General features: G+C 38.6%; 5 protein-coding genes and 1 long non-coding RNA gene across 8 annotated transcripts in view; 4 read left to right on the forward strand and 2 right to left on the reverse strand.

Annotated features, from left to right (window-relative positions):
* The first annotated feature begins 11744 nt into the window (after positions 1-11744).
* Positions 11745-20515, forward strand: nr2e1 (nuclear receptor subfamily 2, group E, member 1). Its single transcript, XM_084091722.1, has 9 exons — positions 11745-12225; positions 15232-15377; positions 15805-15892; positions 16776-17011; positions 17122-17268; positions 17393-17489; positions 17653-17802; positions 18969-19074; positions 19219-20515. The coding sequence occupies exons 1-9, from the start codon at positions 12168-12170 to the stop codon at positions 19379-19381; spliced, it is 1191 nt and encodes a 396-aa protein (XP_083947848.1). The 5' UTR covers positions 11745-12167; the 3' UTR covers positions 19382-20515.
* Positions 20516-22016: 1501 nt separating this feature from the next.
* Positions 22017-41953, reverse strand: snx3 (sorting nexin 3). The gene is made up of 4 exons (XM_084091723.1): positions 41713-41953; positions 25053-25148; positions 24638-24762; positions 22017-22874 (listed from the first exon to the last, which is right to left on the reverse strand). The coding sequence occupies exons 1-4, from the start codon at positions 41872-41874 to the stop codon at positions 22769-22771; spliced, it is 489 nt and encodes a 162-aa protein (XP_083947849.1). The 5' UTR covers positions 41875-41953; the 3' UTR covers positions 22017-22768.
* An 81-nt stretch (positions 41954-42034) lies between these two features.
* Positions 42035-67989, forward strand: afg1lb (AFG1 like ATPase b). Of its 2 annotated transcripts, none has more exons than XM_084090968.1 (13): positions 42035-42387; positions 43786-44096; positions 45247-45298; positions 45434-45535; positions 46237-46364; positions 49056-49155; positions 53651-53709; positions 60383-60465; positions 61486-61556; positions 61783-61883; positions 65508-65648; positions 65870-65983; positions 67074-67989. In XM_084090968.1, exons 1-13 carry the CDS (start codon positions 42279-42281, stop codon positions 67200-67202), a joined length of 1500 nt encoding a protein of 499 aa, XP_083947094.1. In that variant the 5' UTR covers positions 42035-42278; the 3' UTR covers positions 67203-67989. The 2 variants fall into 2 exon arrangements, with proteins under 2 accessions (XP_083947094.1, XP_083947095.1); XM_084090969.1 differs by having other exon boundaries at positions 42261-42472.
* Positions 67990-70067: 2078 nt separating this feature from the next.
* On the forward strand, positions 70068-100822 carry foxo3b (forkhead box O3b). Of its 2 annotated transcripts, none has more exons than XM_084091330.1 (4): positions 70068-70742; positions 71586-72276; positions 96713-98151; positions 98450-100822. In XM_084091330.1, the coding sequence occupies exons 2-3, from the start codon at positions 71749-71751 to the stop codon at positions 98135-98137; spliced, it is 1953 nt and encodes a 650-aa protein (XP_083947456.1). In that variant the 5' UTR covers positions 70068-70742; positions 71586-71748; the 3' UTR covers positions 98138-98151; positions 98450-100822. The 2 variants fall into 2 exon arrangements, with proteins under 2 accessions (XP_083947456.1, XP_083947457.1); XM_084091331.1 differs by having other exon boundaries at positions 70170-70730.
* Positions 100823-111019: 10197 nt separating this feature from the next.
* Positions 111020-131461, forward strand: part of armc2 (armadillo repeat containing 2) — a gene marked incomplete at its 5' end in the record, with an annotated part of 21293 nt that continues 851 nt past the window's right edge. The window contains 16 exons of the mRNA XM_084091882.1: positions 111020-111234; positions 111858-111930; positions 112002-112173; positions 112612-112741; positions 114122-114165; positions 114675-114782; positions 116356-116546; positions 117418-117520; positions 117618-117874; positions 119136-119281; positions 119812-119911; positions 121333-121615; positions 130418-130540; positions 130640-130753; positions 130834-130966; positions 131059-131198. Of these exons, the coding sequence (XP_083948008.1) occupies positions 111020-111234; positions 111858-111930; positions 112002-112173; positions 112612-112741; positions 114122-114165; positions 114675-114782; positions 116356-116546; positions 117418-117520; positions 117618-117874; positions 119136-119281; positions 119812-119911; positions 121333-121615; positions 130418-130540; positions 130640-130753; positions 130834-130966; positions 131059-131198 (2332 nt within the window). The remainder of the gene's footprint in view (positions 111235-111857; positions 111931-112001; positions 112174-112611; positions 112742-114121; positions 114166-114674; positions 114783-116355; positions 116547-117417; positions 117521-117617; positions 117875-119135; positions 119282-119811; positions 119912-121332; positions 121616-130417; positions 130541-130639; positions 130754-130833; positions 130967-131058; positions 131199-131461) is intronic.
* On the reverse strand, positions 111087-114430 carry LOC311068981. Its single transcript, XR_014603453.1, has 3 exons — positions 114254-114430; positions 111796-112150; positions 111087-111224 (listed from the first exon to the last, which is right to left on the reverse strand). It is a non-coding gene; the product is annotated as an uncharacterized lncRNA (long non-coding RNA).

Consider the following 131461-nt stretch of genomic DNA (forward strand, 5'->3'; position numbering starts at 1 on the left):
TGGGCTTAGATGTGTAGTATGTTATTACTGCAGAACTACAGAATAATCTATATCTATATAGCCTTTAAAAAAAAAAAAAGAAGAAAAGAAAAAAGGGTAAATTTAGGTCTATGTCCCTGCTTTAATAAAAAACTCATATCAGCTTGGCAGTGAAAGTGGAACATGGTTTGTCACTAGCAGGTAAATCTCAGCCCCAACCGCTGGTAGTCCAGTTGATCCATCATTTAGATCAGTTTGGACCAGCTAATGACCATACATGACTAGGATGGTCCAGCTAGAATAAAAAAATTTAAAACCAGCTATTAAAAGGTTAACACATACTCACAGCCACTATGTACAATGCCTTAATTCTTCGTGGCATAGATACAACAAGGTTCTGGAAACATTCCTCCGAGATTTTGGTCTATATTTACACGATAGCATCACGCAGGTGCTGCGGAGTTGTCGGCTGCACATCCATGATGCAAATATTCCGTTCCACCACATCCCAAAGGTGCTCTATTGGATTGAGATCTGGTGACTGTTGAGGCCATTTGAGTATCGTGACCTCACTGTCATGTTCAAGTAACCAGTTTGAGATGATCTGAGCTTTGGTGCTTTATCCTGCATTAGAAGATACACTGTGGTTATTAAAGGATGGACATGGTCAATAACAATACTCAGGTAGGCTGTGGCTTTTAAACAATGCTCAATTGGCACTAAGGAGCCAAGAAAATATCACCCACACCATTAATAGAAGATACCAGGCAGGATGGATCCATGCTTACATGTTGTTTACGCCAAATTCTGACCCTATACTGAATATCGCAGCAGAAATCGAGACTCATCAGACCAGGCAACGCTTTTTTCAGTCTTCTGACAGTATGGCACCCGGTGTGGTCTTCTGCTGCTTTAGCCCATCTGCTTCAAGATTTGACGGTTTGATGTCGTTCAGAGATGCTCTTCAGCACACCTCGGCTGTAAGGAGTGGTTATATGAGTTACTGTTGCCTTTCCAATCAGCTCGAACCAGTCTGGCCATTCTCCTCTGACCTCTGGCACCAACAGAGGATTTTTACCCACAGAACTGCCGCTCACTTGAGATTTTCTCTTTGTCGGACCATTCTCTGTAAACCCTAGAGATGGGTGTGCGTGAAAATCCAAGTAGATCAGCATTTTACTTTCTGGCACCAACAATCATGCCATGTTCAAAGTCACTTAAATCACCTTTATTGAAGTTCACAGTTTGAACATCAGCAGATCGTCTTGACCACATAAATGCATCGAGTTGCTGCCATCTGATTAGATGTTTGTGGTAACAAGCAGTTGAGCAGGTGTACCTAATAAAGTGTCCTGTGAGTGTTACATAGCTCTAACTATATGACATACGCCATGTTAGCTGATAATAGCATAATGATTAATGATCATAATCCAGAGCCGTTTAAAAAACAATGAACCTGAAAGATTTTGTTATAGGCCTATATATTTTTGTGTAAGTTTTGAATGGGTGATGTTGTTGAAACATCCACTCGGTAATGATTAGTTGACTCACATTTGCTAAACTTACTCTAAATATATGTCTTCTCAAATAGCACATAGCACTTGTGATTTTGTTCATTGTTTTACTATTAAAAAATGTACTAAATTGCTGTTGCAGAACTGATTGGCAGCACTAATCAATGATGTTTTGAGTTTGTCTCCCTCAACTAGACATGTCAGAAGAAGTTAATCTTTGTTGATGGTGTTGTGCTCTACTGTCTGCCGGCTTGGCTCACAGATCCAAGTCTCCAACAAACAGGCGGGATAATTACCAAACATGTAGCCGACGAGCTCGATGCACAATGGCGCATTGACTTCCTCACTGTTGGTCGCCTCTGTGGAGCGCCACGGCGAGGCCATCGTTCCACGCAAGTCACCCCAGGAATCGTTCACCCGGAGCGGGAGGCAAGAACGTCTTGTTTCATAACAAGACACGATGCTGACTTCTTTCAGCTCCAGCGAACTGGACATAAAACTCTACTGACAACCTCCAGCATAGGCTGAGTGAGCTTTCTCTGGGGAAAAATACAGTTACAACAGTTTAGAGTTTACTAAGTGGACTTAAACAGCATTGACATTTTAACAGAATGTTTTAAAGGTTTTTTTTTTGTTGCATCTAGGACTTATACTGGGTGCACCAAAAAGCAAAAGTCAGCCATTATTATTTTTATTTTTTCTATAAATCAAAGTGTCCAATAATTTTGTGTTGCCTTATTGTAATTGTATTATCTGCAATAAAAAAAAGTGTCCAATACTAGAGGATAATGAAGCGAGTGGTATTGAGCTGGTCATGTGATCTCAAAATGGCTGCCTCCATTAGGAGACCAGGGCTGCGTTCAGCCCCGACAAAACGTTGCACAACGTTTTTTAAACAGAAACGGTGATGCGTTGAACACACTGTTCTGATGACGCAAGAGTTGCAACTATGGCAGCTGAGAAGGCCATTCTTTGTGTTCTTTGTGAAGAATTTTCGGAGCCTGATGAAGTCGGTATAAATATGTGTTTAATACTATAAAATATGCCCGATGTTACAGTTACTGCACTTGCCGCCCAGAACAAAAGAGAACATCCCAATCGAGTGAAGGGATTGCTGAAACTGAAATGGAAGCACACATCTTACCTAATTCAGACTAAAACACATCTATTTAGCCCCACATACTGACTTTATTTGTAGTTCATACTGTTTTAATACCCTGCATTTTCTTTCTCATTTTTAGGAAAAGCACTTAATTACCATTGTTTATTTCTATACCAAATGTCATACACTTGCAATGAAGCTAAAAATATAAACAATTACATCATTATGTTGATATCCTATATTTTTACAATAAAACTTACGACAAACATGTCTTCTAATATCCTCAGTTGTTGCGTATACCGAGCTGCATCGAAGACATTTGTAAATTACTTTCCTTGAACCCATTGTGCGAGTTCACTTTAATACCATGTGCTTTATATACATGTTGCTGCTGATTGGACTGCAGTTCTGACACACCCACCAAACAAGAGAAAACGTATCTCAAACCCCGTTGCACACCGGTGCACGCCGTTTCCAGGAAACATGACGTTCAACCCGGAAACCGTAGCAAAACGTTGCGCACCGTTTTGAACTTCAACGTGCCCCCTTGTACGTGCCATTTTGAGATCACATGACTAGCTCAATTACTGGCTCAATACAGCTCAAAAAGCAAAAGTCAGCCATTATTTTTTTATTTATTTTTTCTATAAATCAAAGTGTCCAATAATTTTGTGTTGCCTTATCATTATCCTCTAGTGTCCAATACTAGAGGATAATGAAGCGAGTGGTGTTGAGCTGGTCATGTGATCTCAAAATGGCTGCCTCCATCAAGAGACCTATACTTCATGTATTATAAAGCCATTTTTATTAGGCTAATTATATTGTATGTAAATTATTTAAAACATAAATATAAGATTTAAAAAAACAAAAAACAATTCATTTTTATGTAAAACTTAAATACGTAAAAATCACCTATATTTGGCCCTGCAATATGTTTAAACTGTTTATCTTTTCTTAATTATTTGCACATGACTGAAACAAAATGTTAAGTTTCATCTAACACGATGCGAATACATTTTTAAGGTTGGTGTCTGAGAGTTTCGCCAGTGATATCGCTGAATGAAAGACCCCCCTACAACTCCTTGTTAGCTGCCAACTCTGAACTTTTTTTGCCCTGAAGAGCAGTTCAGTGCGAGTCGGTTCTCATTCACTGGCCTGCTTTTGTGGGCCGCCCTCGCTTTCATTCCTCCGTGCGTTACACCAATTAAAGGAGGACGTGCAGCAACTGTAATGGCCCGAAGAGTGATTGTTTTTGACAAGCAACAAAACACATAGATCCACCCCTCCGATTAGGACGACCAGGGGGAGGGTGTATTTTAGGGAGGTAGAGCTCAGCCCAGTCAGTGCCCTTAAAACAGCATGAACTATGAGAGGAGGGATATGGTCTTCAAGGGAAGGGTTTTTTTTTCTCTCACAAAGACTGGTCATGTCAAAGAAGAGGACAGAGAGATACCCAGCCTCCCCCAACAAAGCTTTATACACGCTACTCTACTGCTTGTCTGTGTACAAGTGTCAGTATTAGCTTTTACCACACCAGGGCTCGGTTTGAAAAGCCTGGAATTCCAGCATCAATGAAATTCTTAAAGAGCTGGAACTCAACACACACACCAAATCCCACAAAGACTAAATCCAATATGAAGCTCTGCTTGGAGATTTAAATCAGTCATAATCAAATAAAAAGAGCAACTTGGCTTTATGTGGAGAAGACAATAGTTCCTGGAGGAATTTGATGTGAGATTCTAGTTGTCCAGTGACATTTTTCTGTAAACCCTCAAAGACGTGACTTATAAAAGCCAATAAATGCTGAAAGCTTATCTAGACAACTCTAATTCTGCAACACAACGACAAAACACCATCAGTGTAACACAGATGCTAAAATAATGCAATAAACATCAACTAAAAAAAAAAAAAAAGGGAAAATGTAACAAAACACTGACATTACTTATAACAATAAATAGCCTAACTAAAACAAACCAATTTAAATTAAATATGATCATATGTGATGTGCTACGCAGGGACTTCTGGAGATCTGTTTACCCTTTTTCACTGCAAATTTATATTTATTAAAAATTAATTTACTGTTTTACACTGGTTACATAACTAAAATTACATATAATGCAATGTATATTCACTGTATGGCAAGATAATTAACAGTTAACAGATTCATTTTTTTGGGTGTAGAACTAAATGTTAAGAGATGCATCAGGACATCATGCAATTATTTCAACTGAAAATATTTTCTGAAAACATATTTGTATGAATAGAAATTCGCTCAGTTGATATTTAATACATACTGAACTATCTTTTTCAATTTCATGATGTGATTGTCACTAATAACAGAGCAACCAAACCTGTGCGGAAGCCTTTGTTAGTGGCATCTATGAAATTATATAAATAGTTAGAAAGACAAATGTGATGGACTTCTGAGCCAACAGATATGACAAAACACAAATATAACACTGATACTAATACTGATCTGAAATGAAAAGCATTTACAGTTCACAGTCGGTCATTAATTGATCATGGTAATGCATTGAAGAGAATCCAGCAGATGCTAGGTGAAAGCCAGCTCTGATCAGCAGGGGTGCGTATGCGTTCTGGTCCTTTAGAGAGAAGGCTTTGGCCCAGATGCAGCCATGTTAACTTTGAGTGCCCCCCTCCTCCACCCCCCAAACTCCTTTCCACTCTTCCCAAGCCCCCAGGTTGCCTTTGCATGACATCATCGCCAAAGCATGCCCCCAAACCCCTGTGAATCTCCCCATCCTTATTCCCATTGAGCCTCTGCAAGCCATACGTTCCTTTCTCTCCCTCTCCTTTTTTCCCCTCCTTCTCTTTCTCTTCCTCCTCTGCTTCCACCAATCCCCTCCCTTTTTCCTTAACCAGGAGAAGGCATTGTTTGGGGCGAGGGCCTGATCAAAAAACGCGGCCCGCCCAAACTGCGGCCTTTCTGTAAATTCAATAAGCCCACCTTAAAGATTTGCCTAATTAATGGATGACATCTTTGGCTGGAGGAGAGGCGAGGTATTTTGCTCGGGCTCGCTCATTGTTGGCCTCCTAATTAACTTTCCCAGGTCAGCCCGGGTCTCAGCAACCTGGGAGTGAAGAGCTTCATTGTGAGAGGAGTTGTAAACTTACTTTTTTTGCCTCGGCACTTAAAAGGGAAAGCAACTATAGGGAACAGAAAATATCCTATTTAAGGCCTTTGTGAGTGAACTGCCTGCACATGGTCCAATAAAGGAAGTCTTTTTAAATAAGCGTTCATGGTCCTCCCCACAGTCCTCCTCTCCCCTCCCTCTCTCCTCTCCTCTTTTGCTTTTCGGAGCAATGCAGAAAGGTTATGAATGATAGTTTGGGGTTTAAGGAGTGAGGGGCAAGGGCCAGTCTTCTGTGTACCATTTGTGTTTGAACCTTTTGAGAAAGTCCGAGTTTGTGTGTGTGTGTGTGTGGGGGGGGGGGGCTTTCTGGTCTGTCTGGCAACTGTATGATTACGTTTCTCACTAAGAAGACTAAAAATTCAATGTTTGAAATTGGAACGTTATTATCTCCTTCTATTAGGCCACCTACAATGGGGATAGTAATGTGGGGGAGGGGTGCGATAAATATCGGTGACGGATGTCATTTACATAAACGTAACACGCGAATATCTTTAATCGCCGCCGAGGAGCTTAATAAAGATAATGCTGATTGTGAAACATGAACGGAACAACAACACAAATCACTCTTTGGGAAAACAATGAATCCATCAGTTACACCTAATAACCTCCCCTTCCACCCCGCCCCAGTATCCTCTCACCTCCCCTCCCTCTACACCCGCTGTCTGATCCCAAAAATGAAGTGTAATGAGTGGGGTGTGATCTTCCCACAGTCACTAAGGCCAGCCTCAGCATCATGACATAATGCAGCTCTTTTAAGCTCTCTGTGACCTTTACTGTTATTTTTAACAAAATACAGAGGCCCAAAGATCCAAAATTTACATGTGTTAAATAAATAAATGCTCATGTACAAAACAATAATAAGCTATTTCAATTCTGAAATAAATTTTAACTTCATTATACTTGTTGACTTCAGTTAAATGTATTCATTATCATTATTTACATAACTGGTGCATGAACAATTGAAATTCACAAGAAAAAAAGATTATAATAGATAATAATCATCAACAACAAATAAATCAATAATTTGTTTAAATTTAAGAATTAATTATTTTGTATCGGATTTTTCATCTGAATTATTTTTTTATATTTTTTATATTAATTAACAACAGATGAGCACTGCATTGCATGCATCTCAAATTAACACGTTATGTGCATACATAACCTTGACAAATGTATTAAAATGTATTATTAAAATGCATTAAGTTATCAAAGTCTTCTTGTATTCATTTTTTGATATTAAATCAAATTAAACTGTACAGCTCGAAATACGTCCAAGGTAGAAAAATAAAACTTTTTACATTTACTAAAATTGAAGATTTAATATTAAGTCTAATATTAAACTAAAAAGTTGTATTTTATATATATATATATATATAAAATTTAAACAACTTCAAAATGTATTATATTAATAGATTTAATGTATTATTAAAATTATTAACATAACTTATAACAAAAAATATTTTATTGTTAAAAATAAATAAAAATATATTTATATAATAATAATAATAATAATAATAATAATATTTTTTTTTTATTATTACAAATTATTATTTTTTATAATAGATTTAATGTATTATTAAAATTATTAATACAAATAAATTAATTCAGGAAAGAACATAAAAAAATTATCAAATTCCTTCACTGCAAATACAGAAACTAAAAGCACAAAATGTAAAAGAGATCAACATGCAGCACCACATTGTACTTATCACATAAAAGCCATCAAATGATGTGATAGGCTTTGGCAGGCAAATTGTTTCTGTGAAATATGCCATTGATGAGACGTCACCTCAAGAGACAAATAAACAAATAAAAGAAAGTTGATGTCACAGCAGAATAAAGTTTGTCATTTCGTGCCCCTGCACCGTTCGCCGAAACGGTGTGAACGGCGAAAGCTTCTTTAGCCAGCTGTCATAATTTGTTAACGAGGCTTTTCAAAAAAGCAGAATGATAATGAGAGGACAGAAAAAAAGAGACAGGCAGGGAAAGAGGGTAGAGGGGGTGCCCTTCATGAGTGACTGTGGAAGCGGAGAGTCGGTCCCCAGGGAGCCGGGTCGGGGGGGGGGACAACATCAGACCGATTTCAGCGCAGCAACATGATGGCATCTCTGACGTTTTAATATTAATGAGAACGAGCTCCTCGGCTTGGAGCTGCCAGCACTCTCAACAGGTGCCTAGGCTCCTCTCCGCACACAGGCCGACAAGCTCTCTCCTGTCCCGCTGGCGATAACACCTCTCCGTCTCAGGAGGAGCTCCGGGCCCTTAAAGAGAGGGAGGGCCGGCAGAAAGGGAAGCGGAATGAGTTAAGTCATCCATTTAAAAACTTAGACGATGAGGGGAGAAATGAGCTCTCTTTTAAAGTCACCTCTCGCGAAGCCGAACCACGAGGTCTCGATATTTCTCCTCTTCTCCCAAACCCCCTTGAGAAAGAAATTGACTTTTGTTTGGAGTTTGTGAAAAGTGGGAATCAGGAGAAGGACAATGGGGCTCCCCATGGAGAGGACCCGAGTGAAGCCATCTCAAATCAGTCAGCCAAGGGACCAATTAATCCGGCCATTGTCAGGCCCAAGCCACTGCCAGCACATCAACACATTCAGAGCCCATTGTCCCGACCCTCCTGCAGTAGGATTTAGTCCGTCCAACAGCCAGTTTTGTCCGGGCCAGCTCAGGCGGAAGTTTCTCACTGACAATTTGCCCCAAATAGATTTGTCAGAAAGCGTCCGTCGACCTGCCAGTTAGACAGGGTGAGGTTGTGTTCGGCCTTTATTACTACTATTATTATTATTTTATTTTTTTTATTTTTTTTTGGAAATGTAGGCAGCGTAATGGGAAAACTCTATATACAGGCATGTGGAGTATGTATATGTGTGACGGTCTAACCTCATATAAGGTGCGGGATGAAATGAATACTGCAATGGAACATAAAATATATATAATAAAATTAAATTTGATGTCAGGCCTAAAGAGTGCTCTCTTTAACATTAAAACATCTGTGTAAGTGAATCTATAATGTTTATCAACATTGGGTTAATTTTACTTAGTTACTGTACCTGAAAAAGAAATAAAAATGATTAAAATGATTATAAGTACGTCGTACTTTGCAATGGGATGAAATATGTTTATATACTCTCTTGAAAGAGCAAATGCCTCTCCTAATTTCTAACATTACTGTACAAGTTGGACAGTTATGAAATTGCGTTCAAACTCATAACACCTTTTTAAGAAGCTTAAAAATGTATTAATTTACCAGGACAAAATAGGAAGCATGATTAAAAAAAAGACGTAGAAATGTAAAGATGTAAATACAAACCTTCTATCAGGAACAGATATTTTATACATCATATACTGTAAGAGAACATGTTTAGTATAAGGACAGCACTCTAACAATGTGATCCGCATGAGAAAAAACTCAAAATGCGTTTAATTAGTGAATGACTTCAATTTATAGTTGGATGAAATTGGCCTTGTTGAAAACATTTGTTCTCATTGCCAGTGTTTTTATCATATTTATTCAAATTAATTCATTAAATATCTAAAATATAAGTTCCCGTTCTCATTTTAAACATTCTTGCAGTTTCTTTCTTTATATATAAGTCAGTAAGTGCTCTAAGCGGCCTAAATATTTTTTTCCAGTCCCCTGGTTAGCAGCAATCTGTAGATTTGTTTCTGGTTTGCTGCCTCATTGAGATATACATGCGTTTATCTCAGAACAAAGTGCTATCACAGAAAAGTATTTTGCAACATCTCCAACACGCTGTTACAGGAGTGGTTAAGGATAAGAGTTGGTGTTGCTGTCCCTCTCCACTTTAAGGGCTAAGTAAGCAGTTGCATACTGATTCTGTCAAGCCAACAACTAGATACACAATCAGATGGTTCTTTGTCAGAGATTTTCATTGACTGTTATTGAGAGGAGAGTCACAAGCACAAAAAGTGAAAGCAAGCAGCCGGGGCAACCATGATGTTGGTTATGTTTGTGTAAAGACTATCTATGAATGACAGGATTAGGGCGAGTTAAGCAGATTACTACGAGCAGACCACCCCACCCCTAAGACACACACACACACACACTTATAAACACATAGATAGGGAAAGTGGAAAAAAAAGAGAAAGAAAAAGAGAGAAAGTCAAATCAGATTTGTTCACACTTTTTAAAATGACCATGAAGCTCTACACATAGTCTATCATATATCTAGAAGTCATTAGACTCATTTTGATGTAATCACTTGTGGCCCCGAGTTTGCTGGTGATGCCCACAGAGATAGGCAGTATGAGTCTACTGTGACACTGTTTTTCTCAGTCTGGCACCCAAGGTCGTGAAAAACGCACATTTGAATATGCAGTCATTCACCTGTCAAAAATCCTAATTTCTTTTCAGTGCACTGAGAACACCGTTTAAAGGAGGACATGACAATCACTAATTGCGATTAGATACGCCCCCGTTCGCCACGTTTAGACCGAGATTTAGGGCTCCCATATGGTCCCGAGCTACCGTGGGAATGTTCATAATTAAACCTAAAATATGGGTGTCTGCTGGCGGTGACCACAACACGGCACGCTGTTAAGGTCAAGATGTCATCGCGCACGTTCTCAGGGGTACAGTTGTGATTCTCCCAGTGCACGAGGGAAACTCGCACGCATGTGTTCCCTCCAAAGCAGAGCGCACGATTTCCCTTTTTTTTTTTTTTTTTTGCGGAGAAATGTTTTCAATATTACAACTATAAAGCTCTAACATATGGGTAGGCTAAAATCTAAACTACATCATTTCACTGTGTATTTGTAACGGTTAAAGTGAGTCAATAATAATAGGCAAATTACCTTTAAATTTACACGAAATAGGGACAGAGACGTTGCATTCGGCAAAAACATGTAGGCTTACTTAAAAAAAAAAAAAAAAAAAAAAAAAGTATAGGTTACACAATATGTTATGTTATACAAATAAAGTAAATGTTGCCTATACCCCCAACTCTCAAGAAAACACGACTCTGTGTAAATATAAGAAACGTTGATGTGTAGCCTACATTTAGATTATGTTTTACATTATGAAAAATAGAAAAGAAAAAAAACGGTCACACTTTAGTCTAGGGTCCAATTCTCACTATTAACTATTAACAACGACTTTTGCCTTAATAAACTCCTATTAGGCTATTAATAGGTAGGCCTAGTTGTTAAGTTTAGGTATTGGGTATGATTAAGGGATTTTGAATATATTCATGCAGAATAAGGCATTAATATGTGCTTTATAAGTAGGCTACTAATAAACAGCCAATATAGTAATATTCATAATAAGCAACTTAATAGAGAGAACTGGATCCTAAGCAGTGTTACCAAAAACAGTGCACTCGAAAATAATGCGTCACATTTAGAGTATATAGCATATAGTAGTAAACATAGCGCATGCCACATGTTGATTCAGAATTAAAAAAAAGAAAGAAAAAAAAAGATTTCCTCCAATGTTCACGCCTGGCGAGAGAGCGATGAGAATCAGGATTCGGGCTCGAGGGAGAACAGATCTCTTGCTTGCAGTCCTTCTACCAACTCAACAGGTGCACGCGCGCGATGGAAGGATACGGTAAAGCACGACAGAAAGTAAGTTCGTTGCACATAAAAAAAGGTGATTATGTTTCTGAGGATTGTTTAAATAGGATACTTTAAACGGTTTACTTCAGTCTGGGAGCACTAGGTCACTGAACTCCCAGAGGATGGAAATGTGTTCCTAATCAGTGGCAAACGTTTGATTCGGTCATTTAAACAGCCTCGCTGATCCTAATCAATTCCTACAGAGCGCACCATTAGCCTCTCCCAGTGTCTCACACACTGTGTGGGGAATATCACTTCATTCGTCCCCGTGACGTCATGCGAGAGCAGGAGTTGAAGCAGAAGGCAGGGAAAAGCTAAGTGGTCAAAGGAAGTTGGGCTCTCCTCCCACCCTCCCTCTCTCCCGCCCTCCTACTCTAATACATCTCATACATATTAGCAAACCTTTAATCTGACGGTACACATCACAAAGTCACTCACCAAGACTCTAGGCTGAGACGCATTTTTCCAGCGCATGCTGTAGCCTACTTTTAAAGCTGGTGGTGAGCAGTAAGTACAGTGCTGGTTTATGTGTTTCACCAACTTTCCGTGTCGCTGAGAGACTAGGGACCGGCTCGGGCATATCGTCTGCAGCGGCTGCATCCATCGCATCAATCAACAGTCACACCAAATCTGGATTCTATTTGCTGAGAAACAAGAGGAGCGATTTGGACACACTCAAAGAAAACTACAACAGAAAGCAGAGGACCAGTTGTCCACCGCAAATCGGATGTTTAATTTATGCTTGTCATTTTTTAATCCAAGTCAAAAGTGCTGAGAACTCCCCTGGGCCTGAAAAGTGTAACTTTTCTACGCAGTTTTCTTGGAGCAGAGGTCTTCAATATGAGCAAGCCTGCTGGTTCAACAAGTGGTTGTCTGGATATTTTAAATGTCAAATCCAGTGAGTAGATTGTTTTTCTTTGTTGTTAGTAATAGCGAATCAGAAACGCAATCTCTTTTGTTTACGAAATAAGTGAATTTAAAATGTTTATGGCTTAAGTTAAGGTGACAAAAATCAACTTAACTCCACAGAGCTGTCAAACGCAAATCGATATGTTTACATGCTGTCAAATTGTTGCCTACGTCTAACACCGAGAGCACGAATGCCTAAAATATCTACATAACAGTATTTTTATATATTAGATATAACGTGTAAGAAAATAAATAAACTGATAAGCCCGGAAAAGGTTAGATAAGTTAGCGTTTATTGATGCTGTTACACTGTTAAGTCTTGACAGCCTCGTTTCCCCATTAGGCTACGCTTAGCAAATAAGTTGTGAATAGGCTGCTACAAAATCGAACTAATATTGTAACAGCCTGTACAATACATTTTTGAAATATAGTTTGGTCCTATAAGGTATGCGTAAACTGTGCATAACGTCATCAAATCAGATCTGAGTTATCCTTATTAGCGTGCTCTTTTGACTCGTCAATTCATTTCAAGGAAACAATTTATTCTTTTACATTTGCAATGTGGATTTTCAAAATTGTCTGACTGGAAACATTTTTTGTAATATGAAATATTCAGTGTGATTTGAGAAATACGCTTGTGGTGATAAAACAAACAAACAAAAAAAACATTTTGAAAGTGTGCGCCTCTTTAAAGATTAGACTTAAATTAAAAGGTGTTAAATGTTTTGACGTGTTAAATGAACCAAGAAAATTATTTAAGTAAAAGGCAAAAAATAAGGTAACCCAATCACATTTTTTCCCTAATGCTCACTAGTAATTCGTGATGATTTTAAAATAACAGACCTGTGTTAAAAACACAATTTTTAAATCTAGCTTAGTATTTTAGTCTAAATTAGTACATTTACTTTAGGACCAATGAACACATGAAATAATTTCGTTGAGGCCTAAACTTTTCGTTCATTATTTTGAATGCCTAGCCCCAAAAAAACTTTCTGACGACGCTTTACACACATTTCAAATAATTTTCAGATGATATTTATAATACACAAGAGTATTATATAAAAAGATATATATTTTGCTTTACAGGGGTAAAATCGCGGCACTTGCACCGTTTGGGTGGTCGAAGGCCCATTAAGTGCAGAGTTTCTCACAACTGCACTTAATCCAATGCAGCAGGTCCCAGGGTTGATGCTGATTACAGTAATGAAATATGCCATATGTCTTTAAACAATTACAGCTCACAATGCAACAGACCGGGACCCCCACAGAGGAAAGTTAAAGACGTGTTTCATTCTCTAAAAACAAATCCGCCTTCAATTCATGAGTTTCTTATATACGAACGTACCATTGAGTGTTGTCAAATTATGCGATGATTGCATCTAATCTGGATGGGGGAACAGTATAGGCCTTTATGACTTCCTCGAAATAAGAGCTGTCTGCTTTGATGGGTTTAATTATCATACCACATAAGAAAATCGCAGGAAACAAAATAAATAAATAATAATAATAATAATCATACAGAAACTCTAAATGCAAATTAAAAAGCAGGCGTTCTTCGAGCGCTTGATCTGAAACATAAATAAATAAATAATTATTGGTGCACCATGGAGCAATTTTCAAAACGACTCCGTGACAAAAGCAACAAGTTGCCTCCATCACAAGAGAGGCTCTCTTTTTCAGCCATGCAAGATGCAAACACCCACCGTTGCTAAAGAAATATTAAATTAATCTGCATTGTTGTCAATACGAGAATTTCCCACTGTTCTGATTTTTTTATATAGCCTCTTCGTCAAAAGTGATCACCAAGCCTGTAACAAAACGCCATTATAATTTCTGAAAGGTCCTGTACGAGGAACATCTGGCATGCACAGAATATAAATCTGTTTTTCCGTTAAAATGCAGCATCGTTTTTTCCTTTTTTCTTTTCTTGTTTTAAAAAGTCAGAGTGCATGAAGTCGTTTTCCTTCTCCTTCGTTTCTGGTCTATATCCGAATTCCCATGCTACCCTTTTTGACGGGTCACTGGAAAATCAATGAGCAGGTGGACATATGTCAGTGTAATTACATAGCCGTTTCTCTAAACGACTCCCCCCATATACATGCAAATATACCTCTATTGACAGACTTAAATACAGGAAAAAAAAATTCTGCACACAAGAAAAATCACAATTTTCATTTACTCCAAGTTCATTTGCATACACTTCATTTGAGGCTCTGAAACGCGCTGGTGCGTATTATTCTCCTCTCCCGTGTCACTCCTTAATCCGCGAGCCTTTAGACGGCGCGAAGAAAGCAGTTGTCGAGCTTCATTATGAAGCGGGGTTGGCAGCTTGTCGAGACCAGGCCAGTCAGACGAGGCTCAATGGGGAAATCATTAAGTTAACACTCTCCCTAATGTCGCCATTGTGCGCGTCTACTGAACATTGTTTTATGCGACCTGCGATATGACGCTTCCCACCAATGCGCTCAGGGTTTGCACATTCCTATGGACTGACTCATTAAAAGTGTGTCCTTTAACGCAATATTTAGCATTTAGTTTTTAGGCCAAAGATTTGGGAATTGTGTGAAATTATGCAATGACTTTCAGGGAAATTTCTGAAGGCCTATAAAAAGACCAGGCGCAATGTTGAGGTTCGTCTCGCGCATAATTTCTCTTTTGGGCCCTTAACACAGAAAATCAATGTTAACTATAGTTTTAAACAAAACTGATGTGTTTTTTTTATGTGACACTTGTTTATCTAGGCTAAATATAACAAAGTGATAGATAGCCTAATAAAAGCAGGCTATAGCCAACTTTCTATCGCCAGGTGAAAATATGATCTCGGCCTAACTTGAAATCGTAAACTTAATACCAATCTTAAAATGAATAACTATTAAACATTAGCCTATTCAAAAATATATGTCAATATTCTTAAATAGACATAAAATCTGCAATTGGGTTGCTGCATTTTTGTCGTTTTCTCATTAAATGGCTAACTATTTTCTATCTCTGGTAGGTCGGATTCTGGACATTCCATGTAAAGTGTGTGGAGACCGAAGTTCTGGAAAGCACTACGGGGTTTATGCGTGTGATGGCTGCTCGGGATTTTTCAAGAGGAGCATAAGGAGAAACAGAACGTATGTCTGCAAATCTGGCACACAGGTGAGCTATAGCTAGATCTACTAATCAATTACAGAGAAGTGTTTGAACCATAACAGCGTCAGCTAATTTGATCTAAGCAAGCGCGTCTAAGGACTAGATTACACCTCCAGTGATTTTCATAATTGAAAGATTATCCCAGAAGTGAGCCCCCTCCCGCGCCTTTGAGGGCCCTTTGCCCCGTCTAGTGTAACAGGTGTAATCCAATCTAACGCACCGGCAGGACTGGGTGGATTTGGAGAGCGGTAGGCGGGAATGAGACTATTGGTCGTGCGGCGGGGGAGCGAGTCAATAGTCGTCATTACTCTACCATTCCCACATACCTGTGGAGTGGAGATCACTGGAGCATAAAGCAGAAGAGGCTGTTTGTGTGCCATTACTAAACGAAACCTACTGTATTTCCTTATTCTCTCGTCCTCTTTTCCCTCAGGGCGGCTGTCCAGTAGACAAGACGCACAGAAATCAGTGTCGCGCCTGTCGCTTGAAAAAGTGTCTAGAAGTTAATATGAATAAAGATGGTAAGTGCTTGTAAACACATTCGTTTTTTTAAAATAATATATTTTCAAAATGGTTTTATGTTGCCTGTAATCACTTTGACAGTTGCAAAAAAAAAAAAAAAAAAAAAAATTCATACGGTAAAAAAGCTGATTGCTTTTGTCTTAACTTACCAACTAGGCTAGTTGACTGATACACTTGTATAAGCTAGTTATAAGTGTCAGTGACTTTGTTTTCCGGATCTATAAAATCTAATTAAAAGGATGACTGAAAAAAATACCATTGATTTAAAATTGTATTATAAAATATTATTATATATTATTGTTTATTATTATTATATAGGCATATATATATATATATATATATATATATATATATATATATATATATATATATATATATATATATATATATATTATTATGAAAGTGTATTCTAGCCAACATGCTAATAACCAGTTTGTCATGTGACCAGGAAAAAAAGAGAGAAAAAACCAGACTCCTTTAGACATGTAGGCTATCCCAGTCTTTGGAGAGAAAAAGAAAATAAATAAATAAATAAAAAATTCGGAATCAAAAATCTAAATTTTTCCAAAAGTGGAGTAACACTAATACAATATATTTATATTCATGCAAATTTGTAGAAAAAAAGTCACCACAACGATTACTACTTTAGTGTCTTCATTGTGCAAGTAAAATAATTTTGTACCTTTATCTTGATTGTTAGCATATATAGCTATAGCCTACATTAAGTCAATATTTATTGTAGAAATAATCGATTTTCAAAAAACTCCTACATAGGCTATTACTTGCCACATATTTCCAAACTAGCTGCAGCTTTTTAAACTATTTCTACTTTTTATCCTACAAGAACGCTTATTTATCATCATGCCACTTATATGAATACAGCAGTGCAGCACGAGAGAGGCCCGAGAACGTCAACTATCCGAAAACAGGTGGCACTGTATTTCCGAGGCCATAAAGAGGTGAACGGTTCGTCGACCCATTTTCCATCCACGTCTATCCCGGGGCCGCCGTTTTTCACGACAGTCACACAACTGGAGCCTCACAATCTGGAGTTAAACACGGTCACAAGCACACCGGAACGGCAGGCCATTGTAGGACTCGCCCAACCCACACCGAAGGTAAACGCAGTTTAATCAACGAATTATCAATTTAATTAAAACATAGTTTAACTTATTAATGAATGCCTACAACCCCGCTTATTTTCTATGCTCATGTAATAACTTTTCAGTATCCTCACGAAGTCAGTGGCACTCCCATGTACCTGTATGAAGTGGCGACAGAGTCTGTGTGCGAATCAGCCGCGCGCCTGCTCTTCATGAGCATTAAATGGGCCAAGAGTGTTCCGGCCTTCTCCACACTTCCTCTACCTGACCAGGTAAACACGTGTTTTAATCATTTAATGTATCATTTTCATGTAACCAAACCAAATTCTAGGTGTTTTATGTATAATCATTAGTGAACACTCTTACCTTTTTTTCTTTCTTTTTTTTTTTTCGCAGTTGATCCTTTTAGAAGACGCATGGAGGGAACTGTTCGTGCTGGGCATCGCGCAGTGGGCCATCCCAGTGGACTCCAGCACTCTCCTTGCTGTTTCAGGTAAGCCATAGGCCATACAACATGTAGCCTGGAAGTTGTGCTTGGTTGGTTTAACAAGTTTGAAATACTTTTACAATTGCCATTTCTATTTTTTGCTTACAAAGTCATATCCATACTTTGATTATCCAAGTGTAAGATTTTATCACGTTTTCTCGCGAATTAGGAATGAATACCGAGAACACAGATTCCCAGAGGCTAAACAAAATCATCTCCGAGATCCAGGCGCTGCAGGAGGTCGTGACGCGCTTCAGACAGCTCAGACTGGACGCCACGGAGTTTGCGTGCCTCAAGTGCATCGTCACCTTCAAAGCAGGTAGAGCTCGTAAAAAATAAAATAAAATAATAATAATAATTATTATTATTATATACAGTACTGCGCAAAAGTCTTAGGCATGTTAATATCCCCCCCCCCCCAAAAAAAAATGGTTTTAAGACAGTTATTTATATATTTTACTGTAGTGTGTCAGTAGGAAATATCAGTTTACATTTCCAAACATTCTTTTTGCCATTAATTGTAATAATCCAGTGAGATTTGTGTATGCACAAGGAGTCTGACAACAGCCGGTATGATCTGATCTCATCATCATCGAGTCCGTCTGTGATTACATGAAGAAACAGAAGAAACTGAGACAGACTAAATCCAGAAGAACTGCGGGAACGTCTCCGAGACGCTTGAAGAAACCTTCCTGCAAAGCTACCTGAAAAACTATGCGCAAGTGTACCTGGACAAAAGCCGTTTTAAACGCAAAGGGTCGTTACACCATATATTGATTTGAATTAGTTAATAGAAGTTAAATCATAAATAAATTCAATTTGTGATTTTATTTTTGAAAGCATTCTCACTTTACAGCATTTTAACACAAGTGCCAGTGCTTTTCACAGTACTGTAGCTTTGCAGGAAGGTTTCTTCAAGCGTCTCGGAGACGTTCCCGCAGTTCTTCTGGATTTAGTCTGTCTCAGTTTTTTCTGTTTCTTCATGTAATCACAGATGGACTCGATGATGGTGAGATCAGATCATACCGGCTGTTGTCAGACTCCTTGTGCATACACAAATCTCACTGGATTATTACAATTAATGGCAAAAAGAATGTTTGGAAATGTAAACTGATATTTCCTACCGACACACTATAGCAAAAGATATAAATAACTGACTTAAAACCATTTTTTTTGGGGGGGGGGGGGGGGGGGGATTAACATGCCTAAGACTTTTGCACAGTACTGTATATATATCACTTTATTGTTACTAAATTGTTGTCAGTTACTGATTCCAAATTACATGACAAAAATTGTAGTTAGCAACTAATGTAATCGATCACAACACATTTAAGGTAATTTGACTACTTTTTGATTACTTTTAGATTACTTTGGACATACATCAAATGCTGTGTGGGTCTCAGTTTTCAGTGGGCTGTGCACATGACTAGGACAGTGTAAAATGAGCTAAACAAACATGCCGTCTCTCTTTTCTTTCTTGTACAGTTCCAACACACAGTGGTTCGGAACTGAGGAGCTTTCGTAACGCTAGTGCCATCGCAGCCCTTCAGGACGAGGCCCAGCTGACTCTAAACAGCTACATCCACACCAGGTACAGCAAATACTCACTGAAACATGGGGAAATCTGATAAAGCGCATACAATGAACAGTGGTGAATTTAGAACTCTTCTGATTTCTATTTTACATTAAACTCTATTCCTATTTCAAGGATTTCAACCCAATGGTTACGTTTCAGGTACCCCACTCAGCCGTGCCGCTTCGGGAAGCTGCTGTTGCTCTTGCCTGCTCTGCGTTCAGTCGGTCCATCCACCATCGAAGAGGTGTTCTTCAAAAAGACCATCGGGAACGTGCCCATCACACGACTGCTTTCAGACATGTACAAATCCAGTGATATATGAGCTACTGAGAGACAGAAAAGAAACAAAATGTATCTTTGACCTTGGCATTCACATGGACGCTGTGGATGACACCAGATCCCCTAATGTGATTCTTCACGCACTTGTTTGGAGAATAAAGCTCTACCAATGTCAAGATGTTGTTACGCAGGGAAAGTTTAAAACGAACAAACAGACTGCATCTCTAAAAAGTCGAGCTCACTGCTTAGAAAGAAAAATGAACGTTTAACCAGTAATTTTCGAATTGATTTAATCTATTTAAGGTTGTTTATGGAAGTAACTTAACAAGCTTAATCTGTTCTTGTTCTAATCAAGATTTAAATACAAAATTATCTTAGTTTTTAGTCATATTTGAACGGAGTGTCTGTTATGTACAATCATTCATTTCAAAATGGGACGTTTTATTGTGTCCAATTGACCGACTACCATTATGACCAATGCTGTTTTGATTTCAGCGCCACTATTATTCGTATGTCCACGAGAACTTTGAAGGAAACCAAAAATACAAAAAAGAAAGAAACCATGAGGTATGTTGCAGGGAAGTAAGTCGCTGTCCCTCTGACATAGTGCTGAAAACCAAAGGCCCATGAGTCAGGACTGAAGAGCAAGTTCATTCCTGTCCTGCCTTCCAGCAGAAGCTCCAACTTGAATCATAAACACTTGAACCAGCTAATCGGGTTTACTTGAAATGCATGCTTTACGGTTGGAATTAAACTTAGCGGGAAGGCAGCAGGACTGAGCATTACTGACCTGATGAATCACATAATTACCTATTGAGGTGACTGGGAGGCCACAGCACCCACAGCTTGTGACCTTTATGTAAGATTAGGGTTCACAGGCAGGGCATTTAAAATCCTCTGGATATATTTCTGTCGGCATTGAGAGTTTTCTGTGTGGCCGCTCTGCAAATGTAATTTTATTGATTGATTTTTTTATTGAAAGCGGTTTCTGCTCATACTTGGCCCATGTCAGGGGTCAGCATTTAAAACCCTTGTTTGACTAGCTACTAACCATGGAAAAGAGACACGATCAGCACTTGGATTTTGTTTTTTGTAGTCTGTAAATACATTTCTCGTTGTACAGTGATAATTTTTGTGAAAGTTGTTCTAAGATATTAGAATAAATATTGAATATTGATTGCCTGGTTCTTCAATGACGGTCTAATTCAGGTCTCCTTTCACTGTAGGGGTTTTGGGTTTCTAAAGCCACAGAAAAAAGTCCATTGCTCCCTAAACGGGGTACTGAACGGAGACAGAGAGAGGTCCATGTCTGCACGTAAGTGCATATTGAACCACTGTCGATACAATACCCTGGACCTTGAGTGAATTTGATGTGCCTCGCACGGCTCGGGGTTTCAAGCACTCTTTCACAAATCAAGGGCTTTGCCCAAATTGCATTTTTTATCTTCATTTTTTTGATAGAGAGGATACAATAGAAAGAAACATGATTGCGGTGACAACTTTCAATCCAATTTATCCTCTTTATCCTAGTTCCTGCTCTGACGTGGAGTGAACTCCAAGGTTGCGTGAGCCACGCGGCTGTGCCCTCCTCTTTACCTTACACAGCATTGTTGCACATAAAATTGACTCTCGACAACATTTGCATTCCATCAAAAGTAATTTAGGCACAATCCATCATGCTAGAAACAGAATAACAAACAATTAATACCCACAGGATGAGACAATGCTAGACTCACAAGCAAACGGTTGAATGTAGGCCTGTAATTTGTACAGCAATTACAAACAATACAAAACACACCTGTTTCCCAATATTGTACACTCAATTTTAGATCTCACATCTGTTATATAGTTACATACACATATAAAGTTCTAAAAAGTAGACATTACGTGCAGTGTTTAACCCTTGTGTTAGGTCATTTTTGTTCTGTTGTCATTAAACAAATGCTATAAGTACTCAGACAAAACAAACTTTTAAGAATCAGTTCACAATGGCTTATATATAGTTATATATAAAAAATATAGTTATTAATTGGCCAATAATTCACAAGCCAAACCCTGTCTATCTTAAATGGAAAAAAAGTTAATTTTACTCTTATATTCGGGTCATTCGAAGAGGATCTGTCTTCTTTCCAGTCTGAGTAACCATTCCTATTGAAACTAATTTATCCTTTTTACAACTAAATGCCTCAGTCTTTCTTAGAAGATCAATAAAAATATATTTGACTAAATTCATTCTGTCTTTTAAGAAGTATCCGTTTACCAGTAAGATTGAAATGCCCTAATTTACACTCATCTTGGTAGCATGAAATTATAATGCATTTGAATAAAGCATCGAGTAAATAACAAATGTGCGATAACTAAATGAATCTACGTATCTTTTAATATTGTTTTGTGTATAATACTGAAATTTCCATGTGCTGTGTGTGAATGAACAATAACTGGGCGCAATTCATTTCAGTGTAAGGCTAATTTTTACAATTCTTGCATACAATACTGATACTTTTATCACCTTGTCCTAGTTATTTCTTTAGCTATTGATCAGAAGAAAAACAATTATGTCCTATAGATGTTGCAAAGTCTAACAGAAAAAACCTTTTAAGGCAGAATGAATGTCTACAACCACTCAAATGCTAGGATCATCTCTTAAAAGAAGTTTTAGCGGAGCCAAACAGAGGCGCTTTCGTTTTTCAAACCACATCATATGTGCGTGTGTTTGATCCGTTTTATTGGAAAATTCTCATAAACAAAACAATGGCACAGCAGTATACAAATCTGGAAACATGCAATGTAGGCAGAACTCTCTGTGTTTCTGTGTAACACCATTACACAGTAAAAACAGACTTGTCTGCAGCTAAGTGGGACACACAGCACACAATCAAAGAGGTTCCCAATTAAGTGCATCCCGCACGGTAAGCTTCTGTACGTGTTCTTCAGCATTAAAAGCAACATAAGTAGGTAGTACAGTAACACAGGGATGCCAATGTGTGTGATATAGTGCTTGCATAATTGTGATATAGTTATTTGGTTTGTTTCGTTTGATCTTGTACTACAAATATCAAAGCTAGTGGTGCTCTCTCAGACAAAACTACCATAAATAATTCTTAACCACAATTAATTACACACAAGAATGTGTTTGATTGGACTTAAAGTGGTAATATTAACATATGGATTTATAAATCAGAGACCAAAACTATCTATAAGGACAGATTAAAACCGTACTGTTGTAAAAGTGAAGGGATACGATGACTAATTCTAGAACATTTTCAATCATTTGTCGTCTCGTGTTCTGCGCAGGTAAGTGTTTTGGACGCCCTATGGTTCATGCGAAGATTCTTTTCCAGTTAAGAATGATTCAAACCTTTCTTATTGCTTGTGGGCCATGTTTTTTTTTTTTTTTTTTTGTGTATGTGTGTGTAGAGTCCAGACCGGTTCAGGCTTGTCTAATTTTGGAAGGGGTGTAGCTTTTATCCACGGACTCATCCTGTAGGAACATGTGCAGGCAGCGCTCATTTTGGGCCAATGGATGACCAGCCACTCTGTAAAATCAGACCACAAAAGGCACATTAGCCATCATAAAAATATTATGCAAGGATGCACATTGTAGGGGGAGAGGGAGAGGGAGAGGGAGAGAGAGAGAGAGAGAGAGAGAGGAAACAACTTTGACCCCAATCAAGATGCAACTCTTAGATATTATTAGGAGGCTGTGACGTTTCGCTGCATCTTTTTTCAGATCATAAATCATCCAGCTTGAATTTCAGAGCGATAATATCAAAATTTAAATTACGCATATCTTTAAAAAAGTAGAATGAGCCATCATGCTAATTAAACTAATTATTTTACCATTAGCTCTATTCCAGCTTCCAATGTAATAAAAAAGGACACTCAGACCTCGAAAATTACATGATGCTCATGATGTTATAAGTTAAGATGACAGATAATCATTTTCAGGTTTGGGAGAGGCAATATAAAGACATGCTGCACAAATCCACACACACATAGTCGAGAAGTATGATGGGCATGCTTCCCCCTTCCCCAGGTGCTATTAGTACCGAACAATGATATTTAATTCAGGAATTTTTGGTTGAAGAAAAAAAAAAAACACACATCTTAATTACCTCCATATCCTTTCTTCCTTCAAACCTAATTTACAGCTGTTCGGCTCGTATTAAAATTCAAACAGGTAGAGCCGGCACATTTGCACATGAAACAAAGATAATGGCAAAGTCTGCAATCACAGCAAATAATTACAATCGAACTGTAACTTTTATTGTCTCAGTCGTCGGGGGAACGGCACCTCGGATCAAAAATAAGCAGGAGTGCACACAACATCTTGTAGGGAAAAGGTATGCATGCCTGTAATTTCACTCGCAATTATCATAAATTACACATCAAAAATAAAACAAATGTAAAAAGTAAAGCTGGTGCACTTGTGGCCTCTCATCAGTTTTGATCATTCTGTAGGTAATTATGAGAGAAGGAAAAAAAGTGTGAGGGAAGACATCGGATGACACAAAGGCTGGCAAGTGTATGTTTTTCTCTTTCACTGAAGTACCTTAACCTAAAAACTCCAAATTAGCGGAAAGAGGAAAAACTCTTGTGTTATGTTATCATGATAACCGCTTCACTCTTCTTTATAGAAACAGTTCAGATGTGCTGAGGCCAAAAGAAGTGAAGAGGAAGGACACGCAGTAGAGGACTACGCAAATCTTGTCATATCAACAGTAACTCAAATGCATTTAAGAACAAAATTGCAAGGATAAATAGTTTTATTCCCACAATGCATCATGGATACATACAGTGTCCTTCAATAATAATGGCACCTTCAATATGTGCAAAAATAGGCTGTCACTTTTTTCTAGAATTTTACTAGATTATATTTTTGTGAACATTTTAAATGAAAGAATAATAGGATAAACAACAAAGACAATTTTTGACGTCATTTTGCTCATAATTCAGCTTTATAGGTTGTGAATATTAGTGGAGAAGTACTTTAGCATTGAGAACTGACATAAACTGGCATAAAGATGCTGCAATATGGCAATCAAACAGTATAACATGGTGCTAGCATCTCCAAAGTCATGAGTTTTTGATATAAGAATCTGCCAAATTAACAAAATGTACTTAGTCTGTAAAAAATAAACCTGTCAACTGTTAAATTTGAAGTTAATTTTGTCCTGTTTTGTGAATTTTGTGATTTAGAAGAATTGTCTTTTCCTACTCGCATGGTTCAACTGAATGTGAAGGTAAACCCAAAGATTAATGTTTCTGGTAAAGTTGTCAGGAGGATCTTGTGACTCACTTGTTGAGGAAATGTTCTAGGCCTTGCCGCCGTTCCTCGATGAAAGAGTCGTCAAATATACCATCATCCCCACGGAATGGGAGCTGCCTGAACAGAGCCTTTCCAGGAAGAGGAGGAACTACCACCTGTTTGAAATACAAATACACTTTACATAGTACATACATCTCCAAATGCAATCATAGGTCTCTTACAATCACGTCAAACGTCATTACCTGAACTACAGAATCATTTCCAATCCAATGATTGAAAAAAAAACATTACTACTAGATACTTAAATGTATCTAGTTGAACTGGACCCTTACAACAAGTCTGATAGTATGCAGTAGGATGGAAGGATGATAAAATGCCTCAGTCTGAGCATTCGTGCGATGTTCCAACCAAACCAACACTACCATTTCACTCATCCATCCTTCACCTTGCTTTCCCTCTCCAGCTCTCCTCTCAGCCACTCAAAGTCGCTGTATCTCCTCCGGACACGTGACTCCTTCAGCTTGAATATGGGGAGGTTTGTCTGTGGAGAACAAGAACGGACAAACAACATCAGAAACATCACATCAATCTCAGATTAAGAGAGAAAAAAAGACATCTTTTATAAAAGTAGTTTGAAAACCTTTGAAACTTGAAAACAGTTTGAAGGACTGACAGTGCAGCTGAACAGCATCAATACTTCAAACCCAGTTCAGTATTAGAGTAAAGCATTAAATAAATAGGTAAAGTCCACAAAAAGGCCCACTGAGACACTAAAACAGGGTCACTGGAGAGGCAGATGTTTATGAAATAAAAGAACAGCCCGATGACAGCATTCAAGGAGAAGCTGAAGAGGCAAAAGGCAGCACAAGTAACGAACACACAGATGGGAATAAAAGTACAGATCAATATTTGCTCGAGGCAGACTCGAAACAGATGAATACATGGTGGAGGAGACAGTAAGTTAAACGAATAAATGAATGTGTGCTTTGGGGACAAAGTCTCACGTGGGCCCTAATTGGACAGGAAGAGTTGAAATGTTCATCGATCCTCAGTTACCCCAAGACCATTCCTCTTTCCATCGCTCACTCTCCCTCCATCTCTTCAGCTGCTTCCAAGTCATGTTTTTAGCCTTGAGAGGGTCCCTTCAGAAAATGTAGCTCTCTCCACACAATGAGGAACATTGATGAAATACTCACTACTTCAGCTTTCCCCCGTCTCTATTTTTTCAATCTTTATCCATCTCTGCTTGTTTCCCCTTCTCTATCAATCTGGTTTTCTTCTAATCTCATTAAACAATGTTTCACTGAAGGTGTGCTCGCTAATTTTTCGTCATGGTGTTAGAAGCAAGTCGTCATTAAATTGTTAAGGAAGCTAAAGTGATAATAGTAACAAAAAAGATTGAAAACAAAATGAGTTGTATTTAGCTGATCATGTGACCCGACCCATTATGGGTGACATGACAGGAGTCTCGTGTGAGTGAATAATTTGTAACATATTAGTAAATTACTGATTGCACCTTTTAATCTTCACTACCGTTCAAAAGTTTGTGGTCATTGAGATTGTTTGAAGAAAAAAAAAAAAAGTATACTTTTATTTAGAAAAGACGTACTATATTGATCAAAAGTGATAGGAAAGACATTTATAATGTTACAAACAATTTCAATGTAAAATTAATGCTGTTCTTTTGAACTTTCTATTCATAAAAAAAAAAAAATCTTTAAAAAACTGTATCAGTTTTCACAAAATATTAAGCAGCACAACCAGATCCTGAATTAAGTTCTCTTTCGCTTCTTCATGCACTTGAACAGAAAAGAAACACACAAAATTAAGTCAAAATGCCCATCTTGGTGAGTATCCAAGTAAAAACAGTCGGTTATGGCTAAAGTGAATGTAAAGAGTTAAAACGCGTGTATCAGTATATTGGATATGCACCTCTTAAAGTGACAGCAGCATAATATTGCATAATATTCATATGTATCTTTGTTCTGTTGTATTTATGCAGGCCTGTTGAATGTTAAATGGATCCAATCCATGTTCAATGAAGATGATTTGATGATGCAGTAATAAACTAGCTAGCATATACCTTAATGCATGCGGTGCATCCTTAATAAATTACATTTTTATATAGGCCTATATATTAAAATAGAACACATTTTAAATTGTAATATTTCACAATATTACAGTTTTATTTTCAATTTTTTTTTTTTTTATTCTTTTATTACTGACCCCAAACTTTTAAACAGAATTGTAACTCTTTCCAAATATATAAATTCATCACAACTTAAAGGGATAGTTTACAAGAAAACTTTTGTGTGCAAAACCCCCCAAAAATAACGACTTTATTCAACTATTCGTTTTCTTCTGTGTGGGCCTCTGAGTGAGTTCACGTAGTGTAACAGCGCAGCGCTTCTGGGTTGTACGTCAGAACGTAGGCTCACTATTGGCCGACGCTAGTCATGTGTGTGATGCTGGCCAATGGTGAGCCTACGTTCTGACGTACAACCCAGAAGCGCTGCGCTGTTACACAAAAGGTGCACAAAAAGTATTCTTGTCGCTTGATGAACTTAAGGTTGACCCACTGTAGTCACTTGGACTATTTTGTCTTTACTAACTTTTCTGGGATGGCAGATATCGATTACATAGAAGCCTATGGAGGAGTGAGCCAGCTCTCAGATTTCATCAAAAATATCTTAATTTGTGTTCAGAAGATGAACGAAAGTCTTACAGGGTTGGAACAACATGAGGGTGAGTAATTACTGACAGAATTTTCATTTTTGGGTGAACTAACCCTTTAAGCGCAATGAGACGTGAAAGAGAACTTAGTTTAATACTCACAGGACGTGCAGTCTGACATCAGCTTTCTGTGCATGTGCTTCAGAAAACCATATATCAGAAGTTTAGACTGATATTGCTTTAAAATGCATGCAGATAATACCTAAACTTTCATGATGATGAAGAACTGCAATGTCACGTGAGCGTGATAGAGATGATAATCAATTCAAAATCAAACAGATGTTTTAGGATTGCAGACTATTGGAGGCAGGATCTGTACAGGCTCCACCCTCTTCTGGAAAGCAGGGCGGGGAACACCAGCTAATTGCATTAAAGATGTTTTTCCTTCCACTCAAAAATGCATTTAAAACATGATATAATAAATGATCTGTAGGGAATTTTGAGCTGAAACTTCAGACACATTCTGGGGACACCTGAGACTTGTATTACATCTTGTAAAAAGGGGCATAATAGTTCCCCTTTAAAAAGTTTAATGATAGGTATAATGGACAAAAACAGTTGGAAACATTCTTCAAAATATTTGTTTGTGTTACGCAAAATATACAACTTAATACGAATATGGCTTGATATAAAACATAAATCATACCATTTTGCACCAACATGAGGGCGAGTAAACAATGACAGAAATTTTAATTCTGAAAACACTTGCGGTGAACTATCCCCTCAAGTGTTTATATCTTCTAATTTTTTCATTTAAGTTTCATTTATATTTGCAGTACCTAATGAATAATTTCTCTAACCTTACAATTTGAATTTTTATAACCCTTGGACATTCCTTCAACCCACGCGGTCATATGAGACGGGGATTAACTCAACGGCTATGAGATCAGGGTAACTGCAGTGCTGAGGAAGAATTTAGTAGCAACCTTGCTGTGTGAATGGCTGGACCACTGGGTTTAGGTTCCACTAAGTAAGCAGGTCTAAAGAAGTTAATCCCCATGTCAATTGATCACGGTAACAGGTAATTTAATACACACACTCATGACAATAATGTCATAGTTTCGGGACTATTATGTGGTGTGCGGTCACACCGGAGGAAGAGTTAGTTAGTTATTGAACAGGATTAGTTCTTAGGCCAAGGGTGAAAGTACATTTATCTAGAAAACTTCTTAAAATGCACACACAGAAATGATAAGGACCTATGAAGGTGTCAATAGGTCAGGTTTGGTTTCTTATTTCACTCTACGGCTTAAGTGTTGTGTTAACAAGGTGAAAGAGGGGAGAAGATTGAAAAAAATCATCCCAAATAAGTTTTTCATCTATAGATTCCCCTTACTGCAAAAGAAGAAATTTGACAGACTTACATATTCTAATAGAGGAGCTATTTGAAGTCATTCAGGGCAGGGCACAATACATCAATGAAAACAAAGTCAATGGTCAATAGTAGATAACTTAAGGAATATTATTAAATTTTAAATATCCCTGTAGTACTTGGCAAAGGACAAGCTTACCAGTTCTACAGCTGGTTTTAAAAAGTGACCAATATTCACTCTATATTCAATATTCATCTTCACTGATATACTATGGATGGCTGAATTCCCTTCTTCCAAATGTCACTGAAACTGATAAATAATGCACTACTGAGGACAAGCTATTTGTGTGCCAAATTGACAATTTCAGTGTATTTTTGGCAGTCAGACAGGTATGTTCGATGCAACTGTTTTGCATAGTCACAAAACTCCTCCACCGTGAATAAATCGCCATCCGAATGCATGAGTTTTATAACTGAGGTGCCATCCAAATTTATTTTTATGGTTGTCCACATGAGAAAAAAAATTACCATCCGAATAGGGCTTAAATTGTACAAATAATTTACATCGTGCTTAAACGTTGGTTATAATGAAAAGTTTTGCGAGCGTGCAAAAACTATCAGAATTTTTCGAATTAACAACAATTCGGGGGCGGCAATTGTTTGAATTATGGGTTCATTATTATTCTTAATGAAAAACACAACTAACCCTTTGCAGGTTCCCTATCAGAATTGGGTTTAAATCCAAAATATTGCCAAATTGGCGCTTTTATATTACACTTTGAAACAAATCTGTCATCGTCTTGTCAGTCAGCTCAGCTGGGCTCACTCTCGTCACTTGATAAATGAAATCTGACTCCTGTTGCTGATCTGTGCTACGACTCTTGTTTAGCTCATGTTGAATTAAGCAGACGTGTTCATTTTTTTAATTCTTAGTCTGTTCTCTAACTGAACTAAATTATTTTTATTACTATAAAAAAAAAGCAAAACAACAATGGGGGGCATTGCCGCGATGGGCAAGTGATGTAATCGGTGTGCGGCTGAACACAGTGTAACACCAACTATCGCAGCAAGCCTACTCAGCGCTTGTAAAAACACAATGTAAATAGAAACCCCCTCAATACAGTAAAACTGCACATTTTAGAGTGGCCTTTTATTGTGGCCAGCCTAAGGCACACCTGTGCAATAATCATGCAGTCTAATCAGCATCTTGATATGCCACACCTGTGAGGTGGATGGATTATCTCGGCAAAGGAGAAATGCTCACTAACACAGATTTAGACAGATTTGTGAACAATATTTGAGAGAAATAGGCCTTTTGTGTACATAGAAAAAGTCTTAGATCTTGGAGTTCAGCTCATGAAAAATGGGGCAAAATCAAAAGTGTTGCGTTTATAATTTTGTTCAGTGTATATACTCTATACTACCAGTACTGCAGAAATGCTTTATTAATATATCTACCAATTTCTGTGCAGAAATAAAATAATTATGCAGCCATCTTTCTAAAGTCATATTCCTCCACCTGTAATTTGGCGCCAAATCTCAGGTAAATACCGAAGTACTGACTGCTAAAAATTCAGCTTTGCATCACATAATAAATACATAATAACATTTTAAAATACAAAACATTTATTCTCAAATGGTAAATTCTTATTGATTGCTTGCCAAAAACTAAACGAAATACAAAAGTAATATTACACAACAAGCTGCACTTGACAGCAACAACTGCATGCTATAGTTTACTACTTTAGTGGGTTGTTCAAATCCCTCACACCAAGTATGATCAATAGTAATAGTGACGCTTGCAAGCACCATTAATTACACTTCAACAAAAATGCTGTGACGAGAGCAGTGTTGTATTTGTGTGCGTGTGCAAAGAGAAAGGAGGGGTACATCACACTGTGTACAGCTGCAGATGTAAACTCCAAAGAGTTTGACTGTCCTCCTCTCACTGCTAATGATCTCAATCAAACCTGAGACAAGCAAACAAAACAGCCCAACAAAGGGCCTGATTACCGTGGCAACCAAAGTTAACCACACAGACGGAAGCCCTTACACATCAAACACTCAATGAGCAGATGAAAACAGCCCAATTCATTAAGACAGCAGCCTTGCGCTGCGGCTAAGACGGGGCTTTTCAAGAGGTCCATCAATACCTGTGAGCATACTGGAGAGGGGAACGGTATGACTATGACATGATTAAACTGGCAGGTAATGAGACTCAGTGTTAGAAGAGACGATCAAATGCTTAGAGACTCTCTGATGGTCAGCTATGTTCTCTTGGGTGGTTTTTATGTTAATTCTGTAAGCTCCGTGGGATATTTAATGATGTCTATTTTTTAATTCTCTCTAGTTGGCCACTAACAGGACTCATTACAAACCAAGCCTTCTCATCATAAATCATAACACTGCGGCTAAACTTAAGAGCGCTGGGATAATGCATCAAGCAATAAAAGCTCCGTCTTCCATGTTAATCAGAGTTTTTGACAGTTGTGCATGTGGGAAATCAACATTTTGTTGATCACTTGGTTTCTATTTGTTTGCACTCAGTAGCCCTGCCCACAGTGAAAGCTCACTGGTGCAAAATCCTGCTCTACATAGCTGTATTAAACATTAAATATGTTCTGATCGGCTAGGAGTATGTTGTGTCATGCGACATGTACACATTCAGTGTGACAAGGCAAATAGCTTGTTGATGGAAACTTAATGCATTATCTTGTTAGGTCACAGCAAGCACTACAATATAATGATACGTTTAAAATACACTGCTGTTCAAAAGTTTGGGGTCAGTAAGAATTTTTGTTGTTGTTTTGAAAGCAATTAATACTTTTTTTCAGCAAGCACATTAAATTGATCAAAAGTGACAGTAAAGGCATTTACAAAATATTTCCATTTCAAATAAATGCTGTTCTAATTTAAAAAGCAAACATAAGTTCACAACACAATGGAAATGAATCCACAACACAACGGAAAATGTACAACACAACGGAAATGCTCTCGACCACTAGAGGGCTCTCTGAGCGCGGTAAAGTTAGTTTTCCATGCCACTGTTCTATAGAGTCAGCAGTCTAAAAAAATGTATCAACACCACGATTAGTTTTAACAGTATGTAGCTAAATTGTATATTGACATTTATTAATTCAAAATCACCTATGTGCATTATAGCTGCATTTATACTCGAGAATGCTTTGGTGCGCTACCACAGCGCATGATCTCTAACTGAACGTCTGCCAATTCCTCCAAGTTGTTAAAACGTAAAATTTGTATTAATTAAAATTACTTTTAACATTCAAAAGCAGACATGTTAAAAATCCAAAGCTTGAATGTATTGGTAGTAGACTGGCTTACTACAGGTGACATTTTTTGTATTTACAGTAAACAACTATTTTTTAGGATTTTTTTGTAAACGTTTTTTTTCTTTTATCATGTTTCAAAGGTTGTAGTTCCTATTAACCAGACTGACTTACAACAGGTGAAATTGTGTCAACAGCTCCCTGTATGCACAGTACACAATTTGTTTTTTATAAAAACATTAGGCCTACTGTAATTCACCTAAAGGTTTTTTTTTTCATGTCCCAAAGCTTGTGGTAGGTTCCTAGTGACCAGACTGACTTATTACAGTTGAAATTGTGCTTTCTGTACTTCTGCAATTCACCAAATGGTTTTTATTTTTATCAAATTATATTATAATAAATTATAAGTTTTAACCAAGCGCTGAAAAGTGAAGCCAAAGCGTCTCGATCGCCCCCCTGGTGACTGGTCCTAGTATAGGTCATAAACCCCGCCTCCTCATATTATTTAACGAGATGTGAGACCAGCTAAACAATTAAATTACACTTAAATATCTTTTTTCCAAAGATGGTTTCTGTCATTTGCTGTAGTTTTTATCAATCTGATGTAAGTTCAAGTGTTTGTTCTTCAAATAAGTTTGTTTTTAGTTAGTTACTTGATGCAATAAAAATGGTGGTGTGACGTCATGATTGACAGCTGTGATTGACAGGTTCTCTGGGCGAAGTGGTGTTACTTTTTAAATCTGACTATGTGGTTAGAAGTTGTATTTACCTTATTTTAACAAGCCTTTTGTCGTACTGCAATCAGCAGACATCAAAATTGAAGCAGAACGGAGGAACAGAGCATACAGAGGCCACTTAAAAAAGCGCAGGGGCGTGTGCTTGCGATTGATTCTGCAAGAGTGAGGGCGGGGCCTTGAATTCACAGCTTTACTTCCTGCTCACTACTGCGCAGACTCGGGTCCCAAGATGTCAGCGCCATATCAGGACACTGGCAGCTTCACTTCTCACCAATGGAAGAGAGCGAAAGCGCGTCGTCCATCTTTTTTTACAGTCTATGATTTTAACCACTTGATGGAATTGCCAGATGTTCCCTTAGGGATCATGCACTGTGGAAGCGGGTCAAAGCATTCTTGAGTATAAATACGCAGCTATAATTCATGTAGGTGATTTTGAAGTAGTATTTTATGTCGATATACAATGGTTACATACTGTTAAAACTAATCGTGGTAATGATATATTAAGACTGCTGACTCTATAGATCAATGGCAAGGAAAACTAACTTTACCGCGCTCAGAGAGCCCTCTAGTGGTTGGGAGCATTTCCGTTGTGTTGCGGCTTTATTTCATTGTGTTGTGGCTCATTTCCGTGTTTTGTGGATTCATTTCATTGTGGCTTAATTTCGTTGTGTTGTGAACTAATGTTTGCTTTTTAAATTTTGTTGTGTTGTGCACTACTGGGCCACCATATCCTATTCTTTAAAGATTTCTGGAAAAAAAAAGATCATGGTTCTGACAAAAATATTAAGCTGCTGTTTTCAACATTGATAATAACAAGAAATGTGTTGAGTACCAAATCAGCATATTAGAATGATTTCTGAAGATTCATGTGACACCGATGACTGAAGTTATAATATAATAATGCTGAATATAATAAAGAATAATACTGAAAATTCAGTTTTGCCATTTCATTTATATGAAAATGGAAAACAGTTATTTTAAATTGCAAGAATATTTTACAACATAACCACATTTTTGATCAAATAAATGCAGACTTGTTTAAAAAAATCATTTAAGATATCCTACCTGCAAATTTTTTAATTTGTAATTTTTTTAATAAAAAGTATGTGCACAAACAGTCCTTTTGTTGGTCAGAATTGTGTCTACCCGAGCCATGTTGACCCACAGATTCTGTCTTCAAGATTTAGCAGGTATGGTCAAGGTAACAATACATCATTTTCTCTAAATGCTCCAAACAAAATAGGTTAAAAAACAACCTAAAAATGTCAAAATGAAAACAAAACAACCTGTCAAGAATGGGACAGACTGCCCGAGTAAGAAAAAGTCGGAGCGAGAAAGAGGGAGATACAGACCAGGTGCATTTTATGCACAACACCCAAAAATAGCCATTTGTGTGAAAGGTGCACTAAAAGCGCTCTTTCTTTTAGTCACTCTTCCACACTGTTAAAAGCTTCCACATGGCTTATGCCGATATGAGGAGATGGCAGAATCCCGGTCTCTCTCCTCTTTTTTAGATGCATGTGTGTGCTGGGGACAATGGTGTAGCCTCATTAGGAGGAGAGAGAGGGCAGTGAAAAAACAGCCGAGAGAGGTCACCTCACCCAACGTAAGGGCTCTGTGCTGGCTATGCATTAGCTTTTAGCGAGTCGGATCAAGTCAAGTTTAAGAGCGAGCATTTCATCTCTCCACTCTGCTCTCTCTTTTTCAAAATAAAAGTAGCAAAAATGGAAGCACAATGCCATCTCATCGCATCATAGCTCCAAAGAGAAGAGGACAGAGGGACAATGAGAGCACTCGCGCCCCACCACCATCATCCCCCTCCGTGTTCTACACACAAGTCGCTCTCTCTCACACACACACATGCACGCAAACACACCCACCCACCACCCCAACACCCTCACTCTGGCAAAAAGCTGCCCCCTGTCTTTGTTCCAATAGCATCAACTCCCACTTTTGATACTGTCATCTCAAGTAGGATATGGTAGCCTTGATACAATATGCTGCCCATTACCATTAAAATAGTTGTCGGGGAGGATGCTGTAGACTTTGGATTACACTTGACTGGGACTGACAACCAGGCAAGCAAGCCATTTTTAGTAATGGCAGAAAGGGAGAGCGAGAGAGAAGGCTTTTTGGAAATTGAAAAAAAAGAATTAAAGGGGGATGACGAGGAGGAGGAGGTGAAGAAGGGAGTGAAAGATGGATAGGGAAAGAGAGTGTTGTATACAAAAACGCGCGGGGGGGGGGGGGGGGGGGGGGGGAATGAGGATTCTCCTGTCTGTAAACAACATTGAATCCCAAAGTCCTCCCTCGGATGGTTTTCATGCACAGTCTGTGGTCTCAACATGTCACTCAACTTTAGCAATGTAAACACTTTTTATTTTTATTTTATAAGAAATTATATGAACAGAAGCCAACAAACAGAGCTTTTATCAGCATATACTGACAGTCTTTATCGGTGTTCCTGCTTCGGTCATGTGAATATGAGCTCTAAATGTGTGTGACAAACCCAATAAAACTATTCCAAGAACGCATCCAAGTTACAAAGTTGCATAGTTGCATAATCCATAAAGTGAAAGACTGTCAATATTCAGTTGCTTAAGGTACTAAAGTTACTTTCTTCATATTATGAGATAAAGCAACTTTTTTTTTTCATGAGCAAAAGAAGATACTTGACACACTGGGAAATTAGGCAGAAAACAGACCTTAAAGATGTAGGTCACCCAAAAATTCTGTCATTTACTCACCCTAATGTTGTTCCAATCCCGTTTGACTTTCTTTCTTTAGCAAACCACAAAAGGAAAGATTCTGAATTATTGTACTGCTTTCACTTTCCCATACAAGTACAATGAATGGGGACTGAGGCTTTCAGGCTTCAAAGAGAATGCAAAAGCACCATGAAAGTAGCATAAAAGTGGTCCACACAACTCGTGACTTCTGAAGTATATGACACACTGTAATAATAATCCAACTTCTATTTTGTTAGACACACTCTATTTTAAAGGTAGAAAAAAAAGGTTAAAAAAAGTAAAGTAAAAAGTAAAGTCAACTTTTGTATGAGCAACTTATAATATTAAATATTGAAAACTTATGTCAAGTTTGGTGGTGAAGGTATAGGCTATTGAGCATGACCATCTGAGGCAGAACCATTCCACCTTGCAAGTGTTTTTGAGGATGTTTTATTCTTAGTCACCACTCAACATTAGCATGAATGGTGTTCATTTTGTTTAGGTTTGTTAAATTAAATATCAATAACTGCTAAGGAGTTTTGAGTTTAGTGGACTTCAGAGACATACAACTGTGAGACCTTGTTTCTTATAAGTTAGAATAGTACTTTATTGGTTGCTTATTGGCAGCTGGTTGCTTAATTTTTTAAAGTTAACCCAGTGTTAGCTTTGTGTGAGCAACAGACACAATTCAGCACAACTTCGGCAACTGGATCATTGAGTCAGTAGCCACGTTTCCATTACAAATTTCGATTTTCTAAATGACGGTGTTTCCATTAACCAATGTAATGCGACTGAAACGTATTTTTTTCCTCAAGCGATAAGTCATTCCAAAAATCATGGCGACAGATGTTGGGAGGTTTACATATATCCCAGCCACTGCACTGGCCATAATTATTAATCGAAGGAGACGTAGGCATGTTATCCAAGCATTAATGGCAAGGAAAGCCCCTTAGCAGCTGCGTATGAGGCGTTTCAGGGTATTTCTCCCTCATATCTGCTTCTAGGTCTTGATTGTGGCATTTCTTAGTGGTTTAGAATCCAGTATTCCCGTAATTCTTTTGTCTTTTATGAGTTTAATAAAGAAATCTCGTCTTCTGTCCAAACATACTGCGCCATCTACATTAAGTGAACTGTAAATGCGCAAAAAATGTTTCCAATGCAGTTTTGCAAAATATTCCTTTTTTGAACTGCCTGAAAAACCACCTCATGCAAGCGTAATTTTTTTTTGCGATATATGAGAGTTTTTGAGAAATTGACACGTTTCCATTGGGCGTATTTTCAATTCGCGCAATTTGAAGGGTAATGGAAACGCGGCTAGTGAGATCACAAAAACAAATCATGGTATTGTATTGTGGACAAAATCATCTGATAAAGATGCCCACAAATCAGATATTGCCACTGCTCACATCAACGTGCCAAAGAGAGCTGGGGCCAGTTTCTGACTATCTTAAGTAGGACTACACTGCAATGCATTCTGGGTAAAATAAGACACTTTTCAAAACAAAAAAACATGGCGGATCGAGTAAGCGCATTCAACCGCTCAGTGCAGTTTACCCCAGCGGATAATATGTGTTTGTTGGAGGAGTATAACAGTTACAAGGACATTTTACTTGGGAAATTTAGCGGAGAATGTAGTAACAAGAAGAAATGTTTAAGTTATGAGCCATTTTCCCTTTTCTTTTGGCTGTTTGTAATGTAACTGATTGTTACTGCTGCTTGCCAAGGTAACAGAGTCTTAGACCTAAGTTAGCCTGGGGGTAAGTGTCTAATTTTTTTGGTCTAAATTAAGTCAGTCTTAATTTTTGTGAAACAGTCTAACTTGCATTAGCCTAGTCTATGAGCAAATTTTAGACTTGTCTAACACTATAGACCGGTCTAAAATAGCTTTGTGAAAGATGTCAAGATTTTTATTGGACAATGGCTTCAATATTGGTCTGTTCCTCACACATAGCTATCATATGACTCCATAAAAATTGGAATATAGTGCACAAGTATGGATAATTTTTTTGTCATTGTGGAACTTTAGTCCTCATTCATTATGTTGAAAATATTTACATTTTGCATTCAATGGAAGAAAGAAAAATCATAAGCTTGGAATGGACTGAAGGTAAATTAATTTTACTTTTTACGTTACAGATGAAAAAAAACAAACAAACAGAACTATAAGAATCCTGCACTAACTGAACTGAGGAAGAGATATGCCCATCCTGAGACGAGACCAGGAGGAGATGACGGGGGATGGGCACGTTTTGTGCCATCCAGTGGGGGTTTGGCAGGGGGTTAAGACGAGGTCTGCACCCCCATAGTCATTCACACGTTCCACTCTAAAAGAAGGGATTAAGAAGCTTCTCGCTCCTTCTCCAAGACACACACACACACACACACACACAAATATGGCTTGGCTTCTTTCTCTCACTTACCATGCCAGGATCATCTATGGGATGTGGGATATGACGATGGAAAGGATAATGGTTGGCCACTGAGCAAAAGAGAGAAAGCGTGCATGGATGGTGCGAAAGAGCCTAAAAGAAAGATAGTGCCCTTGGCACACAAAAGCATGTAATCAACACAGGCAGTGTTACTATGACAAATACAAACAGAATCTCTTTATCTCCTCTCATTGTTGCGATCGGAATACTTCAGAAGCAAATCAAAAGTTGACAGCTCCGCTCTTTCTCTCGGTCTTGAGGGCTAGAGCGAGAGAGCGATAGCGTGAGAGGGATGTGTGGGGTGTTCCCTTATGCAAAACAGGGTCACCGCCGACTCAGAGACACACAATAATACTGATTACACGCATATGCTAATTATTATACGCTAATCAAGTACAGTAGCTTTAGATTTGGGCTAATGGCAGGCGCTGGCTCGCTCTGTAGGTAGGAGAAAGCTAAAAATACTATAGGAAAGCTGGGAAGACAGTGGCCTATTAGCAGACGCAACAGCACCTGTCACAACTTATCAGTTGTGGAAAATGACTGCTTAGGACAGTAAGGGGATGTGACAATGTCTTCGCCTCCGCCTCCTTTAGGCAAGAGCTTCATTTTTAAAAGTATAGCATTTCAAAGGAGGCTATTTAGGGAAGAAAAAGTGGGAAGAGTTTCAACAACAATATCAGAGTCTGATGAGCATTTAGTCTTTCGTCAAAACTTCTGAAGGTAAGAGGACTTCAAGAAGTATTGTTACAAATGTATCAAGAATAGAATTCTAGAAAAGAAAAGAATTCTTCTTTCATGCAATGTCACAATGTTAAGCTGCAGGGAAAGCACGTGCCTTGCTCAAGTCCACAATAGTCATAGTCAGTGCAGCCTTTTGTTGACCAACCCAAATCTTTAACCACTTGGATGACTTCTAGAACACCAGCCCTAACTAGGCCACACACTTACACCAAGGTCAAATGTCACAAATGTAACGTTCACACTGACAGTAATTTGCAGTAACAAATGCAGTTAATAACATATTTGAAGTCATTTAAAATAGAAAGCACAACAACTTTGAAGAATCGAGTGTTATGTTGAAAAACTAAATAGAAACACTAGAAGACGAGAAAATTACACCAAAGAGTCAAGTCGTCGGACAGTTGACATAGCATTAAATCTGACACTTAAAAAAAATGAGGAACATTTTGGAAACCATCTTTAGATGTAAACTGTGGTAAATAATGTGTGTGTGTGTGTGTGTGTGTGTGTGTGTGTGTGTGTGTGTGTGTGTGTTTCTTTGTAAAGATAACTTTGGCTGCATACATGTAGTCTTTGTATTTGATGGAGAAAATATATTACGGAAGAGTAAAATGAACGAAGGTCAAAGTTAAATCAATTGTTCCCATTTTTTAAAAACGTTCACAATACTGTATTATTCTATTCCTTTCATATCTGCAAGTATCAAGATGTTTTGCTTTTGGAGGAATATTTAAAATTTGCTAGTTTAGTTGTCCATTCATAGCATCCCTGGATATCTGAATTACATGTACCATAACAACACTTTTTTTAACCATAATGTTGGAGATTATTAGCCAAAAAAAAGAGGGTTAAATGCTATTTGGGCTGTCAGTCATTCATCTGTCGTAAGGTCCAATCCATGCATAACCGTAACAAACCTTTCAGTTTGCTATTAAAATGCATTGTTTATTTATTTTCCTTATTCTTGTCTGTGCATGCACCCAACTTAAACAGAATTGATTTCTTGCATGTTTCAGGGATTCGTGTCATGATAAAATTCATCTGATTTCACTAAGTCAATCCAGTTTATTGTGAAATTTCCCACACTTACACGCATCATTCCTAAGACATGAATCAGCTTTCCGATATTTGCACTGACAACATGCTTACAATCAGGGCTTGGCATTAACTTTTTTGCTCACCAACCACTGTGGCTAGTGGTTTTCCAAAGTTACTAGCCTCTCTGCATTTTCACTGGCCACAATTTTGACATTGATACTGCTGTCACTTCCCACACTTGTTACATTACAAATAATTTAGCCAACAAATCACGATTGTAAGCAAGGCTTGACAATAACACCCGCCGGGTCGAATGCAGGTGGATTTACGCAGCCACTCCTACTAGCAACTTTGGCGGGTCAAATTTTAATATATACATTTTTCAATTGTAGTCTTTAAAAAAGGCATTTGAAATAATAAACTAAGTGCAATGTAGTGCTGTCAAAAATAGTTTTTCGATATCGATACTGAAATATCTGAAATGATTCCAAGTTCTGACACTCATTTTCCGCAAAAACTATCCCGACAGACGCTCGCTGATGGCCCACTGGCGTCGGCTTGGTGTGTCCCACTCCCAGCCTTTAAAGTGACAGCAGCTGCCAAATTATGGTCCTCACTGCAGAACACGAAATCCAGGGGGAGGAGTTGGATCCAGATCCAACTCCTCCCACCTTACCTATACCTAAACCATATACTACACCTATACTATAAACCTATACTCCACCCCCTGATCCCTAAACCCACCCCTAAACCTACCAATCTCCACCCCTTAGATCTGGATCCAACTCCGCCCCCTGGATCTCATGTACTGCAGTGAGGGGCTACTGAAATTATGAGATATTAAAAATATCTATATGGCAGTTTTCTTCCATGGTATCAATGTCAAAATTGTGGCCAGTGAAAATGCAGAGAGGCTAGTAACTTTGGAAAACCACTAGCCACAGTGGTTGGTGAGCAAAAAAGTTAATGTCAAGCCCTGATTGTAAGCATTTTGTCAGTGCAAATATCGGAAAGCTGATTCATGTCTTAGGAATGACGCGTGTAAGTGTGGACAATTTCACAATAAACTGGATTGACTTAGTGAATTCAGATGAATTTTATCATGACACAAATCCCTGAAACATGCAAGAAATCAATTGTTTAAGTTGGGTGCATGCACAGACAAAAATAAGGAAAATAAATAAATAATGCATTTTAATAGCAAACTGAAAGGTTTCACTTAGTAAAGATGATGTGAACAGTACTTTAACGTCAACCAGGTTCATAATTATCGTTATAAACCCCATTATCTTGGCCTTGCACATAGGGGTGTGGTCACACACACTATCTACACACACATAACTAAACAGCTTGAAACTGTTGTCTCATAACTTACAAAGCGTATTCTCATGTCATTTGTAGACATCCCTACTAAACTAAGTACTCCACTGCACAACATAAGTTAGTTGATCATTACAATGTCAGGCTTACAAAGGTTTTAAGGTCAGTGTGAAAAAGAATAATTAAATGGATAGTTTAAAAAAATAAATTATATATTTATATATATATATATATATATATATAATATGTCATTATTTTTTTTTAAACCTGTATGACTTTTATTCTATGAACAAAAAAGAAAAGAGATTTTAGGCTAAATGTTAAGTACTGACAGCTTCAGTCACCTGTCACTTCCAATGGATCTGATTTCTATACAATTAAGTTACAGTGTATTGAATGACAGCCTCAGGTACATCTCCTTTTTGTGTTCCACAAAAGAAAGGAAGTTATTTGGGTTTGCAAAACATGAGGGTTTAACATTATGACAGTTTTCATTTCTGAGGGAACCATTCCGAGCACCTAACCAGAGACTTGCAGTCCACATTTGTGATAAATCAAAATGAAGACGAAAACAGTTACGTTGTCATGGAATAATGTATCATAAACAAAGTTATACCTGGAAGCACGAGTAAACAGAAGTCGTGGTATTCTTAACATAAATGAACCACACTGTGATATGTACCATTAGCACTCCTTTCAATCAAGTGTATGTAAGCATTAGTAAGACCAGTGTGTGATTGTCTGGTCTGGTCAGGCCAGCATTGGCTGCTCACCTTCAGTCTGATCTCATATGTCGTGAACCTGTTCCGACCGACGCCAACCGTCTCGGGGTTGGAAACATCAATCTCTAGAAAATTACTCGGCGGCCCATACGCATCGTTCAGGTTTTGTGGTTTAGTATACAGCCTTCTCGTATCTGCTATGGCCTCAGCCATCGCTTCCCGTCACAGGTTTGAGCAAACAAGCAGCTATCGATTGCACTTCCGATCAGCTGAGGAACAGCTGACATGTGACATACCAACACGGTCACGTGGCAATATTCTTAGGCTTTGATTGGATAAAAGCTGTCATGGCTTGTGAAGTTGAGAATGTTATAGGTTAAAAATGGCTATTTATAACCTTCAGTAGAGTAGCGTTCATTCAGTCATGTGCCAATATTATTAGTTGTAACTTATATTTATAAAGATATATTTATTATGTAGATGTAACGTGCTTGCTACATTACAGATTTCTTATGTGACTTGTTATATAAACCCGAAAGAACAACATTTATAGCAGTTCACCGATATCAAGGTGTCAGTGTAAGGAGCTCAATAAAGTTATTAGGTTTTGAATCAACATGGCGACATACGCGTCGCGGTGTACAACGCGATGTCTTTTAAGATTTATATTAAAAAAGACAAGTTTGACGAAAGGAGTTTGGTGTGAAGTGTTGAAGGCAGGTAGAGGTGAGCACAAACCTTCTTCTGTCATTTGGTCAGTGCTGACAACACGTGAAAGCACCGGGAAATCGTTTACATCATAATTCTTTAGGTAACGACTGGTCAAGTTATGTATAACAACAACAACAATAATAGTAAAAATAATAATAATATATTAATATTATTTTAAAAGTAATAACCATGTTGTAGATCAGATTATTAACTTACGTGGTTATTACTTTTAAAATATTGTAATTATTATTTTTATTATTATAGAAATAAATGTGCTGTTGATTAACTTTTTATTGTGCAGTAGAAATATTTAGTATAAAAGAACACATTTCTTGAACTTTCCCCAAATTTTAAGTCTTTTAAGTTTAAATGTCCTATATTATATAATTTTTCAAACTTGTAAATTAGGCTATGCAACGAATTTTTTGATTAAGCATTTTGTGTTTATTTTATTATAATATATATTTGGTATATATTATAAAATTATTATTGATATATATTATAAAATATTTTTTATTATATATATATATATATATATATATATATATATATATATATATATATATATATTAAACACTAGACCATATGGCCACTTGTGTGTTTTATTTGCCTGATACAAATAGTTCACCCAAAAAATGAAAAGTCTGTCATCATTTACTCTTACTAAAATGTATCCAAACTTGTACTGTAGGTCATTCTTTCGTGGAACACGAAAGCAGATGTTTGACAGAACTCTATTCACTGCAGTCGTTTTTTTCCTTTCCTTCCCTCCTCTGGGTAAACTGTCCCTTTATGCAATTGCTTACTGATCTTTTTTCAAGAAAAAAAATTGTTGTTACACGCGTGATAGCTGTTTTACTAATCTATTGTTTTGCATTTATCAAATACAACATGCAACTTAATGTGCATTAGGGATGCACTGAAATTCTGGGCAGATTTATACAGTATAAAGTTACAAATAAAGTAAGTTCTAACTGTTGTGTATTCAGGTAGAGACATGTAATATATATATGTATATATATTTATATACACATATATATGTGTGTGTGTGTGTATGAGTTTCTTTAATACGCTAACTAAAAATAAGATATTTTGAAGAATGTTGGTAACCAGACAGTTAGACATTGACTTCCATAGTAGGGAAAAAAATACTATGGAAGTCAATGTCTACCGTCAACTGTTTGATTACCGACATTCTTCAAAATATCTTGTGTGTTCAGCAGAAGAGAGAAACTCATACAGGTTTGGAACAACATAAGGGTGAGTAAATGATGACAGAATTTTTATTTTTGGGTTATTTGATAAATTATTATTTATTAAGTGTATAATGTGAAATAAGCGCTAAAATATTGCTTACTACTGTATATACAAGTCAGATGCATGTTTAACAACTGTCATATTTTCTTTCTTAAGGGTGTTCAACATTACCTGCGGGACAAACATCTACATCAGCACCTTGGGCTGCCCGCGTCAGACTCGTCAGCCACTATGACAGTCTTGTCCTCTCCGGTTCGCTGCGAGAGGACGCTCAACAGAGAGCTGCTCTTCTTCAATTAGAACAGTTAAACAGAGTGATGACAGGCTATACCAACGTCCCTATCCCTCGACCTAAAGAGTGCTCACAGAGTCAACCCACCTCAGAACTGGAGAAACCAAGTGAAAGTAGAATAAAACGTTGCAGTCCTGAAGAAATTATGTCAAATGAAAAAGAATACACGCAGGAGGTATGGTTTGTGTGCCAAACTGAGCAGTGCATTCTGTCAATGTTCACAGTGAAGAAAAAACTTAGCAGTCCAACTTTCAGACAGACCCCAGCACTTGCACTGGGCCATTGCCTAATTTGCTGTGGGCCTGTTATTTGTAGGTCAAAGCAGCTTCAGCCTGTTTGTGTTTGTGGGGGTGGAGAGTGGGAGGAAAGACCAGACCAAGCAGTTGCTGGATCACAGCACAGCCCCCTACTGAGTCAGGACACCCCACCTATCCCTCTTTTCAGTAATGAGGGGTCGCCATTGTCTGGGAGAGAGATTCCCAGCTCCACTTTTAATGTTGGGAAATAAACACAAACATGTGCTGCGATGTGCTCTAGTCTTGATTATTTAGGACAAAAAGGGCACTTCATTAGGTGAACTGAACAGTGCAATGCCAGGAATGAATACATTAATTCGTAATAAGTTAATCACTATTGAGCAAAGTTATTATTTCCAAAAAAAATCTAATCCCAAGTCATTGTTTATCTTAAGCATTACCAGAGCAAACAACAGTTCATTTGTTGAGTTAAAGAGAACAGAGCGTTTCTACCTAAGAGTGTTGGCATGTGAACTTTTTCCCCTTGGCTGCATCCTGTGAAAGTATAGAGCATGACTCCACCTTGTGGACCCGTCCCTCACAAGGCCTGTGTCCTCTCTCGCTCAGTGTCTTCACTGTGTTTGTCCACTCTACCGTGACTGGACCACTGCCACCAGCCACAATAACGAGCTTCAGAGTTCTGAAAGTCAGTGAGAAGTCACACGCTGTCATCCAAGAACGCTGTGCCTCACTGCTCAAACAGCCTTCACCCCTCCGAAAACAATCAGAGAGGATGAGGTGAATACGGGGATAAGGATGTCGGCTCTCTGTCTTTCCTGAATGATCAATTGTCTGCAGCCACAGACAGTTCTGGGTTGACTCATCAAACACTTTGTACTCTGAAAGTTGAATGCATTGCAGATATTGTTTGGAAACTTTAAATCAAGGGGACTCTAGAGTTTCCTGACAATGTTACAGTGTGTGACCAAAGCAAACCTCAAGATGTTTTTATGATGTGAGCTAAAATGTGCTAAAATTAAGCTTTTTACAGCATTGAGGAAGATGATTATATTTGCTATTATTTTACAGGAGTCCCCAAGGCCACATCCCCCCCACGGTTACTATATTCATGGTGATGTTGGTAAGTTTCAGTTAATCAATTTTTAGACATAATTAGTCATTTTAAACATGCATATTGAGTTTGGAGGGACTGGGCTGGACTTTATATTGGAGTGGCCATAAATGCTTATTCTGTTTTCCGTTTTATAATCAACAGGCACTGGAAAAACCATGCTGATGAACCTTTTTTACTCATTTGTGGAAAACCCAAGAAAAACGAGGGTTCATTTCAATGGATTCATGTTAGATGTACATAGAAGTAAGTTCTGACCAGGGTGACCTGTTTTCAAAGGTGTGGATGCATAAAAGGTTCTCGAACACGGGACGGTTGTCACATGCACTATACTGTTTTAAAAGTTCGGGGTCTGTAAGATTTTTAAATGTTTTTGAAAGAAGTTTCTTGTGCTCACCTAGGCTGCATTTATTTGATACATTAAAAATGAGTAATATTGCAAAATATTATTATATGCTATGCTGAATTTTCAGCATAATTACTCCAGTCTTCAGTGTCACATGATCCTTCAGAAATCATTCTAATATGCTGATTTGGTGTTTAAGAAACATTTCTTAGTTATCAAACAGTTTTCAACTGTGATGATAATGATTAATATTTATTTCAGTGTTCCGTGTTGAATAGAAAGTTCAAAAGAACATTTATTTGAAATGGAAATCTTTTGTAACAATATAAATGTCTTTCATTTTTTATCAATTTAATGTACCTTTACTAAATAAATAAAAATGCTGACCCCAAACCCCATTACCTCATTCCATATTAAGCAATAAATAGTACTATTATTTGTACAAGTATTTGTTTTCATGCATGAATAGCAATTAAGGAAAATAACAGCATAAAGCAGAATAGTTTGTTGCTTTTCCCCTGCAATTAAAATTGGTTTTCATTTAAGTTTTGAGAGCATTTGCCTTTATTTGCATTGATTTTAATTTGTGCATTGCATTCAGGGATCCACAAACTGAAACTGAGCCTGCCAAAGCGGCGGATCGGCAAAATGACAGTGTATGACCCCATCTTTCCAGTTGCCATGGAGATCGCAAAGGAAACCTGTCTCATATGCTTTGATGAGTTTCAGGTGAGGGCAAGAGTTGGGAAATTGAGAGGGTGAAGAGTTTTGAAAAATTGTTGAAAGATGTTAATGCACATTCACTGTGTGTTTGTGCATGGGTGAAGGGATACCACAGAAAATCCCAAATATACCGCTGTAAGTAAGAATCAGCAATGGTATTTTTATGATGATGTAGTAGTTCATCTGACCAGAGTGTCCGACCAGCACTTCATAGATATAAGTCTTGCTTATTTTGGAGCCATCTAGTGGAGTCAGACACTTTCACACAAAGCTGAAAACACATGCTGGGGCCACAGATAATCCAGATGAGAAAAAAAGCTAGAAATAAACAGAAAACAAAAGGATGAGGCAAATTAAATGTCAGATGTAAAGTTTTGAAGATTTAAACCCATTCCTGAAACTGTAATGAATATTTTTGTCCCGGTGCTCGTTCTCTCACTGCTTAAGGATGAAGGGTTGCTCTTTTTATTAATGGCTTTTAAATTGAAATGCTGATCACATTCATTTGACTAATTTAGTTTTGGATCTCGTTATAGTCTGGAAGCTCACCTTCAATCTATTTGCCAATCGCCGCTAGCGGCAATATGGAAGGCACTCACATTTTGTTTATGATGCATAGATGAGGAGCTGACAGCCCCTTACCAATCAGGAGCCACTGCCACTTAAGCATGCAAATGAAGCATCGAGTTTCACTCGGCCCCTCTTGCTTCCTTGAGTGAGGGGTAATGGAGAGCGACTATGGCGGGTCGCATGCATCCATGCCTCTTAAATGCTAATGAAATTTCTCCATTCTCTTCATTAGTCCGGCATCATTATCAGTAATTTGTAGCCTTCCCCTTTTGTCCCTCTCCACTCCCTTAATGAATGCAAGGTATTGAGAGAAGGACCAAGAGAGATATAGAAAGAGGAAGAGCAAGCAGAAACCGCTTGAGGTATTGTCTCAGGCCCCTGTCAGTCTCCGGGGTGAAATTACTCATCGACGGAGTTGTGTAAGTAAAGGTTTAAGATCAAAAGAGTGCAATTTGGCACCCGTGTGCGCCACACAAAAGTGACTCTTTGCTGGCATAATTGGATGCTCATTTGAATATCCGCACCGTTGTTTTCGCTGTCGTCCACAACAACCCCACACAGAGGGCTTTCTTGCACTCACCCTGGCAATCAATACCCAGAGACTAAAAGTGTGTGTGTGTGTACACACGCGCACATGAGTGTCGCGGTGCCTGCGTGACAAACAAAAAACAAATACAGGATGGATGAAAAGGTCATAATTAAATGACTCCTTTGAAATGAAGAAGAGAAGAGGACGGTTAAAGGAAATGCGATCCAATTTATGCCGTAGCACCTCGTCTTTGTAACAGACCAACACTCGCACGCCCTCCACCTTGCCCCACGTAAGGCCGCTATAGACGTCGCTAATTGGGTTTGATGGGGCCGAAGGTTTAATATGCAAAAAAGGGAAACACTTCAATATAAGAAAAACAACATATGCTGGGGGTATGGCAGTCATAAGTGTGTCCTTCTAAGAATAGTAGAGCTCAGTAAAAGAGGAGATCTTCTGCATGACAAAAACATCCCCGGCCTCAAATTTAGCTCCTCGCTGCCAGATATGCAAATGCTAATAAAGTATCAATGCAAAACAAGGAGAAATTTTGCTTTTGACTAAATGCATTTCAACCCTGAAAAAGTAGCAGAAACATGGGAGAAGATGAGAGCGGTCCATGGTCGATTGCGTTATTGACTAAAGGGCTTCCTTTTGTCAGGGGAGGGTCAGCAGCCCCTGTGTTGCTGCAGATGTGTGTGAGGCAACAGCTCGCTGCTGTGAAAAAGGCAACGTTTAAATGATAATAATGAATGATGATGATGAAAATGATAATAATGAAAGAACCACTCATCCTCTCGCTTCTGAGATTCAGGGACAGCCATGCCAGGCCCTCAAGAGCACAATGGGACCGCATGTGTGTGTGTGCGCGCGTTTATGTATTTGTCTCTGTGTGGCCATCTGGCTGTCATTGTGCCACTGATTTTACCTCGAAACACTGTTTATTTATTTATGTATTCAATTATTTACCTTTTTCAGCGCTTTGGCCACTTGTCCTTGTCTCCAGCAGAAAGCCGCGGCTCTGTGTGGCCATTTTACAGTCAGGTGGAGTGGCTTTGTGTCTGTCCTGCTTCTGTGTGCGAGCGCGTTGGGGAGGGTGATGTCAAAGGACCTTGGCCGAGGCTTCGGTTTTAAAATGTAACGACACCTGGTTTTCGCTCATTCATTCGCATGTACACGCATGAGTACACATGTATGCGCACAATTGTGGTAATTAGCTCAAGGCAGAGGAAGGGCAGAGAGGACAGAGTTGCACCTCGCTCATCTTCAGCTGATGTCACCTGCGCTTGCTCCTATAGTGTCTGACGGTCCTGCCTCGAGGACAGTACGGACACGACAGCACCTATAGGCTGCTTTAAAGTCAACATGAGATGAAAACCAAACCTATTTTTTGTATTAATACGCATTCATTTCAGACAATGAATTTGGGGCCATAAAATGCAGGTGAATTTGATCTATTCCTGTGAACTGAACTGATGGTATGCTGCTTTTTACACGAGCTGGAAAAAGGAAATTGCTGAATCAGATTATGTGCTGCCAAAATAAATCTTTCCTCAAAGTACAATGAAGAATAATCACTTTTTTCATTTGTTTTTCAGGTACTGGATATAGCGGATGCTATGATTCTGAAACAGTTATTTGAGGGCTTGTTCAAGTGTGGAGTCGTGGTTGTGGCTACCTCAAACCGACCGCCTGAAGGTGAGATGTCTGGGTAATGTCGAAGCAGTTTATGTGACTAACATAAAGTGGGGTTCAAAAAGTCTGGTTCCATGTTGCAAATCTGCAATAAAGATAAAATGTAATATTACCCGGGAAATCGACTCCAAAAAAAAAAATATATATATATATATATATATAGAAAATTTGTCATTACTTCATGACTTTTCACTTTTTCAAATTATTTTTAGGTTTAAATAAATTATTATTTTTATGTTTGGGGTCAAAACAGGCATTTTAAATAATAATGATATCTCACTATATTACTGTTTTATTGTACTTTAGTGAGTATAAGAGACTTTCAAAAACATTCAAAAATCTTACCGACCCCAAATTTTTTAACTGTAGTGTAAAGAAATGTATTAAAATGAACTTTTTGTAATCCATCATAATTTTTTTGCGAACACATTCACATCTGAGAGAAATCAAAGTAGTTTATTCCTTTCATTTCCTCCATCAATTTCCAGGGTTAAGTGTGTGTTTTCTGATACTGATCTGTCGCCTACACAGCACACATGACTCTTGTACTTTTTCACCTTGTATTGTTCTCTACCAACTTCTCAACAATAGACCGCCGTACTTTTCTCACTCTCCTCAGTCTTTGTATGGCCTGAAAGTAAAACATGTTCCTAAACTACACGTCCGTCTCGTGTTCTAATCCAGTTCTGGACCGTCTCGTGTGTCAGTCTCGTGTTTCTTCCTTTTTACTCTTTTTTAAAGTTCACCTCACCTTTTAGGTTAATCTGTGTATTTTGATGCCATGATGTTTGAGGTCTATTGATAATCGGCATAAAGTCTCTCACTCCTTTTCTGCTTTTTTTTATTGCTCTCCTCCTCTCTCGCATACACTCAAACACCTGTCATTGGCTGAAACTAATCTGAGAAGTGTTATTCTGAAACACAATGATGACTGCATCCCCTCTGAACTTTAAATCCTTCGTTTTTCAGTAAACCTTTTATTTTCAATGTGCGTTTTGGTGTAGCTTGAGGAATAATTCACCCAAAAATGAAAATTCTGTCATTGTTTTCTCACCCGTATGTCTTTCTTTCATCTGTGGAACACAAGGGCAGTTATCTAGCAGAATGTCCAAGCTGTTGTTTTCCATACAATGAAAGTGGATGGTGACCAAAGCCGTTCTGGGAAAAAAGCAGCTTGGACAATCTTCTAAATATCTCCTTTTATGTTCCACAGAAAAAAGTAAGTCATACAGGTTATGGGCGATGTTTGGGTGACCTATCCCTTTAAATCATGCGTAAAAACTTCAACCTCACCGGCATCAAAGATTTCTTGCCTATACGCCGTTCTTTTGTAGGCAACTTTATTTGATATCCGCTTTATTGTGAGCAGTTACTCTTTTATCTCTCTCTACCGTTCCCACTCTTTTCTTCCTCTGCCTCATTGTTGATTCAATAGATGCCGTTTTTTGCAATTGCTGTGATGTTACATTAAACTGGAGAGCAAGAGTGATAAGGGTAGAGATAAGACAGTCCTTCTGCCTTTCTGTCTTGGAGCGCTGCTAATGTCTCGTTGTATGAAGTGGCCTTGTGTGCCGAGTACAAAACGGTAAGCGGCAGTTACATAAAGAGACCCTCTCCTAACATTAACCAGCCACTGAGAACAAAGCTTACGCTAAAACTTAATAGCCATCTTATTCCATTTTAATTAGGTGACTAATGGATAGACTGGTACACATGAAAGATGGGAGGGAGAGAGATGGCACCAAGAGAGATTGCTCGTTTATTGAAATATAGATGCTAGGCTGAAGAGCCGCTAAAGAGGCTCGCATGTTTGAACTTGGATGTTCGACGTCACCCAGAACCATTTCTTCAGGTAAAATGAGGGAAATGGATTGATAAATGTGAAAAAGGGTGCTCTTCACTTCCTTAAATCTTTAAATGACCCTTTAGTTAAGCACTGGTATATGGGTAAATAAACTGCCAAAAGAACGTTTTTTTTTTTTTTTTTGAAGCATCTGGATGTCTGTCGTTTTTATTAAAATATTATATTATTTGCTACAATAGATGCTTGAGATTCATCACATATATAACCTGGGAAAAAGTTTGATTAGAAATGTTATTATTATGTTTAAACAATATTTAAAGTGTCTGGAAATAAAGCAGTGGTTCTCAACCTTTTTGAGTCCAAGGCCCCCCTGTTGTCCACAACAACATTCCAGTTGGTCATGATTTTCTGAAAAATTAATGGTAAAAAAAAAAAAAGTAAAACATTTTTACTCAAAAAATTATATTCATAAAATGTATGAAAATGCCCATGGACTTTGCAGGCAGCGTTTGTGCATGAAGGTACCTTGCAAAACTGATTTCGGACAGATTTCTGAAGGCAGCATAATGGTTTAATGATCTATTCTAGAGCAATAAAGAGCGAGCTTTGGTGAAAACTAAGTGAATATTTAATTACTACAATAGTAATTTCACACCAGAAATGATATCAAAAGTGGAAAACGTTTGTCAAAAATGTACATTTACACACAAACTGACCACCAACTGCAACTTTCAGATGCCATATTTATTTTTCTAGCTCAACTGTCACAGAATAGAAAGCACGGGATTGTGGGATATCAAAGACAGCGAAGGATAAATTTATGCTGCCTTCAAAAATCGATAAAATTAAGGGATTTCATTAGACAGGACGTGCCATGATGACTTCCTACCTTGGGATGCGTAATCCTAAGGCAGTATTTATCAGTTTTCGCACGCAGCCTTAAAGTGGGGTTAAATGCAGCCCTGGTCTTAGAGTCTCTACTAATGAGATGATGAGCTGATTCAGGTGTTTGATTAGGAAGAGTTAGAAAATGTGTAGTGTTGGTGTGCCTCCAGAAACAGAGGTCTATGTACTATGAACGCATTCTGTAACTTTCATAACGAAAACTTTTTTTATAAAAAAGAAGAGTACTTTCTAACATCAGAAGAGTATATTAGCACATGACCACTTTCACATTGTGCTACAAATTGAATGGGCTGTTTACATCGAAATCTGAAGGTACAGCAGCCAAAAATGGGGAGAGAGTGGGGAAATGGCCATTAAAGGGATACTCCACTTTTTTTGGAAATAGGCTCATTTTACAACTCCCCCAGAGTTAAACGGTTATGATATGACCCAGAGCCTGAAAATAGTCCCCAGCTCGGTAACTTCCAACGTGACCGGGACTAAGTTTGTCTAACCTATTAGACCTATTTTCAGGCGCTGCGTCATATCATTACGCCTGCTGGACTCATGGTACGGCAGCAAAGTTTCTTGATTATTACGCAGGAATGAGAGTATAGTTCCTAGCCATATCAGCCTAGAAAATCGCAACTTTTCATTTTCCGTCGGTCTTAGTACACGATGTAACTACAGAAGAGTCAAGTTTTAAATAGGAAAAATATCGAAACTCTTTGGTCATTTTTTTGAGAGAGATGCTAATGGTCCTGTCCGATTCAATGATCTATGCTAAGCTATGCTAAAAGTGGTACCGCCAGACACAAAGTTCGGCTGAATGGATTCGAAAACGGTAAAACTCAACTGTTTAACTCTGGGGGAGTTGTAAAATGAGCCTATTTCCAAAAAAAGTGGAGTATCCCTTTAACGTGAGGGAAAAAGTCAAGTCAAGTCATCTTCATTTATATAACGCTTTTAACAATGTAGATTGTTTCAAAGCAGCTTTACAGAGATAAACGTATAATTTAAGGTAACAGAGATTGTTTTGGCTTTATAGCGGTTCTTTAATAAAGTTATTTTCCAGCTAAAGTTAGTTTTGATTGATTCGCTTCCGTCGCAATGATCATTTGTTATTAAATTAATAAAAAGTATGTATGATGCCTTTAAAATATCTCTCAGTATGTAAGGGGGATCCCAGTTTGCTTTCCTCCTGAAAGAAAATAAATAAAATAAAAATGAATCACCTGAATGGTTGTCATAAGTGGCCTCCAGATCCCTAGCTTTCATTTGTTCTTTCACAGGAAGATCCATATAGTAAGCTTTCATTTCTTGGGTGAGAACTGGCCAAACGACTCTCACTGGACTGTTTATTGCTCAACATGCCTCTGTTATGACAGTCTGTTTTCTTTATATTTTCTTGCCCACGGCAGCTTTAAACAAGCTTTTACAGCACAGACCGAAGCATATACTCGTCACAGTCTCTTTACATCTGTGTGTGTGTGGCTTATAATGCGTGTGTGGCTAATTGAAGTCTCTATTCACTGTGATGCAGGTTTATTGTCTGTGCAGAAAGAGAGAGACTTCTTCTCTTGAGCTCATTGTTTGGGAATGTAATGAATTTCATGTACTGCCTTTCTCCTGCGCTGCCCACAGAAATCAATTTCTGCCTCTCCTCGTCCCTTTTGTTCCTCCTCCCTTCCCGTTCCTCACTTCATCAATAGACACTTTATTTGCCAATCATAGATGGAAAATGACATTATGAGGAGGCTAAAGAGTGAAAATAACCAGCATCTCTCTCACTCTCTCTCTCTCTCTCAGAACTGTACAAAAATGGGCTTCAGAGGGCTGCTTTTGTGCCTTTCATTGGCGTACTCAAGGTAAAGACAAAGTCATTCTCTCAGTTCATTTATTTATCCTTTCATTCTATCTCCGTCCATCTCTCTTCATGTTTCCTCCTCTGCTCTGTCTGGTTTTTGATGTATTTTATTCACAGGTAAAAATACACAACCTCATATGTGTTTGCAAAAACACACAAAACAGAAAAAAGACAGCTTTGATCATACCTGGAGATGAGAGCATCAGACTGAGAGAGTGTGACAGACACGGAGGCCGTTTAATGACTGACGTGGGTTGGCTGGAATGAGACAGCATTGCGCTGTCTGAAGCTGCTTGCATTTCAAAGTGCGCCCGGCCATGGACGCTAGCAATGCGCTGATCTGCTTTGCAAGTTAATTGTATTATTTTAAGCAGGTATTGGCATTATCCTGTGTGCTGTCTGGGTAATTACCATCATCCTGCGACAGCTTTCCATCATAAATAATCAGACGATCATTTTCAGGCATTTTACAGCTGGCCACATTCTTGCACATTTGATTGAGCTGAATGCGTTTTAACATCAAACGGCTTGTTTGTGGCTGTGACACTGTGAATATAGGTAACATTTTCCCCATGATTTTCCTTTTTTTTCTCTTTTTCGTTTAGATATTGAGCGTGCTAAGTCGTCAAAGTTGTGAGGGAAGCACAAATCACAAAACAAACCCGTCCTTTACATGTTTCTTTTCTCTATGTGAGCTTGAAGAGCGACAGAATAAGAGGATGCTTTGATGACTGCCACTACAATGTCTTTCTAATCCACTTTAAATCATAGTATTCCTCATAGTTAAAGGGCCTCGTCAGCAGAATATGCTAAAAAAAAGCCACTAGACGCCTCATTCAGCTTGTGATTTTTCTCAGTTTGACCCCTGGGTCTTTTAAGTTCAGTGGCCCAGCATAGTCACTCTGGTTCAGCCGATCTCTGTCAAATCCCTGGGGTCCTTAAAGTCACCCTCTATTCTGGCCTGTGCTAATCTTGCCTGGTAAGAGTGCTGAATGCCCAGCGCCCTGCCTTGCACCTCTAACGCTCGAGCTTCTTTGTTAGGCCATCTGGTTTTGGGGCAACCTAGGATCCCAGTTCAGGGTAACTAGGGTGGCCCAAGTACCTCCTCTCATGTCTGGTCAACCCTAATAATGTGTGACAGACTCACTGAAATGCACTCACTGGCTCTTGTTCTCCTATATCTTTATCGCTCTTCAGGGTGGTAATACTTATTTGCTGACAAATATTATTGAATTCTTGTCACTTTAACTCAATTCAATATGATTAATCATGAATATATATTTATAATATTTATATTTATATTAAAGGTATTATAGTATAAAGTATAAAAGTTGGGGTCAGTATTATTTTTTTTTTAAAGAAACCAATACTTTTATTCAACAAGGATTCATTAAATTGATCAAAAGTACAGTACAAACTTTTACATTGTTACAAAATATTTTTATTTCAACTTTTCTATTCAAGGAATCCTGAAATGTGTATAATGGTTTCCTCAAAAATATTAAAAAGCACAACTGTTTCAACATTGATAATAATAAGAAATATTTCTTGAGTATATTAGGATCATGTAAGACTAGAGTAATGGCTGCTAAAATTGTAACTTTGCAATTACTGGAATAAATTACACACATATATATATATATATATATATATATTGATTGATTGATTGATTGATTGTGTATGCATATATATATATATTGATACTGTATATTTATTATGTATGAAACAATATATTGGCTTCTAAAGTCACTTAAAGACATCTTTGTTCAGTGCTTTTGTTTACCACATTTACATTAATGTGGTAAACAGAAGCACTGAATAGAAAGGTGTCTTTAAGTGACTTTAGAAGCCAATATATTGTTTCATACATAATAAATATACACTTCTTTTATATACACTACATTTCTGTGAATGAATATTGATATACATCATTAATTCATTGATTTTTATTTGATAGACCTAATTATTATTTATAAGTAAGGTCAAAACCCCTTATTGATTTTCCATCAGACACATTAAAATAGAGGTGTGATGATCTTAATTTCGCTCAAATGTCTCTCTTCATTTTTTCTAACTGCTGTTCCCTATCTTCCTTTGGTTGGAGCAAATGGTAATATCTAGGTCTTGTGTGTGTGTGTTTTCATGGTGAAGGTCTCTGGTGGATATAAGGATGAGTGTATGATGATTGAATGACTTGAAGATGGAGCAAAAATGAAAAGAGGCAATTTATGTTGGATGGCTTCTAGTGTTCCACTGACCTTTTGTTAACCTCCTATTTCTAATATTTCTTATCATTTTCTTCCTTCAAAGCCATTTTATCGTAAAAATGTCTAAACCCTTACAGAAATCTTACAAGTAGTTTTGAAGAATAGTTAACTAGACGGACAGACACACTTGATCTGATTAATTAGAGGCAGTTAATAAGAACAGACGTATTAGAGATATCTAATCTCATAAACCATCCATAGAGACTGGGACAGAGAAGTGGTTGCCGCTGTCTCTTCTCTTGCTGTTATTCATTTTCCGTCTGATTTTGTGTGTAAAGGCCCATTTATACCAAGTCCAGTATGACTAAGAAACATTGGTAACAACACTTTACAATAAGGTTTCATTTGTTAACATTGCTTAACTAAATTAGTTAACAATGAACAATAATTCCAACAGCATTTAATGTCAATGTTTACTAAAACATTTTTAAGGTCAAATGTTGCCTTTGTTGGCATTAATTAATGCACTGTGAGTGTGAACTAAATTTTTTATTAACTAACATTAACAAAAGTTAATATATTGCTTAGGGGTGTAACGATACCCTTGTCACGATTTGAAACATATCACGATACTAAACTCACAATATGATATTATCGCAATACTACAAGACATATGGTAAAAAGATGAACAAAAAATGTACTGTTGATTAAAATGCTAAATTTGGTATTACATTAGGGTAGAAATGAATAGGCTTGGACTTGGTGCTGGTAACCCAATGCACAGGACAATGCTGACACCAGAATAAAAATATTCATGAATCTGAAGCTGAAAATACAGAATTATTTCAGACGGATATGCATGCACTCCGTCACTGACTAGATATATTTAAAATAATGTAGTGCACTTAAGACATTTGGCATTATCAGGACCCACTTTACATTATTATACATTATATTCAACATTATATATAGTAGTTTAAACACTAAAACTCTGTAAACTTGTTCTCACAATTTTTATTTTGGGTGAACTATACACAATACATATCACTATCCACGATACATATTGTTGCATTTTCTTTTTGCGATATTTTGAGACACGATATATTGTTACACCCCTAATATTGCTCATTGTTAGTTGATGTTAGTTAATGCATGAACTACTGATAACAAATAAATCCGTACTGTAAAGTGTTACCAAAATATTAGAATACAAAATATTTTTATACTTGCACTGATTTGTCTGATGATACCTGAATGGCAATGTTATCTTATTAAATGATTTGTTAAGCAAAAAAAATTACTTTAACAGTACAAAAAATCGTGTTGGCCCTGTCAGAACGTCTGGCTTTGGTGTGAATAAGCCTTAAGATCAACATCTGAGGTGACTTGACATTCGTTAACAGTCCCTCAAAAGATGCTGTTTTGCCAAGTCACCGCTAAAGTCGGTCAGTCATGTTTTTAGCAGGCGCTGATTAGCAAAGACTGAGGAGCGAGTGATTGTGATGGAGAGGATGAGAGCTGTGGCCTGTGGCCTCTGCCGAGGTCTGGGGGGTCCACGCTCTCAAAGCGAGGCAGATGTTCCAAGGGTGATGTTTCTTTAAGAGTCCTGGACAGGGCAAGGAGAGGTTGTGAGAACATTTTGAGTATGTTTTGAGAGCGTTCTGAGTAACTAACAAAGCCGGTTACATGTAAAGGGAATAGATAATTAGGCGTAATTAGTGCGTTCACGTCATTAACCACCCCCATTGCTCTCTCTCTTTCTCTCCCTCGCACACACTCACTAGTCACCTAATCTCTCAATACATTCACTCAAGACACGCACACACACACACATAGAGACAAAATCACACACCGCAGTGGTAAAAACACTTTGATGTAAGAGGAGTCGTCCTGGACTCAAAAGCATAAAGGCAGTGTTTTAAGCTGTCTCTCGTTCTCTTTTTACCCCGCCCCTGCTTCCACCCCCCCTTTTCTTTTCTCCTACCCACAGAGGCTGTAAGACACACAAAGATGAATGGACTACAACCTTTCCCCCCTGTCCCCCTCTGCCACCTCTCTTTTTCAGTTCTCCCACCGCGCGCTCCTTAAGCCAGGCTCTGTCAATCCGCCCCTCTTCCTCCCAAACAGGAGGGAAAAAAGCATCAAATGTTTTTGGCTGTCAGTAATGAGGTAGTGGACCTCATCAGGGTCCAATCGCCAGCTATCCTTGGCTTTTGTTGGAGCTCAATGGCAACCCTTGCTTTGAAAAACTCAAAGGCAACTTTTTTGAGGAGTGGAGAAGAGATAGAGAGAGAGAGAGCGAGAGAGCAAGACAGACAGAAAGAGAGACAGACTTCATTCTTATTCTAAATGGTTGTGCAGGGAAGCTGTCGGCATCCAGCACATGCAACGATAAGAACTCAGCATGACTTTAAAAGAAACTTTTACCATAAAATTGATCATTGAATAATCAATTGAATTATAATAATAACAACATAAATAATCTTTTTTGTCAGGTAACATGGACATGCATGGTAATACAAAAACTAAAAATAAATTATTATTATTGGGAAGAATTTGTAAAATATTCCCAGGTAATGTGGATATTTATGGTATTACACAAATATTATTATTATGAAAAATAATAATTTATTTATTGTAATATCTGTCAGGTAATTTGAACACAAAATACCTATTATTATTAAAAAAGTTATTTATTTATTCATTTATTTTTGGAAAAGCATGTAATATGTCCATGTTTCCTGACAGATGCAACTGAAAAGTGTGTTTCGTGAAATAAATAAAAGTCAGGTGAGCAGACCACTCTCCTGTAGCCAATCAGAAACACTCTCTACCTTTAAATAATTTTACTTCTTGGAGGGGATGTCTTTATATTTAGTGGCTAAGTTGGTTAAAAAAGTTTTCAAAAATGGCTCAAATTATCCATTAAACGACATTCATAAATATTTTTACTGCCAGCTATCTCAAAATCTCAAATGACGTATTTTCCATTGCCATTTTAATTCCGTTGAAACACGTTTTAGTTATTTTATTAAAAGGTCAGTCAGTTATGAGATCCTGCACTTTCTGAGGGTCTAGTGGGTCTCGTTGAAAGCCGAGGATGCGCATCAGAGTTGCATTCTGAGTTGAGAAGGCCAGATGATGAAGATCTTTAAGGAGTTATGAGTCTTTAATGAACCCATCAAAGACCATAATCATGCAATGATCCACAAGAGGACGTGTCTTCAACTGATTATAAAGAACCATGCGCTGGAATCATTACTGATTGTATTTCTCTCCCCCTCCCTCCTCTCGATTACTCTCTTGCGAAATGGCCCATCAATTGTTAAGATACAGGCCTACTCATGGAAATGGAAAGTTTTGACGAAAAAAAGAAAGAAATAGACTAGGGTGTGCAGAGGAATAACCCGTTTTGATGGCTGCTGGGTAAGCGTGGTTGTCGTGGCCGTGGTGGCTGTTTACACGGCGGCCTGGTGACAAGGTCGAGCAGGGTTGATGAAGTGACACTTTTCCTTTTGTGTTCTTCTGCTCACGGTTTGTCAGCCTGTCATTACGGCTGATTCAGCCAATTTGCTCGGACGTGGAACTCTGCGCTCGAGAGAGAAAAGTTGACAGCGCTGGAGAATGGGGGGAAGAGGCGAGAGATGCATGAAGAAGAGGAATAGATCGCTCCTCTCACGCTCTGTGTGGTGATTGCTAATTATCTTTAGTTCAAGGAGGAGGGTGGCGGAAAATTCACTGATTTCATAATTCGCTGGAGCTGTCATTGAGGACTGATTCAGGCAAAGGCCTCTCGCCTAAATACCACGTATTATCCACATCCTGTTAAAAATAATCACCCTTCCTTTTCATCAGTCATTTTTGTCATCGTTCCTCCAGCATTTTGTTTCTTTTGAATGTTTTTTTCCTCGTCACAGAGGTTTGATGCACTCAGTCAATCTGTAAAAGTGAGCAACTAACATGTTTAACATTGGTGACATAGTTGGTACGCATTCATTTAGATTAACATTACTTGTCAATTACATTATTTTAGCATTAGGATAATTTCATAATACCAGTACAAACGTGCCATTATAAAATCTCTGTAAGTGCATTGTGAATGATGAAGTTGATCCCTTAATTTTTTTACACGGATGTATTTAATAAGAATGTACTTTAGACTACATGAGATTATATATTGTATGTAATCTGTTAATACTTGGATGTTAAAACAGTTCAAAGTCATTAGAGAAGGTCAAACTTAATGTAAGGCGTAAACATATGGCTTATATCAGGATTATATGTTGTGAATATTATTTTGTTATAACAAAATTGTAGTAACCGACGTGTCGCATTGTCGCCCCCTAGGGGGGAATGTGTATTGCAAGCCAAAATACAAACAAAACCGATGTCATTTTAAACTTACTCTTGAAACAATGTCACTTTCTCTCTTCTTATTTTTACCACATTTCTATCTTTGCTTTACAGGAGCACTGTCATTCTATCTGTCTTGACACTGGAATAGATTACCGGAGAAGGAAAAGGAAATCATCAGAAAGACTGTACTTCATGTAAGACATGTAACACTCTCACTTTTAGAGACCAACATCACATCAGTAATTAATAAAAAGCTGTAAGATAGTTTGGATCAATTGTAACACACTACACTAATGTTTATGATTATTATTATTATTATTTATTTGTTTGTTTTGGATGTCCTGGACTTAGAAATGTTATGGTTTATACACATACTATTCCTGAATTTTTATTTTTTAAAGAAATTAATACTTTTATTCAGCAAAGATGCATTATATTGGTCAAAAGTGACAGTAAATACATATAATGTTACAAAAGATTTCTATTTCAGTATCTTCAGATATTTTTCAAGAAACACTGGAAAGAAATAGTTTTTTTTTGTTCACACAGATATTGCAGCACAACTGTTTTCAACATTGATAATAATAGGAAATGTTTCTTAAGCACCAAATCAGAATATTAGAATGAATTTTGAAGGATCATGTGACACTGAAGTAGTAAAGCAATTATATATTTACTTTATTCATATTTAAATATAAATATGTGTTCATATTTGAGATACGGTAGGTTAATATATTTTATTTTCATTCTCACTACAAGTCTATTAATGGAACAGTTATTTTACCAAACATAAATGTCTCTTGCATGAAAAATGGCTGGTAGATTTATAATAATTTGTGAGTTATGAAACGTAAAAATGTTACAATTGCCCCTGGTCTCGATTACCGGGTCTGAGAAGAGAAAACAGAATTACATGTCATGAGCGCACATTAATATAAATATACACGCCGTCTTTTTCTGACTTATTATAAACCCTTTATCTCAACAGCTGCACTTTCAGAGGATGTTTAATATGCATGTGTTTGTTGACACCTGATTGCTGCTCCCTCTTATTCACACTCTCTCAATGTTTGCGTTTTGAATCCAACATCCTGTTCCAGGAGGCACTGTGAAAATTCAAACACAGGCCTTCAGCACACACCGTTTGATGTGACCACTTCAAACCTGGTTAATTTCATATTCAATTATCTCTCTCATTCACTCGCTTTCCATAGATCAAGTGAGCCTGATGCAGAGAATGCTGTCAATACGCTGTTTGAGGAACTGGCGTACAGACAAAATGATGGTAAGTAAGTTCATTTGCCTTTGCATAGATGGGGTTTTAAGGTTAAGTGTGGATGTTTCCCTGACTTGGTGTGTGAGGTTTTATCTTGTAGTTGACTTAGATCCTATAGTTGATTAGATTTATGTTGACTGCTTTGATGTGTAGATTAACGTTTCAGTGCTAAATTGTTAGATCTTTCCAATGCATTCAATCTAATAACTATATGTCTACCTCTAACCATTGATAGTAACCAGACCAAGGGTGTTGAACGTGCAGGGAAGAGAAGTAACCTTGAGCCGGACCTGTGGAACCATTGCAGACTGCACCTTTCAAGAGCTGTGTGAGCGAGTGAGTCTGTAGAAATAGGCATAAAATGCTGATTTGAGATCTGGTTTGTGGGGTATATCTTATAAAAGTTATAAAGGGTTAAATTTGGAACAGCATTCTAGCACCTCATATTAAAAAAAGAGAAACAAAAATATTACAAGCTTGTTTGTCATTCCATATCCATTTAGTGAGTTTATTCTCTTTGCCTCTTCTAATGTGGCCCACTCAACAAAAACAAAAACACTCAGGCAGGTTTTGAATCCACTCCATAAGGCTTAAGTGATATTTGTATATTCATTAGCTTGTGTATTTCATTTGTTTTAATTTGTTATTTGCGTTTTTTTTTATTATAGCAAATATAATGCATACACTGCTGTTTAAAAGTTTGGGTGCAATAAGATTTTAAGACGCTTTTGAAAAGAGTTCACCAAGGCTGTATTTATTTGATAAAAAAATACAGTAAAAAATAGTGAAACAAAGCTGCAGTCCGTAACTTTTTTGGGTTAAAAATGATCCAAAATAAATTTTTGAGCAAGTACATAACCAGCCAGTGTTCAAAACTATATGCTTACCTAAGCTCGATTCAAAACGTTTTTTAATTCCAGTAGTACTGGTGGATTTCCGCAGTGTTTGCGTCATTACGTTACATCTGTGCATATAAAGAAGGAGTCTCGGCTAGTAGGCTTTGTTGCGTGTGAGGATGTTGGAGGTGGAGAACTGGAGATTCACCCGTTGTAAAATGCAAAAGACTTCGGACTTCGGATTGGCTACAGAAAAAAAGAGACTGCAACCGTTTATATTCCAGTTTTAAATATGCATCTGATTACAGATACGTGTGTTTGTATTTCAAAGAGAACCAGTTCTGAGGAACATTCATTTGTTGGTATGACAATTAAAAATGAGACTGCACAGAAATAGAAACTGAACTACAGGTAGCCCTAATACACATTAAATGTAGTCAAGCAATGCTGATGTTGTTAACATTAACAATTTGAGAACAAAGTATAAATGGCACGGTTTGACGTGATCGTTAGATTTAATCAGCGCGATTTACTGCAATGCTTTTTTCCATTAGTTGGTCAGAACAAAAGTGGATGTAACTTGTTCAGACGACATTTTCCGGTGAAAAATCCAAAAAAGTAGAATCTGTGATTGCGAATGCCAGTATCCACACCGACGCGGCGACTGACAGCCGCACATTCTCCTCAAAACATTGGATTCATCCGCGCAGTGCCGTCCCGAGGCACAACGCACGTAAAGTTGATCATTCCGCGAATAACTGCATTTGCAGATTTCGAACAGAGATGGCGACAAAGAGGAAAAACTACAGACTGCAGCTTTAAGATTTTATTTTATTATATTTTAGATTTATTTATTGTATAATTATTAATTATAGAATTTATTCCTGTGATGGCAAAGCTGAATTTTTCAGCATCACATTCTTCAGTGTCACATCATTCAGAAACATTTCTTATTATTAACGATGTTGAAAACATTTGTGCATAATAATGTTGTGGAAACTGCTAAAAAAAAAATCAGGATTCTTTGATTAATAAAAAGTATATATTAACTATACAAATGTCTTCACTCTTTACTTCGTGATCAATTGAATGCATCCTTGCTGAATAAAAATATTCAGATTCCAAACTTTTAAACCGCAGTGGAGTAACAAATGCATTTCAACACAGGTGATTATTATTGGAATACGAAGGATGTCAAATCTTTCTTTTTACCCTCTTACCTAACTTTCTTTTTTATGTATCTCTCTGCTTTTTTCCACTTTGTTTTTCATATTTGTATTATCTACTACCACCACATCCATCATACCACTCTCCTGATACTATCGCTGCGTCCAAAATCGTGCAGGTACTACATTTGAATTTATTTTGCGATCGTCAAAAAGTACGCTCTATATAGTATGAATATGGGTAGTATGAATTCGGACATACTCCTTGCCATGTTGTTGCTGTCACGTGACCTACCAGCGTCAGTTGCGTTGCTTCACTTCCATTCACAAATCCCCTCCGTCGGCCTCCGTCATATGCGCACTTCAGAATCTCTGTGACTACTATGTATTTGAACATACTACTCTTTTGGCCTACTGCTTTTCACATGCTATATAGTAGGGAATTATTTGATTTTAGAAGCAGTGTATGTAATCACCCATGACTCCATCCATCCATAACTAAGTTCATCATTGCAGCCCTGTCTATGGCTAGTCTAAGCCAGCTTGTATTTGTGTGTGTGTGTGCTTGTTTATGTATGTAACCTTGGACTTGGTTTACCAGTTTGAAGCTCCCTTTTTGTTTGTGAAGGAAAGAAAGGATGAGTATGCTGCTCTCTAATGGAGCCGAGGCACTGTCTCTGTGTCCTTCAGTGCTTTTGAGAGTGCTGTTCACTTCAGTGTTCTGAGAGTGAGTGAGCGTGTGTGTGTGTGTGTGTGCGTGTGTGTGTGCATGTACATGTGTGGATTTTTCTGAAGAGTCCTCAACAACTTCGTCTTCATAGTCAGGCTAATGCAGTAGTGACTATGTCAGCATGTGTTAATGTGCTTTCCACTGAGTTACCACAGAGGTACATGTTACCCAGAGAAGATACAGAATATAGGGTGAAATAGAAGATTAGAGACAGAAATTGAAGAGGGAATAAGCACATGAGATGAGAGAGATGGATGGGTAGAAAGGTATGTGCCAAGGTTTCAGAGACGACATCAGTGAAGTTTCCCTCTCACGGTGGAGAGACCCCTGATGCTGAAGCAGATGAATTTGTGTTCTTGTGTGTATATTATACTATACTTAAAAACAATATACACTAGTGTTCAGAAGTTTGGGGTCATTAAGATTTTTGAATGAAATCTCTTCTGCTCACCAAGGCTGCATTTATTTGATCAAAAAATAGTAAAAACCAGTAATATTGTGAAAATCTATTAAAAATAATTGTTTTCTATTTTAATTGTTTTTTTTTTATTTTAAAATGTATTATAATTTTCAGCATCATTACTCCAGTCTTCATTGATCCTTCAGAAATCATTCTAATATGATGATTTGATGCTCAAGAAACATTTCTTATTATTATCAGTGATGAAAACAGTTGTGCTGCTTAATATTTTTGTAGAAATCATGATTAAAAAAAAAATCTGGATCCTTGAATAGAAAGTTCACAAGAACAGTATTTATTTGAAATTGAATGTTTTGTAACAATCTAAAAGTCTTTGTCACTTTTGATCAGTTTAATGCATCCTTCATGATTAAAAGTTTTCATTTCTGACCCTGAGTGATACTGTATATCCATGCAAAATGAATACTTAACCCAAAAATGGAGGTTATGTCATCATTTACTCACTCATGTCGTCCATATCCGTATGACTTTCTTCTCTTTTGAATAATGTAGTGACTTTTTTTTTTTTCATTTAATTACAGTGAATAAGGAAAAAATGTTTTATTATGCGAAAGCACAAAAAACAATTAAATATTGTTTATAAAAGTTTTCATTTGAAATTTAAATCATTAAATGGGTTTGAAACGACATGAGGATGAGTAAAACAGAATTAGTTTTTTTAGAATACTAACTATCATAGAAAGTGAACGTTTAATCATTAATGTTACCTAATCTCTTCGTGTGTGTCTGTTTATTTGTTTCTTAAAGCCGCTGGGTGCAGGTGATTATTTAGAAATCTCACGGCAATTTGACACGGTCATCATACGGAACGTTCCTCACCTTTGGGTTGGAATGAAGGACCAAGCTAGACGCCTCACCACACTCATTGACAACTTTTACGACCAAAAGGTAACAAGTCACAAGACACGCCATACTGACCCAGACTTCCTGAAAGCTCACGTAGGCCTTAAACATTTCCGTCTTCAGAATTAAAAACGCGTGATATTCATGTGCAGTCCTCAAATACATTTGTTTCATACCTTTGTGGATTTAATCATAATCTCCTGTGTAGGACTCTGTTAGCACCAACATATGTTCAATGGCTCACTTTCTATGTGTAAAACTCTCAGGTTAGAGTGGTGATGTTGGCTGACGCACCGTTAGACCGCCTCCTTGATCAGGGACCGATGACTGGAGAGGAAGCCAGGGATCGCCTAATGCTAGATGAACTCGGCCTGACCGATGTAATGACAACACCCTTAAAACATCACATTATACTTCTGAAACTATATCATAAACACATTGTCAGCATACATTAATATAGCATCAAAAATCTTCCAAAAATGCTTCCCATGACAGTGTTACTTTTTGTATAATTTATATTCTATTTCAGTATTTATTTTTATCCTTAGCTTTTTATATTTTCAGATTTAGTCATTTGCCTTTGTCATTTTTATTAGTTTTTGTAATATTTCTATATAGCTTTCATTCATTTTATTTCAATTTTAGTACTTTCATGCAATATTTCTAATTTCCGTTTTAACATTTAGAAGTTATGTAATATTTATATTGTATTTTATTCCAGCTTTGTTTCAATTACCTGAAAACTATTTTTAATAGGTCATGAAGAGGAGTTTTCAATGATTAAAGGGGTCATATCATACATTTATATTATTTTATTTATTTCCTGAAGTCGAATTGTAATGTTAGTAACATTTGTTTATACCAAAATGTTTCCACTCCATTTTCCAACCTCTCTCTGCCTTAGAATTTAACAGGCCATTTTTTTCCTCTTGTTCCTTTAAAACACACCTCTGCATTTTGTCTTCCTCTTTATAGAGTGGTGCAGGGATGACATATTTTTGTAGGCCAGCCCAGAAGTTAGACAAAAACCCTATAGTATTTTTTCATTGGCTTTTGAATAATTGCAGAAAATAAATTATTCCGACAACTCTTTCAGTCTTTGCTTAAAAACATTTTCCCTGAGAGTTCGAGTTAGAATAGTTAGCAAGTGTGTGATTATAAACACAACAAGGCTTTGAAAGTGATCTAGAAAGTAGATGAGTTTATCTGTGACGTTTAATGTCCCCGACAACCTCTGTTGTCCCATTTAGCCACTTGTTAGCAACCGCCTTTTACAAGACAAGTAAAAGTTTTTTATAAAATCACAAGAGGATATTACTGATGTGTAATATCTGATGATATTATGCATGGTAATGTATTGATATGACCCCTTAAAGTAGAGAAATATTTATTTATTAAGCCTTGGTTCTTTGCTAGTTTCTGTAGAATGGCATTTGTAATTGCTCTCCTGCCTATATTTCTTTTGTTCAGGAGGCCAGTGAGCGGTTGACACTATTCACAGCGGATGAAGAGGTCTTTGCCTTCCAGAGGACAGTGTCTCGCCTCACAGAGATGCAGACAGAACAGTACTGGATTAGTGGGGATCGGAGTCAAAAGTAAACTGAAACTGCCTTGCAGTTACTATACCTTAGTCCATGTGACCTTCTAAAACATTTGGGGTGGTACATTTCCAACACCATAAACAGACTGTCAGCCTTATTACTACTTTACCGGAAATTGGAGTCATCCATATGCTCACAGCATTAATATGCTAAACTAAATGCACATGCTGCCAAATGAGTAGATGTCTAGCACCCTCTAGTGGATGATGTATTCTGCAGTATTTATTATAGGCAAGACTTTATTTTACAGTGTCCTTGTTACATGTACTTACCATAGTAATAACTGTAGTTTATGCATAATATCATGCAACTAACCCTCAAACAAATTCTAATCCTACTATAGAAAGTGCATGTAGTTAATTATTATTACTCAGTACTTAAATATATAATTACACTGTAACATGGACACCTTAAAATAAAGTGTAACCTTATTATATTATGTAGTTTGGAATATACTCAGTTTGTGAGGGAGAAAAAAATCGTTCTAAATGTAATGGCAAATATATGTGAATGCTTTGTCTAATGTGTCATAGTCTAAACTGTGTAGTTATAACAACAACAAAAAATATGATAAAGTTGAAATTGTGATATTTTTGTCATAATTATGACTTTCACAATTCTGACTTAAAAAAAAAAAAAATTAGATAGTTGAAATTATGAGAAGTCATTATGACATCAGTCAGTTATGTCATTATAATTATGATTGACCAAAGCATGATATTATTCTGATGTGGCAGAAGTGGGCTTCCATACTTATGTTATTAAAATGGTTACAATAAAACTTTAAGCATTGTCTGTATTAATTATGTTAAATGATACACTGGCTAAATTAATCTCCAAAGACATGGTGAGCATAAACTAAAAGAAAACAACATTTTTTTACATTCTTACATTTTAAAAAGTCTCTTTCCTGTCATTTCAATTTTTGGTCTGAAGGCGGCAGTAGAAGATAGTTCTGTCCCCTATTTGCCTGTACACACCCCACGTGCTCTGTGTTATTGTTTTAAATGACATTAGTAAATCATACTGCAGTTCTCTATCTGAGATAACTAGTATTGTCGTGACCTTCCCCAAAAAGCAAATATGTACAGTACAATGCATCTATATATCCATATGCTCAGGAATACTGAACAAACATAAGGGCTTATAAGTACAGCTGAATTATACATTTATGTACCACAAGAGGCCTTGAACAAACACATTTCATATCTACAATCACCATCCTCATGGCAATAAGTGTACTCTACAGTGAAGCATGGTGTATTAGGTGCTGAAGAATTATTTAAGATGTTTTACAAAAGCTGGTGTCAACACAGTCATTGTAATGGTCACCTGCAGACTTCTCCATATGCAGGATAAGGAACAAAGGAGAATGAGACAGAGGGAGGGGGGTGATTTTAAAAAGATAAGGAATTAATAAAGGAGTCTTTGAGCAAACAATGGTGTTACATTTTTAGTGACTGAATAAGCAACAGCATTTAGTGCCACTTGTTGTTGCTCATGCAAAAGCATCACAGAATGGCACAAATCTATCCAACATAAATGTGCGATTATGTAATAATTTAAGTTATTTCTGACTCTGAACCTGTATAAACGTCGTTGTTATTATTATACTCATCTCGCGCATTTCTTCACACACATCTGCGTCGAAATCACTGCGCCCGAGAAAATACGCATCTCTGCAGGAACAAAGACGTGCTCGTGTTTTGGTAAGACGTCACTGTACTAGAGCAGCGCCACGGAGGACAGCAAACGGGTATAACATTTCTTGATTATGAATTACGTCATGTGTTTGACTAAAACGAGGCTGGCAGCAGGGGGCCTGTCATGACGGACGACTTCACGCTGGGATTAAAGGGCCAGCGGAAGGGAAATACAAGACATGCCTAAACATTTGTCAGTGGCCCCAGATTTAGTTAAACCTTTTCTTTTTTTGTATTATTCAGTAGCAAATCTTCTGGTGATTTAATATTTAAAGGAATAGTTGGACTAAAAAATGTTATCATTTACCAACCACCATTATTTTATTTCTTTCATTAAAGACTTTAGGCAGTTTTTTTTTATACATGCAATGAAAATGGATAGTGATTTTAAATGTCAAAAAAGTATCATAATAGTGGTCTGCAACTCATGCACTAGTCCAAGTCTTCTGAAAATATCAATTTTGAAACTGAACTACTTATTCTGAAAAGTCATTTGTGGTTGCATTCAATTGCATGTGGCATTCAGGGTTTGAAGTCATTGATTGGCTCTTGCCTATAATTTGACTGATTTCAACATGTTTAAAAACCTATGCCTTCAAAAAAAACTTGTTTACCAGTCATATGGACTACTTTTATGGTGCTATTACTTTAGTGACATTTCTTTTATTCCATATTGTGATGTACATCTGAGTGTGATTTTTGAAAAAGAAAAAAGGACATTAAATGATCTAAGGAAGTGTGTTGTTTTTGAAAATCCAGTTATGACACATGAGGTCAATAAAAAAGAAAAGAAAAATGTATATAGATGAAACATTCACAATAAGATCCATGACTTGCATTTACAAAACAGATAGGATGAATTTTCATTTCAAGCTGATTTTTATTGTACGGGACATTCTGCCAATAGATTGTGTTGGAACGGTGGAAAAATGACATTTTGGGTAAACAATTATTTTAAGATATAACTTTCCCATGCATTTCATTATAATCAAACTTGCCACTCCTACAATCTGTATTAAAACGTTGGCTACTTGTGTTACATGAAAATGTTCTAATCTATAACCTCTCTAATAGTTTGCATGTCTGAACTTCAAATTCTAGCAACTGAATCTATATTTGGAAATTCGATAAAGTGATATGGGTTCTCTCTGCTTGGAGTGACTTGTTTGAACATGTCCTCTCGCCTGTCGGCAGCTGTGGCCCTTTAAGAGGCGACCGCATGCGCGGATCAGGGGGCAGGTCCCTGTCAGCGGTAGAGGCTGCGTTTCTGTTCTCCCCCTCCTCTAGTCACTCAGTCCTAAGTTGAGCTCGCTTGAGTGCTGACAGACGATTAGAGCAGATAGTCTTCCTGTGCCTTCAGATAGATAGATGGGTGCAGAAAGAGAAGGGACTTTCTAGACGGGAATTTTCTGCACTGTACTGTTGAGGGATTGACGCGCGCTCTAACAAGGCACCGTCTCTACCTTTAACTGTTAAAGAGACTTCTGAATGCGAAGTGATTCAGATATCGGGTCAAACTGGGAAATAGCACAAAACGATCACTGCAGTCTTCGAGCACGCTTAGTTCTGTCCTCGTTATTGTAGTTGTCTTGAGCTGACATAACGGCGTTGTGATTGTAGCGCGCTGAATGTGCTGTGGCTCTGACAGTTCAGTTCTTTTGTCACTACAGTGACTTGCTGCCTGTGATGGTTGTGTGCAGTGACGCTGTGGCGCTTTGTCCGTGGCTACTGGCGAGGTGCGCTGGAGAGATATAGTTGTATTACATCAGTGCACCAAGTGACCGGAGTGCGACACAGAGAGGAGAAACGGCTCTAGCTGAATGGTGCGTGTTGAGGTATTGCATTTTGCATTATAATATTATAATACATACTCATGCACGCATTAATATACACACAGAGAGACATTATGTACTGAATTTGTTGTTTTGTTTATATGAGCTACAATAGTAGGGCTGTCACTGTTATGAAATTTTGGCTGACAGTGGCGATTAACGTTCGCAGTGTGAAATGCTCATACACCTGTGAAAATATTGCACTAAGGCACAATGAAATTGACATTTTAAAATGTATCGGTTTTTAGTCCACTTTTCATTCACGCTGTTGTTGCTGTTTTAACCCAGATAACTGTCATTAATAATAAATCGGATATTATTGAATACTGTTATGCAATAATGACTGCACGAATGATATACTGAAACCACTGTTATTTTGAAAGTGAAGAATTTAGGACATAAATATCTTTTTTACTTTCAGAATATCATTGGTAGGCTATTAATATATCATTCGCGCGGTGTTCTCCATTGGAATACGAATAATCTCTTCATATGCGTTATGAGTGTCATTATGAAGTGTAAGACCAAGAATATGTGCCATCAAGCGATTGTTACATGTAAGTGAAACCGGAGCACTTTGCGAATACTATACATTGAACATCTTTGTTTATACTTTCACGTGACTGTTGCGCGAACCAACGCAGACGCGCTCGCGCGCACACCGCCGTATAATCTGACACATGAAAGCGTGAAAATGTAATTATACATTTAATGACTTTTCTATATTAGCTTAGAACTAAAATTTGAAGTGAACAATAATCATCGTTCAATGCACAATTGTATTTTTGATTATAAGGTATTTTGTGTCACATGGCTTTATATTGTATTTTTGTCTTTCTGAAACAGGGAGGGGTGCTAATTATCATTAAGGTTTGCACTGGTCGCTCAAGAAGCATTAAGCAACATTTAGAATAGAGGTGCATTCATGGAATGCGACTGTGACCGCTTCCCACTGCCTATCTAACTTTGAGACAGTACAGAGGAGTGACAGAGAAGGCTGGTAGAGGCAATGGCAGAGACAACCCTTGAACCACTGACCTCGCTGGATGTTGCCATCGATCCAGATTTTGAGCCACAGAAAAGGCCGAGATCATGCACTTGGCCACTGCCGGAGTCCGGTTCGGCAAAGCCTGCTTCCAATGACACTGACATAATCCCAGAGGAAGAGGATGATGAGGATGACAGTGCGATGGCAATCAACGGCATGGGTGAAGGAGAGGACAACGGCAGCCCAAGCCAGGCAGATGAACTGCATGCCATTAGTGGTCAGGAGAACACAGACTCCCCGCTCTCCTCTCAGTCTGCGACCACAGCGAGTCGGGGGGTGAGCGGTCAAGGTAGCCAACAGCAAACTCCCCGGAAGTCATCTTCAAGGAGGAATGCGTGGGGCAACCTGTCCTACGCAGACCTCATCACGAAAGCCATAGAGAGCACCCCAGACAAGAGACTGACACTGTCCCAGATCTACGACTGGATGGTCAGAAGTGTCCCGTACTTTAAAGACAAGGGCGACAGCAACAGCTCAGCTGGTTGGAAGGTAAGCGATCCGCTCGAGCAGTGCTTCCCAAACGCGTTCCTGAAGACCCCCCCATAAATACACATTTTGGTTGTCTCTGCTAATGAGCTGGTGAGTTTAATCAGGTGTATTTGATTAAGCAGACTTGCAAAATGTGTACTATTGGTGTGCCCCTTAAGGATCAAGGTTGAGAATCACTGTGCTAGAGAATTTGTGTCACAAGGTGTGCAAGTGTCTGTCGTGCTCCTCATTTATTTCGTGCTGCTGCTCACAACCAGAAACACATGTTCAGGCATGTTTGGCACACTTACTCACGCACAGAAAACTGGAAAGTTTTCGAAGGTTCACGTGCGCGTGACTCATAATTGAGCAAGCTCAAGTGACGTCACCTGTAAACAAACTATTTGGATGCCAGTAGAAAGATAAATTGCAAATTAGTCGTGATCAGTATGGAAAAAAATCAGATGGACTTGGTTAAAGATGGTTAAAACCCCAAAATACAATATCCTCAGAGACAAGTCTAATAAATGTCCATGTATCTAAATGCCTTTATGTTCATATACACGCAGCACGGCTTATGTAAAACTTGGCAGGGTAAATGTACCCCTGCTAGAAGCTGCCCAGACTGTTTATGTAGGTGTTGAATGGCATTAGGAATTACATAACAACTCAGAATGGCGCGAGCTTCTCCTTAGCCATCAGCAGGCAGGACTGCCTTCAAAGGGAATGTCATGGTCATGGGCCATAGCCAGCATAAGACATATGGGCCTTTCACTTACAGAGCTAGAGTGGGTTGGGGGAGGGGGTATATGGCAGGGTTGTGGGTGTAAGGTCAAGGGCTGAGTTTGCAGCAGGAGGGATAGCTTGCCTGTCCCATTGGCTGTAAATAGCCATGAATTATAATAGTGAAAGGAGAGTTACTGCCGGGTCTGTGGCAACGGCAAACTATGCGGACTCCAGCTCAGCGTGGAGCTGTTTGCACCCGACTCATCTAACATTCAGGACTGTGTATGTGCATGATCATATTTCTCAAACGGCTATGCAAAACATGTTATCTGTCAGTCAAACATGCTTTATGATCAAATACTATAACCCCAAATCTAGCACGAGTACACACATATAAACACACCTACCCCGGTCTCTATTAGGATGAGCAGTATAAGTACCTGCTGCCATTTCTGATATGTGAAAAGAAAGTCTAACAGTGTCCCACTGAAATTTGCTCCTGTGTTACTTCGAGCTCTAAATATGATACATTTACACATTCCTGCACACATCTGATGACTCCAAGCAGATCTGTTTTAACAACCACAGATAAACTCTCCTGCATCTGCCAGCCAATATCTACATTTGCATTTAAATAAAACACACACACAATAAATTATGTAAATGATGCATTTAAAGCATCAGCACTGAATTTCGGTGCTGAAGTTGGCATGAAATGGAAATGAACCCCATCTAGTTTCTAAGTGATCCTATATTTCTTAATGATCTTAATGTGCACAAATTATTTGACCTCATCATTTTGAAATCAAAATATCTCAATCTTCCAGTAAAACGACTTCTCTCTGGTGACATATGCCGGACTTTTCCAATCATTTGGTCCGATTAAACCCCCTCCCTTTCTTACAAATTCAAGATGGCAAGTTCACATTCAGATCTGGAGTCCATCCAATCAAAAACTGTTGGATAGGACAAAACAGAGTGAGAACCCAGAATATAAGTTAAATTAAGAAACAGAAAGAGCAATGAAAATAGTCGTACAATGTCTTATTCAAACACAAAGGTTGGAATGGTCAAGTACAGGTGCAAAAATGACAAGAAGCTGCATCACTATGGCTACCAGGTCACTGGTCCTCTCTGCTTTAATGAGAGGGTTTGGATGACATGTGATCTCATAAAGGCGTTCCTTTGTTTCTGTTGAACATACTGTTGTGACTGTGCAGGGGAGAGAGAGGGAGTGACTGCTAAAGCACAGATGACATTACAGCACCCACCTCTACTCTCTGCACTGAATGTTACAGGATAATGCTGTGTGTTTTTTAATGATCTGGTTATACAATTGGGTATGAATGTGAATTCCATCTCGAATGTGTTTAACATTGTTAGAATAATCTTCAAGGTTTCTTTTGCAGGTGTACAAGTGGTACGATTTTACTGATTAATCGTTCTCCTTCACAATGAGCTCCTGCAGTGCCAGATCATACCTCTAACGCAAAATGATGTACTCTACTCTTGAAAAAAGCCAGCTTTTAAATTATTCACTTCTTCAAGCATTAATTCAGGTCATTTTATTAATTTTTAAGTGAAACCTCTTAAGCATCTCTCACACACACACACACGCACATTTGCCAGCTCACCGCTTTTAAACTTGTAATCTTGTCCACCAGACACTTGACTATGTTAGAACCTTGTATAACCCTGCTGTTTATCTCACATCTGAAATATAATCAGATTATGTAACTTAAAAAGAACAAGCTACTACTATAATGTGTTGCACCATTTTTGTTCCTGGAACACTTAATATGCTGAGCTGCCACGCTAGGCCCAATTGAACTGTTTCAGTCACGCTGATGAAAGTGATCCGGTCACCCTTCAGAGGGTCCGTATTTGGCGAATTTCACTTGGCACAGGTCCAGGATGTAGGTGGTCTGTTTTAAGTGTTTCTTGTAATCTGTTTATTGTCAAGAGAGTGGGGTAACAAATACAACATTAACATTATATATGCACATAATGCGTGCAAAATTGCACTTCTAGAAGTGCATCATATACATCAGTACATGCATCTTTAAAGTTGCTATGAAACAGAAATAACAACAAATCTTTTCTTCTGTATTGTGACGTACATCTGAGCGTAATAGATTATCGAAAAAGAAAAAATGTTGGGTGGGGACTTGGTTCTTTGTATAGGTTGTTGATTGGATTTTGAGATGTGAGCGTTGCACTCAAAAGTGGAGACAGATAAACGCAAGCTTGTGGGGGTGGAGTTTAAGCAGACTAAATGATTGGAGAAGTCCTGTAAAAAGATTTTTTGTTTTTTTGAAAATGGATAGATTTTCATTTCATGCAAGAGGGTTTAAAAATGTGTTGGAGATATGTGCAGACATTTTGCAGTTGCTATGACTGTTAACTCTTCACTGTGTTATGTCTTGATTGGCGCATTTGAATGTTGATGTTTGGTGCTTTTATACATGCCTGGTCATGTTTAGGTGTGTGAGAGATCTTGAAGTGAGTGTCACTGGGGTCATAGATGTTTTGCAATGGTTACACTAAAGCTTAAAGTATACTTTAGTTTAGATGTGAACGCTTGTCATATGCGTGCAGCCGAATGCATAGCCTTTCATAGTATACTCCATTTAATAGCGTGCATGAACACATCCCCTTGACACATGCACACTACAAAGTTTCGTCCTTTTCCAGTGTCTGCGCTATTTCTCTCCAGAAGTTAAGACCAATAAAATATATTTGTACTCTTGTATCTTTTTTTTTTCTTTTTTTTAAACTAGAGTTTGCATCTATTGTTGTTGTCGTCTTTAGTAGTTTTATGTTGTTGTTTTGTGAAACAACGGGCCGGGTCAGTGTTGCCACCTCTTGGACAAACCAATTAGTGCAAAACAATTGAGCACACTGAGTAAGTGTGGTTAGAAAAATCTGGCCATGTGCGTATTAAGCTGATGATGAAATGTACGCCCTGCACGCTGCACGTAAACCATTGTACTCGTATGCAATATGCTTCCCAAGACAGTTTCAACCAACATCACTTGCTCTAACTCGTACATACAGTATGCACTTCCCCCATCGTCCAGCAGACATTTTCATATTTGAAAATATTTGATTAAAACAGACTTCCTGGTGGGATAGCTCTACAGAGGCATTTTAGAAGCACATACGCTGCGGTAAATACATTTGAATGTATTTCTAGTTCAGCCTGTGCTTCTTTCCACCTTTTCCGTGCCCTTAATGTACCCGCTCAGTTTTTTAAAGGTGTATCTGACCTTGGGTTTTTTTAAAAAGTAAAAAAAAAACTCCTGACCCATCATTTCTAATTACACAGGTCTGCCTGCCACAGTGCAGATACATAGTTGTCGTTGAAACTTTAATTGAGTACAATAAAGCTAGATTTCTATGTCAGGAGCTTTTGGCCAGACAAAGCCAGCAGTAATGAGAGCAGATGCGGCTTTGTACAGAATGATTATTGCAGTGAACATAGGGAAATTACAGTTTTAGGGAAATACTTTGTCAGTGATCTCATGCATCATCCCTTTGAAAGATAACAGAGAAACATTGTCAGACAGGAGTGGGCGATTATTAGCCCGGTTCTGGTGACGCAGAGGGTCTATTTTGGTGCGTGTACGTGGGAGTATACGTGTCGACTTTTGATTAGACAAAAGATTGGATTGATTAACACAGATTATGGTAGATTGAGTGTGGCGGTTCCTGTTTCGATTGTGAAGCAGGTGTTTAAATATGGTTCTGTGATGATGTAAGGCTTTCAGATCCTCCTTGACTAAGCAAATTTATTTTCTGTGACATAACACCACAGCGGCCACATGCACACAGTGAATTTGGTAGTCAAATTTATGATGGCTTCAGTATCAGCCATAAACTTAAATCACTGGAACCCAGGGAAACATTTTATGGCTCCAATAAATAGAATATATATGACACTTGACACTTAGTCAAAAGTTTCAGAAACTTTACAAAGCTACAGGTTTGAATAGCCAGATTAAAACTTTTCATTTATCCTTCCTCACACAATATGCTGACCAACTGTAACTGCAACGATCACAGAGTAGCTCTGCCCACTGTGAAATCTCTATTGTAAGTTGTTTCCACCTTAAATCCTAGGGATTTTTTCCCTCATCACTGTGGCCTTTGGATTGCTCACTAAATATCTCTTTGTTTGAATGTTTCTCAATCTGCATTACTGTTAAAGTGAAAACCTTTTCCAAGAACTGCTGTGAACAGTGCAGTTCATCATATTGCACCAAATAACAGGCCAATCAGATGTTCCACAGGTGGTGAGGTCATCAGCACAGGACTATTATCTGTTTTAAGAGTCCATTGCCTTGCACGCTATCAGTGGAGGCTTATCTCTTTTCACTGCACCTTCAGTGTTTACACACCTGTCTTTAACCTGCCCCTGGGTCAGTTCTGGTGATATAGATGTCAGTGGAGGCCAGTGGATCAAGCTGAATGGGGGCCAAAGCGCTGACTTAGCAGTAAAGTCTGCAATGGTTCCAGCTGCTGGACACATCAGCAGTTTGTTATCAGTCAGCTCAGTCAGAGTGAGGAAGCAGTATATCAGGAACATTATGGGCTAAAGTAATGTGGTGCATGCCTTTTAAACACAGCCGTTCTGATCTCTAACTAATGTTGTCTGTATTTTTAGTTAGATTCGCACAGTTTTGTCCCATTTACCTCTGCCCGCCCTCCTCCCCCTTTCTCTATGTTTCTCTCTCTATATTCTCCCATGTGTGCTACAGTGTTTATGGGGGCATGAAATCGCTCCACAGCTCCTGGGCATCTCGTGTTCTGTCTTACTCAGACTGCCATCACTGACATGTTGCTTGCTCTGTTTGTCTCAATATTGTTACAATTTGTTACAAATATTGTTTCAATCTAGTCTACAATAGGTCCAGTACACCATAACATAAACATAATGGACGGTAGAAGAAACTTATTTACTGATGAATTGTGCTTCTTTCTCACACAATTTTGGATTGATCCACAATTTTTATTATTGGGGTTTGAAATTAAATCATTAAAAATGAGTATATTTTATCATTTAGAATGTGTATTTACACATCCACAGAAGAATCAAAATGCATCACATGTTTGAAATCTGCAGACTGCAGGACACACAGTGATGAACAACGAGAAATCACTCTGATGTGCAAGACTTGCAGTATTTTAGTGCAGCTTTTATGCGGAATGCTTACACAGAATTTGTTCTAGAAGGGATAATTGAAAATGTTGTTATTAAAAATGGAAATTCTGTTCATTTACCCACCTTGTTGTTTCTAAACCTTCTTTTGTGTTCCGCAGAAGGTAGTCATACAGGTTTAGAATGACTTGAGGGTGAATAAATGATGGCAGAACTTCCATATTTGGGTGAACCATTCCTTTATAATCCCAGAATCAAAAAATAAAGCAATCCATTTATTTCAGTACTAATAAAATGTATATTAAATAATGTATGATTTGATTAGAGAACTTACCTCACTACCTTTAAAAAGTTTAGGGTCAGTAAGATTTTTTTATGCAAGAAATTAATACTTTTATTCAGCAATTGATCAAACAATGACAGTAAAGTCATTTATAATTCTAATATTACAGTTTAAAAAAAATCTTTGAATTTTCTATTCATGATAGAACCATAAAAGAAATGTATTATGGTTTCCACAAAACATTAAGCAGCACAACTGGTTTCAACCATGATAATAAAAATAATTATTTCCTAAACACTAAATCACCATATTAGAAATATTTCTGAAGGATCATGTGACACTGAAGGCTGGACTAATGATGCTGAAAATTCAGCTTTTCCACCGCATTATATTTTAAACCTATTAAAATAGTAAACGGTTATATTAAATTGTAATAATATTTCACAATATTACACTTTACTATCACAAGTTGTAACTATATTTTTCATTAAATAAATGCAGTCTTGGGGAGCAAAAAAACTTATTTTAAAAACATTAAAGAATCTTACTGACCCCAAACTTTTGAACGGTAGTGAATAGTAATCGTTTGCTTGAGTGGCATGGAGAGTCTAATGAGGGTTTAATGAGCAAACATGCTCCTCATCGATTGCACTCGCAAACATTCACGCTCTCTGAATGCCGCAAACCAAGCATGCATGGTTCACAGAGTTTACACAATCTACTGTATATTCATATACCCCTATGACACACCCCCTTTGTCTTTAAGGAGTAGTTAAGAGGCCCTAAGTCTGTTTATTCTTGTTTCTCTCGTTCCTGTGGTGTGTGTTGATGCTTTTGACATGCACAAAGGCAAATGGGCACAGACAAATGCACACACCCCTTTTCTGGGAACAGTAATGCATTTCCTTGCTCATATGCTTCAAAGAGAGGGCTTTTCTTTTTTGTGTGGATGAAAGCATGTGCGCTTGAGTGACCATATGCAGTAATGTAGCGTGAACTCTCCGTACCGTTCTCCACCCGCGGTTCGGCACGCACTTGCAACGATGTTGATCTTAAATCTGACCATGCAACTATAACATGGTTTGTTGGAAATAATGCGTAAAACCAGTAGACAGAGTTCAGCTAATGTATGTTTTTTGTCGATGGATACGCATTCTGGCTTCCTAATATGTTACAACAGCGATGATCAACAAAAACGTGGTCAAAACAGTCGCTCTTTGTAAACTTTGTTCAATAGGAGTGCCGTATGCTCTATCAGTCATTTACACTGTCATCACCCGGGTGTTGATAGCCCGTGAGCGTAGGTGAGGCCTGTATAGCACAAGCTGCTATCTGTGTTTAAACTAAACTCATTTAAGCCTTGCTAATTTAAACATTCAAGCACAAGAATACACGAAAGAGAACACACACACACACACACACACTCTTATTATTAGTGCTGAAAGGATCTTGTCTGTGAAGGGAAATTGAAAGGAACTTGTCTGTGCGTCTGTGGTGTTACAGTATCCTCTTCGTTTTCTGCTTTTTATTTCTCTCTTTTTAGAGGCCCAATAAGGGGCCACATGGGTACCAAAAAAGGGGCCCCTCGCCTTCTCTCTCTTCCTTTTTTTTATCTGAGTTTCCCTCCTTCTCTTTCTCTCAGATTACTGTGAACGGGTGGGTGGGGGTGCGAGGTTACACTTTCCCATGTTGTGTGTAAACCTTGAGGAAACACACAGTCTCGACGTTGCTTTGAATACAAACGACTCATTATACAACAGTGTATGAAAGCTATGAATGACATTTTTTTTCATGCATCTTGATCTTGGTTGGCTTGGTTGACATTGCTACAGTTGCTAAAATAAGCGGTTTATGCTTGCTTCTAGCTGAATGTTGTGTGCTTATTTCACTATCTTGATCTTATTTCCTTTAGTCCAAGTGAAAATAAAATAACCACACTGTTTCGTGCTACTCAGATACAGTGAAACTGTACAACAACAACTGTAGTCAGAGTGCTGTGGTGCTGTGGTGTAAAAAGCAGTGAGTTGGCCATGCAACGTTTTGGTATTGGTAAATTTATAGTGCAATATCTTAAAACATGAAAAAATAAATGCTAAAATGATACACAATTAATGTGAAGTTGCACACAACCCCACATTGTGCAAGATAAAGCCACATTAAAAAAAGAAAGGAAAATGGCAAATGGAGAGAGAATATACAGACGGATAGATGGAGACTATTCCAGTGGGAGAGGATTTCTGATGATCTAGCTGGGGATGACATCACCGCTCGACTGAAAGGGCTTTTAGACTGATTGATTCGAGTGAGAATATGGCGCTGACGTGTGTTAGCATTTGCGGTATCAGTGCCACATATGATAGTGTGTGTATTATTGGTATGAATGATTGGTAAAGTCGTTGCTTTTCCCTACAGATTTGTTTCCCTCCCAGCACTGCACTGTAAATATGGGTTAGTGTGCCTTTCCTGTCTCTCCTCTCCCCACTTCTTCCCCCTGTTTGTTTTACTTTTCCTTTTCTTCCACCCAGCTTTTTGCTCCCTTCTATTTTTTTCTCTCTTCCTGCAGCTGTGCAGCGGCTCCAAGGTTTTTCCAGGAGAACACAAAGGCTTGGAACAGCCAGGCTTTCAGACACACAGTGTTATTTTTGCAGTGTTCGTCAACCTCTTAAGTCAACTTACAACCTCTGGTTAATATACCAATGTTGTTTTGTACAAGACTTGTGTTTGATATAGGCATGTTGTAGACGGTATGTGTTGTAAAAGCTATTTTTCAGTGGTGTGAGGATTAGTCTCTAAACTTGAGGCTTAGTCAGGTGACCGGTCATATGAGCTGACTTGGTGTACAACGTGTGTATGTACACATACAGTGTGTGCGTACAGAGAGCGAGCGGAGATTAAACTAAGGATCATAGTGTAATCTGCTGTGTGGTTACATCAGCTTCACTATCACACCAGATTGCATAATGCAGAGAGAAATGACACCATGAAAAAGAAAAGAGGTGGAGAGAGTCAGGGAAAAAGGCAGATATAAACACTCTTCCAGATAAAAACAGCCAAGATAAAAGAGAATGAAGAAAGTGTTTTGATTTTCTACCAGTTGCTGACCAGGATGAGACTTTGAGGATGTCAGGACTCAAGCTCTGTTACAATGTTTTCCAGTCTTTTTGTCTTGCATATCCTTACAGCCTCCTGCCTACAAAAAATGAAAAATGGGGAAAAAATCAGACCCATCAAGTAGCATAAATAATAATCTGTGTAAAAAGATGTGTAATCATGCAATTACAACTCTTACTGAAAAAAAATAATAATCATGATTAGTTACTGTAATTTATATATTATATTTAATATACACTACCGTTTAAGATTTTTTTAAAGGATGCATCAAACAAATCAAAAGTGACAGTAAAGACTTTTACATTGTTACAAAAAATGTGGGGTTTTTTATCTTTATATTCATCAGATTAGAAAAAAAAGGTATCATAGTTTCCACAAAAATATTAAGCAGCACAACTGATTTCAACATTGATAATAAGAAATGTTTCTTGAACACCAAATCAGCATATTAGATCAATTTTATTAGAATAAAAATTCAACTTGGCTGTCACAGGAATGAGTTACATTTTAAAACATATTTAAATAGAAAACTGTCATTTTAAATTCTACAAATATTTCACAATATTACTGTTTTTACAGTGTTCTTGATCAAATAAATGCAGCCTTGGTGAGCATATAGGAGACTTGCCGGATTCAAATGTCTGAATGGTAGAGTCATTCAATTAAATGTATAATCTTCCACACAAGGTTGTTTCCTGCTTTTCTGTTAAAAGGGAACAGGAAATAAATCTGATTAATCATGATTAATTATTTTAATGTAATAAATAATATATATATATAAAAAAAAAAAAAGCATTCAAAATGTTTTACTTGTAAATATATATATAAAATATGTTCGATATGTTTAACAAATACCCCACTGATTAGGAATCACTGCTCTATTATATGACCTCCTGATGACCCTGCTTTGGTGTTTGGTGAATATGTGTGGGCGCAAGAGCATTTATACAGGAGTTCATGTTTCATTGTGTGTGTCAGGGTATACCAAGTGTATTTTTAATTGGCCAATACTACCCTCTTCATGGTCCACTGAGGTTTCATCTCAGTGGTGAACAGGCAAATTTAACATCAGTCAGGTACCCCATCATTTAGACAAACAAAACCCTGCACAGGGAACTCTGAAATAGTAAACTCGTGTGCAAGGGCTGCAAGAAAAGTAGTCATATATAATTTCCATTCTTGGCGAGCATTTTTGTTCCTGCTTTAACTCTAAAATTGTATAGCGACTGTGAGAGCTTGTGCTGAGGGTGAGGAGTGCTATTGGCTGACTTGTACTCCTCCCCTGTCTGCGATTGGCTGGAAGGCTCAGTGGGGCACTCAATCAGCGCAGTGGAAGCATATGTAGGTCAGTGTGTAGCTGTGCTGCATGGTATGTTCGTGTGTGTACCGTGCGGTCGCGTACTCTGGCAGTCCTCCAGCTTTCTCTTTCAGAGTTAGAGAAGAGAGCGGAGGGGGAGGGAGAGAAGGAGAGGACAGAGGGAGGAGTAGACTGTGAGGCCTCTTTAATCCAGTCTGTGCATTAACGACACTAAACGCATTAGTGTTTAGTCTCAGATTGGTGACAAACATTTAGAACAACTTTTCTGAATGTACTGTAACGCCAAACAGATTTGCATTTCGTGGCCTCCGTTACTCTTTTAATCCTGTAAAAATAATCTTGCTGCCACCGAGAACGTCAACAATGGCCGGTCACTATGACATAACCTCTGAACCAACGTTCGCCCCAAACCACTAAATATAAACACATGAGGATTCAAACATCAATCAATCAATGCTTCTCGCTCTCTTTTTTTTAACTAGACGTACCGTTGGCAAGCCTACGACTTGGAAAGCTGTGGTGTTTTCGAAGGAAGTGGATTTACAGTGAAAATGAGAGTGAAAGGGAATGCCAGAAGGGGAAAATCAGGCTTTGAGTGTTGTCCAAAACTACACTTCTGTATATGCCTTTAACGACTGTGCCCTCAGAGTGCCCCATGTACTTCTCAAGCACTTCCCTCTGGCATGGCCAGGAATTTAGATCAAGTCCCTAAGGCGTGCCACAAAAAGCACAGAAAGTCTGTTGAGCGGCTAAGCTTACCCGCAGTGAATAACTGTCCCGTCTAAAAAGCTCCCACTGCACACACGCACATGTGCTAGGCAACCTGGCACAGGCGAAAACATCAACTCTCTATCTCCAGACGCTGGATGTCTAGACGGAGAGAGCAAAAAGATCGGACAAAGAGTCTCCTGAGCATCTCTGTCTGTGCATTTTACAGTGAACCAGCTCAGTCAGCACGCACACACTTCTACGTGCACACGTACCCAAGTATAAAAATTACTAAAAGCCTGGGGGGCACATTCTACACTTCAATGAATTATGAATCACTGTTGTTAGGCAGACTGAATGCACAAGGTCTTTGCCCAGATTTCATACAGCCTACATGCAAAGCTCAGTAGTGTGTCTAGAACCATATTGTTAGCAGAAATATGTGATCTGGTTACTTTTTACAAACTATATCTATCAACTTACTATCATACTATCATTATCTATCTATCATTCTATGTATCTATCTGTCATATACAGACAGACAAACAAACAGATGGATGTCTGTCATTCTGAAGCCTGTATGTCACATCCATTCAAATGTGAATAGACAGATATACTGCATGTCTATGATATACAGTATAATGTTACATTATGTTACAAAATAATGTAACTTCTACAAAAGATGTGTAATCATGCAATTACAACTCTTACTGAAAAAAAAAAATCATGATTAGTTACTGTAATTTATATATTATATTGTAATATTGTTACAAAATTATTATTTTTTTATCTTTATATTCATCAAAGATTAGAAAAAAAAGGTATCATAGTTTCCACAAAAATATTAAGCAGCACAACTGATTTCAACATTGATGATAAGAAATGTTTCTTGAACACCAAATCAGCATATTAGATCAATCTTATTAGAATAAAAATTCAGTTTGGCTGTCACAGGAATGAGTTACATTTTAAAACATATTAAAATAGAAAACTGTCATTTTAAAAATTGTCTAGATATAGGTCTATGAAAATTATATACTGAATCGGTTAAAGACGTAATCAAATATATAGACACAGAAAAACACAGTGTTTAAGCAGGAGTTTCGGTGAAACGCAAGTTGAGAGTAAAAAAAAAAAAAAAAGTGTCAGCTGACAGCCATATCTTAAGAGTAAACACATAATATTCCAGTAGATGGACGAAGAGGAACCAAAGAGTAAACATCCTGCACACCTCTGTTGGCTCTTTCGTCTTGTCTCGTGATCTGACCGCCATGTCTGTATGTCTGCAAATAAAAATAGAACATAACTTTACTTCCCTTTTCTGATGACTATTTTAAACGGCAAATTATGGCCTTAGTCACTGCTGTGGGTGAAAAAGCGTTAGCATTTTTGATGCAAGATAAGCAACGGTGATTTGTGTCAGAGTTCAGTTAAGACATTTAATAAATATAGGTATTTTTATTTCAGGGAGGAAAGAGATAAGTGATTGAGTAGACGTACTGTATGGGTGTGCGTGTTACAGAATGTGTCAGAAAGAAGGTTGCAATGCAGGTTTTTCAAGTTGTCTCAGAGTTGTACTTTCCAATCCTCAACTGAAGAACTTGTCAGCTCTTTTTTGCCCATCCAACCCCCTTTCGTTCTAAGTTTCTGGAGGGATTACTGCTCAGACTTTCAAAAGTGGTTTCATGGTGAGATTGAGCCTCTAGATTGGCTCCCTGCTTGTGTATCAGTGTTCTTTAGTGGATGGAAACCAGTGCTATATGCTCGCGCACATATGTCTTGATTGTGTTGAGTTCCAAAGCTCTCCCTTAGAGCTCTTCTTTTTTAATTCCAGAGAGAGGCCCAGTTCAACTATGAGTGTGCGTGTGTAATGATTCTGGAAGGAGTCCAATTTGCCGGAAAGCGTGTGAATGCAATGGAGCTGTGCCAGAGAGTTCAGCGCAGTAGATGAGTTGTTACTGGAAGGCTTTTGTTCTGGGTTCCACTAGAGAAAAGCCCTTTACAGGAGTCAGCCAGTCAAAATGGCAGAAGGGAGAAAGGAGAGGAGGAGGGGGAAAAAACCCAAATGTCCTACTTGTGAGACCGATCTATTATCGAGGACCTCACTAACAGCCTTTAAGATTCAGCTCAGATACCACTGCCATGGAGTTCCTGTCCGTAATAAGCCAAAATTACCTCAAGCAGTTTTCTAGGAACAGTGGCTTGCTTTGGCCAATCTCAGAACTAATTATGCCCCTAGTCAGCGTAATTCATACATAATGCAAAATAGACATATCCTAGTGAACAGATCAGATAATAATATATATGGGTAAAAAAAAACAAAAAACTTTTTTTTAGACACTTATACATACTGTACAATCTCGCAATTTTCATTATAATTATTATAGTTTTACTATTGTAATTTTTTTAATCACTTCCATAATACTTTTATGGGATTATTTGCAATTTTTTGCAATTACTTTGACCGAACTGGTCCCAATGTGATTTTTAGTATAGTGTAAGTGTCAAAATACTTCTTGGGGCCACTGCCCATACTGTATATGATCTCTGGAACAGGAAATAGTTGGAGAAAGAACTATCGATGGTTGTGGAAGTGAGGTATAAGAGTGAGACCAGACTTGTTACACACTAATGAAGTTAAGGGTAAAGGTCTGTAGGATGTTGTCGTAGTGTCACTCTCAACAGTTAACTGGTAATGACTCCTATGTAAAAACCTATTATTATTACTTGCACCTGTAAAAAAACAAATGTCTAGTGTAAGCTAGAACATTCTCATTTAGGACATTTTCTCTCTCTCTCTCTCTCTCTCTCTCTCTCTCTCTCACACACACATACATACATACATACATACCACTAGTGTAACAGAGGTTACACTAACCTCTAATTCTGACAAAATACATGTATAGAAAACACACACACATACACACACACGTGGTCCCAAGCCTAAACCTTGACCCAAGACTCAAACTCGGGTCACCTTGTGCACAGCTGAGGCATGTCTGAGGCATGCCCATACGGCTGTTGCTCCTACATAACAGCTTATTTTTATCAGTTATTATTTTGTGTATGGGTCATTATATTTCTTATAGATTTCTGCTCGCTCTAAACCAGATACCGATTAAGTAGCACAGTAAGATTACATTCATTTGAATGCATTAGTGAGAGAGAGATTGCGTGTGTGGATTAATCCTACCTGTCTGTGCTGCGTCTTAATATTAAGAAATAATATTATTATTTCTAATAATAGTGAGCCTTGGTTTTAGCTACTTCAAAAATACACACAAAAATATGCTAGAACTTTTCAGTTATTAAGCTATTGATAAATCACAGTACAGTAAATTTCTGCGCTCCTGAATGTTTCTGTGTGCGCGATCTGCATGTGTGTGTGCGCGATCTGCATGTGTGTGTGCGCGTGTAGACCAACACACAAGTTTAGAACGGCAATCATTTTACCTTTACAATAAACTGTTTATTCACCCGATCAATAATATTGAGTATCCAGATGGTTTAAACATCTCATTATGTCATTTTAACTGATGGAAACGGAGCAATAAAAGTGGACTTCAAGGATTTCTTATCCTGTGGTCCCCTCTATAGGACAGCATTAGTATTACAGCCAATGTAAATCTATAGGATTTTTTTGGAGTTTTGATCATAATTTATATTAAAACCTAAGTCGGATCAGTTAAAAAAGATATAGCACACTAAGTCAGAACAGTCTGAAGGTCGTTGTTGTTTAGCCACCATGTTGTTAGCCACCACATGATCAGCGACTAGCTAACGTCAAGCTTAAAGCGTCATGGCGGATCATTAAAGTCGACTAGTCTGTGCAACCTCTAGTCAGAATATGCTACCAGAAGGGGTTAAGAGGACCACGCTAACCTTGACCCCCTTGAATATGACGCAGGGGATTGTCATATATCTCAGTGAAAGGAAAATGTGAGGGCGAAAGAGAAAGTGTGGAGGGGGAGGGGGAAATCAATAGACAGACACAGCTCAGAGGACATGTCCGTGAGATGTGTTTCAGTGTGTTTCGTCATGATGGGGAGCTGCAGCATTACTGAGCATGTGGTTAAACCTTGTGTGCCTCAGAGAACCAGAACAAAGAGACGTGAAGAGAGAAAAGGAGATGAACGAATAAGTGAAAGATTGAAGCTTCCTAAACCAGTTACACAGAGAAGGGACTGTCCCAGACACACAACACTGACCCAGCACAAGAAAACATGCTCTTGTTTGTTTGTTTTTGTTTATTGAGTTGTTGTTGTTGGGTTTTTTGTTCGACTCAACTGGTGTGTGATTGGCTTGGGACAAAAAACATGACGTAAAAAGCTTTTCTTGTAGCCTTTTCTTGTTACAGTGTATAGACGAGAAAGCAAAAGAGCAAACGAGTAAGGGAAAAGCAGAGACGGAGAGGTTTATGTTATGCGTATTCCTGCACGTCTCAATATTTCTATGTTTAGAACTGTAATCTCCTATTTATCCAGACACACGTACACAGCCAAAGTGACCCCAGTCTTAATCATCTAATCAGTCCAGTTTATTTTGAAGGAAGACATTAGCAGGCAGCGCTCTTCACTGTTTTCAATATTATAGAGGTTAAAGTACACCCATTTTTTGTTTATGTCGAGGTGGGGTACTGTAGATAGCAATTACCTTTGACTGACACTTAGTGGTGCGGATTTTGCATTACGCAAACGTACACATTTTTACTTATTGCTACACTGCACTGTAAAAATATTTTATTCACAGTCAGCAATGATAAATTTTTCCTGCCAGTGAAAGTGTCCAATAAAACGGGGTTATCGAGATAAAGTGAGTAATATTTTGCTGGTCATGTGATCTTTACAGTACATGATGGTGGCCCCCTGTGGTGACCTGCAGAATAAAACTTGCTTTTATTAGGGTGACTATTTTCTTCAGTGGAACAGAAAAGAAAATATGTTGTGGATATATTAATTTTATTTTTGTCCATGTAACTTACTGTACCTTTTAAGATCAACTCAGGCTTTACACAGAGAACATGAACTTGTCACCTTATCCGAAGTCACATTGCATCAACCAATGATAACGTTCTTCCCCCTTTCCCTCTATCTCCATCGAACACATGCACAGAGCTGCACAAAGGCTTTAAAACTGCAAGCAAAGCAAAAGCTTAATTGGTATAAGAGCCAAAGGAGTGGATTCCTACATTATTTAGATTGATATTTGGTACTTGCGGTGGGTAAAACTCCCATGAGATTATCTGCAGCTGACTGTGCATGTGTGATATAACTCAGAAGTAGGTCACCTGGTCACAGAACAAGTGTTTTGTTTAAAGACCGAGCATTGCTGTACAGATCTGTGTGAGACACAATGTGTGCATATACTTGCACGTGCAACACGCAGAGTGTATTTTTGTTTGTGTGTGTCACATCAGCAGAAACAGGAAATCATGTGGCCCGAAAGTCAAGGCAGCAGGAACTGGGAGAGAATTGCTGGTACAGCAGAAAACCCAGTGATACTCTCTGCTGCAACGCTAATTTCTTTGTCTCTTTTTTTCAGGTCCGTTGAGACCCTCGTGAATTATGCGTCCTTGTAGTGCAGGCGTTACTGTAAATGATTGTCATACGGTGATATTCAATAGTGTTGCATGTAGAGGTGCGATAAAGACATGATGCCTTGTTGTTATCTAGTTTTAGCAGAAAAATGTGTGTGGGGGTGCTGGCTCTTCATACTCTGCAGAGCTCAGCAAAGTAAAATGCAAGTTTCTTTGCAAATATTTCAAAACAAGGCACACAGACACAACATAATAGTACCTCTGGTTATGTTTAGTGGGCTAAAAGTTGAGGTCAGGGCATGTCACCTAAATTGCGTCTGAAATTGCTTCCTATTCCAGCTACTTTGTAGAGAATTCTGAATGAACTACTTTTTTTATTTATAGCATACAGCCAATGTACATTTACCTGCTATATTTTCTGTTATCCAAAGCGAGAGGCGTAACTTGGTGTAATATTGTGAATGCACAGTGGAATTTAATAATAATGTGGTAAAATGTCATAACACCCTGGGCTTTGTCATCTTCAGGTATATTGACTTGTTTTTGGACACATTCTGCTCTGCATTTTGCATTGCGCAATGTTTCTCTGTCTCTCTCACGTGTAAATAACGTAAAACAGGCCTCCCCACTGAATAATGAATGAGTGAGCGATTTCGGACATTTTGATAGCTAATTACCTTATAGTTAGCTAATTATCTTAAACAGCAATCCACTTCAACACCAATTCATGAAATTCATGTAATACAATGAAATTTTAAAACCAAATGAAACACAGGCTTGCCGTTTGAGCAAGCTGCACCCTTCATAGCTAGAAAAGCCGCAGTGTATACACATTCTCAAACACACAAACACCCGCAAAAAATAAAACAGAACGGGGCCTTTTTTAAATCCAGCCCAGATGTGTACAAGAGCGACAAACATTCGCATAGAGACGGGGCCAAACATTGATAAAGATGTTTTCAGTTACTCCCAAGAGCCACAGTAATGTGACGACAACAGACACTATGAACAAATTAATTATGACAATATTAGAGCAGAAATAAAGAAAACCTGTTCCATTATGAGTCTTTGTAAAGGGAATCAGTCAGTGAATCATCCCAACAGTGTCACGCAATACTGTGCATGTGACAGTTTTACAGAGGCAAAGCTTTGAAAACCAATTATTAACTGAAATGTCACAAGCTCTGTCTGCCATTATAATGGGGTAAATATAGCAGCTTTAGTCGTCCAAATACGTGTTCGATACATTCTGCTTGCATTTTGCTAGAAAAACAGGTTCCAGGAACGATAAAGTGAGAACCAAATACAGCAATGATTGAGAACAGATTTGTTGGAGCCATGAGGGCTTGTTTTATTGCTTTACTGAAAAGAAAACAACTTCTCTATTATAACATTTGGAAAAATGTTATACTAGCAGACCTGTCTGGTGAAGACATGAATAAATAGATCCCTAGTCTATCAATCTGGCCAAGTTAACCTGGGACATCAAGGGGACACAGTGTTCCAAATTGGAGCTAAAAATATCACGTATGGCTGATGTCTGTTCAGTGTTGTTTATCTGTTGAGTAGGTCGTGGGTCTTTCATATTCCAAGAGAGATGCCAAACAGGGTGTGGACCAAGAGTTTGGACATGTGGGAAGCGTGTTGAGCAGCAGAGAGAAATGCATGACAGACACGCATTGTAAGGAATGTCACATGCGTGTGTGTATTTTATGCATGTGTGAGGAGTTTACTATGATGATGAACTTTAAAATCCAAAGGCAGGCATACGTTTCTCATTGGCTGATAGTCATCTTTCCCTTTTTTGTCCCTCTTTTACATTTCTACACTTTGCACAGCCTGTGTAGTCCATCACACTAAATAGCTGAGCTTTAGATGTGGTCCAGTCGTTCATCACCACCTGACAGGAAGGGCACATTTAGTGCTAGAGAGAGGGTGTAATCTTCTCCACTGGATTGGTTATGAGTTTTGAAACTCTGTACAGTTTGTACTTCAGAATCATTTTTGTCTATGATCTGGATTTTATTATAGAAATAATCAATAAATATTCATTATTTACAAAAAAAAAAAGTATAAGATTTTCTTTGTTTTTATTTTATTTAATTAAAAAAATCATGGTGATATTTATATTTTCGGTAACACTTTACAATAAGGTTCATTAGTTAACATGAACTAAGAATGAACAATACTTCTACAGCATTTATTAATCTTAGTTAATATTAATTTCAACATTTACAAATACATTATTAAAACCAAAGGTTGTATTTGTTAACATTAGTTAAAGCACTGTGAACTAACATAAACAAACAATGAGCAGCTGTATTTTTATTAACTAACATTAACAAAGATTAATAAATACTGTAAAAAATGGATTGCTCGTTGTTAGTTCATGTTAGTTAGTTAATACATTATCTAATGTTAACTAATGAACCTTATTGTAAAGCGTTACCATATTTTCTATATTGACGTGATTATATAACTGTGGCTGTGTCCCAATTAAGAGGCTGCATCCTTCGAAGGCTGCATGTGAAAGGCCAAAGGCCAAAGGCCTACGAAAGGCCAAAGGCCTACAAATGCATCCTCCATTCTCGGGGCCGCGAAGGATAGAGGAATGGATCCTTCACAGCCTAGCCAATCCAAAGATTCATTGCACGCCAATAATGACTGGATTTTTTTTGAGAGAAAATACAAGATTATACTCTTACATTTTTTAAAGTTTTTACTTAGCTAGACCATCCCATTTAACAACGCTCAGTTAGACCTTCGCGGACTACGAAGGCATGGCCATTGAATTCCACATCCTTCGAAGGATGCAGCCTCTGAACTGGGAGCCAGTTATATTACAATATTATAGTTTTTATTCATATTTTTTTTATTTATTTTATGTTTTTTTATGTTTTTGGCATTTTTTTTAAATCTATATACAGTAGTTTTTTTTTTTTTTCTGCTTTTAGTTAATACATCAAATTAAACTAAATTAAAGAGAATTGAGAAATGTTACATGAGTTGATGTAAATGTATGAATTTAGCTGAAATAAACTAAATTCATTTTCATTGCATTTTCATATATATACATTTTTTATATATTTTATTATTTCAGTTAAGATTTTTCTCAAGTAACGAATATGTTTTTAGGGTTTTAGTTAACTATAATAACCTGTTATATACATCACAAACCATCAGGAACTGAAGAATAATTATAATGGTATAAAACTTATTTTCCATCTCCATTGTGTTTGTTTAGAGTTGAACGGGTGGGATTTATGGTTCTTTGGCACACAACACAGCCTGATAATAGGACTAGCTGTACCCAAGACCCAGATAATGTTGTCCTAAGATACTCCAAGCCACCTAATACTATTACTAAACGAGCAATGCTGTGACCTCTCAATGAGTCAGTGGCTGTGACATGCTAATGACTGTGTTTGCCAAGCTCTTGAATGTGTTAAAACGTCAGAGAGTGAGCATGTTTATATGAATATTTGTGTTTGCAAGCTATAAATACTCAGCTGAAATGTGAGGAAACCGGTTAGGAGTGATTGTGTATGTTTGCTAGACAGCACAGGTGACAAATACTGACCTACAGTGAGGTCAGCCATGCAATGGTGCATGTTTGTATACGCCTGTATATAAACGCAGTGATTGGCTAAACAGAGTAGGCTCGGAAGGCCACCACCCCTTGGATGGTCCCAGAATAAACAAGGAGGTCTTTGAACATGCCACATTATGCAATGTGCACACAACACGCACATACCCTGCTTAGGCACTCTTACATGCTTAAGATTCTTTGTACGGTTCATGTTTTGGAAACATGCGGCCTGATTATTAGTTCCGAGTAAAACTCTGAAGGGAAAGAATAAACATTCCCATAGATTTGCATGCAGTTATATAGTTGTTTTTAGCTGGTTAATCGTGCATGGCCTGCACAATAGCACAAATGACTTTAATTTATGTGTTTTGTACTTTTAGTGAGCAAAAGAAATTCTTATATGGTTGGCTGGGATGTATGGACCTCAGAAGTAGTGTAAGAATAACAGAAGAAAGAGAACAGAAAACACAGAATGTACTTTGAGAGAGAACTGGATCCCCACTCCACATGCACACATCTCTCTCTCTCTCTCTCTCTCTCTTTCTCTCACACACACACGTCTGGTTTACTATCTTTGTGGGGACTCTCCATAGACGTAATGGTTTTTATACTGTACAAACTGTATATTATATTCCCTTACACTAACCCTACCCCTAAACCTACCCATCACAGAAAAGTTTCTGCATTTTTACTTTTTCAAAAAAACTCATGGGGACCTCAATTTAGGTCCCCACGGTGACACAAGTCCCCATGAGTCAGACACACGCACACACACACACACTTTGGAAAAAGATGCACGCACACAAAAGGAGAGACGTCCTGTGCTGGCTGGAAAACGCACATTTTGGTTGGATGGAATGGAATGTTCTCTCTTTCTCTCCAGCAGTCGGGGCAGCTGGGAAAGGGATGAGGCGAGAGTGGGAGGGTGCGGGTCAGTGTACTTGGACCGTGTATGTTTGCATGCTTGCATTTGTGTATAAACTGCTTTTCTCGTCACCTTTGCTGTGTCAGCAGCAGTGTTAATCTAGTCAAGGAAATTACTAAAGAAAATGTTTGTTGATGATGAGCTTTTTGGTATCATCAACAATAATAAAGATGAGATATATGTATAGAAAATGTATAGAAAAGAAATGATGCATTAAATTTGTGACAGTAAAGACTATAATTTTAACAAAAGATTACCATTTCAAATAAATGCTGTTCTAGTCATCGAAGAATCCTAAAAAAAAAAATTACACTGTTTCTACAACATTAAGCAGCACAACTGTTTTCAACATTGACAATAATAAGAAATGTTTCTTGAGCATCAAATCAGCAAATTATCATTTTTTAAGTATCATGTGACACTGAAGACTGGAGTAACGCCTGCTGAAAATCCAAACTTTTGAACGGTAGTGTATATTTAAAAGCTAAACAATTATAATAAACACTGACTTATTGACAAGACAAAATATTGACTATTATACAGTATGTATACAGTATGTATACTGACTAACAACATGTTAGTCATGTTCTGAAAAGAATGACTAAAGCAAAAATGGTGTAAAAATTAACATTGGTCTCAATTTATTTCTAAACGGCTCAAGTGCCCTGAGCTCCCTCCCTCTCAAACTCTTTTTAACTTGTTTTGTCTTTTTCTAACTCTCTTCTGGTCTGACCCTTCCTAAAAACATAAACACTAGACTTTGAATGTTTTCATTTCCTTTTGGACACAAACATAGCACATATGGACCAAATACTCAGAAGGCCAGTGCTTGGGTTTGCTAAGAAATAAGATTTCTGGAAATGCAAAATTTTTATGTGTACACAGACACACACAACTGCCCTCCATAATCTGTATGTCATTGAAAATCAACCGCAGTGAAATGTTCGGCTGCCAAAACCATATTAACACAATGGCTCTGCCTTGAGTTTACTGCAGTAAGTGTGCGCTCCTGCTGCTGAAATAATGTGTGTGTGTGACAGAGAGAGGGAAGGACTTCATGGGTTGAATTAACACGTTTAAAGATTTAGATTCTTTCTTTCCATCAATCTTTATTCGTTTATTATAGCTACTGTCCAGACCTAGACTCAACTGCAACATTAGAACAAACCTACATTTAGATTGTCTCAATATTTAAAATCTACCTTTAATCAATATCATTTTGTCCTTTCTAACACTTTGGTAAGGGTTGGCACGTTTATTTCATTGTGGTTTTGGTTTGGTTGATTTGTGGGCAAATGCCTGCTGGTTAAAGGTTTGTGTAGTCACTGGCTTCCTGACATCACAAAAATGACCAGCCAGAGCGCAATAACATTCACAGAGAGCACCGGATAACCAAAACACATCTCTCAGAAGAAGAATGTGAGCGAAGCCATAGTTGCGTGTGTGTGCATTGCGTGGCTGCTGACATTGATGGATTGTTACCACATGTTGCTGACGGACAAAAAGGTCTCTGTGTTCCAAAGACTTTCAGTGTGCAGCTGGGCGCTCAGTTAACAGCCTCCCCTACACTCACATGTGTGCTGAGAGATAGTACACATCGTACTGACTAGACATCTAAACAAAATGGGTTCAATTTAAACACAACAGGTGAAAACGGATTTTGCTTTAGATTTTGTAATCTTTTTAGCATTAAAAGAAAAATAGTTTCAGGCTGAAAGGATCAGCTTTGCAGATTAAGTGCGGGTATGTGTTTTCTGACTGAGAGTATAAATATAGGGTTTACTGGGTGTGTGCTTTGCACTTCACCTCATAGTTTGTATGTGGGGCGTAGTGAGCATTTTATTGAGAGTGTAATGTGTATGGATACTGTTATGTTTCAGCCGGGGGCTTCCTCCACAAATAAAAAAAATAGTTGAAGGGTAGTGGAGCTGCCATGAGTCAATCAAAACACACATAGGCACTTAATAAACACTTATTAAGAACCTCTCCTGAGGGCCTTACCTAAAGATTATGCAATAGATAAACTGTTAAAATAAGCAGTTGAAATAAGGGAGGTATATGCTTGGAAAGACAGGAGAAAATGTACTGCATTTGGTGTAAATGGCACAAGTTTGTTTTTGGTTTCAGTGCCACAAGTTTGTTTAGAGCTGCCAAGAAAGTGGAGGAAGAAAATGAATTGGTTTTAATGACTTCATTCACAACATGCTGCTCCATTGAGGTTTTAGTCATACCCTTACGCCTCTTTTCCCTCACACACACACAAACATTATGTCATTAATCTCTAGAGGGCCTTGGCACTGTAAACACCGGTATCCGTGGTATCGCTCATCATAGCTCAACACACACACACACGCACGCACGCACGCATCTTGTGAGTCATAAGACGGGGTACTTCAGTTTAAAAATGTGACATCAACATGAACTAAGCTCTTTATCTGTGATAGTTATAAATAACAAGGCACACTGTGTATTAGAATGCATATAATAATGTACATTTTTAGCATTTATTGACTTCTGTATATCCCACTGCAGCCTACTGGATTATTGAGGGGAAAAAATATAATGTTATAGAAATGTAAACCTGTTTGTTCTGCCAAGGTTACCGGCAGTGTAACCTCTTGAGATCACATTGTACTTGTAATACACAATGGCATTCATTTTCCACTGGTTTCCTATTCATTAGCACTGAAAAGTACCTGTTCATCAGTTGTCACGAGATGGGTTGGAGAACTATATTGGTCTCTTGTACGTTAGATCAATTGTGTGTACGATCTTTACGTCTTTTCTCAACAAAGCTGACTTGTGACACCAGTAGTTCTCATTTTGCACAAAATAGTGTAAATATGTACTAGGGATGTCATAGTGAGGAAATTTTCACACCGATATATAAACTTGCGACAACTCCGGTATTACCAATAACACTGAGGGTGGTGGAGGGCTTTTGAATGCGCACTCGCTTTTTTTAGTTTTGCTTTTAAATTCGCAATCGCACATATTCTGTGTCTAGGCCTATAATTTGCAGGCATCAGGAAGTGTGTGTGTGTGTTGGAATGATTAATAACCACCTGTTTTCTCTTGTCTCTGTCTGCTCTCTTTCTAGAACTCCATCCGACATAACCTGTCCTTGCATAGCCGTTTCATCCGTGTACAGAACGAGGGAACTGGAAAGAGCTCGTGGTGGATGATCAATCCTGAAGGGGGGCGGGGAGGTAAAGCGCCAAGGCGACGTGCAGTCTCCATGGACAATGGTAACAAGTACACCAAGACTGCTCGTGGGCGTGCGGCCAAGAAAAAGGCAGCGCTGCAGGCTGCCCAGGAGGGTTCGCTGGAGAACGTTTCTGCTGGTGGTCTGTCCAAGTGGCCAGGAAGTCCCACTTCCCGGAGCAGCGATGAACTAGAATCCTGTTGGACTGACTTCCGCTCGCGAACTAACTCCAATGCTAGCACCCTGAGTGGCCGCCTGTCACCTATTTTGGCTAATCCAGAGCTTGATGATGTCCCAGACGGCCCACCCCTGTCCCCAATGCTCTACTCCAGCCCCAGCAGTCTCTCTCCTCCCTCATCATCTTCATCAAACTCCAAAACGTGCCCAGCAGAACTTCCAGGGCTAGCTGACCTGACTGGCACAATGAATCTCAATGAGGCTGACAACCTAATGGTCGATCTGTTGGACAACATCGCTACACAAGTGCAGGTTGTTCAAGGGTCATCTAATTTCAGTTTCGGCTCCAAGAGCACTGCATCGCCCCCAAGCTCCTCATCATCCCAAACTGTGAGCAACAACACCGGAGGATTCAATAACCCTATTTTTGGGCCTCCGGCAGGAACCCTGCGTCAGACACCCATGCAGACCATCCAGGAAAACAAGCAAACATCATTTTCTAGTGTTTCTTGTTTTGGAAACTCACTTCAGGAGCTGCTGAATTCTGATTCACTGATCTCACACAGTCATAGTGACGTTATGATGACGCAGTCAGACCCACTTATTTCACAGGCCAGCACTGCCGTCACCTCTCAAAACTCCCGTCTTCGCAATGGCCTCATGCTTCGTAATGATCCCATGATGTCATCATTCAGTTCTGTGCTCAATGGGCGAAGCGGCCACCTCCAGAACAAGCAACACCATCAGGGCTCCAAATCCCAGGGTGCTTTGCGTTCCCTCTCCAACAACAGGACGCAAAGTCTAGTTAATGATGCTAATAATTTAGTCTCCACAAAGCAGCACCTCCAGCCACAGCCCTCCATGTTGATGACCGAGACATCGCTTTACTCTGGCCTGAATGGAAGTAACGGGGTAGGGATCTGTCACCCCTCAGGACCAGATCGTTTTCCCTCAGACTTGGACTTGGACATGTTTAACGGCAGTCTGGATTGCGATGTGGATTCCATAATCCGCTCTGAACTAATGGACTCTGATGGACTGGATTTTAACTTTGATGCATTGGTGCAAAACGCTGTTAGTCTGAATCCTGTGGGAAACTTCACTGGGACAAAACAGTCCAATCAAAGTTGGGTGCCTGGCTGAAGGCAGTCGCTTAGGTGAGCCAAAATAAAGTTTATAAACATAGCTGTCCATGCCATGGAGAAACAAAAAGACAAATAAAGAAAGACCAACATAAATAACAAAAGTGTTTCAATATAGTTGTACTGTTGGTGTTTTTTTAGATCCATTATTACAGGAAATAAACATTTTGTAAGGGGCCATTCACACAGCAGTGCAGTGGAATGCAAAACCACTTTTTGTGTGAACGGCTCCTTATTACTGTTCAGGATGTGTTTTGCTGATCTTACTGCATTTATTTAATACAGAGCAATACTTTTTTGTCTTTCTCTCTAGGTTCAGAACTGCAAAGAAAACAACAAATAATAAAATAACAACTACAAGAATCCTGCAAAAAAAAAAAAAACATCCAAAAGACTTGAAGTCAATCTTTGCCAAGATTGCTGTCTGCGACAAGCACTGGATGATATGCCTGTTTACAGGTCCATCTGTAAAAGCAGACCCAGACTATTACAAAAGACTGCCCAATGGAGAAACACAAACTAACAGTGAACTCACAGATCATTATGCAATGTTTGAAAATATCCCACTGTTAGAGGTGAAGTAATCTAAAAATGAAATGTTTAAATAGGCCTGTTGTAGCTTTTCTGTCATGAATTTAGTTTTCTTGGCTGGGGTCTCGCTCTGTTTTCCATTACAATTTTGTATAATGATTGGCTATTTCTGTTATCCTCTAAGCACTAACTGTATAGTCATGATCAATATAAGAGTACAACTAAGAGGCGAAGAGTTGACCTGAAAAATTTCAGAGCACAGGTGCACTTCATCAATTGTTTTGTTTTTAATTCACTGTTACCATACAGTAGTTAGTTCCCAATCTGAAATATAGTTGCCTCATAATAATACTTCATACATTTTTTGTGATTGAATATAACCTTATAAAGGAGTAATTAATTTGTGTGTACTGTCTGTAACTGTACAAAAAAAAAAAAAAATGGTAAAATTGAAAGCTTAGCGGGTGGAGGCGTCTTCTTTAGCCAGCAAAGCTATGTTTGGACTTCTCGCATATAAATGTAGCCAAAAGTAATGAATAAATAAATATTAACTTGCATTGTGGACATTTCCATGCCATACCAGGTGCTAAATGATCAGTGTTGATCCCTGTCCTTTATTAAGGCCATCTGTGTTTCCCTGGCCACAAGGACATAGCATAATTGATTAGGATTAGTGATTAGCATCATGGCAACATTCAATGGTGGATGGGCCTTTCCTCTGGAAGCAATCTTTACTGAGCAAAAACAATAAGCTATCTTTTGTACATTTGCCAAATTACTTGAAAATGTAGGAGATGCTGGCAGCCAAAATCACAAAAGACACAGTGAAATTTGGGGACTTTTCTGTCTCTGTATGCAAAATGCATCACTATTGCTCAGGGGAGAGTGGGGTCTCCATTACAACATCAGGGCCTCATCTTGAATTAACTGCAACCTGGCTGTACACAATTTCAGAAATGTTTTATGAACATTTGTATATGAACAACAGTCTTCTGAAGTAAGGAGATGAAGCAACAGGAATCCATCCTGTGTTGATGTCAGTTTATTAATGTCTTTATTGTTCCATTGTGCTCAACTATTATCACAAATCATGTACAAATCCTAATGTTCTGTGTTTCTGTCCCCAGAGAGGGTTACCTTTCACTGCATACTTCCATGTATGCATGCATGTAAATGTACATATGCATCGTGTGCTATGCATATATATGTATACATCCTGCTATACTTATAAAATGTAGTGATAATTCAAATATATCTTTCAAAGTCCACGTGTTGAACAAAATAATGGAATTGTTACATGGGGAGTTGGACAGACATGGTTGCAAGGGTGTCAAACTAAACGTTACTGTATGCATTTAACTTTTTCTGAGTGCATGCACAGTACATGCACTTCACAAACGAACAAAGTCCAGAATTAATTTTATTCTGCTCGAATAACCAATAATGTGTTATAACAAAAGGAGAGCAGATGAAATGTAATCATTTCACACACCTTTCAATAAAATTCTTACAAATTTGTTAATTCGAGAATAATTATCTAACAACATTGACATGAAAAGAGGAGTTTAGATGCAAGAACATGCAACAGTGTAAATGTAAGCGTTTAGATATCTTGCTGTAGCAAAAAATGTACGAAACAACGGATATAATATGAATGCTAATGTTTCAGCATAATTTTACTTGTGCGTTTGACACACCTGCTTTACACCATGATTCCACACCCTAAATCTTCTGCTTTCATCATATTTATTTTTCAGACTTACATTGTAATTGATGATATCCAGTATGCAATGAATTGGAAAATCACCCATATAAGACAGCTGAACATTGTAAATTATTTCAGAGACATTATTCTCAAAAACTGCCTTGCATGTATACTTACACCTCTAAAAAAAAAATTCAGATGACCAATTCAGATCCTCAAACATTACAGGTTTAATTTACTATGCCCATCGTGATAATCAGAAAATACCACTGTACCACATTTTACCACCCTGATCGTAGCCTTCCTCCCTTACCTTTGCTCTTTTACCTCTTATCTTATGGCTTCTCTACTAGATGTTTGTGAGTATTTTTCCTGTGTACTCCATTTTGAATTGTAATCTAGTTTGTATAAGAAATGGTGCGCATGTAAATAAAGCTTGGTTGAGCTATATGTCTCTGCTGTTCTTTTAAGTTATTTTCAAATTTGATCCATTTAAACTTTCAATAAGTCCCAACATGATGCAACTAAAAATTCCCAATAATGATTTGATGTTTTAAAAAACTTCCAGACTCATATAGGGTATTTTGTAGCTTTCATTGGAATTTTTTTTTTGTTTTTTTTTTTTTTTAGTTACCTCTTTAAACAGTTGTCTCAAGGCTATATGTTACATTGAACCTTGGGATGTTCCCTATGGTGCAATGACAATATATAAAGCCTCATTTAAACCTGATTAATTGGACTTTGGTTGTTCATTTTATTTTTAATAGCATATGTTCTCAATATATCAATAAAAGAGTTCACAAATGGCTTATATATACACACAAGTCACATGTGACACGCTTAACAGCCAACAGAGATTGTTGACTGTTCCTCCCTGATAGAGCCATAAGAAATGTCTGGAATCTGTCCCACTGAAACACAGACACAATCACGGGCCATTAACCTAAAGGTCAAGGGTTGTTACATAACTTTAAGGGCAAATCTGTTTTGCCAATACTGTGGATCAGAGGTGTGTGTATTCAAGGTGTGCTGTTTGCTGTGGGAACAGTATGCCGACTCAAATCTGACTTCAAAGTTAAATGGTCTTCTTCATCAAAATTCGTAATTTAAAATAAATCTTGTTTTAAGACTCAGTGTTGTTTTTTGTTAAGTGAAACTAAAAGTAAAACTATTACATTTTCTCTCCTGGTAATTGAAAAAAAGCTGAAATAACATAAATATTAGATGAAACAGCATAAACAAAAATAATAAATAATAGAAAAAATAGAAAATAAAAATAGTCCCTCTCACGTGCGAGTATATCAAAATATCGATGATGACAGATAAGTAACAGTATGAGCAATTAGGTGTGAATGGCATTGTTTTATAATAGTGCATTTGTGTGTACACAACAAATAATGTGAGCTAAAAAGGGCCAATGGGCGTTTACATTGTGAATCAAGTGCGTGCCATGAATGCCTAAACCTCTGACTCCTCAGGTGAGGCCAGACCTGTCAGTGCTGTGGTCTGACTGGTCAAACTGTGTGAGGAGAGATTGATGACAAGGGGATTCGAGAACTGGGATGTGGTGTGGTGATGTCATTGCTGAAGGGATAGTGTGACATGGTAAATGAGAGACAGAGAAACTAAAAGAGAGAGAGCCTGTGTGTGAGGGATCTCGGGTTCACTATCCATTAGGCAGTAGAATACAATCTGCCTCAAAGCAATGTGACGTACAGCATTCTGGGATCTGTGACTGAAAACACCTTTAGGCGTTGTCACACACGTGCAGTACAGAAGCAGGAGTTTAGGAAGTAAGAAGTTTAGGCATGTAAACACTCAGCCTTTAGAGTTGGGATGGGACAGGATGATCAACTCATTCAACAGCTAATGAGTTAATTAGTGATTAGTGTAGATGACTTTTTCTTCTTTAGTGGTTGTAGCACATGTTTTAAAGCACATACACAGGTCTATGCTGACTGACAGCCTCCAAAACCATCCAGCGAAAAAAGTGCTGGGCAAATCACAACAATGGAATAGGGTTTAGATTACAAATATTACGTCTCTATATTAAACCAATTTACAGCCATCAAAGTGCCGCATCTGTAATAAATTCACTGCTTTTGTATATTTCAAGACAATTACTGTCAGGTTTCAAATGCATGCCGTTCAAATTACCCAATTTTCCTATTATTATGCATAGTTGTGGACTACTTAATTTTTAAAATCTCTCCTTAATTTGTCTAATTGAATTCCTCTAAAGTTGATATATTTTCCTGACTTAATTTCCTTAATTATATTAATAACATTTATTTTACTATACTTCGTTGGGGATACTTCGTATACTTCGTCATTTGTTGCATTTTAGTTCTGTTTTCTTTCTGATTTCCTTTTTCTCAATAATTAAGAATGTAGAATCATATGTTGATAATCCTGGACAACTTTTTAATATAAAGAGACATTTATAAATAAAGTGTGGGTTTCTCCCTAATTTCCTTGAAATTTTGAATTTTCTTTAATTTCCATAAAAGCCTCAATTTAGAAGCATCCGCAGTGTTCACTTCAGTAGTGTGCTCTACACTCCACTCGTCTCTACGATGTGAAGATACAAGAAAAACTGTCCGAGATGCTGTCCAAACACACAGGCACATGAGGATTTCTCCAACACATGTTGGAGATGTAGAACATCAGAAAGATAACAGTGTTCCCAGAAGAAGTATTTCAGAGTTTAAATACCTATATGTGTAGGCTAAATGAAAAGGAAAATGCAACTGTTTATGGGTCTGTACAAGAGAGATAAAGCGAGAGGAGAACAAGGTGGAGGTGAAGGAGAGACACCCATTAAGCAGCATGATGAATGGACAGGGAAATGTGCAGTCCTGTGATCAGTGAGAACCTGAAATCAATGCAGACACAGAAATCCTTAAGTGAAGGACACATCAATCTACTCAATCAGCTGTGCATTAGCTCGCTCTTTTCAAACAACAGAGGCCTGATCTAATTGCACAGCACAAGATCCTGTGAATCTGTAGTCATTGCCAGCTTCTGTAAGCGTGAACCAGTCACAAAGACTTAATCCCTGTTTAGTATGTCTCCTCTTTTATTGCCCTGTGCCGCATCTCAGAAAGAAGTAAATAATGTTTAATGTGGTTTAGTCTCAATTTATTGCCTACATCATATTCATGTAGTCAACATGTGTTCGATTTTCTGAATTATTTGGCGTAAAGGTGAAGAGGTCAAGACTGTATTATGTCCTATAAAGCCATATACAGTATACTGGTCTAAAATTGTGCCACAATGGAATTATTTAGATGTTTTTCCTTGCATTTATACAAAGAACAGTGATCTGAGAAAATGCACTTGTCACAAGTTATTTTATTTGGCACATTTTGTGAGGATTTATGCAACAAGTTTTCGTTACAACATTGAGTTTGTTAAAGTTATATTTTAACGAGAATCAGAGTAGTTCTTACAATTTGTTTTATATCATATGTTTTGTTGAGGATCCTAAATATTTACCATCCAAGTTGAAAAATTCTAGATCATCCATACATCAACACACACACACACACACACACACACACACACGCAAACTTGTGTGTATGTCAGGGAAGAGAGAAGGAAACAGCCAGCACTGGATATTGTTATAATGTCCAACAAAGATTCTCTACCATCTGATCCTTGATCCTATTCTCCTATTCCTTTCATCTCTCAGTGACCATTCTCTCTCTTGGACCATCCCTTTCTTTTATTACAACCTCTCTCTGTCACTGAGACAGAATAAATGAGTCCCTATGCTTTGTGAGACAATAGAGAGATAATCTACTGTACACAATCTGTGCCCTTAGTGATTTCTGACATGATTACAAAAGGAAAATAGGCCAAAGTCATGATTTATTAGCACCATCATGTGCATCTCTCACATAACATAGACATATTCACCCTGACCCTTCTCACACAGACATACACACACCAACCATCCAACTGCACACTCATCTCTTTGTTTCCTAGGCCAGATGAGAGCCATAGATTCTATTCATTATAGAGCATACAGACCCACGGACATGAGCATGGGAATAAAATCACAGAGTAATGTACTGTAGATGGGGGGATGAGAAAGAAGGATAGAGAGAGAAATAGATAGAGCACATTTATGACAGTCCTTAGGGAACCTTCTAATCAGCAGTGAAGGGGGAAATAGGGCTGTACCTACATAAATCTTTGGTCAGGGGAAAGGGGGAAGGCAAACAGTAGTGTATAGCATCCCACAAACACAATGAACAAAGACAAAGAGTCCCATTGTGTTCACATCCAATGAAATCCTCAAATAAACATAAAAAATAATAATTAAAAGGAAGTCCTGTACCATACTATCAGTGTTGGCTGACTACATGTACAGTACTTCATCCACATACTGTAAATGCGTGTCAGGTGACAGTACTACATCATATCACCTGCCATTATGACTGCAATAGTTAAGCTCTAATGAGTGTTAGCTGTGCCAACATTCCATGACTGGAACATTCCATCCAATTATCTAACAGCAGTATTAGTGTGTGTTAGTCTGATTATACCTTTACATTATGTGCACGTGTATAGCTGGGTTGAAAAAAATTGGACTTTTGACTTTTTTGGCTCAGGGTGTGACAATATTGTCCTGCACATGCTTAGAAGGGTGTCAGAGGTATGTTGCATTGACAAAAGTTTTTTTTTAACAAAAAAAAATTATGGGCATTTGGGGTAAAAGATATAGGTGGTTTGCAGTCACGTGATTGTGATGACGCGCGAAATTCAGATGGAGGGCAGGAAGTGAAGAGCGGAATGGACGAGATGGAGGAAAGTCCATACTGTACTACTTTAGACGCTATTACAAAAGAAAGATATAACAAAAAAATCGAAACATATGTTGGACGTGATCTTTACGCTAGGAAGAGGAGCGATTTTTCAACTGAATTGAAAGATTTGCCTGTAACGTTACGTTTGTCTTCAGTTACAGGGGTAACTTACAAACCCAAAGAAAAGAAGAAACAATTACTTTGACTTTACAAAGTTCGGAAACTGGTACGTTACACAAACATACTAGCCACATAAGACTCACCTTTGACGAAGTGATCACTGCACAAACGGGCATTTTCCGATTCGGCTCCTCCCGACCGCAGACGTAGGTTTGCAAGCAGAGTAGGCAGCCAGCCGATTTTGCCGGGGCTTCAGTCCCGAATGTATTTTGAAATTTTAACTGACAAATATGAAACCGGACAACAGCCTATTGTAAACCTCCGAAATCATAAGTTGCCTTATTTCATTGTGCTATGGTTTTGCTGCTGTCTTTGACTGGTGATTGTTGAAATCTGTCTCATTCAGAGACGCACCACGTGAATGATTTCAGCCTATTTCTCCAGGATTTGCGCGCAACAGCAAACAATCTCACAGCAATTTTTTTTAATTTTATAAATAACGCAGTCAGCAGCGCCGCACAGTCCTCTGTCAGATGAGATGTTGTCACGGTATATGTCCGAATATAAAACTCTGAAACACGAACTTTCCTGTCGTGTCAGCCGTGCGCTCGAGGCGCGCACTCTTCAATATCACGCACTAATGCAATCAATACATCTAGCCTAAATCGTTCATGACATTCTTTTAACTATAAGCAACCCAATTTGTCTAGATATGTAATATTATTTCCTTTGTATAATGAGCTTGTCTTTGTTTTAAATTATATTGTATTTTTATTGTGAGTGCATGTGAACTGCTGCGCAGTCGTGTGATTTAGTCAGCTTGATTAACATTATTACAATGTATTCCTATTTAACACAAATGCTCTTTGCTAATTATAGAAACTATAAGCAAAATTGAAAGGTTTGATCGATTTGAGCAACCATAAACGACGCAAAACATAGGCATTTTGAGTTTGTTATAGTGCTTCCTAAATGTAGCACAACACTTCCTGCCCTCCATCTGCATTTCGCGCCATGGCAACGCAGTGACGTGACGTCATATGCAAACAAGCTATTGGGGCAAAAATGACCCTGTATAAGTTGTTGGGGTTTTTTAACCCAAAAGTGCTGTTTTTCCTGAATATCAGCACAATTGTAAATGTGATACTTATACAACGATTCTGAAATGAATATGAAGTTACTTACATTTTAGACACAATATTGTCTGTTTTTGGTCTGCTTTGCAACAAAAATATTTCCAAAAAAAGATACATCACTGCTGTATCCTTATCAACTCTGAGCAATACACACAGGTGTTACAATACTGGAAGAATCTGCGTTTTTGAACAAATCAGTTGAGGAAATGATTCAATGACACATTCATAAAAGCAGTCACTTGCTTTGGTCATGAATGAATAAGCCGTTTTGAACAAATCGGTTGAATGACTCAATGACTCACTCATTAATACAGTGACTTGCCGCCACCTACAGGCAGTTTTAGTTTCATATTCAAACAAATTATGTATTTTTTCCCCACATAATTTAACTTTTCTATATACAAAATTTTATTTAAACATCTCATTGTATTATTTATGCAACTGAAATCACAGTTCAAATGCATTCATGATGGCTATGTGCAGCAGTGTAAAAACATCTAAATGCCATTTCAGATGCAGATTCTGTGCCAACTCTGCAGTGCAAAGATGGATTTTGTTGATACTGATTTCATTTGATTGGTAACAGCCCTATAGTATCTTATTATTGTAAAAAAAAAAAAAAAAAAAAAATCATACATTTAATAAAGTTAGAAAAATGCCCTTATAGAGGTAAAAACAACAACAACAAAAAAAACATTGGAAGTCATTTTAAGTGTAAATATCAAAAAAGTTCATTTCTGTCACTGCTGTCATCACTACATTCAACCTCAAATTCCATCCCATCACCCTTCACCTACCTTAGCTTAGCGTGCTCTGCATTGTATCTTGTGTAACCGGAACTGGATTCATTGCTATAGTTGTTTGAAATGTATAGCACCCCACTCAGAGCTCACAGAACAAAGTGAGAGAGTGTGTGTCTGACTTTTCTGGACAGCAGATGAGTCAATCAGCAGTCTGTCGTCACTGCGTCATAATCAAAGCCACTCTGTTAGAAAAGAAAATGGCAATGTCAGATGCTTGTTCTCACAATTCTTTCTCTCAGCAAATTAGAATGTTAGATGGAAAGCACAACAATTGTTTCTAAACACAATACAGATCTCGCCTATATTTATGTTCATTTTAATTCCAAAATACTACAGAGGATTATACATAAAAATGTTATGTATATACAGTACTGTGCAAAAGTCTTAGGCAGTGAGATTTGTGTATGCACAAGGAGTCTGACAACAGCCGGTATGATCTGATCTCACCATCGTCAAGTCCGTCTGTGATTACATGAAGAAACAGAAGAAACTGAGACAGACTAAATCCAGAAGAACTGCGGGAACGTCTCCGAGACGCTTGAAGAAACCTTAATATCTAAAATTTAGATATTAACATGCCTAAGACTTTTGCACAGTACTGTATATATATATATATATATATATACACACAAGATCTGTTCCACCATTGGTCAGAGCAATGCCCACAAGGTTATGGCTCCAACAGCAATGTAATTTTTACCCTGACAATCTGTCCTGGCCTAGTGTACATGCTTGAAGATGTGTTTTTATTTATGCTGAGCGGACTAAAACTTGTCTGGTACGACACACAGGTATTTTTATTTGTGTCAAGCGAGGTAGAACAAGTGATTGAGTATGTGTTGGGAAGAGACAATAACAGCAATGTATTCTGGGATTTGGTTACTTGTACCACTGAGGCATGACAATCTGAACAATCCCCAGCTTAGTCAGTGACATTTCCAGCCACGTTTGTTCCTCTAGCCTACTTTCACGGATCAAACACAGATAAATATGCTAAGCAGCATATGATCTACAACAGCCAGACAGGCCTAAAAGTGACGGACCTTAATTATCCCATTGTATCCCAGTTGAGAACTTCCTTTCTTCCCTATTGGACATATATCAAAGTGAAACGAATAAATAATTTATAATAAACACTGCAAAATTGCATTAAAAAAATAAGACTTGCCAAATTTGATTTCATGGTATCCTCAATTAAACATAGCATAGTTTCCTACTAAGTCTGCACGAAAGCAAATGTTGAAATCTTTTTGTGCTTGGTCAAAACAAAAACTGTAGTGCTTCTTGACCACATGTTGACACAAGCTCAAAGTGTTTGACAGTTCTTTCTTTGTGTAAAGTCTAAGCAAACACATTGTTTAACCTCCTCGTCATACATTCGTGAACCATCACTGCCTTCTCCTTATCACCAGGTGAGGGAGTCAATGTGTGTCCAAAGACTGCCCATAAGGAGCTGGTTGCCAAGGAGACAGCAGCCAGAAAAATGATGGTCCTTGCAAAACAAACCAATTTACTTCAGTGACGTAGAAGAAGAGCATCCAGCATCAGTGGTGTGTGTGTGTGCGTATGTGTCAAGGTTCGCAAGATAATTAAATTCACACCACTCATGCAGCCCTCTAAATACAGATGTGCGCACCTCATGTAAAAAATGCAGTGCACTTTACATAATGTTATCAAAATTGCCATCCTTGGCATCACACTCCCCTAGTGACAATGAAAGAGGGCAACCATATCTATGCAGCCATTGGCCAATGAGCACTCTTGTACTAACTCCTTATTGGCTAGCCCCTCCAATCACATTACACCAATGAGGCGTCTTGTATCCATGAGAATGAAGCTTGTAGAGTTATTTAAATCTAACCAGAAGACTCATACATGCATTTTACTTCATGAGGAACAGAGAAAGAGGTTTGTATGTATAGTGTGTTAGACAAACCATGTCAGTCTTGCTTGCAGAGTAGTTTTGAAAAAACCCACTAAACAATGTGAGATGATAATTTCAACACTGCATGAAGAAAATGTTCTTATTCCTTCATGTGAATTTGCTTACTAATATTATTAATAGGCAGTCTACAGTAAGTCAGTCAGGATGTTTGATGTCATACAATTCAGCCAATGGGTGGACAGATTCTCAGAAGACTTAAATGTTTGTGGGAAATGACTATGTTAAAACCACAACAGACAAAACAGATGTCTCAGTTACAAAAAGACAAACACATCATCCACTATTTTGCATAATGTGTATGGATACTTCACCCAAACAATTTAAATGGTCATTTACTCGCCCTCGAGCTGTTCCAAACCTGTCTGAGTTTCTTTCTTCTGTTGAACACAAAAGAAGATATTTTGTCTGGTTACCGACATTCTTCACAATATCTTCTTTTGTGTTCAACAGAAGAAAAGAAACTCATACAGGTTTGGAACAACATGAGGGTGAGTAAATGATGACAAAAATTTCATTTTGGGGTGAACTAACTTATCCCTTTAAATGTTACCTACTTTAAGTGGAAAACTTAAACTACTTTGAGTGGAAAATACTGTCCTAATTAGAACAAGGCTAAAACTAGTAGCTTTAAATTCCTCTTGTATGTGTCATTCTGGGTGGGTAAGTATCAGTTCACTTATCTCTCGTGTCGCCTCGTGACTCTGTGGGCCTGAAATTTAGGATTTTGCATTGAACACCATAGGCATATGAGTTTTGGGGAGGAATATGAATGAAGCCTTAATTTAGTTTAATTCTAAATAAAAAATAAATGTACTTTGTTTTCGTTAAAATTGAAAAATGGTCTCACCTTTTTCCGTTGGAAATGTGTTATGGCTGATGCTCACAAGATTGAACTAAAGCACACCTATATATTAAGGTAATCAACTCTCTATGTAATTACGGGTAATGAATCCTTATTACTTTGTTCTAACTCTTAAAAATGAAGAAAAAATGGCAAAGAAATAAAGTAAAAAGGCAGTACGTTTCACATAACAAGCCTCCGTGTGTCACATGACTATGCGCGTGGCCGTGATTGACTCGGTGGTGTGCGTCCCTCTTTCTGTTGTCACACACGCTCATCTTTCCGGATTAAAGATGATTTAAAACCGTGAAACCCAAGCTCGTTTGGAAATCAAGGTAAAGGGTAATTTTTTGTGCTGTTTACATCACGCACTGCCTAAAAGAGCAAGTTTTCTGATGAAGTCGGCTGCAAGCAACGCTTGATACTAATAGTATCGTAGATTATTATTGTTGTTTTGTTGGTTTCCTGAATTTAAGATATCAAATCGAGTTGTTTATTGTACGAGTTTTTTATTCTTTAGTTTATTTTTTACGTTATTATTAAATGTTTTGTTTTGCTACATCCGAGTTACTGTAGCAGCGTTATGTGTTTCCATGGTGACGGTGCGTGGACGCGCATTCTTGTCTTGCACTGAATGATATGACTCCGGTTAATAAACAGTTGAACACGTGTTTGCGGGGTGCATTTAAAATTAGAGTTAAATAAAAGTAATAAAATATTTAATATTAAAAACTAGTCTTACAGGACAGCAAACCACTGTGAAGACTGAGGTAATATAAGAATGTCAGAAAAATATGCAATTAAGTCTGCTATAGATTTCTGGGACAGTTAAATCTTTATATTTACAAGAGGCCGTTAATTTGATTTAAAATATAAATGCTCCTCTTCCTTTTATCATAGTTATGCCTCTTTCCAACCAGTTTTGGTTATAGCATAGTGGTCAAGGTGTCAGGCTTTTGATACTGGTACACATCCCTATGGATCAAGCATGTCTGGGATGGAGCTCCAGCAGGACAAAAGTAAGCAGATCCACATGAGCCCTGGCCACAGGAGACAGACAAGTGCTGAGATAGTGTCAGAGGCTCGTCGCTCTCTCAGGACTCTTGCCACACAGCGACCTTTCACACCCCAGGAGAAGCATCGGCAGCTCTTTGGAGAATCCTCATCTCGTGCACATGATGGACGACCACCATCTGCATTCAGGTAAAACAACATCAGATATAATAAGCTTATTTGTTTATCACTTGTTTTGCATGTATTTAATGTTTACTATAATATATTTGAATGGATTTTTATTGTAGAGTGCAACAGTACCCGCCTAGTTTTCAGCAGCGTTGGTTCTTGGTATTTTTCCCATAGGGATTTTTAAAAAAAATCTCCATTTAAGAGTTATAAGCCATGAACCGAACCAACCAGCTACGAGGTGAACCACTCACATCATTACAAACTTTGATTTGAAGCAAAAACATATTTGAAAATTAGACAGTTAATAGTTAATGTGAGAAAGAACTACAATCCCATGAAGCGATTGATGTATATAAAACTATTGATTAAAAACTTTTTTTTTGCAGAATCATGAGTAATGTACTGTAGGTTTTCATGAATTTTTCTATTAAACACGTTTAGGCTATTTAAAAGTCTTTAAGTTTATAAGTTATCGTTAAAAAACAATTCTCCTATGGAGAAAATGAATGTTTTGGTTTTTTTTTTACTTCCAGATCCCGACTGTTGCACTCTATGAAGTACTTGAATTATAATATTAACCGTTTGCTTATTCTTATTACTGGTATGCTGGTTTTAATTGCCTTCCCAAATTTCTTTTCTAGTCTTCATGGCCGCCATTTTGAAGTTCCTGACTCCAGGCCTGGCTCTGGAACTCGTCTCAGCCCACTGGAACATGTAAGAGGCTTTTTTAAAACTTTGTCTGACTAAAACAGGGAACAATAATTGAAGAGTTCTGTCATTCCTAGAAACCCAGGCTGTCTGTGTCCCTGGATGAGTATGGCGGTGACAATGAAGCAACTCTCCCCAAACCCCCAGCTGAACGAGGAAATACCAGGATAGGATCAGGAGGTTCTCGGGCCAGACTGCTTAGAGCAGCATCCATCCACCAACTACCCTTCATGACACCACACACAAAGAGTAAGAAAAGAAATAAAAGTGTTTTATTAATCTACAGTATATATCTTTTTTTTTCTTTCTTTTTTTTTTTTTTTTTAACAGGGATACTTCATCTTCCAAAAAATGAAGTGCTATGCAGTAATAGTGCTTATTCGCCTGTCAGACATATTGATAACCCTATATAACTTCATTGTGACAATCCGCTAGCTGTTGAAGTGTTTCACACCAAACCGAAATGAATAGACACTTCCAAAAATCAGATATAGATCAGTTTACAATATCCCCAGGATGTTACTCATGCCTTGAGTTTGCTTGCTTTGAGAAAACAAAATGTGTGTGTTTGTCCTGTCAAACTGTATAGGAGTAATCAGTAAGATTAAAAAAAAAAAAAAAAAAATTAAATCTATTTGTTTTTGACTGTTTGACTGTTTAAAGTTGTATTATTGTGTGCCTGTTCAGATATGTCTCTAGAGGCAAGGATCGAAGTAGACCAACCAGATGACAGAGAAAAGCTACATTATGCTAATGTTACAGGGCATAAAACAAAATCATCCTCCGAAACTTCCCTGCACACACTTATCAAACACAGGTATGCTTTTTGAGCATAAGAGTTTATTTACTTGAAGGTTACATATCAATTTAATGTACTCTTTTTGCTGCACATTCAGAGGTTTGAAATCAGCTTTGGGCTTTATAACAAAAACCTCTACTGTCAATACACCATCAAACTCACTTAGTAAATAGATTTATGCTCTGTGCCTGTTCAGAGAGTGAACTTGTTTGATCAGTAGATCCCAGCGGCATTAATCCTTTCATTACCAATGTTTTTATAACCTGAGTTTGATATCCTCTTTTGTGTACATCTTCCATTACATGCAACAGAATTATGTAATCTATCAGTAAGACCACGTTAAAAGGTTCGCTTATTCAGATCCAAGCGCTCTCATTAATACATTGCCCAGAATGCTCACTTATGAAAATCGTAATGCATTGCATTCAATTTGGATGCATTTACGGACACTCTGGATTTTAATAGTAAGTTAAAGTCAAGCAGCAAGCCTCTCTCTCCTTCTTTCTCTACCATATCCTTGTTATAGTTGCTAATGGAGCGATATTAGATCATGCAGGCCGTTTGTGGCTGGCAGGCTGACTGGTCTGTTGACCACCAGTACAGTCTCATTTGAGATTCACACGATGAGATCACGTCTCGACCGAGGCGTCCCATCAACAAAGAGGCATTATCGAGACAGTACAAAGCCCAAACATGATCAATGCCACAAAAATGCCTCGCCATACCATCATTTATTCAAAATCCTTAGGAAATACCCATGCCACAAATGATAAAGATGAATGATTACAAAAAAAAATTATGTGAATTTTAGGCAGGACAAGTACATGAGACATTTGAGTGAGTTTAATCTGCTATTAATGATAGCACAGACTAAAACAGTGTTAACAGTTATCTTGATTTTTGAGATAAAATTTACTGTGACACAGTGCATGACTAGCTCTGAGACGGTCACATGAACATGTGGTTTCCTGTGTGTTGCAGTAGCCCTCACATACGCGTGCATGATTTAATGAACATTTCCACAAGCACATTTTGAACGTTATCTATTTTTGACCAGTATCTGGTTTTGAGCGGTGCTCACAGTATAATATATAATCAAAAAATTGGGCAATGAAATTCTGCATCATGATATCACGACAGTGACCTCTTGTGTCTGCAAGGAAAATAGGAGAATTCAATGAGAATACTCTACTAGAAGCTATGTATTTAAAAAGTACCCACTGAACATACTTGTAGTTATGTTGGTACATATTTAGCATTTATATCCACACAAACGTTTTCAAACGCCATCAAGGCTTTGTTGTTCATCTAACCACTGTTTCAAACCCAATTATGTAATTTATTCTTTTTGTCTGGTCTGCATGTACATTTTGTTTACTGTATGTTTGTCATTAGCAGGATACCGCAAACTGATGTATCTATGGAAAGAGAATCAAAACCAGGTACATTGCTATTTCTGTACTGTATAAATATACACTTGAAACCGCTAACCGGCAGTCAAACACGTGATAAACAAAGCGAAGTTCTCACAATCTTGTAAATCTTGCTCCTGACACAATCTTGCCAGTGGCCGCAAACATCTGATCGGATTGGAAACCTTAACCACTTTTGCTGCAGCAGTTTCTCAAGGTTCTTTATCCAGATGCTAGCTGATTGTTTTTGATCTGTTGTTTTCGCAACCCACACTGCTTCCTGCAGCTCGTCCACAATGCAAATGCTCACAGAAGCATTTGAACAGAACAGACACTAATGAAAAGGCACGTGGGTGGGTGTGAAGCTCTGACCTTTTCATGCTGTGTTGAACATTCTGTATTATATTCATATGCTTTAAGAACTGCTGGGGCGAACTGTCTGAATTTCCCTTCCAGGATCAATAAAGTACATCTACCTGTCTATTTAAATATTTATCTGTCTGTCTGTCTAAAACCCACTGCATGTCTTTCTGCTGTAGAAGCCAGGCTTGGGTATGGAGACCCATGTGATGACAACATGGACGAATCTGTGTTCTGGAACACTAAGGTCCTTCCTGTCCTTCAAGAATTTGAGTCCTTTGCTCCAGGTGATTATAAAATGACTCTCATGAATGTGCTTAATACACTCAAGTAGTGATCTGATAACCTTAAAGAGCAAAGAGCCACGTTCTGTTTTGCTGTACATCATCAGACCAACAATATGTTTGCACAGAACTAGTCATTTCAAAATGACTAGTTTCTTAGCAATGCTTTTACTTTTTATTTGAAGTGTAATGCAATGTTTTAGGGTAGGAAAAACCTCAATGCCATTTTAATAGCTCCAAAAACATATATAGCATTCAGATTGATACCTGATGGCTTTTCATTATCTTATGAGAACAAAATTTCATGTAATGATTTTCTGCAGTATACTCCTACCAGTCTTCTTTATTTAAGGAACATTTTTAAATAGTTTAAAGAGAAATAATACAGCAGTTCCAAATTTATACACAAATAGTCAATTCCAACATAACAGCTCTGCTTTTTATTTTCCATTCACCCTAGTACAGATTTTTAACAGTTCAAAAAAGTTTTTTTCCCCCTATTACTGACTTTAAATTTAGAAAGATAATCCTAATTCTGGGGTTTTTGGATTGTGCTTATGCAAGTTCGTACTAAGGAGCTGCAGTTCAGCACTTGAATGTGTCCCAGAGTGAAAGCAAACTGCAGGGAGAAAGAAAACACAATATCTGAATGCAGAGGAATAAAAACAAGCTTTTGTTGAGCTTGGCACGGTATACGCTTTTAAAGTCAAAGCATGTGGGAGAAAGGAACCATGAAATGCAATCTAATAGCAGTAAATATTTAAGCACTTTGAAAATTCAATAAAAATTCATTTGAAAGATAAATATCAAATATTTATTGTGCCAAGAGCCTCTCGGTTCATGCATAAAATACCATTCATATTCTCCATGGCATCATCGAAGGGTGCCGTTGGGGAGAATGCCAACCATCTTGGAAACAGATATGAGAAACAACATTTGTTTTAGCAAAAAATAGCTTTGGAAAAACGCAGCCCCTGCCTTATCCCCTAAAGGCAAGTTAGATCCAGCAAGTATGAGGCATTGCCAGTGCACAGAATGGTTAAAAAGCATGTAGAAATTAATAATTATTCTGGATGCAAAGATGAATAGAAAAATGTTTTGATTAAAATTGAGCTCAGGAGAATTTGGACATATTAATACTCCATTGAAGTCTAATCTAACTTAAAACTTTTTGACATGTTATGTTGTCATAGCCAATACATACAGAATGACAGTAAAGAGCTATTATATTCAGTACACACTAATGATGCATACCATACAGGGGGGGAACGTGCCCTAAAGGGCCATGTAAACTTTGTCAGTGGGTGTTGACGTGGGTCAAATGTCACTGAAATGTCAGTAAGCCTACTCTGTGTACACATCAGTTCAGCTGAATGAAAGAGTCTGTGTGTCCCACAGACTACTCCTCTTTCCCTGTCCTTCACAGGGACAGTTGAAGGATGACAATGCTGCAATTAATACTGTGGGAGACATTCAGTTTGAAATGCGACCTTGACAGTTACATATTTTGTGCACTGGAACATATAGAGTACTGATCAGGTTTTGTCTCTTTACAAAAAAACCCCAATCCTTATAGGTGATGGCGTGTCAGATGAGATTGTGGGACAGCTGTGTAACTCGTGCAATGGTCTCCATGACGCCCTAGCGGAGAGAGACATGCTGGGAAGGCAGTGTAAAAAGAGGTCCGCCATCCTTAGAACGCTCTTCAGACTTATAGATGTGGGATCGGACCGACTTAACTTAACATTAGCCAAACTTATTCTGGCAGTGAGTATATAGAGACACACACACACACACACACACACACATACTCGGTTTCGCTATCTTTGTGGGGACTCTCAACAGGCGTAATGATTTGTTTACTATACAAACTGTATATTCTATCCCCTTACACTAACCCTACCCCTAAACCTACCCATCACACACAACTTTCTGCATTTTTACATTGTCAACAAAACATAATTTAGTATGTTTATTAATCCATTTCCCTCGTGGGGACTGCTGGCTGGTCCACACAGTGTAGGGGATCTCAGGTTTTACTATCCTTGTGGGGTCATTTGGTCCTCACAATATATGACAAACCTGTACACACACACTCAAATACACACACACACAAAATATGACCTTTAAACCTTGTATTTGGTAGAAAATCTGGATGTGATTGCCATGGTCTGGGTCAAATTTACCCTAATTGGTTTCAATACAATTACCTATGAAAAACAAACAAAAAAATCTGGTAAAAACGGTATTCCTTTAAAACATTAATACTTCTCGCACATTACAAAAAAATAAACATGACAAAAGAATGTATATTTTAAAACTGTATTTAACAATTTTCTTTTTAATTGAACACATTTTTCATTGTGGGTTCGCTTTCCAGCGAACTGACAACTGAGCACACATAAAAATGTACGCCTTCAATGCAGTGTAAGTTTCTTAAGATAAAAGCATTCGCCAAATACATAAATGGAAATACAAATGCCTTCAGAGGGTAGCTGAGAAACTGACAAATACATTTAAAAAAAAATTATTTTGGTTCTGTGCAGCTGTCTTAAACATCATAATCTTTTACAAGGTCTGAAACATCTGAAATTTGAAATAATTTACAGAACCTTATTGCTCTTGTCTATATTACAAGCTCAATGTGAGTGGAAACAACTTGCTGAACATCTGCAAACTCGTCTTCAAAATCAGCCGGGATGCTAGTAACGACGTCATGTTCCTCACCGACTCCATCCTAGGTTAGACCTGATTATTGTATAACTCACCTTGACTCTCTAAGCTCAATCAGGCATTATCTCTAACTTCAGCCCATTGTGTGTACGTGTTTCCACACAGACTCCCTTCTGTGTCAGCTACAGTGTGAGGATGTGTGGAGTAAAGGTGAGGCCGTGCTGTACTGTGTCGGCTCACTGAAGCTCCTCTCAGGAAACAGTGCCATCTCCAGTCTGCTGCTGGCTAAAGACTTCATCGGCACACTGCTACAGCTGTCAAAGAGACTGATGCATGGTCCATTTACAACTTCAGCTAATTTAACTACTCAGAGGTCAGAGGGAGAAGGCCAGGGTGTCATCGCAGGACACATACTGGTACAGGTGGGTGGTCTTTGATGGTTGCGTTGTTTGGGCAGGTGTCAAAGTTCCTTTATTGTCATCTCTAACCCTGTTTTTAGTATGCCAATCATGTTCACAATCACACACATACCCCCATATACACTAAAACTAAGGAAACCGGCAAATCCACAAATGAACAAACTTTTTGGTGGATCAAATGTGACATCTTAAAGGAGATAGTTCACCCAAAAATTACCTTTATGTCTTTCTTTCATCTGTGGAACACAAGAGAAGATATTTTGAAGAAGAATGGTTTTGGTTACCATTGTCTTTCATTGTATGGACCAAAAAACACTGAGACATTTCTCAAATGATCTTATTTTATGTTCCACAGAGGAAAGAAAGTCATACAGTTTTGAAAGTGAGTAAATAATGACAGAATTAGAATTTTTAGGTCAACTATCCCTTTAAAAAATGCAGAGAGACTTTTTCTGTAATGTATTTTGTTGTCTCAAAAACACTTAAGATCCCATCATACATTTCCACAGTGACCGAGGACGTGTGCTTCCCCTATGTGCTGTAATAGTGCTTTGTGCAGCACACATACACCGCCATAGATACACAAATAGGTTTGCATTGCAAACATGGTAAATCTGTGTCTTTAAGACTTTAAAACAGGAGGAATTGAACATACTTAAACCCCACCCGGACATTTCTCAGAACTCTGCTCTGGGAGCGAAACGGAACAAAATGTGAGCGCTTCACAAGGGTGGGGTTGCATAGGGTTGAAAAAAAGGCCGGATTTTAATGTGCTTTTCCTCTGCTTTTGTTTTTGCTTTTGTCTGGGAGGATGCCCTTTTTCCACTTCCCCGTGTCCATATTTTACTTTCTACTCAAAGTACGCTTCACAGGGAATTATTTAACTCTGCCCAAACAAACTTCCTGAACTTGGCACGCATAGTTTGATGTCCAGCGCCAATTGCCGTGCCACTCATTAGCATGTTGGCAGACGGAAATTAGGGTTTTTATGAAAGTATGGCCCGATGGGCCAAGCAGCTCTAGCAGGCACCCTCCATGTACCCTAATCAGTGTCCTAAGCTCTTGATGGAGAGATTTATGAGGCCACTTTTCAAGGCCTTATGTTATTTCTTCTTGATTATAAGTGCTTCCTCTTTTATATGCATCTCTACCCATTAGGCAATAATAAGCACACACGCACACCTGCTGCACAGTACCTTATTCACGCTCACTTACCAAACACACATACAGTTGCACACAGTCTTGACCTCTTTACCCTTTCTAGGTCACTGCAGCTTTGAGAAATATCGCTGACCAGTCTGAGTCTCGGCCTTCCTTCCTGTCCAACAAGGCATTCTTTACTCTTTGCCTGATTCTGGAGAACCATCGTAATGACCTCGACATCTGCATTAATGTGGCCCGAATATTCAGGTGAGGATCGAAGTAAGTGTTTAGAGCCGTGGTTCTCAGCCTTGTTGACTCCAAGGCTCCCATTGGTAAAATTATCATTATCATATGGCAGTGCTTGGCATAACTAGAAAACTTGAATGTATATTTATTATACACATTCCCATGGATTTTATTCATTTACAATACTTTTCCAGGTCTAGAAATCAAACTTTTAAAATTAGACTATTTATATATCTAGGTTTTCCAAGACTGTGGGAACCCTAGTTCTTCAAAAAAAAAAAAAAAAAAAAAAGTTGAATTAAAATAATATCTTGATTTTAGGAGTCTTGTAGTTTAATGTTCATCTTGAGGCCCCTAGTGGGGCCCCGGTCCCCTGGTTGAGAACCACTGGTTTAGTGTTTTATAATGCACTGGTATATAAATACATTTTTGGTATCCACCAGGTGAGAGAAGTTCTAATTTGATTTAGTTAGAGCATTCTGATTAGTGTTGATAAAGTTGTGCCACGTGATGTGTGAGAATATGTGTGTGTGTGTGTGCTCTGTCTCCAGCAAGCTGTCCACCTACACTGAATGCTGTCATGCACTAGCTGAGACGCCACGCTGCTGCAGCCTATTTTTGGACCTTCTAGGCAAACACAGCAGGAAACAGGTGAGTTTGGATCAAGTATATGTCCACGCACGCTTTGACGTAAACTGAAACAAGCACACACATGTAAGCATATAGGCTGCATGTTCCGCTTTCTGCTCTCAAGTGAAACTTGAGCAATGGTCTATGAAGGTGTGTGTGTTTTTCTGTTCATTTTATTTCGGTACAGTCAGTTCAGATGTTCTTCTCTCTCTTTCCTTCTGGCACTGAGAGTAATGAGATCATGTGCTCCTAATCTCATAAAGAATAAACACGGTTCACAGTGTTTACTAGGTATCATAAACTAGAGTCTCACACATACTGTGCCTCAAATAGGGACATACTGTCCACTAGACTACTGGCAGAAGTCTCTTTCTGCACCCCACTTTTTTCATATTTTCTAAATGAAAACAGAAAGGAGTTGTTGAAATACAGTTTAAAATGTCTGATAAAATAGTTCACCAAAGGCTGCTGGTTATTCGTGTGGGTTTAGTGGATCAACCATGAAAGCACTGAATACTAGGCCTGTCAATTTAATGAAAGTATTTAATGAAAATTAATCTTATAAGTTTTTAATAGTAAGACCTATTAATAAAATTAATTTTATAATGTTGTGTTTAATTATTAGGTTTAACGACTTGTAAATGAATGTAACTTTACTTGTGCTTTATGACCAAACAAAATTACTTATTTCTGAAACTGCTTAAGAATGCACTGGATATACAACATGGGACTCAATGAAAATATGCAATGATGGAATAAAATGTTCCCCTAATATTATGGTACACATTTTAGATATGTATGCCACTTATCTGCAGTCCTGGTGTTTGCATTCATATTTGTATGAATGCAGGTATTTTGTAAAAAAAAAAAAAAAAAAAAAAATATATATATATATATATATATATTTATTATTATTATTATTATTATAATATTTTTTTGATGATTGAATTCCACAATCCAATTCCCCAATTACTTTACTTTTGTTAAACATCCCTTTTTGGCTTGATTTATGAATAAATAAGAAATATATCAAATTTAAATTATAAATGAAATACAGTATGTGCATGCCTTCCAGGTCACTGTAATTTTCACAAGTAAGACATGTTCCTGGATCAACATACTTTGTTGATCCTAGAACAACATTCCTGTCTAAAAATTTAATCCTAACCCTTTCCCTACCCCTAAACCTAACCCTGCCCATAAGTTATCCCTAAATTTAGAGGGAAATGATAGGTTGATTGTAAGCCTAAACTTGACATAAATTGTAAACTTGTCCCTCAAATCTGATTGGTTGATTGGAATGTTGTTCCAGGAACAGGTTGTACTTGGCGAAATTGTGTTCACCACATATATATATATATAATAAATGTAATTTATTACGTGTTAACACTTTAACTTACAACGACCTACTAAACACACCTGTCCTCTTTTCTTATGTGCAGGATCTAGTAGTGCGTCTCCTGTTCACTCTAGGAAATCTGACATCCAAGAGCATTGAAGCCAGAGAGAGAGTTTATGAAGAGGAAGGAGGGATAGATGTCCTCTTAGATCTTTTCCAGGCCTACCAGGAAACACTATCGTCATCTGAGCAATGTCATGCCCCTGAGAAAGAGGACATCCTGGTCAAACTGATCAGACTGCTGGCCAACCTGGCCATCCATCCCACCGTGGGTACGGCACTAGCTGCCAACTCACTGTGTGTGCAGCTGCTACTGGAACTACTGGGTAAAAAAAACATAATCATGTCATATACACACACCCAATCTTTTGAGCACTTTATTAGTTCAGTTCTACATTCTACTACCATTCAACAAAAGTCATTTTTACGAAAATCCCAAACGGAACGACATTTACAGATACTGTAGCGTATTCACTCATGCATTTCAATGCGGTTGTCACTCTCAAAGCATTGTACGTGTGCCCAATGGTTATCAGAAACGATGTAACTTTAAACACGACAACACAGATGTTTCGGACTAAGTTTAGTTCCTTGAACTTGAACGAATGTGCAAGTTGGTTGCTCTGCACTGTGCAAATCACATGATGTTCTCTCCATGTCAGTTACTGGCACAGACCCTCAAGTCACTGCATCCTCTCCAATGACGAGAACACCCGCTCTGTAAACTGTTCGTTTTTCTCCTACATAGCTCTTTATTTGAGCAGCCTGGTGTTCTCAGAGTTGCAGTGTGGTTTCATGGTGATCGTTGCAAGCTCCTTTTTGGTTCTGCATGAGGAAGTTTCAGAAGCAGGCATGCTAGGGTGAAAAGGTGGTTATGTGTTTCCTTTTTGAAATAGAGAAGGAGATTTTTGTCCTGTGGAAATATTTGTCCTATATCGTTTTTTAGAATGTGAGAAAATAAAATGAAACCTTTCTGCTGGATTCCTACAGAAATTACGGTTAGAGGATGCCGTCGTTTTTTTAGAACAGAGATGTGGACAGTTAGAGAGGAAATGGGTGGGAGATTTATTCTTCCTCGCTTATCTACCTTTATGTCTGCTACATTAAAATGACATCCTGTTATGATGAAAATAAAAATCGAGAAGGAAAAAGAAACTGAGAAATCAAGGGTGACAATGACCGAGCATTCGCCACAACAAAAGGTGTTTCGAAACAAACTCGCACTTTGCAGTGACGCACAAACACTGACAGAGCAAACCGCACTGAACGAGAAGTACAGGATCTTACTACAGTCGTATGCGCTTGTCAGATTCTGACTACCTCAAATTTGGATTTATCATGTAGTACTCAGTCTGAAATTCACACGAATGGTTTTGAAACTTCTCGCGGAGGAAGTGATACCTGATTAGCACTCTGTGCGATATGATCTTCAATACCAAGAAGTGAACCGTCTGGCAGCTGCTATATTGTATCTTGCCTAGTCCGGTAAATGTGTAAAAGTGTTTCTCATATGGGAATGAACCTACTTTTAAATAGTCTTATGACTTTGGTCAAAACAAAAAGTGAATAGATCTACTTAAGTAGACAGTATTTTTAATTTCACACCTACGGATACATGAATACTGGCACATTTGTTTCCCATAAAAAAGTGCCAGGACAGTGGGATGTAAATAAAAGGGTTTAGTTACTGTGTGTTCTTGTTCTGCCAACTAAGATAAAGTTGAAACAAAGCCACAGCAAAAACCGCTGGAACACCAAACCATTTGTTTTTGAACGAATCGGTTGAATGATTCAATGACTCATTCATAAAGACAGTCACTTGTTTTGTTCCCGATTGAACAAATCGTTTAAATTCACGATTCAATGCCATAAAGTCAGTAATTTGTCGTCACCTACTCTCATAATGATGTATCCTGCTGAATAGGTGGCTACAAACTAAGACAAGCAAAGTGATTTGACGAACAATCTTGTCTAAATAAAAAAAAAATAAAACCCTAAAAAAAAATCGCCTCGGTTACGACTGTAACCTCGGTTCCCTGAAGAGGGAACGAGCGTTGCATCGAGTTTGACGCTATGGGAACGCTTTGCGTGATGACGTCTTGAAGCACATGTAAAATCAGTCCAATGGTGTGGCGGAACGTCAGAGGCGGGTGACGTCACGTACCAGGAAGCTATAAAAGCCGGCCCGAAACAGAAAACGAAAGCTTCGTAAAGTCTGAAGTCGTGTTGACAGGCATGAAGGAGATATGGCAAGGTGACGCAACGCTCGTTCCCTCTTCAGGGAACCGAGGTTACAGTCGTAACCGAGGCGTTCCCTTTCAAGGGAACTCGCGTTGCGTCGAGTTTGACGCTATGGGAACGTCTATACCAACGCCTCCATAGCTACAAATGTCTGTCCTGTGTGAAATCTGGTGAGCATCACTAGGAAGACAAAACATGAGACCCTGGAGCAGAGTCTAGATCCAGAGAGTAGAACCTGACGAAAGTGTGCGGTGAGGACCAGCCTGCCGCATCACAAACGTCCTGTAACGAAACTCCTGATATAAGGGCCTTAGAGGCCGCCATACTCCTCGTAGAGTGCGACCGGACAGCCAAAGGAGAAGGCTGTCCAGCCGCCTCATAAGCAAGTGAGATAGTCTCAACCACCCACTGCTCATCCTTTGCTTAGACACTGGACCTCCCTTGTTAGGGGAGCAAATGTCACTTTTACGCCACAGGGCAGCTCTGTGGACATACGCGTCTAACGCCCGAACAGGGCAAAGCAAATTATTCGCCTCCTGGTCCGATTTCGAAAGGGAGGAGGACCTCCAAGTGCCACGAGGGAAACGAGATACCAAAGGGGTCTTTCCCCACAGACATTCCACCCAAAGGACTGTGGTAAGCACCTACGGCCGCCACATAAACCTTTAAAGTGGACGGGGTCAGACCTGCAGTGAACCGGTCCTGCAGGAACTCCAGAACTGTACCAATTGGGCAGTTGACTGGATCCAACCGACGGTCACTACACAAAGAGGTGAATACTCTCCAGTTCAGGGCATAAAGTTTCCTCGTGGAGGGAGCTCTGGACTGTAGAATGGTCTCAACAACCTCAGTTGAGAGACCTGACTCTATGAGCTGGGCCCCCTCAGAGGCCAAGCCCACAGGTTCCACAGTTCTGGTCGGGGGTGAAAAATCGAGCCCCCTGCTTGGGACAGAAGGTCCCTCCTGACGGGTAGCTCCAGAGGAGGCCCGTCGAGGAGGGACACAAGATCGGGAAACCATACTCTGCCCGGCCAGCGCGGGGCTATAAGAAGCAGGCAAACCCGGTCCCTGCGAACTCTTTCCAGAACTCCCGGGAGCAGAGCAACTGGGGGAAAGGCGTACAGACGTAGCCTCGGCCACGTCTGTACCATAGCATCCAGTCCCAGAGGAGCTGGATGCGTGAGGGAGAACCAAAGTGGACAGTGAGACGTCTCTCGAGACGCAAACAGATCCACTTATAATTTCCATATCAGCTCCACCACCTCGGGGGTGGAGCCACCATTCCCCGGGCCTCGGCCCCTGTCTCGACAGAGTGTCTGCTCCTATATTCTGGACCCCGGGGATGTAGGCTGCCTTGAGTGACAGCAACTTCCCCTGGGACCACAAGAGGATATGGCGTGCCAGTGCAAACCCCCTTGATATAGGCGACTACCGACGTGTTGTCCGTATGTACTACACATGGTGTCCCCTGAGACCTGTGATAAAGCTCCTCAGAGCCCGGAAGACAGCTAACATCTCTAGGCTATAGAATGCCAGGAACGATGATGGTCTTCCCACAGACCTTGAGATGAGCGACCCTCAGGATCGCTCCCCAACCCGTGAGGGAAGCATCCGTCGTTAGCAGTTTGCGACGACAAGGAGCTCCCAGCACTGGGCCCTGGGACAGGAACCAAGGTTTCTTCCACATAACCAAGGCACGTAGGCATCACCGCGTGACCTTGATTGTGCGAAATGGGTTGCCCCTCGGGGAAAAACCCTCTGGTCCTGAGCCACCACTGCAGGGGCCTCATGTGCAGCAGTCCAAAAGGTATCCCGTTGGAAGCTGCTGCCATGAGACCCAACAGTCTCTGGAACTGTTTGACAGTGAGTAGCTGGCCTAGCTTTACACTTCTCACAGCTGCCAGGATCGAAGCGTGGCGATGACAGGCGCGCCTGCATCGACACTGAATCCCAAACCACGCCTAAAAAAGTGGTCCTCTAAAATAGAGAAGCACACTCTTCTTGGCGTTCAGCCGTAACCCCAACTCTTTCATATGGGCGAGAACAACATCTCGATGTTGAACCGCCATCTAATGCGACTGAGCTAAAATCAACCAATCGTCGATGTAGTTCATGATGCGAATACCCCGGAGGCGCAGAGGCGCCAGAGCTGCATCCACGCATTTGGTGAAAGTGCGGGGTGATAAAGCCAGGCCGAATGGAAGAACTCGATATTGGTATGCTTTGCCCCCGAAAGCAAACCTCAGGAACTTCCAATGACACGGACGGATGGAAATATGCGTCCTTGAGGTCTATCGTGACAAACCAGTCCTCGGACTAATCTGTGGCACGATTGTCTCAATGTTAACATTTTGAACTTGAGCTGCATGACAACTCGAAGACCTAAAATGGGACGCAATCCCCCGTCCTACTTTGGAACTATGAAGTACCGGCTGTAAAACCCGGTTTCCCTGTTGGAGGGAGGTACATATTCTATGGCCCCTTTCTCTAACAGAGTGTTTACTTCCTGTTCCATAACCAGAACCTGCTCGGGGCCCACCATAGTGGGCAGGACCCCCATAAACCGCGGTGGGCGTTACTAGAATTGTATCTAATACCCTTTTTCCACGGTCTGCAGGACCCAACGAGAAACATTTGACAGTAGCTTCCACGCTGTCAAAGATTCTACTAGAGGTACCAGTCTCTCGAGACTGGTTTCTGGATTTTGTTGCTGTTGAGTAGTCGGTTCGTCGCCCTGTAACGGCGCACCGGCAGGGAACGACCAAACAGACTGCTCTAGCACCCTCCTCAGAGGGGGCGGGCATCCCGAGGCCACTACGTTTCCGGGTGGACCTTGAGATATGTGCTCGCCGGAGACCGCTGCGCCCTGTAACACCGGAGGCGGCAGGGTTGGCAGAACGGTCCCCTGAGGGCACCGAAGAGAGACGGCACCGTATTTTTCTCCTGCTGTTGAGCAGTCGGTTCGTCGCCCTGTAACGGCGCACCGGCAGGGAACGACCAAACAGACTGCTCTAGCACCCTCCTCAGAGGGGGCGGGCATCCCGAGGCCACTACGTTTCCGGGTGGACCTTGAGATATGTGCTCGCCGGAGACCGCTGCGCCCTGTAACGCCGGAGGCGGCAGGGTTGGCAGAACGGTCCCCTGAGGGCACCGAAGGGAGACGGGCACCGTGAAAAGAGGTGTTAACCGCTCTGCTTCGGGGGGACTACCCTCATTTGTCCTGAGCCCTCAGACATCAGGACTTTTTCCCAGCAGCCTTCTTGGCGGTAATAACGGTCCGCAGATCCGTTTTACCCCTCGAAGACTGCTGGGTTTGAGAGCGCCCTCCGTGTCCCCGAGATTTTTGTGGGGGAGCACGGGAGGAAACGCTCTGTTTCTGAGTGGCGCGGTGCTCAGCGCTCTTTTTAGAGGAGTGAGGCTGCTCCCGCTCAGCAGCCTCATAGAAAGAACGGCGGGGGAGAAGTTTCTGAAGTGCAGCTGCCTGTTTTGAAGCTTCTTGTGACTTCGCTACAGCACTATTAACTGCGTCTCCAAATAACCCTTGCGTGGATACTGGTGCATCTAAAAGAACATGTTTTTCTTTGTCCTTTATGTCACTTAAGTTGAGCCACAGATGCCTCTCAGTGGCCACCAGGGCTGCCATAGAGCGGCCGATGGATTTAGCCGTCTCCTTGGTGGCCCTGAGAGACAAATCCGTGGCTCTACGCAGTTCAGACACCGTATCAGCACTAATACCCCCGCCCTCCTCAAAATCACCCAATAACTCAGCCTGGTAAGCCTGCATTATGGACATTGTATGTAAACACGCTGCAGCTTGACCGGCGGCGGCATAAGCTTTATGAACCAGGGAAGAAGTAACTTTTACTGGCTTGGATGGAAGTGCAGGAGCCTTCAGAGAAGATGCCGTTGCTGGAGAGAGATAGCTCGCGAGCGTCTCTTCCACCTTCGGCATCTCCCCATAACCATGCTCTTTATAATTGTGAATGGATGAATAGTGTGACGTTTGTGCAGTATACACTCGATATGACACTGGTTTCGCCCACGATCTCGACACCTCGGTGTGGAGATCGGGGAAAAACGGCAGGCTCCTGCGCTGGGGTTGCGCACGAGATGGCAGGAAGCGTTCGTCGAGCTTACTTTTCGAACGAACGTCCTGCCTATCTTCTGGCCACTCAATAGACAGTCTGTCAACAGCTCTAGTAATGACATCGAGCAGTTCCTCAAACGCATGAGACTGAGGTGGCGAATCCTCAGACTCAGCTACAATACTCACAACATCCAACTCCTCAGAGCTGGATAGTTGCAGTACTGGTACCTCTATCGGGGGGGAAGAAACCGCAGCGCGTGCTTCCACACCCTGATAAGAGGCACTGGATCTATCAGACGGATGCTGAGATAAGGCAGAGCCCGTCTCAACATCCACTGATAAATCCATCTGTGAACCCCAGGTCTGAGATCGACGCCGTGCCTCGGCAGCGGCGGGACCCGAGCCCTGGGGAGCGTGGTCGGGATTGAACCGAGCCAAGCGGGATCGGAGCGTACGCAATGGAAGCGCACAGCAATGCACACAGTCACCACCCTCGAGTGCTGACTGGGCATGCTCCTCTCCCAAACAAACAACACAAAGAGTGTGTGTGTCACCTCCCGTTAAATAACGCGGGCAGGGATGGACACACACTCTAAACTGCTGCTCGCTCGCCATACTGAATATATATATATATGATATAGACAGACAACACCAAATATACAGACAGATTTCACACAGAGCGCAACTGAAGACTCAGAAAGCTTTCGTTTTCTGTTTCGGGCCGGCTTTTATAGCTTCCTGGTACGTGACGTCACCCGCCTCTGACGTTCCGCCACACCATTGGACTGATTTTACATGTGCTTCAAGACGTCATCACGCAAAGCGTTCCCATAGCGTCAAACTCGACGCAACGCGAGTTCCCTTGAAAGGGAACTAAGTGAATTTATGCATCACATTTTAATGTGCAGTATGAAAAATTAGATTTTTAAAAAAATATATATTTCTTTTCATTTTATGTAATATTTTAGTAATTTTGTGTTTTTTTTTTAATTGTTTTTTTTTTAATAATATTTATATAGTTCTACATTATTACTTTGAGTTATTTTAGTAACCTACATCGTTAAAATAAATTAAAATGAAAAATGTTCCCCTGTCAACTATCTGCAATAAAACTAGATGTACCGCATGGCGGTACAAAATATGACCGCCGCTCAGGCCTGCACTGGCTTTCCACAAAAATAAATGACGTGGAGCAATTTGGCTGTATTGCGTGTTTATGTATGTGTGTGTGACAGTATCATCCAAAACCAGCAACCCTTCGCTCAACACCACCATCTACAGGCCGATGAGTGTACAGTCACTAAATGTGCACATAAATGAATTTATTTTATACCCCCCCATGGATGAAATTCTACGAAACTTAGCATACCCCCAGAGGATGTCAAGTTAATCATACACATGAAATATGGTGCAGTTCTGAACATCTCAACTGAAGATAGGGGCGATTAAAGCAGAATAATATTGCATTTTCATTTTTTATGGGAAGGGGCGCAAATCACAAATGAGTGATTATGGGCTAGGTTGATGTGGGCCCTTAAGACCAACATAGCATAAAAATTTCTTCATCCTCGGTGCCACGGTTCAGGTAGTTATTTAGGAAAAACTGCATTTTTTGGGTTTCGGGGGACCCAGCGCGGGGGGGGAGTGGCCCCTGGGGACCAAACAAAATTTTTCCGTAAAAGTCTAGTGGGGCTACATGCCCACCAAATTTCATGTTCCCCGGTGTTTCGGTGTCCCTGGTATCGTTGACGAAAAATTCAGTAGATGACGAAAAAAAAAAAAAAAAAAAACTTTGACAATCCCTATATGACCGCTTTCGCTAGCTACGCTAGCGGCGGTCATAATAAGTAAGTTTTTTATTTCACTTAACATTTAATTTATAATAAATAAATAAAAATTTGGTTGAGATTTGCTAGATTTAAAGGGATACTCCACTTTTTTTTGGAAATAGGCTCATTTTACAACTCCCCCCAGAGTTAAACAGTTGAGTTTTACCGTTTTCGAATCCATTCAGCCGAACTCTGGGTCTGGCGGTACCACTTTTAGCATAGCTTAGCATAGATCATTGAATCGGACAGGACCATTAGCATCTCTCTCAAAAAAATTACCAAAGAGTTTCGATATTTTTCCTATTTAAAACTTGATTCTTCTGTAGTTACATCGTGTACTAAGACCGACGGAAAATGTAAAGTTGCGATTTTTTTCAGGCGCTGCATCATATCATTACGCCTGCTGGACTCATGGTACGGCAGCAAAGTTTCTTGATTATTACGCAGGAATGAGAGTATAGTTCCTAGCCATATCAGCCTAGAAAATCGCAACTTTACATTTTCCGTCGGTCTTAGTACACGATGTAACTACAGAAGAGTCAAGTTTTAAATAGGAAAAATATCGAAACTCTTTGGTCATTTTTTTGAGAGAGATGCTAATGGTCCTGTCCGATTCAATGATCTATGCTAAGCTATGCTAAAAGTGGTACCGCCAGACCCTGAGATCGGCTGAATGGATTCGAAAACGGTAAAACTCAACTGTTTATCTCTGGGGGAGTTGTAAAATGAGCCTATTTCCAAAAAAAGTGGAGTATCCCTTTAACAGTGTTATTAAATTCTTAGTGTTTTTAAAGAGTAGCTTCAGTAGCCTAGATGATGGCAAATGTAATAAAAAAAAATGAAGGAAATTAACATGCATAATAAATTATTCATAATTATAATGGTGCATTTATATTCTGTTATATATGCCATTCCAAATAGATGGCGTGTAACTGATCAAGTTTTCTGTTTCCTTTGCTCTTGTCTCTCAGGGTGCAGGTGTGTGAAGAAGAGTGAAGAGTTAGTGATTAATGCTGTGGCCACCATCAACAACTTGTCTTACTACCAAGGCGAAAGCTCAGTGGTCCGTTCCCAGCACACACACATCTCACAGTGTAAGATGAGTGTGTGTGTGTGTGAACACAGTCCGAATGTTGCATCTGTCTTTGTCCTTCAGTGATTTCCCCCTCCCGTCTGTCCTTCTGTCATTGCAGTGCTACTAAAGCTCTTGCTGAGCTCCAGTATGGATGCTGTTTTGGAGGCCACACGTGTTTTTGGAAATCTGTCGCAGATCAGAGATGTGAGACACTTCATCATGCAGCACAAAGGTTTGAGACGGTCTCTCTGCTAGTTTGTCTGTCTCAAATCCCCCAGAGGCTGACGTCATACTCCTGTTTTTATGTGTCAGTGGAGCAGTTTGTGGTAACCCTTCTGGACTCCAAGACCCCTGATGTGTGTTTCTCTGCATGTGGAGTTCTCATCAACTTATCTGCAGACCCAGACAGCAGGGCCGCACTGAGGGTCGAGGGAACCATTCAGAAGTAACTTGCCTGTCTTTTCAGTGTGTTTTCTTCTTTTGACTGTACTGTATAGTGTTTAAGCACTGTGCTTTCTCTGACTCTCCCTACTGCAGGCTTATTGACTGTCTGCGTGATTTCGGGCCTCAGGACTGGCATCTGGCCGCTGTGGTGTGTCAGACTCTGTGGAACTGCTCTTTAGATGGAGAGCTGCAACACTCGCAAAAGCTGCTGGAGATCTTACAGCTCTACACGGGTGCATATAAACACACAATCACTAGAACTGGAATATATATATATATATATATATATATATATATATATATATATATATATATATATATGTACACAGTGAGGAAAATAAGTATTTGAACACCCTGCTATTTTGCAAGTTCTCCCACTTGGAAATCATGGAGGGGTCTGAAATTGTCATCGTAGGTGCATGTCCACTGTGAGAGACATAATCTAAAAAAAAAAAAATCCAGAAATCACAATATATGATTTTTTAACTATTTATTT

This window comes from Abramis brama (genome assembly GCF_963993115.1).
Source record: "Abramis brama genome assembly, chromosome: 18".
NCBI classification, from domain to species: Eukaryota; Metazoa; Chordata; class Actinopteri; order Cypriniformes; family Leuciscidae; genus Abramis; species Abramis brama.

Coding starts and splice junctions, on each gene's coding strand:
- nr2e1 (XM_084091722.1), top strand. CDS start 12,168: ATGAGCAAGCCTGCTGGTTCAACAAGTGGTTGTCTGGATATTTTAAAT. Junction 15,378..15,804: donor TCTGCAAATCTGGCACACAG/GTGAGCTATAGC, acceptor CTTTTCCCTCAG/GGCGGCTGTCCAGTAGACAA. Junction 19,075..19,218: donor AACAGCTACATCCACACCAG/GTACAGCAAATA, acceptor GTTACGTTTCAG/GTACCCCACTCAGCCGTGCC.
- afg1lb (XM_084090968.1), top strand. CDS start 42,279: ATGGCGACATACGCGTCGCGGTGTACAACGCGATGTCTTTTAAGATTT. Junction 49,156..53,650: donor CTCAAACCGACCGCCTGAAG/GTGAGATGTCTG, acceptor TCTCTCTCTCAG/AACTGTACAAAAATGGGCTT. Junction 61,884..65,507: donor TTCAAGAGCTGTGTGAGCGA/GTGAGTCTGTAG, acceptor TGTTTCTTAAAG/CCGCTGGGTGCAGGTGATTA.
- foxo3b (XM_084091330.1), top strand. CDS start 71,749: ATGGCAGAGACAACCCTTGAACCACTGACCTCGCTGGATGTTGCCATC. Junction 72,277..96,712: donor ACAGCTCAGCTGGTTGGAAG/GTAAGCGATCCG, acceptor CTCTCTTTCTAG/AACTCCATCCGACATAACCT.
- snx3 (XM_084091723.1), bottom strand. CDS start 41,874: ATGGCTGAGGCCATAGCAGATACGAGAAGGCTGTATACTAAACCACAA. Junction 25,149..41,712: donor CATATGAGATCAGACTGAAG/GTGAGCAGCCAA, acceptor TGTTCTCCACAG/ACAAACCTCCCCATATTCAA. Junction 22,875..24,637: donor CTAGAACATTTCCTCAACAA/GTGAGTCACAAG, acceptor CTGATTTTACAG/AGTGGCTGGTCATCCATTGG.